This window comes from Ascaphus truei, chromosome 7 (genome assembly GCF_040206685.1).
Source record: "Ascaphus truei isolate aAscTru1 chromosome 7, aAscTru1.hap1, whole genome shotgun sequence".
Classification (NCBI taxonomy): domain Eukaryota; kingdom Metazoa; phylum Chordata; class Amphibia; order Anura; family Ascaphidae; genus Ascaphus; species Ascaphus truei.
Window position 1 is genome coordinate 64,914,712 of NC_134489.1, and position 144,179 is coordinate 65,058,890.

Genomic DNA, 144,179 nt, shown 5'->3' on the forward strand with positions numbered 1-144,179 from the left:
TGGTGATGTCACCACTCTCGGCGGCAGCGTGGACGCAGCCTAATTTTGCAAGCGCGAGCTGTTGAAACATATTTGTATTTACATTGTATATCGTTTAATAAAGGGGGGGGGGTTCATGTGATTTTGATTACATCAGGCAGGGGGGGCCCGAGAAATTAAATGGATGAAAAGGGGGGCTCGGCATAAAAAGTTTGCTCACCCCTGCGAGTCTATCTGACCTTGCATAGCGAGGCCTGCCCTTTCCTGCATGGAGCAAGTCAGGTGAGTACTGCTCCATGCCACTCTCGCTTCCCCCTTGTCCTCCTGCTCTGATTCCCCCCCCCTGCTCCGGTCCCCCCTTCCCGTTCCGATTTCCCCCCTGCTCCGGGTCCCCCCTTCCCGTTCCGATTTCCCCCCCCCCTGCTCCGATTCCCCCTTGTTGCGAGTGTCTGAGTGTGTGTGTGTGTCTGTGTGTGTGTGAGATCAGGGGGGGAGGGAATGAATGTGAGGAGGACGGATTCAGGGAGTGGGTTTGAGTCAGAGGGGCATAATTGATGGAGGGGGGAGAGTGAGGAGACAGGGGGTGTAATAGAGGAAGTGAGGAAGAGAGGGGTGAGGGGAGAGAGTGAATGAAGAAGAGAGGGGGTAAGAAAGAGATGGGGCTACACCTTGGGACTATCTGCATTAGAGTGGGGTGTGTGGTGTGTGGTGTGTGGGGTGTATGTGTGTCTGAGGGGGAGAGAGAGAGTCTGAGGGGGAGAGGGAGAGGGAGAGTCTGAGAGGGAGAGTGAAAGTCGGAGAGTGAGAGTCTGAGAGGGAGAGTGAGAGTCTGAGAGGGAGAGTGAGAGTCTGAGAGGGAGAGTGAGAGTCTGAGAGGGAGAGTCTGAGAGGGAGAGTCTGAGAGGGAGAGGGAGAGTCTGAGAGGGAGAGTCTGAGAGGGAGAGGGAGAGTCTGAGAGGGAGAGTCTGAGAGGGAGAGTCTGAGAGGGAGAGTCTGAGAGGGAGAGTCTGAGAGGGAGAGTCTGAGAGGGGGAGAGTCTGAGAGGGAGAGTCTGAGAGGGAGAGTCTGAGAGAGGGAGGGTGTGTGTTTGTGTCTGTCTGTCTGTGAATGAATACAGACACCAACCCACAGTCAGTCAGTCACCCACCCAAGTGTCAGTCAGTCACCCAAGTGTCAGTCACACACGAGTCAGTCAGTCAAAGTGTCAGTCACCCACCCCGTCAACCACTCCCCCCCCCCCACAACCACTCTCTCTCTCTGTCTAGTTAACATTATGCCCCCCCCTGAAAACATTTCTGCGGACGCCCATGATACTTGTAACTGTATACTTGTAACTTATGTTAAAGGCACAATATGCCCTGTGTGTGAGTTTTAGTTGCATCTCTCTCTCCACGTTTCTGATATGAATCCAAATTTGTGTTCAATCAATTCCCAAAGATACCAATATTCTATTTCCTACCAAAAATTCACATGTACCTCACCCAGCCATCTGGATGTTCCATCATATCAGGAATAAACTCAGCCATGTCAAATCTATCTGAATACATTGACACTTTCTTTCAAGAGTATGTTAGCAAACTTCCCTCAGACCAATCGGGGTCCACCCAGGTTATAAATATTTTAGGTTTAGCGTGGAAAGATGATTACATCTGGTGTACAGTAGATGTTACATCTTTATACAGGTCATAGACCACTCATGGTTGCAATGCGGTCAGAAAAATACTTGAAGGGATGGCCACCCTACCAGGGGAACAAATACATTATTGTGGAAGGTATCAGACACATAATTAATTTTGGTTTGAGGGCAAATATTTCCTGCAGATAAGAGGTACTGCAATGGGACCAGGTTTGCGCCAAGCTACGCCGACCTCTCTATGAGGGTTTGAGAGGAAGATAACATCCAGAATTCAAATCCGTTTGGCGCAAACCTGGTGCTCTGGAAACGTGATCTTATTTGGAAAGGGAGTATGGAATTGCTGAATGAAGTCATAACATATCAACGAATGATTTGAATTTCAAATTTACCCATAATTTCCATAAAAGTACAATTTAATTGTTTAATCTAAAACTATATGCTGAGAATGATATCATCAAGACTAAAACCTTTTTCAAGAAGGTAGATTGCAATCACTATATACTGAAGGATAGTTGCCATCATGATAAGTGGACATCCAATATACCATTTGACAGTTTAGGCATATCAGATGCAACTGTTATAATATGGAAACCTGTGAGGCACAATCGCTAATCATTGAAAATACATTTCTAGATAGAAAATATCTTCCATCAGAAATTTATGAAGCAAAAAACAAAAGCAGGCAATTTAGATAGAAGTTTCATTTTGAGACCAGGACAAAAAACACAGGAGGGAAAATGTCATTCCATTTATTGCACAATATAATAGGTAATATGAGAAAAGTAACAAAATAATCAAAAAACACTGGCATATTCTAAAAAATTATTCCATTACCAGATAAACCTCCAAATGTTTTCACAAAAGCACGTAATCTAAAGCAGGGGAGCACAACCTTCCTCCCCTGCCGGCTGTCCCGCTCTCCTCGCACCCCACCCCCACCTTACCTTGGCTCTGGCATCATGATGTCATTTGACACCGTGTTGCCATGGCAACGCATCACCAGAAGCCGTCTGAACCAAAGTAAGAAGAAGTTACATAGGCCTTCGCCGCTTCCCCAGCATTTAATTTAAATGCCTTCGGGAAGTGCATGGGGCCTCTGTAACCCCCGCACAACCGCAGAGAATCTCACGGCTCCAAGTTTGCGCACCCCTGATCAAAAGACTTGGGGCCATTCTGTTGTTTAGAAAACAACAATAGTGACAGTTGGTTTAACAGGAAGCCCAAAGGGTTTTTCAAACACACGAAGGACAAGGCGTGCAAAATTTGGTAAGGACAGAAATGACAATTTTGAGTCCAATGTAACCAAAGAATACATCAAAATAAAGAGTTTCATTAACTGGAAGAGTCACTCAGTGATTTACATGTTAATATGTCCCTGCAGGCTACAGTACATCAGACGCACTGTACGCCCCATGAACATCAGTATCCTAGAACATATTCAAAATATTTCATTAGGCCTGGATTGCCACAGTGTTTCTTCCCATTTTAAGAGATTTCACCCTTCTAACCCCATTGGTGTAACATATTTGGAGATGGAGATTGTGAGACCAAACTGGAGAGGTGGGAACAAGCTTAAGGACATTTCTCAACAGGAAACTTTTGGGATTTACAAAATGTGTACTCTAAAACCTTTGGGTCTAAATATTGACATAGATTTCAACTCTTTCCTCATCTGACTCATTCCCTCATTGTTTCTATAATATCATAATCGCAAAGATTAAAATGAGCTATTTCGCAATGCCATATGTTGAACGACTCAATTATGGGTACCCATGGTTAACCACTACCAGTGCAGTCTTTTATTAAGTCAAATTAACCAATAGCACTGGCACGTTTAAGGGGTTACGTTTGTGTAACTCATGACATTTTCTTTAATCAGTATTTTTAAACAGGTTTTCACAGTTAAATTATTACCTGTTAAGAGGGTACATAGGACAACTTGCACTTCCTTCAGCTCCTCTGTTGTGCTATTCTGTGTTTAGCATATTTTGCCCGACACTTTTAAAGATTGGGTTGCGCGCTCGACTGGGTTTCTGAGAGGGGAGCGAGTTTGGGGTAGAGGAAATAGCAGCGACATTAATTTTATGTTCCTTCAGGATCTCTCTAAAAAGAAAACTTTACTTCAAAAGAAACCCATATTTTTTTCTTTTCTATAAATGCGCTTACCAAATGTTTGCGAGTAGAGTGGAGCAGTCTGTTTAAGAAAAGGTCAGATAGGGGACTTCAGCCATATTCATCAAGATGCACTGCGCCATAAGACAGCTTACATGCTGGAAGACACTTTATGGCACATTCAAGCTTATTTCTATGTAACCCGAAATATGGGAGGTGTTTCATTTAGATCTTCTCTTGTATGTCATTTCACCATTTGTCGAGAAGTGTTAGCGGGTGGAGGAGAAAATGGAACTATTCTTTATTAAAGAGCAGTTAAGAAAGATGCTTCCATCAAGATTTACAGCTGTACATGATAAACTGGCTATCTAGATTGTTCCTTACATTAAAAAGGTAGAATGGAATAAAATAAAAACATGAGCAGTGTATTAGATACCAAAAAATGTTATTTATTTTAAAATGCCAAACAATTAAATATTACAGTAGTAGACCCCCCATTTATGTTTTACAAACATTAAAAAGCAATTCAAGATAGGTCTCTATAAAAACGGTGTACAGGTAGAATACGCATAAACCAGCTTCAAATGAACAGCCATACATAGTACATATTTAATGTTATAAAATACATTTCTTGAAGGCGTATTAGTCATTAAGCTTAAAGTAACTAATCATGCAACTTTTCAGCAGCATAAACGGGTATATTAATAAAAATGCTAATGAAATAAATCAACACAATTTGAAACATTAGTGATAAAGGCTTCAGTCCACAGTAAGATGTTTATTGTGTGTTCACTGGCATTTACTCATACAACTGGAAAGGTTGGAATGTGACTGTGGTTTTCTTCTATGAACTGATAGTTGCAACCAAATGGCTAAGAGACAAATCTTTGCCAACAGCCACCTGTTTGTAACTTGATATTTAGTAGTGCAATCCTACGCCAATGATGACCATCAATTTAAGGTGAACACATAAGAAAGAGTCGTCAATTACAGTACTTTTTTCCCCCAAGTTATCTAAAAAATCTCTTGTCTTACAGAGAATTGCACAAACTCTATGGGGGAAATTCACTACGCGCTGATAAGGGGTATCGAACTGCGATCCTGTTTTAACCTCTATTCAAGTCAGAGGCAGTTACCGTCGAATTGCAGTGAGATATACCACATCAGTGCTTGGCGAGTCCCTTACGTTTCACATATCCTCTCCCCTGCTCGTCTCATCCTCACTGTTTATTGGCTCGTCCTCAAAATATTGCCAGGATTTTGCCCCATTTTGCAAAAATGGCAGGAAATCGTGGTACTGTATATAAAGGGCCATGTGATCCTAGCAAACCGTTTTACAAGTTTGCCCCACCACCACCCCTGCAAATGCCACGTAACTCATGACCTTCAGCGAAAAATCTCCAGGCACTTGGAAACCAAGACTTTTTTTTTTCCAGTTCAAGGGGTTTACAACCATCTCTGTTAACGAGTCAGTCTAATTTATTTATAAAATATTTTACCAGGAAGTAATACATTGAGAGTTACCTCTCGTTTTCAAGTATGTCCTGGGTCCTAATTGGTCATTTTACCAGTGTTTAATCTCGTGCACTCTCCTCTAAACACCATCTTAAAAATAGTTGGCCTAGTGGTCATGCAAATTTTCACGATTGTAGTAAACACGGCCCATTGTTCTTCTACAAAGTGGTGCTACTCCCATAGGACACTTTATGGCAGGGGTGCGCAGACTCCGTCACTTCCCCCCTCCCCGGCTTCTTAGCTGCTCTCCGGCATCACCGTATCTCTCAGACATCATGACAACTCGTCGTCACCATCAGAAGATGCAGGAGGAGAAGCCTGAGAGAAGGTAAGAGGCAGTTACAGAGGCCCGGTGCTCTCCCCCGGCAATCAATTTAAATGTTGTGAGGAAGAGCGCGAGGCCTCTGTAAGCACAGGGCTCGATTTGGCACCCACCCTAAGACCATTTTGAGCGCACCCCTGCCTTAAGGCACTTGAATGGGCGGTATGGTGTTTTCTGATGCCAGAAGATGTTTTACAGAGAAGCACACCATTTCGTAAATATCGCCCAAAAGCCACGAAAAAGTTCTAAATAGGAGCTAAATACACTTCTTAAAGCTAGAGTACATTGAAAGTCTGTACAATATAAAATATTTAACAGTAGTAGCACTATGTATACTTACAGTGTCTATACAGTTATACCCAATATCATAAATGGCGTTAACAGTTCTTGGTCAAAAAAGCCTTCAATGTGGGTTGTAACATTACAATGTGATTTTATTTAGTTTTGAGATTTTCAACAACTAAATTAACAATGTTTACAATATATTTTTATTATGCTGTTGAATCTACTAGTAGTGCAATATTACACCCAGTGAAGTATTGTATTGTCCAACGCCACATAGTTCCAACACTACAGGAGAGAAACATTATGTAAAAATGTACCAGATATAGCTATTTTTTTGTAAATGTTATCTGAACTGCAGTTGGCTTTCCGGAACTAGTTTCATTTTTGACTTTGGGAGCGCACCGAGGAGGCTCCACGGTTTAGGCAAGAAATATATATATAATAATATATACACATACTGTACATACATACACACGCATACCTGGAATTACTACTGTCATTTTAAAATCATTTCAAAGATGGCATTCATTATTTTTCTTGCCTTCTACAATACCTTTGCTAGTAATATTTTTCTGCTAAAAAATTGTTACCAATTGGTACACTAGATCAGAGATTATATATCAGTAACAATATTTTGGCACTCAAGAACAAATAATTAAAACCACTCAAACATGTAACACTACCACTGTAACATTTTTAGCATGACAACACATACTGTATAATATGAATATATAGCGTGTTACATTGTTCCCCCAGATAACAGAACATATCTATTATAGCTCAGAAAATCACAGTTTCCATAGGATTCAATGGCAGTGTTGGTGCAAAATATCACAACATAACCAACCATATCCCACGAGAGGACAATGACGCCTATTACATCTGCACATGTAAACATATAAATGTATTACAACAGTCAAATTAAAGTTATTAGAAATTAGAAAAAAGCTATTACAAAATACACCATAGAAATAAAAAAAAAAAAAAATATATTTTACACCAACATTTCTCCAACAGAGCAAAGATGGCTTCTTTGTTTCTATATTGCAGAAATAGTGTCAATCATTTTCATATTGCAAAAATGTAAAAGCACTTTGGGACTGCACCTGCTATAGTACCAAAGAAAGTAGGGTATATAATGCAAAAGCAACCCCATAACAGTTACTTTTTCTTAAACCTCTTAACTGGCACCAGAGGTATATAAGCTATTTTTTATGCGTGTTACAGAATAGCCTAAAGTGTGCTGATGTGGACAATTGAGAATGAAAAGGAACCCTCTGCATTTGAAAGAGAATAGATGTGGAGTTGTTATTCAAGGTTCCTTCAAATGTTTTATGAAGTGCACAAGACCATGAACAGTGCATTAGAATAATATTTGGTAATTTGCAAGGCAAAATGAAGAAAACAAAAAACATTTGTATTCAAATAATTACAAAGTTATTCAATTTTTGAAAAAAAAAAAAAAAATCACCCCCCCTTCCCCAACCCCCTGCTAAATTTGACAGTTTTACGCTGTTCTCAGAGTAAGACTTTTCATTTTCACAACTTATATGCCGGCTGCGAATGTCCACAATCTGCCGCAAATGCGTATAAATGGTAAGTAAAATCGCCATCAGAGCACCAAATGCTTCAGTGCTGTGGATCTGCACTATAGTTAATTGTATTCAGTCACAAAGGCAGGGGTGGGCAACGCCAGTAATCAAGGGCCACCAACAGATCAGGTTTTCAGGATATCCCTGCTTCAGCACAGGTGGCTCAATCAAAATGACTGAGCCACCTGTGCTGAAGCAGGGATATAGGAAAACCTGACCTGATGGTGGATCTTGAGGACTGGAGTTGGCCACCCCTGAACTAAGGTGCCATATTTACCAAGTGGTAAAGACACCTTCTGGCCCATTCAAGTGAGTGGGCTGAAAGGCATCTTCTGACACAGACATGTCTTGACATACACAAGTAGCACGATTCAGCTTCTCCAGAGCGTCGGGAGAAAAATATTTTCACAAGGCTCCAGGGAAGGTGACGACTGAGCATACACAGCGGCTGCAAGCAAATGGTGCTCATGGCGGCTTTACCAGCAACAGGGGATTCCAGTAGTCAGTCTCTCTCGAAATCTTAATAGGAAAGAAATGGGTGCTCCAATGGTTCCAGAATGTTATAAAAGGATCATAAATTAATACAACCTATAAATAAGCTCTTGCATGGAGTGGGTATAATCCTGAGTATTCAGAATTTTTTTTTAATGAAAAGCCATAATGCACCCTCCTGAAGGTAACAAACAAAAATGAAAATTCACCTTGCTGTAACCTCATTGGAGGTGAGAAACATCATATTCACTCACAATATACTTGGAATAAGATTCTTCTTAGAGTATACTCCTTGATAAAGCACATTTGTGTGCGAAACGCGTAGGAGGTCCTACATCTCCTTTTGGTGATGCTTTATTGCCAATAAATATTTTCATTTTTTTACAATCTGGCTCCCTTGGCAGTGCGCTGCTAAATCTCTTTTTTTGCGCTCTCGAATTCTTGACTTTTTATATTGAACCGTTTAGGACCATTCTAACATTTCCTGTGCTTCTAAGGGAATTCTATTAAATAATCATCTCCTCTGTGAAGGTGCTGGCCAAAAGATTTAGGAGCCAGTGGTCACCAAGAAAACAAGCAACTCTACATATCCTCGATGACAAGTACTTTGTCAACTCTTGTTAAATATAAATAACTTTAAACACATTTTTAAAAGTGTTGGTTCTCACAGATTTCAGCTACCTAGCATAGATTCTAAACTTATTTCCGGTTATGTTGCTAGAAGTGATTTAATTAGACATGCAAAAACCAAGGTGATTAAATGGAGTAAATAATGTAAAAAAAAGAGTTACCCAGATATAGAGTGTTAACGGTGCAACTACCTAAATACAATATAGCTCACTAAAAACGGAAAAAAATGCAATGGGCGGCACTAGCAATACGACACCTTCCAGCAACAGAAGACATCTCAACGCCTATTCACACCATTCGTGGTTATCCAGCGCCATATCGCATACCACCGCTTCGTAAATCTGATCCAAAGTGTATTAAACGGGGCGTGGGTCCCAATTCAACAATGTGAGTCATAGTAATGGTCCCTTCACCGATTGGCTTTCTGGCAATGATGTGGCCAATGTTTTTTTTATTCTTTTTGGACTTCAACACTGGCACACGACTAGCACTACATTCCCCCCTCTCCAAAATGTGTGCTTCTGCTTCATGTAATCGTCCAGATGCAATGAGATGAAACCACTAATTCTACAGAGCAGGAGAACTGCTCCAAGTCCCACCTAAGCAGTAATGTTAGGTTCTAAGCGTGTCTCACTGGGGGAGGGGGTGCAAACTGGTGAGTAAAATACAGATTATGGTAAAGTGACTTAATCCTAGTACTACCTCCACTTGAGTGCATCATTGAAGGAGGTACAAGACTTCATACTTTTTTTTTTTCTCTCTCGTTATTGAAGATGAAACAATTTACAAACCAGCAGGGATGGCTGTTTTAATTAACTAGATTAAAGCACTTCAATATGGAACAAAAGGTACATGGTCTTAACAAAGTGTTAACACAACTATATTTGTGTACCATTAACTCCGTAGGGGAAAACAAAAATGTATGTCTCATTAAGCCATTAGGAAAAGAAAAAAAAGATCAGTAAAGACTACAATTGTTTGGAAAGCAATAAAAAAATAATTTTGATGTCCTATCAAATCTCTACTGTTAAAGCACAATAAAAATGGTTTGAACAGTATGGAAATTATGAAAAGGCTATGAGTTGTAATAGGATATACCTTTGGAAAAATATAGTTTACGTTCCACACTTAATGATTGAATATTGTGGTAGTTGAAGTAAAGATTTATTTATTGAATATACATACTACACCTATGCGTTTCGCTCGGAGGTGGGGCCGATACACGTAGGAGTATGCATGTTAAATAAAGATACCTTATTGTACAACTTCACGAGTGTCCTGCTGCCTTCATACCATTGAATTCATTTACCACAGGATAAGACCCCTGACGGCATAAAGTGCAACACATTTCGTTTGTACCGGTACAGAGAGTACGAAAAGGAGGGCACGCTCTAGAAAACAAACATAACACCCTTTTTCTATGAATATTGTGGTAAACATTAAAAACAATGACAAGGTATGTTGCTTGTATCCTGTGATGACTTGGCTCCCATGCACTGGATTGTCTTTGTAGCATCAACCAATGTTGCACATGGAAGACATTATTTAGCTCAAGCATCTGTATTCTCTTCACCATTCTCTTGCGGCTGAAGCTGCTCTCTTTCGGTTTCCTCTTGTGGAGGTCGCACACGTTTGAAGAAACCAAACTTTAAAAAAGTATAACAGACAAAGATTTAAAATGTGCATTTTATACACGTGTCAGATTCAAGATGTAAACAAACCCTTATATTTGTGCACATGTACATAACATTTTACCATTAGTGTAACAACAAACACATATATAAGAAAGGCTGACTATGTTACTTGTCATGGATGTAACTAGACATGTAACCCGTACACTAAAGTGCATCATACGGAAGAGGGAACTGATCTATATTAATTCACCCAAAAAGTTCTTACTAAATCCCACCCTCTCCACTATCGTTTGTCTATTTCTACTTCCCAATTGTATTACTTCTCTGTACAATTGGCCAAACACATGTATTTTTAACCAAATGTTTAGAATAAAAGAACCAGCACAATTTAGGGCCATGTTTACAAAGCCGAGCTACTCAAGAAACGCTCTGGTGCCAGAAGACCACTTACAGCGCATTCACTTGCATGGGTCAGGAAGGTGTCTTCCAGCACTGGTCGGTGTCTTATGGAGTGGTGCCGTTTAGTAAACATGGCCTTTATGGTTACTATAGAAGTGAAATTCTTAAAATAGTGGTATGTGATAGATATGTTATTTGTTATTTATTCTTAACCAACTTGTGTGCCTTCAGAATGGTTGCCGAGCCGAAACAATGTTGTGCAAATTAGACAAAATACACATCTTTTCCAATGTCTAACTTTATGAATAACCTTAACATTATGAATCTGCAGCTGTTTACAAAATATGAACTCCACTGTAATAAATGCAAAGTATCACAAATTAAATAAGTGACAAACTCAAAAACTGAACACAAAAAAGGTTACAAAAACAATCTCACCTTGTACATTATCAAAACCAAAAGGGACAAAAGCAGCAACCCTGATAATACAGCCAGTACAATCACCCATACGGGCACTGGCAGATTGATTGCCGGATTAACCCACAAAACATTCGTAGTAACCTGAAAAAGAAAGTTGACGAACATTTGATAGATGCAGCAATCCTGACTGAACACTGCGAGAGAGAAGCACCCACTGAAAAAATGGTGCTGCCTAGGTGCAATCCGCAGTAAAATGGTGGCTGTAAAGCTGGCACGCCAGCATTTCTCACGCAGTGCATAAAGATTTTTTTTATTTTTGACCAGTATTAATAAAAACATTTATGCTTTAAATGAAAAGTCCAGGAGTGCCTGCTTTACAGACTGTGTATGTGTACTGTGTGTATACTGCGTGTGTACGCGTGTGTACTGCGTGTGTATGCGTGTGTACTGCGTGTGCACTTGTGTGTGTGCACTTGTGTAAGTGTGTGTAAGTGTACACATATATACTTTTTTCCTATTCTTAAATGTATTTATTATGTGCAGCACGAGGCTGTGACCTTTGTGGACCACCCAGTTCTTGAGATATTTTATTACTTGTTTGTGCCATTTACTCCAAACATGGCTACTTGGTCATGTATAGAATGTTGTGAAAGTTACAGCTTTCTATTTCCCCCTGGAGCAAGGCTGACAGCAGCGACCATTTTGTCTCCACCAGGTTTCTTGCCCGGTGGTCAACATCTACAAATAAACTGGGGACCACAGCTCCAGGGGACCACTCTGTTTGAACTACTAATTTAACCTTTTCTGAATGTCCAGCAGCATCAGTATAACAATGGATTTTCCAGGATAAAGACCCCGTGATCGCTTTGGTAGCGATCATGTGGTCACAGTCACGTAACACGAACAGAACTGAAGTCCTCGACTTTCGTTCCCATTGTGTCCACCACATAAATATGATGTCCCCCCTAGGAAACGTGCATGATGTTCCCTGAACGTCATGAGGGTCCCAGGCATGCCAGCCCTTGTGATGTTCAGGGAGCGTCAGAAGGGCTGAGACTAAATAGGTTTATGTTTTTTAATGTTCAATTTCATTATTCTGGTCGACATTGGCTTAAAATCTAAAAATCTTCATCTTAAAATACTGACGTCTATCAAAGTATAATATTTGGGAAGCACAGAAAATATTATAATATAATATTTGGGAAGCACAGAAAAATGAATTAAAGTAACAGCAATTAGTGATTGTTAATTGCCATTCGCATGAGCCGCTGTTAATGATTGAATTTCTGCCGTTTGAATGATGATTGCAATCATTTTACTTTTACGGTGTATGTACATTTTGATAATAAAAAAAACAAACAAAAAAAACAAAAAAAAGGAGTAGATATTTTCTAAAGGTGTACTGTGTAGGTGTATATATTCACACTTACCACTGTATAATTAGAGATATCTTCAATAGGCAAGTTTTTATAGGGAAATTCTATAACACTGAATGAAGCAGAGGATTTCAGGGAGTATGAATGATTCTGGTTTTCACTCTGTAATAAAACAGTTTTGAGGTGTTATATCACTGTTCAATGCAAATACACGAGAGAAGATAAATGAATATATTAACTTACACTAATGAATGTTTGAGTCCAGAGTCTTGATCTAACATAAAGGATTGCACTCTTTCCTTTCTCCAGTCGTCCAATATGACAAATAATTCTGAGACAATCCGCTGTTCCACAGCCCTGAATTCAAAACGAAATAGCGACTTAAATAGACAATTCAATTTCTTAACGACTTTTGACAAAATTGTCGATTATTGCAGTCCATCAATACCAACTGCTTAGATATGTTGAAAATATACCACCCTAAGCACCAGGATGTTATTCACATTGGGGGAAAAAAAAAGTCTACAATTTCATCAAAAGTTGCCAACGACATGGGATAAAACAGGACTACCATAGGGCTATAGTTAATATATTCAATGACAAAATCTCGAAGTAGCCTAGTGGCCATAACTATTCTAAAAGATCAGAAGTGTGATGTTAGTAGGGGCAACAAACCTACAGACATTTCAGAGCCAAACTAATATATCCTGTAATAGGACCAAAATGTTGATGTAATTTATTTATTACAAAATTTATATAGCGCCCTTATCCAGTAATAAACCTTTTTTTTACTTTTATACATTTCATGCTTCTAGTGCACCCAGGCAAGACTGCAAGTTATGTGAGCGCAGACCTTCTTGTAGTGTGTGTGTGTGTGTGTGTGTGTGTGTGTGTGTGTGTGTGTGTGTGTGTGTGTGTGTGTATATACATACATACATACATACATACACAGAGAGATAGATCTACAGTGTATGTGCATAGATATACAAATATATACAAAACTACAGTCGAAAATTTGCTTTTCAAAGTCTAAGGGATTAATATAGCAGTATAAGAAAATTAAGCCTACAAGATATATATTCCAAAATAATTGTATGTTCGTACAAATACACGATACAGGTACAATTGATCTTACAAGCGTCTGCATATTCCCTTCAATTGGCGTTAAATCACGACGATTGCGTTGCCGGTCATCAGAAGCGTGTGTATCATTCATCTCATCTGCTTGTGAAGTTGAAATCTATGAAGAATCACATAAGCATTTGCTTTTTAGACTATGTAAAGGCTGCCGAGATTACCCTCCGTCAGAGCATGTTCTAGCATGCTTTTATCTGAAATATGCCGCCACTGTGCCCAGTACTGTTCATTTATTTAAAGGTTTCTATAGTATCCCACCCCTTCCCTGTATTGTTCTTGTGTGTACACATTGAAGCCTTAGGGTGCACTTATAGTGCCGGCGACGTCGCTCTGAAACAAATGCATGGTCACCGTCGCAAGCGCTTATAGTAAGCGCAACGTGACAGGAGCGACGTTGCGACCAAAAATTTGGTAGCCGGTCAAATTTGATTTTTCAGAGGCTGTCGCCACATGTGACAGCCTCTGAACCAATCAATGGCCAGGTCGCTTGCGACGTCGCTGCAAAGCGTAATACAACTTTTGCGGGTGGCGACGGGTGACGTAATCTGTCGCTGTCGCAGGCACTATACACGCGGCCTTAGTCTTTCAAACCACATTGTAGTTGCTTTATTTTGTGCTTCTGAGGATACGGCCTCAAAAATGAGCACATCTTGCGCCAAACTCATGCAAAGGCAGACTGAGAAATGTGGGAAATAATCACATTTATCCAGTTTGTTACGGACTTTTAGTAGGCTGTTTTTTTTAGAATGTATTACATAGTGCAGACTAAACGAGTACTTCAGTATTAGGGGATATCAATTGTTCGTAAAAATAATAAAAGGTATTATAAGACAAGTTTGAGAGTTGCACTCTCTTGTATACTTATTTTGTTGGACCTGAGGAAGGATGTTACTCTCCAAAGCTTGTGTTATAATATCACTTGTTAGCCCAAATAAATAAAGGTATCACCTAGAACTGAAGTACTAATTTACTCTGAATTATCGCAACTGTTCTAACACTGCTATTTCTATTTAATTACAGATTGTGATAACTTTTAATCAAATAGCCCGAGATGTTTTTATAGCCTATAAATGTATCTACAAAGACGTACATCTATCTTCATCAAGGGTTTGTTGTAGGAAGGAAATTAACATTACCGACACATTCCAGGGGTTAGTGGCAAGTACTTTAGCATGATGAGTGTCAAGTAAAACTGACAGAGGTCCTTATTCAATATGCTGGATGTTAAGATGGAAGATTTTATTTCCTGTGTGGAAATGCCGACAAATAGGAAAATTCTGGTACAAAGTAACGGTATATATTAAAAGGGTTTTTAATATCAATGTAAGTAAAGAAGAAACAAGTCTCCTTTTGGGGGGCCCTGTCTAAATACAAAGGAACAGATCAGATCAGAAAATACCAAAGGCACTCAACTCTATACTTGTACTGGCGAAGAAAGTTATAATGAACAAATGGTTAGATACGTCCCCACCTTCAATCAGGGATCTAGAAAAGGAAATATATAATTTGATAGAAGAGATTTAATATATAATGGGGATCTACTAGGTGTAACAGTTAAAGAAAAATGGACACCAATTTTAAAATGTACACCAGAGGAAAGAAGGCGTATTATCATGGGGGTCAAAAGAGATATATCCCGTGGGAAAGGAACAGTCTACAGAAGAGAGAGGAGACGAGATGACTTGAATACACAAGCTTAAACTTAATTATATACTATTAAGAAATAAAAGTTTAACAAAAAGAGAATAAGATAGGTGCCCCCAGATAACCCCCCCCCCCCCATATTATTTCAATGTCTGTGTTGAGTTATGCAAAGAGATATATATATATATCTTCACATAGGTGGGAATAGTATATTAGTAATCACAGAAAATATTTTACAAAGTTGACTAATAGTAATATTCTAATAGAAATGAGAGGTGGTTAAGAAAGGCACATGTACAAATACTGTATGTGACCTACCATGTGTTGTAATCAAAGAAACATGAAAAAGTGTACGAACTGTTTAAACACAATATGCTGGATGTCTTCTTTTCCCTTTTCATTTTATTTGAATGGGGTTTCATGCTTCCCTGACACGGACAAGGCTTCACAGTATATTGAATTGGGGCATCAGATAGTGAGCAGGTTGTCAAATTAACTTTTTTCAATACTGTATTTTAATAGTGTCTTCACATTGAAAGGCCTCCTATATAAAATGCACTCCTATGTAAGAGTGGATTCTTTTGTAGGGAATGTTCTATATTCGATCTCTGATGCCTTAAAATAAAATGAGATGGGGCTGCTGTATACTTTAAACATTATAAAGGGAAAATAAGGGTATCATGTACAATTGAGTACAATTGAATGAAAATGATAAGATTTATATATACATGTCATTGCCCATTTATGACTAATCTTGCAGCAAGTATAATGGATGGTAATTGTATTTATTTATTATGTGCTTTGCAAAAAAAAAATATATATATATTATTGTACTAGTGGATTACTTAAGGATATCATGGCGAGCACAATATTATCTCCTTGTTTAAGTGTTGTTATCAGTTTACGAGAAGTCGTGGTGCTCACTCATCTCGCTCTGCTGGTAAGTTATAGATGTTACCTGTTCTGACTGTCTTTTATTAAAGAAAATAGCTTGTGATGTGAGATTAGAAGTTAAACGATGCCTGCATTGTGGTCATAGTTGGCCAATATGTTTGTGTACTTGAGAATAGGAAACAGTTACGAGCACTCAATCACTGGTATGGTAAGTGAAGTAATTAAAATAGTTTTATTGTCAACAAATGAATAAAACAAAGGGTATTAAAATCAATAGTGTGTGTAGTGACTATGATCGTTGTATAAGCACTATGTGTGAATGCTCACGACCATGTACAAGTGTATAACTGATGGCTTCAGTAAGCCATCTTAGGGTACTATGAATATAGGCCACCTTGGGAAGCCTAAAAGGGAAGGGCTATGGTGCCTTTGTAACTCCTGAGAAGAGTGCAAGTATGATATAGATCCCTAGTTGAATCTCTGTGTAATATCAAATAGATTTGCACTCATATGATAGCGGTAACAAACTAAGGTTATCAGTGCAGATGCAGGGGCATCTTGCTAAGTTACCCCCTATTGACATCCGCACTGATAGCAACACATGATCAGTGCAGATGCAGGAGTATCTTGGCTAACTTTTTCTGGTCGTGAGCATTCACATATAGTGATTATACAACGATCATAGTCACTACACACAGTGTTGATTTTAATACCCTTTATTTTATTCATTAGTTGACAATAAAACTATTTTAATTACTTCACTTACCATATCAGTGATTGAGTGCTCATAACTCGGTTTCCTGTTCTCCTGTATTCGTGTAGTCATACCTAGTGAGCACCTCACTATCATCATTTTAAGCTGTCGCGGGGTTATTTTTGTGTTGTTATGTTTGTGTACTTACCTGAGCCCTGGCTATGTAGTAGTGGCTGTCGCCGATATCTAGATTGTATTTATTCCTTTGCTTAAAAGAAGTAGTAACTCTAGAATGCTTTGAGATAGTTTAGGTACCGTGAGGTGAGGTATTCATTACAAATTCATTCAGAGAGAATTAGCAGCTATACGAACATTATTATTATTTTTATTATTTTTTTTAAGTTGGAAAAAAAATACAAACTATTATTTTCTGTTTATCAGCAGAGGCTATTTTGAGTAAGAAAACAATTCATATTATAGATTACTCTGCAAGTCGCCACGAGCTCTGGGCCAGCTGCCTCCCAGGGGCGAAGTTACTACATTTTAGTTTTTAATATGCTCTTGTTTTTCAGATAACCAGTCTTCCCTGCCATAAATTCACTTCCAAATAAGTCTGTAAATCATAGCAATGCAAGTTAATGCACCTTCGCAGACTGCTGGAGTGTTCAGTGGCCACTCATGAACTGAAAGCATTTCTACAAGGGTGTTCTGTGGGGTTCAACCTCCAGCAAATAGATCTCCATCAAGAGGGTTTCATTTGACCACTGAATATGCAGGAGGAGGGCAACACTTTACCTTAACATTTAATGGGTTGATTTCCACATCGGATGTGCAGTTCATGGGTCCATCAATTTCATATTTAACAATGTACAACAAGGTGTTGTTGTTGTACCTGTAAGGCCACTGAAGAATAAGTATAGCTTTACTAAATCCACTGGGGCCATTGTTCCTGAGCTGGTAAGAAAAAGAAACTGGATAAATAATTTGAAATTTAAGGGGAAAAAAAAACAAAAAACATAAGTTGACTATTAAAAGAAAAAAAGTTTAATCATGTAATTTCTATTAACTGACCCTTTTATTAGGTAGCTGTACTTTTAGATTTGAGATATAGATATATAGATATGGTGTTTTAATTAAAATACAAAGTTACTAAACTTCATTTTATTGTACCAAGCACAGACTTCCCCAATTGCATTATCTGGCACATTTAACTTAAAGGAGAATTCCAATTAAAAAGATCCCTTTTGTTTACATGTACTGAATAAGAAGCAGGTAGTCTCCGGAAGCTGAACTGCGTTACTTTCAGCATCGAGGACCCCCTGCGTCCCGAGATACTTCTGAAAGTGCCGCGGTTCTTCATTAAGGTTTAAAGCTGCAGTTCAGGCTTTTTTTTTTTTTTTTACTTCAATAGTTTCATGTGGGCAATCTCTACGGGGAATGTAAATGGTTGCTATAGCAACAAGCATGCTTTTAAAAATAGAATACAAGAAAATTGGTCTTTCAAAGTTGTTTTTTTTTAAAACAGAAAATGCTAAAAGTATTTTTTCTTACTACAGAACTAATTTATTAAAAAAAAAAATCACACATACACTGATTTATTAAAAAAAAAAAAAAGGCACACATTGCCTGAACTGCAGCTATAAATCCCCTGCATCATGCAGCCCAATAGGAAGCCGTAACGGATGGGGAGCTTAAACCCACCATTTTATATTTCCCCTGGAGGTGATAGTACCAGGGGTACCTTCGGAGGTATTTCGGAAAGCAGGGGATCCCCGGAGCCGGAATGAACACGGTTCAGCTCCGGAGACTCCCTACTTACTGAAATACACAGAAAAGAATGGGTTATTAAAAAATATATATTTTAAGCTTAGCCCGAACCACACTTAATGCTCATGGTGAATCAATGCCAATACATTAATAGGCGTATCTAATTCATTTTAAAATCAATGCGCCCCCCCCCACATACTGTAGAAACAAATGCAACAGCGCTCAAGTTGAGCAAGGAAAGAGTTGTACAACGAATACAATATGACCACATACAGTATGTGGTACAGTGTCAAACTTGCATTTCGCATGGCTTATGGCTCATGGCTCCATCGCACATAGTATTCTTGTTGTTGGCTTTTGAAAATATATTTTTAAATTAGGATTTCTAAATGAAACAGTTCTGTTTTTTTTTTTTAAACCTATATGTCAAGTATCTAAGCATATACAAACACATTGTGTTTCCTTGTCTTTGCTGGAGGTACCATATTCAATTTGGCACCCAACACAACAGAAAATAATTGGTTGATGATTACGCCACGCAGTATGCATTATGAAATCTTTCCTCAAATGTAAGTGGGAAGAGACATAAAAAGCAGACAGCAAGACAATCATAATAGAAGATTTATAGGAAGAAGCGACCTAAGCCTATATTCTCTACAGCAGGGCTGCACAACATACGGCCCGCGACGGACCCCCTTCTTCACCCCCCTTTCCTGGTAGGGAAAGAAGGACGCGCTCCAATAGGAGCGCGCTCCTAACCTCCCTCCTCCAGCACGGGGACGCGCTCTAGCAGTGTAGCGCGACCTGGAACTTCCGGGTCTGCTGCTAGAGCGCACATCCCTCGCGCTTCCCTCATGCTTCCCTGCCGCCGCCGCCGCCGCCACCACCAGGTAAGCATGGGGGGGGGTAGTTCATTCATTCATGCGGGGGGCTGCTGAAATGGAATGGGCTGGGGGGCTGCTGAAATGGAATGGGCTGGGGGGCTGCTGACGTGTGGGGGGCTGCTGACATGGGAGGGGAGTGGAGGGCTGCTGACATGGGAGGGGGCTGCTGACATGGGAGGGGGTGGGGGGCTGCTGACATGGGAGGGGGGTGGGGGGCTTCTGACATGGGAGGGGGGCTGCTGACATGGAAGGGGGGTGGGGGGCTGCTGACATGGGAGGGGAGTGGGGGGCTGCTGACATGGGAGGGGAGTGGGGGGCTGCTGACATGGGAGGAGGGCTGCTGACATGGGAGGGGGCTGCTGACATGGGAGGGGGTGGGGGGCTGCTGACATGGGAGGGGGTGGGGGGCTGCTGACATGGGAGGGGGGCTGCTGACATGGGTGGGGGGCTGCTTGGCTGCTGACACGGGAGGGAGGTGGGGAGCTGCTGACATGGGAGGGGGGTGGGGGCTACTGACATGGGAGGGGGTGAGGGGCTGCTGACATGGGAGGGGGGATGCTTACATGGGTGGGGGGCTGCTGACATGGGTGGGGGGTGGGGGGCTGCTGACTTGGGAGGGGGGTGAGGGGCTGCTGACATGGGAGGGGGTGGGGGGCTGCTGACATGGAATGGGCTGGGGGGGCCTGCTGAAATGGAATGGGCTGTGGGGGGCTACTGTGGGGGCTGCTGAAATTAACTGGGGGCTGCTGATATGGGCTGTGGGGGGCTGCTGTGTGGGGCTGCTGAAATGGGCTGTGGGGCCAAACTCTGTTTTCCTTGTGAGGGGGAGAGTGGTGTGAGTTGCAGGGTGGGGAGAGTGATGTGAGTTGCAGGGGGGGAGAGTGATGCGAGTTGCAGGGGGGGAGAGTGATGTGAGTTGCAGGGGGGAGAGTGATGTGAGTTGCAGGGGGGGAGAGTGATGTGAGTTGCAGGGGGGGAGAGTGATGTGAGTTGCAGGGGGGGAGAGTGATGTGAGGTGCAGGGGGGGAGAGTGATGTGAGGTGCAGGGGGGGAGAGTGATGTGAGGTGCAGGGGGGGGGGGAGAGTGATGTGAGGTGCAGGGGGGTATTGTGTGTTTGATGTGGAGGGGGAGTATTATGTGTGTGGGTGAGGGGGAGAGATGGGGGTATGAGAGGTAGATGGGGAGTATCGCAAAGGTTGATAGTGAGGGGTTCTGGGGGAGATATGAGGATGATAATGAAGGGTGCTGATGGAGATATGAGGATGACGATATGGGGTGCTGGGGGAGATATTTGAGGATGATGATGATGAGAGGTGCTGTAGGAGATGATGATGATGATGATGATGATGATGATGATGATGATGATTTTACCCGTGCGGCCCAAATTTTTTTTCCTTGGAGCAGTTCGGCCCTTCTCACTTTACGAGTTGTGCAGGCCTGCTCTACAGGGAGCGAAGCTTTAGCACATCATACTTGAAAACGAGTGGTAACTCAATGTATTACTTCCTGGTAAAACATTTTATAAATAAATAAATCTACTTTCCCACTCCTTTTGAATAGGAGTTCAGTTGTGCTAAAACTTAGCACCATTTAGTGAATATGGGACCTAGTGTCTGGAACGGTAGATCCTTATTCAAATCCCTGGTCTGTTCCATGTGCAGACAATACTAGTTAAATGCTATTTCATATTTCAAAATCTGGGACATAAAATTACCTCATAGATGTGTTGAACTAATGGTCCAATATCCTCTTCCGTTACTGGGTTCTCCTTTGGCTCCCAATTTGCAATAGGCAAAAATACCTCAGTGGGAGTCGAGACTCTACAGTGATATAAAGGCCAACATAAAATTGCTTAAAATCACCTTAATACCTTCTGAAAACTAAATGTACCAATGAAGTTAAAGTTTGTGAGACTATATTCCAACATATTAAACCATATTTTCTGATTAACCCTCTGGGTGCTGAGGGTGTTTGTACCCAAGTGCTTAATACATTTGTGTTTATGTTACTAACAATGTTCAAGTCACAATAATATTCTTAATATAAACATAGACAAATCATTTGTACTTTTTTTCCAGCAAGACTTAGTTTAATATGGTTTCAGGTTTTACTATTTTCCCGCTTATTACAGAAATCTCAGTCCAAATGCTAAAAAAAAAATATGCATAAACCCTTCATTTGATGCTACACGTACACAATCTATAGATCAGCATGTTGCTCGCCCTGAATAACCAGGCATATTATTTGTACATAACTGCTTCAGAAGTATAAAAGAAATGGAACCAGTGAAACATACTGTATCCAATGGTGAAAATAAAAATATGCCTTTCTGTATTTGGCAACAGCATAAAAATATACAAAATATATTTTATTGTTACATAGATTTTTCTAAAACTTGGATTAAATTTGCTCGTATTGCAGTGCCGTTCATCTATTAATAATAACTTTATTTATATGGCGCTTTTCTCCCAATGGAACTCAAAGCGCTTCAGTGTTACAAAAAGGGAAACAGAAGAAAACATTTAAGGTTATGAAAGAGACCAAATACAAGGAAATATACAATACAGAATGGGATGGTACTGTAGCTATTAAATGCAGGACAGATTGTGGTTCATTAATTAAATGCCTGGGTAATCAGGTATTGAACCTGTTTTTATAGATCTCTATGGGGGTCCAAAGCATTGTAGGACCTTCCAATAAGCTCTGCCCCCAGCAGCAGCCATGTTAAACATCCACAGGGGACAGCACCATGTCCCAGACAAACTGTACAATTCTGTGGGGGCAAACCTCACCAAAGATTGAAAGAGAAACACTCCCCATTTCAGGGTATTTATCTCCAAACTACCCCAGACCACAGATGTGTGAACTTAGTTGGCAATTTCACAATTCATTTGGCCAGAGATTTATATGTCACAGGAGAATCAGGTAGACACTGGGGAACTCTAGGATTTCACAGATTGACTCCCTGACCAGCATCAAAAGGCTGAGCCACTGACTGAGCCATCTGAGCTGAAGCAGGGATATCCTGAAAACCCAACCTGTTGCTATCTCTTAAGGACTGGATCTGGTCACCCCATCTCTATGTTTTAATACTTTTGGAGACGCTGTTAAAGAGACCCCCAGTAATGACAGAACTGTTACTTATGCCACACCACAATGTCACGTTTAGGTCAGTAAGCACAAAGGCAGACAGGACGCAAGGGGCGAAGACAAATTTAGTGCATAGTATCAACAATCCTGGATGTTAGCATAAATTTTTTGCCTAAAATACTATTTCGTGTGTTCCTCTTTCGGAAAATTTCCCAAGAAACCTCGGTCATGTTTATATATAAAAAAATGATTTGAATGTACGTAGCTCGCATGGTCATATAGTAACCGGAATTAACTTTCTTCATTCACACATGACATTCAGACTTACCCTCTTATTTCAACAGCTGCCAATACTGCAAGGGCAATCTGTAATGACTGCACTGTACTTGAATTATCGTACTGATTGGAGCTGCAGAAAGAAAATACGATCAGACCATTAACCAAACCGCCATTTTTAAAAATTTGTTTTAAAATGTTTTGCCATGAGACATACACCAACTTTTCAAACATGTCATAGGCAGAGATACAGTATCCGAATATAGCAAGGGTCTTGAACTAGTTGCCCAAAGTGGCCAGATCAGAGAACGTGCCACAAGATTTTTGCAATGTGATTTTAGATCAATTTGAAGACTTGGAAAATTATTATATTTCCACATGTTTATGCATTTCTAACATCTGTGCTATAAATATCTACATGCCTTAACTTACAAGTGAGTTTCCATGTGGAAAAACTGCACTTGGCTGCTAAGCAACTCTTATGAAATTAGTAGGACCAGAGAGTCAGGCCTCATCAAGACCCCTTGCGGGCACCAGTTGGAGAACCCTGGAGTATAGTAATGTAGTTTATCACACTGCCGATGTCCAATAATTTTATGTCAATCAGTAAGTAAGAGAAAAATTTGGGCTGTGAAGCAGTGAGCTTCTTTCTTAAACAAGATTCAGATATGAATGAACAGCAAATACAATTCATTCTTGATAGCATTTGTTTTATACTTGACAAAAATTATTTTTGGTTTGATAACAACTTTTACATTCAGAGATGTGGTACCGCCATGGGTACGAGGTTTGCTCCCAGTTACGCCAATCTCTTTATGGGACTCTGGGAGGAACAGCACATATGGCCCGGTGGCGTGCTGGGGGCGGACCTTGTCCTTTGGCGGCGCTACATCGATGATGTGATTTTGATTTGGCAAGGCAGTCAGGAGAGTTTGGACGCCTTTCTGTCAGGTATAAATACAAATCATTATAACCTACAATTCACTTCTGCTACTAGTACAAGCTCCCTCAATTTCTTAGATCTCAATATTTATATAGAGAATGGCATTCTAAAAACTAGGTCCTATTTTAAGGAAGTGGACAGCAATAACTACATCTTACGTACAAGCTGCCATCAGAATTTATGGATGGACAATGTCCCTTATAATCAGTTCAGGAGGATGCGCCGTAATTGCACTGATACATTGGTATTTCATGATCAGTGCAATACACTAAAAGAACGCTTTGTTGAGAAACAGTACAATCCAGGACTCCTGGACGTTGCATTTGAAAAGGCTAATTGCCTAGATAGAAAGGATCTAATAATACCAAATAAAAAAGAGAAAGTTTTAAACACAAATTTTGACACAGCATTCTTAACTTCTTTTAATAAAGAATCAAACAAAATCAAGAAAATAGTCAACAAACATTGGCATGTTTTATTAAATGATCCAATTCTGAAGGATAACATACCACAACACCCCAAGGTGATCTTTAAAAAAGCTAGAAACCTGAAGGGGATGATAGCACCAAGTGCAATCAAAATGGTTGAATCAAATAAAAATAAAAATGGATGGCTTCAAAAATTGGAAGGATTCTATGGGTGTAGTTCATGCACCGCCTGTAGACATAAAAACCCAGATAAAAAGAAATTTAAGAGCAACAACAGAAATGAGGAATATAAAATAAAACAATACATGAATTGTAATTCAAACCACATAATTTACCTTCTTGAATGCCCATGTGGGCTACAATATGTGGGTAAAACAACACGAGCAATTAAGACACGCATCATAGAGCATTTGAGTAATATTAGACGAAGTGTTCAGACCCATAATGTATCTAAACATTTTTCCATATTTCACAACTCCAATGTAGCAGGATTAAAATTTACTGCTATAGAACATGTAGCACAACATTGGAGAGGTAGAGACAGAAATTTAGACCTAAGTAAAAGGGAAATGTACTGGGTACATAAACTCAACACTTTGACACCAAATGGTCTTAATGTGGATTTTGAGATTGCACCTTTCCTCTAATTATTGCACTTTGCATATGCACTTTGGCTATTTTGATATAATTCACATATTTAATCTGTATTTTTTATTCTTTTATATTAAATCATGCTGGTTTATTTTATACCTATGTCCCTTTAACTAATCAATGTCTTTTCTCTCTTTTCCCCTTGTGTATACATATGGATCCTCTCCATTTAATTACTATCAACTTGAGTTTTATTATGATCCTAGTTTTTTAATTATAGTTTCTAATTATGTTTTTATCTTTTAATATAGAGTGATTAAAATCAATTTATTATATGTATTTTATGCGTCGATATTTTTGGCCACAGAATTGTGTACCCTTGTGGGAGAATCTGTGTGTAAATTAATTAATTAAATGTGTTTTCAATTAGTATCTCAATTGATGATGCTATTTAAGTAACACCCATTAGGGGACATGATTATTGCTCCTGAGGAAGCTGCGGATGCAGTGAAACGCGTTGAGCCAAGCTAAGGAAGGAGACAGAGTACAGCTGCATCATAACCTGATGGTCTGATAGCCTGCTCCAACCCCAGAGGCACTGCTGCTGCGGCTCGGCGAGTCTTCCATACCCCCTGATCTTCCCGCCCTCACCGGAAGGCGTCACTCCGAGGCCAGGAAGTGACGTCAGACGCCATCTATCCGGACGAGGGGGCACCCTCGAGGAGGGGATTTCTGAGTGGAGTGGAGGACATTTCCAACTGCCAAGCCGTTCGTGTAGCTGCCTGATATTCAAAGAAACCTTTATGTGAATGTGCTCACACGTTGCATTGTGAGTACACATTTCTATGCTTCTTTTATAAATTTTTAGTGTTACCTGGTACACACTATGTTTCCCTCTTTCTCTGTATGAATGCGGTTGCTGTTCTGTGAGAGCGAAAGCCCCGGCGATTACACTATCCAGTTTACAATCATCAGTGACTGCTGTATGCTGCTATCTTAGGCGGAGGAATATATTATTCAACTTTACATACAAAAACGCTGTTTTTTATCCTGCTTCTTGTAAGTAGGCGATCCGTAAGAGCCAAGTTTTTCCTGAAATCTGACCCATAATTGTCCTTAAGTACTACACTATGATTTGTTATTGTATGTTTTTTTCTGGGTGTTCCTGACGATCCTGCTCCCTTCCTGTCCTGGATTCAAACGTTTTGTGAGGGAATCAGTGTATATTCCCTGGAAGGTTGAGAGTTTCTTTCAGTTACACAATATATTATTTAATATTATTTTAATATTATTTAAATATCACTATCACTGTGTTTTAGCGCCACACTGAATCACTGGGTTTCAATCAGTAAGTCAGCCATGTTTGAATACATAAATAATACCTCCAGAACTTTATCGTTCCCTGACTGACTAAATCGGGGTCAGAAAAAAAGGTACACCCAAAACAGCAAAATAAATAATAACTGAGGGGTTGAGCCACCTGCCTATCGTAGAAAATGTAGGGCAGAGCATAAGGCCCCAAGAACTCCCATACACTGTACAGCAGTGCATAGAACAGGAACAAACGTGTGGGGGAACCCTATGAGAAATCATGGCTGCCACACTGCTCATCCTCATAGCGTTACTTCTTTGAGTATGTTTACACACACTGTTCAGGAACAAAGGGTCCGGCTTTCATTTTTCATCATATTTTATATATTTCTCACTCAATCCCCATGAAATTGAAGGTCTGTTACATAGATTAACACTATGTAAGACAACGTAGCCAAATTCTGTCAACAAGTACCAGATACACTGCAGGAGTTTTATATACATTAAACGAGAAATAGGAGATTTTCTTTCGTAGCTCGTAAACCTGTTCAACTGTTGCAATCTTATCCGAAATACTAAAATTACTATAAAGTTGGAGTTAAAAGTATGGTTTAACGGGTGTGTTCAAAATGTCCTCCGTCAGCTGAAACGCTTGAAGACGAGAACGCCGCTGTCTGATTACAGAAATCGATACGCGGTGACCCAGCTGCTCCCACTCCTGAACGATGAGCTGTTTTTTTACAAATTAGTTTTTTTTCAGCTCTCCTAGCGACCATCCTTTATCAGGAAACATTCTATGTAAGCGTTTTGGACCATAATTCTTGCGGTCTCTTCACTAAACACCATTCTGTAACGATGCACTTGATAAAATCATCATGCCGTCACCAATTTCAACGAATATGTATTAGATTATCAAATCATTCCTAAATGTAAATCTAGTATGACAGACCTATAATTGCGCAAATCTTCATGAAAATGCAGTGATTCTTTTTCAGCAAAAAAACAAACAAAAAAAGGTCCTGTGTTTTCTGAACACTGCATATGTTATAAGAAACACAAAAATAAAATTGTGAGTTTGGTATGCAACTGACACATCAAGCAAAGTATTGATAACTGAATATAGTTAAAGTTAAATTGCCATTTGTTTATATCATGTTACATTATTAACATTTCCGGTAACATGGATATAGCAATTCATAAAATATAAAGCAGATGATTCCCCAAGCAGAGAGACATTTTCTGGAAGAGCAACTTAGGTGCAGGATGCTTTTACCCAACATAAAAATTATTTATGGATGTGGTTGCTCGTGTATTCTCCAAAACTGGTGCTCACCGACACCTTTGGATAGTTTGCATGCTGATTTAATAAAAGCTAGCAGGTTTAATTTGCATTTAATGTGGAAACATTTATTGGCATCCTTCCAAGATGCAAATGTAGCACTGGGTTTGTTGCTAAAACATTAGGTGTTATTGATCTCGTTCCTTTCATATTCTTGGCTTTACTTATTGCCCCATATTTACTATGCAGTGGTATGCCATATAATTCCTTCACTTAAATGGACTGTAAAGTGACTTCCAGCACCAGAAGGTGCCTTATGTTAAGGGGTCGCAAACTTTTTTCCCTGCGCCCCTCTGCTGGCGGTCCCCTCACCCCGGCGTCACGCCGCGTTGCCATGGCAACGCTGGAAGGAAGCCGCCGGAGCCGAGGTAAGTAAAAGGTTTACAGAGGCCCTGCAGCTCCCCTGGCACTTAATTTAAGTGCCTTCGGGAAGCGCACGGGGCCTCTGTAAACCCCGCATGCAGTCTCGCGCCCCCCAGTTTGGCACCGCTGCCTTATGTAATAGCAAATACTGCCCTTCATCTTACCCCACGACTTTAAATTGCTCTTTGCTGGTTTCCCGATTATGTTGTACCCAATCATTTCTTAAAGAACTATCCACTTTTTTTTCCCCTACCACCAACCGTGCATTCTAAAAGCGCTACGGATATCCTCACAAATAACAATGCTAAATATTCAAGTTAGATTAACTTTTCTTACCGTACCTTCGGATCTGCAGGTCAAACTTCACTGAGCTGTCCATGTCCATCTCCGTTAGTTGATGAACACTAAAACGCAAGGCAGCTGTGATCTAGGGGGGGGGGGGGGCAAGAAAAAGTACTATGTAACAACCCAAAATTGTATTCATCTGAACACAACAGAGGATCTGGAATCCTTTTTTTCTACAGACTCTAATAATGATTTTTAAGACGTGTAGTGCAGGGACCATTAATGCAGATAAATATATGAATAAAAACGGCTGTCTAGTTTTCATGAATATGAAAAACTAATGCGTGAAATCATAAATGTCACATCACATTTTCTGTTAAAAATGTAAAAGTAATTATTCATTCTATACAGTATTGTACTTCACTTTGCACTTGACGAAGGACTACTGACCCCCAAAACGTTGTTAGTATGCTATTACATGTCTCAGCAAAATAAATACACAAAGTTAAAGCCCAGTGTCAGGCTATTTTTTCTTTTTTTTTGCGTGTGACAGATAATTACATTGCTCCATATCTATTTTTGTGTCGATTGTCCTGGCAAGATCCAGTGAGTACCTAGAGTTCTGTTTGATCTTTATTCCCTTCAAATATTGGGTCTATACACTCTATAGAGACGATATTTTTGTATATAGTAGTTCAACCTATATTTCTGCTCTGTTAAAATATGTTTTTTTTACATAGGCATTAATGTTCACTAAAATATATAAAGTAATATGGAAATGTGGCCGCTTAAGCAGTTTTTATTCTTAAATACCAAGTGTTATTTGTTATGTTGTATGACAGAATTTGGCATTATTAATGTTACCTTAGTTCCACCCTTCATTGGATTTCCAAGATCACAGACCACATTGCGTGTTTGATCCTCAGTCTTAAAGGCACAAGATAACCTTGATAAAACCTGGAACATTGGATATAAAGAGGTCAGAAAAAATGACAAGAAAGGAATTTTATGTAATAAAAAATGGTGGGGGATATGAAGTATTTTAATCAATCTGGTGCTTTAGGGGTTAATGTGGTTACAGTTTGACTTCAAAATACATGAAATTGTGTTTATGGCAGATTAAGACCCTTTATAAGGGGGTTTAATCAGGGGCTATCACCGATGGCCCCACTGAAAGTGAAATATGAAATAGTGCTCTATGACAAAGTTATTACTACTATTATTAGAAAGAATACATTAACCGATTGCATCAAAGAGCGTTTTATTATACATCTAATACAGATCCAACGATTTCTTTCTTTACGCATCTTACTACCTTGATGCAGCAATAAATACAGCTTCTCTTATAGCACACGTCTAAGGCAGTGATACGAGTGTTTCATTTTTTTTTTTTTTTTGTGATCAATATGCTAATTTCTCCAACTACACTATAAAACAGAAAAATGCTACATTAGAAGCAAATCTGCTTCGCGGCTCACCTCACTGTTCCGAACAACACCAATAAAGTCTGCCTGAGGTGGGATCTGGACAAAGAGTTCTGCTTCATAGGCTCCTTCCCCTTGATTCTGAGCTTCGACCAACAGTGTCAAAGGACTATCGTCTCCTATGTAAATCTGCTTCTGGTCACTGATAAGAGAGAAAAATAAATTACCATATCCACTAGGTGGCGTCACTGAGGGGAAAAAAAGAAACACAATTTTGTCAAAGTGTTTTCCTACCTTCTTCCCATTGCAGGAACAAATGCTAAATGTCACCAATAATATCACCAATAATAAATGGTGCAGAATGTAAAAAGGCTGTAACTATGGTTACCACCTATCTCCTGATAAGCATGGGGTACCCAACCAGGGAACGGTTTAAGGGAGAAAACCTCAAAATTGTATGAACCTTTCACCGGACCGCTACGAAATGTAAAGAGAAGCCAGCCCAGGCGGATCTGTACTGCAAACAACCCAATCTCAAAACCTGGTGGCAAATAGGAGCCAGGGGGAAACCCTATGTTTGTTGATTCCAATTGAAAATAAAGTATTAGTAATCAGCAAGATATTCACTTTCCGTTTGCGCATTGAGCGCGCATGTTTATTGCAAAGAGCATAAAGAAGGACTTTTGAAATGTATCATGTAAATGTATTGTAAATCCGCAACTTCCTACACTCACCGTCTTTTTTTTTAAAATGAGGTTTTATTTACCTAAACAGAGGTTTTACCAGAGCATGGCTGGCCTTGCATTGCTCACACAAACTCGTATATAAGAAGATATTTAAAGGACAATGCAGTTACCGCGCATCAAATTGGCATTATTAACCATTATGATGTTTGTACCGTTTGTTTTTATTTTTTACAAAGCCTTTAAAAACAACAATCCTACCTCCTCGTTTTCTTTTGATAATTTGTATTTATTTTTTTAACAGGAATGCAATCAAGGGGTATTCCTGAGCTAAGCCGCGCCATTTACAGCTCCAAGGACCTCTTGGTTCCCGGAATACGTACAGTTTAGGTGCCGATGTTCTCCTCTCTTCCTGGGAAAACAAAATGACCACCAAACCGAGGGGCCAATAGGAAGCCGCAATGGATGACGATGCAACTTCCTATTGGATAACCACCTCTAAAACACCAGGAAGTGCACCGGCAACTAAAAACACAGTAGCTTGGAAACCGGGGAATACCGAGAGCTGAAAATAGAGCAGTTCAGCTCTGGAAAATCTCTGGTTCGAATTCTGTTAAAAAAAAAAAAAAATGTATTTTTATTTTGTGAGAGATTGTTGCCTTAATATACACTTGATTTTTTACATTTATTTTAACTAACCAAATGCATTTTACGGTTAAACCAATGTAATTCAATGTTTTTTGAGTACCTATATAAAAAGAGTGATTAATAACTATGCCCATTTACTAAAACAGTGAGACAACGTTTGTTCTAACTTAATGTACTTATATATGGTGATGCCAAAAATTTGGTCATAACTGTCTGTTAAATAAGGTACGGTCACATTTGTATTGAACAATAAACATGTTTGCCTGTGTTAAACAAATAGTTATATTAAATCCCCACATACCTTTCCACTGAGACCTGCAAATTTGGCTTGCATATATTGTCCCCACCACAGTCCAGCAAAATGTGAGCCTAAGAAAGAACACAAGAAAACATATTTGCACATTACATTGTTTCAGTAGCATATATGGCATTTGTCATAACATTTTGCTCCTTAAACCTTATAAAGTGAAGAACTGCAACACAAAAACAATTTCAACATCCTACAGCAGGGGTGGCCAACGCCAGTCCTCAAAGGCCACCAACAGGTCAGGTTTTAAGGATATCCCTTCAGCACAGGTGGATCCGTCATCTCAAGAGGCCCCCTGCTTCCCGAGATACTTATCTCTGTAGGGGGTGCAGGTAGCCACTCTGGCTCGCTAGCTGTGTTCATGTAATGGCGTTTTTTTTCCAAAGCTCCCAGGCCAATAGGAAGCTGTGACGTCATCTAAGCGGTTTCCTATTGGTCCACGTGACGGGGGAGCTTTCAACTTTGCTGAGATACTGGTACCCCGTTCAGGAGGTAAGTATCTTGGGAAGCTGGGAAGCAAGGGTCCCGGAGATTAAATTAATGGGGTTCAAAAAGGGTTGAAAGGAAAGAAACCCTTTTACTTTGCTCTTCTAAAACTTGAACTATTGGTACTGTATCACAGAAAGCTTTAAGTATCTAATAGATCTGAAATTATTTTAGTACCTAGTGGGTGATAATAAATATTCAGGCGGATATATTATATGCCTGGAATGGAATATAAATGCAGGCCACACCACTCTGAGGGGGTCTATGCATCAAGACAAAACAGACTAGAGCAAAACTGGGCATGTTCATCCAGCGCTTAGGTAACAAAAGGACATTGCTCCACTCTTTGCCCCGTGTGTGACAGTGTATCACATTCTGCCTCTGTGCACCATTTCCCCCATTTTATTTTTTTAAACCTGGTCTTACATATGACGCAACCCTAAAAACAACGGGAGTCAAACACAATTTTTCTGCATTGATGTACAGACCCCTAATACTTCAGGACAAGTTCAGACTACGGTAGAAGATGGATCATACCTTCCAGGCGGACAAAGAATATTCATATTAAGTTACAAAGAGGGATGGGGCGGTGGTAGAAGAGGGCAAATATTTTACAATTTCAAGCTTGAAGAAAAACTTAATAACAATGTAATGGCTGCAATGGAGCATACAAGACCATAAAAGTTGACACCACAGAAGGGCAACATTTGATGACACTTCAGAGGATTATAAGGTGACAAATGTATGAAACTAATAAAAAGAAAAGGATTTATTTCATAGTGCACATTAAAAAAAAAAAATAGTTAAAAATACCTGTTTGGTGATGTTTGCTGGAGTGAACTGGTTTAGGATGGGCTGGAGCCCCGATGAGTCAGAGGCGCTTTTATAATCCATGTGGTATTCCATGAAAATGGTTATAGGAGTAAGCTTGTCCCTAAACTCGGAGTCATCCTGGGGGAATTTTAAGGAAAGAGAACACACAAATATATATTTTTTGTAACCAAAAGTATTAGGTCACCTTCACACTTCTATTATGTAACCAAGAAACTAGAGTTTAGCCGTTTGGGCAAAATGCCAGCTCTCCATTTTAAAAACAGAATTTTGCTAAATATTCTTTCCAATGAAAGGTACAGCTGAACAGCGTTATAATGCGGTCCTCGGGGTCCAAAGAATGAGACTGCGTTATAATAATTTATAAATTATACCATATCATACAGGAATCGATTCCAGGACCATTCATATGCTAGTACCAATTCTCTACCTGTTACGCCACAGGGTTTGTGTAGTCCACTGCACTGTGCTGTAGATGTTCATGTTTAATGCCCACATGGTGTGCGAGTGTGATGTTTTTAAATCGGTTGTCACGCTCAGACCATGTTATAAGCGGATTGTGCTATAACGGAGTTGAGCTGTATTATGTTTTGCAATGGCTGCATGTAAAGATAGAGAGATGTACCTAGAGAAGGCACCAAAAGGTCCCTTGTAAATGGCGCACAGCAGACCCTTATAGTATGGTCAGGGGTGAACAGTATATACATAAAAATAAAAAAAGTTTATTAAATATCTTGATTAAAATATTGTGTGGTGTGTATGACGCAAATAAAAATAGACTGGATAAGTCTATAGTACTACTCGGTTTCCCTAGTCAGAACCAGTGGTGAGCAATGCTAAATAGATGGTGTGTACACACGTGAAGCTCAAGTAAGAGCTACCAGAGTATGAAACATCATTGCTAACAGCTGATCACTGTATCCTGGCTAAAGTGTATACCAGTTGCAATCTGGGCTGTGCAGTGGGTATTTCCACATATGAAGTGCCCTGTGTTCAGGTAGGATATCTAATGACAGATAGCCCGAAGGTAAGTAGCTCTGAATGGGCTGAGCACACAATATCCAGGCGTGATGGAAGTCTTTCATACCAATAGCACAATCGTGCTGAAAACTGTGCGTCCAATAGCCCTTACGCTATATAGCAGTTGAAAACACAACAACACGCATTTTGATAGCGCTGCAGATTAAGACATCGCATGTGGGTTGCAGTTTAACTTTACCTACCTGGCTCTACATGCGTATTCACGATCCCACTGTCATTACATCCATTACGCATGCGCAGTGAGATCTTCTCACTATAACATCCATCACGCCTGGATATTGTGTGCTCAGCCCATTCAGAGCTACTTACCTTCGGGGTATCTGGTCATTAGGTATCCTATCTGAACACAGGGCACTTCATATGTGGAAATACCCACTGCACAGCCCAGATTGCAACTGGTATACACTTTAGCCAGGATACAGTGATCAGCTGTTAGCAGTGATGTTTCATACTCTGGTAGCTCTTACTTGAGCTTCACGTGTGTACACACCATCTATTTAGCATTGCTCACCACTGGTTCTGACTAGGGAAATCGAATAGTACTATAGACTTATCCAGTCTATTTTTATTTGCGTCATACACACCACACAATATTTTAATCAAGATATTTAATAAACTTTTTTTATGTATATACTGTTCACCCCTGACCATACTATACTATAAGGGTCTGCTGTGCGCCATTTACATGGGACCTTTTGGTGCCTTCTCTAGGTACATCTCTCTACCTTCATATTCACACTCACTTGGCAGCACGCTAATACCACCTAGGGGTCTTTGAGCGAGGTCTCTCTCCATAGTATTCCTAATGGCTGTATGTACACAGAAATGATGAGTTAAAATTCTTACAATGGCATCAAACATTGACAGCCACTTTTATGTCATTTTAGTTACATAATAGCAATATTTGTACTACTGCAAACAGCATTTTTCTATGAAAATACAGTTAAAAAAACTGGTTATATTTCATGTGTGTACATAAACATACAAAGATTCTGTTTAGAATGTATTCCCATGTACACGTGCTTGGGGGAGCACCCAGACAAAACCCCATGCAGAGTGTTGCTATTGGTGGACACTTGACAGAGGGAATTGTTCTTACCCCTCAGGGGAGACCCACACTTGTGGGCATACATGTGTGCCTGTAGCTACTTGGCGTTGAAACACTCGAAGGAAAACAAATGCACAAAGGTTACCCAGCACAGACTTGAAAACGAGAGTTAATGTATTTTTTCCCAGCAAAATATTTGATAAGACTAAAAAATGAATTCAGTCATTTTTTGTGCGACTTCAAGAACAATTTTAGTTACATAATAGTGGAGAACCATTAACTGATGGGAAGGGGACGTTCAACCAATCAACTGGACTTCCACTTGCAAGATTACAACTGTGCTTGTAGGACCTTAAAAACAAGGACAGCCTTTCCAGACAAGTTTGAAGGTTTTCATATATGTTCACAGTATGCTTTACCAGAAAATACATAAAGGTATGGGCTTTCCCTTCTTGGCCTTTGAATTTCCCTATTAATCCCCTTTCCATCATGCAGCTCCTCTTCCGCCCATGAAATTAAGTACAAGATCATCCATCCTGTTTATTGAATTACTGCACCAACCACAAAAGCAGCATCCCACATGTTTGCAGTTACCTTACTAATGTTATATCCCTGACCACAGTACAGTAGGTAATACTGGGGCATTTCAGAAGACAGAATTTAAAACCGTTTCATCCTTTTGTGGAGCTCTACAGAAGGGCTGATGAATGGGATGGAAAAGATGGATGAAAGGAAAGTCATTAGGACTAAAATAATGAAATATCGGAGAAAATGATGGATATAGAAGTACAGAAAATGTATTTTTTTTAAAAAGATGCACCAATTCTGACTTTATTTTGTGCTTAAAGTGTTTTAGTAGTCACCCGTAAATATGCCTGCAGTTCTTCACAACGCATTCCGCCTCCATTTTTAATCGTCATGTTCTTGGAGTGGCTGGACTGCTTGGTGTGAAGGAACAGCGCTCTCCGTATGGCGCCTTTTTGCTTAAGTTTATCCAGTAACAGCTCGACATGGAATTCTAGCAAATGAAAAAAGGCAACAACGTACAAGTGAGTTTAACTACAGATGTGGTGTGTAATGAACAGATAGCGATCATTTTAATTTCTGCAGAGTTCATGGCGAAATAACCAATTCAGTTTGTTTTAGGTTGCTAGGACTTATTGAAGAGTCATTTTTGATGCGGTCGGCTGTGGTTTCTATGGCTTGTGAAGCCTGCAGCAATGTAGGCTCTTAAATGGCACCGCACTTTTAAATACAGGGTAAATAGTATTAGTAATTCAATGCTTTAAAACGAAGGGCTATGTTTATGAACTGATGCCAAGCCGTAAGGTAGGGATGCTCAACTTCAACTTCAGTCCTTACGCTCCTCCCCATCCCCCCAACAGGTCAGGTTTTCATGATAAACATACAGATACCCAGCAAGTAATATTTGACAATTAAATGTATTGATCAGTGTAATTATAAAATGTCTTGGATATAAGAAGCATGTAGCGTTAAGAGTTATTTCAAGACCTGCAATCATTTAAGCAGTAAAAAGAATAACATATTAATACAAGAATATTAGAAATGTAAAATATATTTACTGGAAACCCGTAATGCTTACATTTAATACGACCACAATAATGGCAAACATATACATTTATATACGAAGTAAGGATTGGAAAATTGATTCGCGGAAGTCCAAAAAATGCACCAAAAGCTCACCAAGTGAAGGGCTAAAAAAGTTTAATAAAGACTACATAAAATGAAAATGGGGACACACAAAAAACTAATACATAACAACCCTTCGCGTTTCAGGCACCTTAGTGCCCTTTCTCAAACGCGTAGGGGTTGTTATGTATTAGTTTTTTGTGTGTCCCCATTTTCATTTTATGTAGTCTTTATTAAACTTTTTTAGCCCTTCACTTGGTGAGCTTTTGGTGCATTTTTTGGACTTCCGCGAATCAATTTTCCGATCCTTACTTCGTATGTCACGGTTACTGGATTGGAGTGACGCGCTGAGGATCTGAGGGTACGTGGGTACGTGGGTGTCGGCGTTCATTACATTCTCCCCCGTGAAATCACGTGTCTACAGGGAGAGGAAGACTTTCCGGATGGACCGGATGTACCATGACGTACTTCCGGCACTCGGGAACTCCGCGCCATTGATGTGAGACCGTGCAGTAGATACCCAGGACGGCTTCGTTCCTTCTGCAGAGAGGGCTGCGTTTGAGGAGTGCTACAAGAGGGATCCATAGAGGCGCTGACACAGACTCTCTATACTCCAAGGATCTCAGGTAGCGGTTTCCATTGGAACTCCTCTTTCTTACACACGCAGGCCTACAGTGTCTTCTTCATCTATTTTTACTCTCCTTTCACACCCACGTTGTGGAATTCCCTCGTTGCTTACCTCAGCAGTCCTACATTATTACTACCTACCATTGACTCTTTTTGTACTCTCTGTTTACAGCTGTTAGTAGCTTTACCACTCACCAATATACATTTATATGTCAGATAATGTATTAGGTTACAAAGGAATCGATTTCTGGTTTCAAACTTACTAAGATCATTGGGGAGTTTTCCTTTACCATCAGCCTTTAGACAGAATTTGACATCAAAACTACAAGAAAAAAAAGCAACATTTCTTACCGACATAACCAGAAGTATTTCCTCACTTTGATATATTGTTTATATTAAAACATTGACGTACCAAGAGGACAAAGCAGCAAAACGCCATACATATACATACATACATACATACCACACACACGAAGGCCGGTGTAATATCACAGACAAATATATTGCTGGCGTTGTTCCACCAATTTCGTTCTTATTCCGGCCAGTATGTGTTACTCCACAGTTCACTATAGAATAGCATTATATTATACACTATTTTGATTATATCTATGGATGTGTGTGTTGGTCACATTTTGAACCCCTAGTTAGTCAGATGCTGCACAGTGCTTACTATGAGCAATTGAGCGATGTTTTAATGTAGCTAGTGACTGAAACCGAAAGGCAAATATTTATTTAACACAATCAATCCTTACAGTCAGTGTAACTCCGCAGCTACAATGTATTCTTAAATTACGAAGGTAACATTATCTATTGTTACAGTTTGCAGTTCAAACTGAAGGGAATATTGGCAACAAATTATCACAGTTAAGTGTTACAAAGATCTTGCACGGCTGGAGAAGTGTGCTAAAGCCTGCTATAGAAAGCAAAGGATGCTCAAAAATGCATGAAAAATGGCATTAAGACTTAAATAAAATTTTTTTAAAGTATTATCTAATACTACAGAATGGATTTATTTTAAAATGCACCCCTCCCCCAATGTATCCAACGCTGTGCATAGTTGCAATTTTTAAAGGAATACTGGTAAACTGGAAATTGTTACAACATGCACAGAATTGTAGAGGTTGTAGATAAATAGAAAAAAAAGTCTAATTCCAAAATTGGTTGTTAATCCCGTTTAATATATCTATTGATTGTTTCATTGGGTCCTACTCTGGACTGGCTTGGTGTGTAATAGTTATATTTATGTGTATTGAACGTTATAAATCCTTGCATGGGTATTCCAATCTTTTCCCACCTCCTACAGTGATACAATATTTCGGGAAATCTGAAATTGCAGTGTTAACACACTAAGCTCAAAACAGTCCCAGGCTAATTAGGTATACACACATTCCCAGCAAGCTTGCTGGGAATGTGTGTTAATCAATGTCTGACTGGTAGCAGTCAATTGGAGGCTGTGGCACCTCCCCCCAGAGCTCACTCCTCCTCCTTCACCTTTTTATTTGGGAGGTCATTTCACTTGCTGCAGGAACAAGACCTATAATGGTTCTTCCCCTCTTAGAGGTAAAAGGAAGGGTTCACAATGTAGTGTAGTGTAGGACCTGCATTATTTTGGTTATACCTTGACGTTGGTATGCAGGCTTATGACGCCTTTGGCCAAAGGGTTAACTAAATAACCAAGTATTTAATATTATTATTATTATTGCAGTATTTTACTTTATTCTTTTCATCATATATGTTTTGTCAATTGGATGTAGCATTGGGCACTCCCTGTCTCTTGTTAATTACATATACAAAGAAGCTTATAACAACTTCATTCTATACAAAGGATTTTGTTGATGTTAATTTTATTGTTAAATCTTGAACTCCTACACCTTTGTTTCAATTTCAGTGCGGTATTTAATATTAGGTTGTCTTGCAATTAATTTGTACAACATTATATTAATATATGGAAAATGGATGTATGGAGGTGTTCTTGATCACGCAACTCAATGACTTGTTGACCTATTCTTTAAGATGAGTATTAAACAGTGGAGAGTGTAGAGTGTGTTGTGTCTCCTGGTTTTGTAAGACACTGGTTTAACTCACTGGTTGGTAAGCCAATCAGTAAGAAAGACATACAGGCATACCCCGGTTTAAGGACACTCACTTTAAGTACACTCGCAAGTAAGGACTTATCGGCCACTAGGCAAACGGCAGCTCGCGCATGCGCCTGTCAGCACGTCCTGAACCGCAATACCGGCTCCCTACCTGTACTGAAGCTGTGCGCAAGCGGGGCCACTATAGAGCCTGTTACAAATGCGTTATTTACATCAGTTATGCACGTATATGATGATTGCAGTACAGTACATGCAATGATAAGTGGAAAAAAGTTAGTGCTTCACTAAGTACATTTTCGCTTTACATACATGCTCTGGTCCCATTGCGTACGTTAATGCGGGGTATGCCTGAACAGATGTAGACAGCATTTTTACACCCGCTGGTGGCCTGCTTTCACACACGGCCAATTCAAAAACAATGACCATTTCTCCTGCTGGCGCGTTGTGTATGTCCCACTGCAGAATACCAGTGATTCTAATAACGTTGGCTACATCGTCCTGGGGTCATCCTTACTGGTAGGAAGCTGGCAAAAGCCACGATGGAAGAGGGCAGAAGCCGGATGAACCGGAGAGGGGCAGGATGGCACTCGTATAAGTAGGAGATTCCGTGTTCCACAATAGAAGAGGGGGGAATGATCAGTTGAGCGGCACCACAGAGTCAAAAACGGGTTTAAAAATAAAATGGTTGTCATGATGCAAATTAACCATGGAAATCGATTTTTCTTTATATTTGTAATAGTTATGTTATGTAAAGCAAGCACACTTACCAGGAAACCTGGATACCATTTGCAAGATTACACATTTTACTTTCTGGGTTTAGGATAGTTGGATTCACTTCCAAAACAGCATTTACACTGATAACTGGTCTAGCCCTGTTCAAAAGAGAACACAATGTTAAAACTAAAGGGTCACATTCATAGAATGATTGTGCACATTTGTACAAGAACTCTGTAAGCAGTGTATCTTGCTTTAATTAAGTCACAAAAACATATTGCCTTTATTTGTAGCATAGACAGCAGAAGTTGAAGACCTTAAACCTGATTTAAAAAAAAGGATCTTAAATTATGCAACACAAAAATGAATACTAAAAGGTACATTGATGATACAAATGATCAGTTAATATTTATACTTTTTGTTCATATATTTTAATTTATGAGGAAATCTCACACTGCTTCATTACTTAATATATACATTTTGACACCAAGTGTTCATCCAAAAAACAACAGCTAATTTGTTAATGTAAAGATAAGAGTCAGAAGTAATATACTTTTTAATTTACCAAAGATTAAGACAGAAGTAGTTCAATATTTAACTTTCTTTAAAGATTTATGCACAATTATTTATGAATTTGGAGAAATATCCATTCTTTGTTTTGGTGGCCAATTCATTTTAATTTTATTTCTACAGGTAATTCTATGTGTTGCTATGAATAGGATTTACATAAAAATGTATTTTGCTAAGGCACCTGAAAGCAATACTTTAAAAAAAAATAATAAAAAAATTATATATATATATATATATATATATATATATTTTTTTTTTTTTTTAATACCTCAACATTGCTAATTACTGTATATAGTACTTTACTATTTCAGACTATGTAAAAACATAGAACAAACAATTTATGTATGTACTGTACAGTATGAGAATTACTCTTCCTGGAACTCAAGGCAATGTTTGAATTCAAAACATCTAAAATGATGATAGCGTAAGTTTGCTACTTGCTATAGCATCGATATGCATACTGTACCTGTATAAAACCGCTTTATCTGCCCCAAAAGCTCCTACAATTAAGTCTGTAAGTAAAGAAAAAGTTTAGGAAAAATCATTAATGGCGCGGCCTTTTGTACCATTGATAAAATGACAACTGTAATGCGCTTAAAAGTTCGAATTCTGGCAACTGGTGCCATTAAAAGGAAAAAATAGTAATAATGTTATGATTTTTTTTAAATATCAATTTTAAATTGTATCTTGGCTCCATTGTGTTCAAAAAGTTTATGCACTTTTCCAATTTTCTTTGATTACAACACATGGTAGACAGTTCACATACAGTATTTGTACATGTTCCTTTCCTAACCACCTCTCATTTCTACTAAAATATTACTATTACAGTCAATATTGTAAAAATATTGGCTCCATAATCTTCTGCCCATCACTAATGCAGTTGATCTTTAATATCATGGGGGAGACATGAAATCATTTCATTAACTTTTTATGGAAGGGGGTGAGGGGCTGAGAAACCACAAACCATCTTCCCTCTAGAGTCTAAACCTTACAAAAAAATGCAATTTACTTTATCGATTTTCTTTTGGAAACGCAGTCAGTCACACGGATTTAGCCCGTGAAAACCATACATTAGGCCCACCATACGTAGGGACCTGCTCTCCACCTGTGATACGGGTGGCGGAGGCAGCAGGTGGTCCTAACATGGAGGTTAGGACCGACCAGAAGTATATAATAGGCCATTTTGCAATGATCATTGGGGCACGTGTCAAATGCCGGTAGAGGTAATCATGTCCGTTCCGGCACGTGATCAATGTGCGCCATTGACTTTTAATGCCTGGTGACTTATTTTTTATTATTATTTTATTTTTATATTTTTTAGATGTTTGCTATTTTTGCTAAATATTTCACAAAAGGATATGGTCAAATGACTTGATTCGCACTTTTCCATGAAAAAAATAATAAATTACATTTTTCTGAATGGTTTGTAATCAACAAAACATGGCCTAGTTGGAGTTTTCCCCAGGAGAAATTTGAGAAACGCTGGATATGCCCATAAAAGAAAGACTTACCTGGATATCCATTTTCATCAACGTCAGTTGCTCCTTTTAAGGAGTACCCAAAGCTTGGTGGCATAGTTTTAGAAGCCCACTTTCCTTCAAGGACCTGAGATGGCACAGAGGTCAACCCCGAAGGTCTCCCATTGTAAATGTAAACAAGGCCTCTCTTGCTGTCGCCACCATACGGTGCAGCAATGGCAACATCTTAAACAAGTTGAAAAAATATATATTAATTAGCACATTAAATTACAAAATTGTACAACATTTAGGAGCTTCTTTTTGCACAATCATCTCTAAATATGTACTGGCTTGTAAAAAGTCGATCACATCGAAATGTTAAATAAAAAAACAGGGTGACAAAAACAATGACAGTATTATTTTGTTCTAATATTGTTGGGAGACAGCACTCGTTGCTGCACATAAACCACAAACTCGATGACTGTGTTAGCAGTCGGACCTTACTTATGACATCACTCTCCAGCGTCACAAACCTGTATCCATTGCAGCTGCTTGCTCCACAGGCCTCACTGTGCTAGTGCTGTACCTTCAACACTAGAGACACCTTTGCAAGAGGGCTCCACCGTTCACCACTGCCCCAACATGTTGTGTGAATGCTCCTCCCCCGACGAACTGAAGTAAGCAGTTGCCCTGGGAGCCGGGTTTGTGATGCTGGAGAGTGACGTAATCCGTAAGAGCTGACCCAGACAACTCACCAAGATGCTGAAAAGAGCAGTGGTACAGTGGCAACCAAAGACGGCATCTCTGCTGACACCAATATATGAGAAGTGCTCAACTAGAGTAAAATGTGAGTATTACCTCAGGTTTTATTTTTGTTACACTTTGAAACATATTGCATTTGGTCAGGTGTGGCCAACTCCAGTCCTCAAGGGCCACCTACAGGTCAGGTTTTAAGCACCGATTGATAGAGTGCGGGGAGCGCAGATAAGAAATAAAAGTTAAATTAATGGATATTCATACTGTATATAGTAGATAATGATGAAAACAAATCAATAATCATAGAGCGACCCCAAAATTTCCCAGTGCATGTCATCCTATTATATTTGGGGCCAATGCGGAGGGGATACCGTCCACCTGCTCATTAACCCCCAGCCCACTCTGGGCTATTTGCTCACACATGACCGTGTGAGTAGCTTATACTGTACTATTATCTCAGTCTTCTCTCCATGTGCACATAGTTGCGCAGAGCATCTTTTGTATGTTGTGATCCAGATATTGGGTCGCTCTATGATTATTATCTATTGATTTGTTTTCATGACTATCTACTATATATGAATACCCATTCATTTTATCTTTTATTTCTCATCTGTGCTCGCGGCACTCTATCCAAAGGCGGATTCTCTTTGGGTCCAGCAGCAGACTATGACTGTATTGTATCACAAGTGCTCCGTTCTTATCTTATATTCCAACACCACCCTTAAACTGCAAAGGGAGCGCCCCAGATATCCATCCACTAAGCACTGATTGAGCTATCTATGCTGAAGCAGGGATATCCTTATAACCTGACCCGTTGGTGGTCCTTGAGGACTGGAGTTGGCCACTCCTGATCTTGGTATTTTGTGCTGTTATTTTGGATGCATTAGGACGAAATGTTAACCCACAGAAGCAGCATACAGTATATCTATTTGGACTTGATGCTTTAGAAGGACTGTGTGTGTGTGGCCTCCATCTAATGAATTTTTGAGGACTTGTCAGATCATCACCAGGTTTAGGGTGTATTTTTTTATATATTTCTTGCATTTTTTATATATACATATTGATCAAATCTATAATTTTTAACATTTAGATTTTCTTGATTAGTACAGTAGTAAGGTTCTAGTTGGAGTTTGTTCACGTGGTGCCATATTAGCATATTTCTGTCATATTGTAATAATAATTTATTTGACCACATGGATATACAGTATGTGCACATCTTCATATCATTCACTTTGATCGCTTGTTTTTATTTGCACTAACTTACAATGCTTTCATACATACAGTAGATTCTTAAGTACAGTACTACCGATTTACCATGTAAACCTGGTCAAATTAATGTATATCATTCCCAATAGGCCATTTTTACACAATTACCTTAATCTTGATACATTTTGCAAAGGCCAGCTGAATGGAATTTTATTATGAGACCTTAAATGACCTTTCTTCAGGAAATTTGTATTTGAGATATACTGTTTTTGACAATCCCTTTAAACTACAGTATTTACTTTATGATATGCAGTTTCTAAAATAATCCATTAGATGGCAGTCTAGGTTAAGATACAAAATTTAGAGAGCCTTCAGCAGTTCCAACCATGTGAAGCTTTTACAATACACAAGTCAAGTTCACCAATATACAGTAAGGAAATAACTGTCCTGCCAAGTTAGATGTTTTAAACAGTATCAGAAATCTTGGTTTGAAGACATATTACTTATTTTGTATCCAGAGACAAATTCCTGTTTGGCGACCAGACAAATAACCAATTAAGAACATTAGTGGATGTTGCAGGCGTAGAAATGTATACATGTACACTTGGCACCGTTTATAATGATGGAGTTACCGATATGCTTATCTAAGAAGTAGCTGGCATAATGATCCAGGAGGAGGGACCTTTAATGGTTAGTTTCACCAACCAAGTGGGTTTCTATAGGCAAGACAGACACAGAATTGCAGCTTTAGTTGTAAATTAGTGGATGCAACAAAAGTTCACTTTTTTTTCAACTCTAAAAAGTCATAAAGTACAAAGAAACATCATGTTCAGCATCCCCCATATTTACTAAACTATGCAATGCCGCAGAGATCACAGTGCAAGTTCTTAAACAGTCAGAAAATCAACCATTTTTAGGTGTTCCTGCAAAAAAAGTATTACAAATATTATATAACATTTTTGAAAAGTTATTCTTACCATTAAAGCCGTCCTGGTCAACATCCCCAAGAGATGCAATGCAACTGCCGAATCTGGCAAACAAGTCAAAACCATTCAACCGTAACAAATGTTGAAGACCGCCTGTGCTTTGCTGAAGATAAACCGACACCTGCCCCAGCTCCTGAAGCTTTCCATCTGAACTGCGATCCATAAAAAGCGGGGATCCAATAAATAAATCTATTAAACTGAGAAAAGAAAGAGGAGCGCAAGGCTTTAATGCAGTGTGAGTTTACATTCCGAGGTCGTGTGTTTGAGGTGTGGAGGCGCGTTTTGAGATGCTAAAGATGCCCGTTCCTAGGAGAAGTACGTTTATACTATATTATGTCAGACAGGCCAATTTATTTAAGGTGAGGACTGCAAATGTGGTAAGGAAGGGACCACAGGATTGATGGTGTGGTGTTACTTCCAAGGTATTTGGGATTAGCCTTTGGGCTGTGGGATGCAAAGTGCTAAATAAATCACCAAAGGTAACAATTGGTAGAAGGGATCACCAGGTTAATGGTATTTGATTAACTGTGTGAAATACAGACTCTGATCATTCCCTCCAATCTATGGGAGATGTCCGGTCATGACTTCTACAAATCACTTTTACATACATGGCCATTCATGATCTCTTCTGCTCCCGCTCTCTGAACCTTTTTGCTTTAGCGAAGACTTGGCTCTCCATTTATCTCTGCACTACCGGCTGCCATTTCCAATTGTGGCCTTACTTTTATTATTATCATTTATTTCTCCCCCATCCCCCTGCCCTGTTGGTCAGAGTGAGGGTGTAAGGCTTCTCCTGTCTTCTCACTGCCTGTAGCAACTACTCCCTATTATGTAGATATAAAGGCAGTGTTGGAAAAGTACATTTTGAGGCCAAGGATATTTTTTTAATTCCTTCAAAAATAAGACTCTGCAGCGCACTATTAAAATGAACCTATGCAACCATGTTGTGCAGATATTACAACAGGACAGGTTATGTCGTAGCCTTTTAACTGATAAAAAAATGCAGATAAGTAGAAACATACTTACCCATCCCCATTGATATCTGTAGTAGCCACAGAATAACCAAAATATGCAGCCATCTATTAAAGAAAAAAATTATATAATTTAAAACCCATTTATACTGTAAAATCAAATAATGCAGAGTATAGGCATTTTGCCTATAATTTCACATGAATTATAAAAAAAAGCTTAAAGGCCATCTTGTGGTTGGAAACAAAGTTCTTTATTAACAGGCCAATGTTGTTGTGATATGGAAGAAGCGGTGAATAACAAAGTTATCCAACTATAGGTTGGTGTAATAGCCAAGAAAGCTCTTGCCAGATTTGTTTTTGTTAAATATCACAAAAGGGCTCTTTTTTCCTTTTCGGAAGAAACGCGTAGGAATGTACCCACTCTTTATTTGTGAATGTTCTGACATTTTTCCCCACCGTGTAGAGAAAACATCTGAATCTTATGCACAAAATAAAATCACTGGGATTTTGCCACAAACTCTGCAAAAACAAATAAATTCAGCTCCCCATCAGCAAATATGCCAAAATGTAAGCGTGCTGCCAGAGGTTAGAACCATTTTAAGAGGGCATTTTCTAAAGGGCTTTAAGTAGAAAACATCTGGTCAGTATAGATAAGTCTATAAAAACTCCAAAAACAGGTAAAGCGTTGCAATGGAATCTACACTATAAAATGAAACATAGTAAAACAATGGGTTTTTTTGTAACACCGGGTAATTATTTTGACGTAGACACCTCTTCAAACACAATGTGTAAACTGGATAACCTGAGCTCATTTCAGTTGTGTTCTAGAAGGAGAAACACATTTTTGGTGTTTGCAGTTTTATTTCTGTTTGATTTTTTTTTTTGCTTTGGTCTTAACTTGAACTGGGAGAAAGACCAAGTTTATTAAACAACTCAGAAGACTTGCAGTTCATTATACAGGATCATCTGATTTACAGACACTATTGGCAAATAAAAATGGCCAGGATGTCCCGTCGGCAAGCAAATCCATATCATAGTGACATTAACCTTATGCAATGCTCATCGATTGGCTGCCTGAACTGATGTCTATTTTGTGAGCATAGACTTTTCTGGTTCAGATATCGTGAATCAGGAGGCAGCTTGGGGTTAACCAGAGTGGTCCTCTTCTTGGGGACACCCAGTTCAGGTTAGGTTAAAAAATATTGGCCAACGGACTGACGCTTACAAAAAAAAAAAAAAAGTTATGGCCATTGAACATTTTTAAGATATTAGCTGGGGGTTTGCGGTCCAATCATGGAAAATACACCAACTGAAAATAAGCTTTCAGTCAAAATGACAGCACCAGAAACCGGCAAAAAACTATAACCACCTCGAGAACCAAGTGATCCCAGAGCTCAGGGAACGGTGAAATCGGCCTCTGTGGTTCATGCAACCATAGGCTGTTTAATTTTGTTTGGCTAATTTGGTTACTAGAATGCCTGAGTAGTTACTATTGAAACATATGCAGTCAGATTGTAGAGGTAAACAGCCCTAATTAGTATTTTAAGAAGAAATGCCAAACAAGCAACAACATACCTGCTCTCCAGTAAAATTGTACAAGGAGGTCATACTTTTCCCATCATAAATAGAAACCTGCAAGAAAGGAAGTTATCTTAACTTCTTAGCATTAAAAAAATAAATAAAAACTAATTATAATAAATAGTTACCTAACAAAAATATTATTTAACAAAAAAATCAAAGATATAAGATCTTACCATTCCCAACGTTTTTGCAGCTCTTGGAACACCAGACACAAAATCTGAGGACAAAAATAAAAACGACAATGCTGATCAAGAACCAAGTAATATTTAATTATTGCAGGATTGCAAACGGACTCTTACCATACAACCGATAACCGGTGTTCTACAGTATGTGAAACCATCCTAACAAATGTGCACCAACAGCACACCTGTTATTATGCGTTTTGGGGCTTGATCTGATCTGGGGAGTTTATTAATGAAAAATAACGCTGTGGCCAGCTTTCCTCCATGTATGTCTTGCATTGTTATTGGGTCTTGTGGTGTGAAAGAATATCTTATCTTGGGGAAACCGTTGTTCTTGGCACCCAAAAATACCCAAGTTCAGTTTGCAGCTTGAACAGCTAAAAGTTCCCTTTTCAAAATCTTGGCTATAGAACTGTTCAAGTAATACAAAAATGGTTGTTTCAATCTGGTTTATTCCATCATAAATTTTCATATAGTACAGGGGTGGCCAAACTCCATCCCCAAGAGCCACGAACAGGTCAGGTTTTAAGGATACCCTGCTTCCAGGTGGCTCCAAAATATTAGAGTAATGTAGGCACTCATCAAAAGGGGAAAAAGATACAATCCGCTGGTGCTCCATTCTTCAGACGGAAATTCTGTAGAGTCCCACGGTATGCATCATAGATTAGAGACAGTAGTACAGGCTCAACAGACAAATAAAAAAAAGGTTAAATAAACCATGAAAATCCGATGTTTCGGCTGCAACAATCGGCCTTTAGTGTAGCCCGCACCTTGATAAAGGCGGATTGTTGCAGCCGAAAGGTTGGATTTTAAGGGCTTATTTAACACCTTTCGATTTAAGCCCGTTATGCCTGTACACTGGCGACACACTTTATTCGAGCTCGGCTAGTCCCACGAATTCGGGTATACCCGGGTGTATTGAGGTTTGTGACTGTTTTCTGCCCGAGTGCATTGAGTTATTTTCCGGCAGGGATTGAAGCATTTTATTCCCGCTGGCTGCAATACTGCACAGTAAATATATATATACTGCATTACAATTCATGAATTTATGCCATCTGGTAGACACGCGAAGCATTGCAGCCTATTAAATCCTAATCATTATCATTTAACAGATCAGCCGCCCATCAGCCAGGCATGAACCCAGGCTGGGAAGGCAAATGCAACGGGGCTTGTCAGAGGTGAGGAGCGGCGCATTCCAGGTATCTGCCAGGTACATACCGGGTATTTGCTCGAATAAAGTGTGTCGGTGCAGTACTACTCTCTAAATCTATCAATATGTGGCTCAGTCATTTTGACTGGACCACCGGGGCTGAAGCAGAGATATCCTTAAAACCTGGCCTGTTGGTGGCCTTTGAGGACTGCGTTTGGCCACCCCTATAGCATCATATTCTGAGACCTGACCTTGCTAATGTGACTGGCCGAGTTACTTGTAATGAATCTCTCAATGAGGCTGCGTTTGCAAGCAAATGTAACCCTGCAATAAACCACAGTTTCACATCACCTGTGGTGTATTGATTTACCATCAATTTAACATTTATAAAGAAGGGTGACAACATTTAAAAATGCTTATAATAAACCCAGAGTTACAGAAACATTTAAGTAGAAGTTATACACATTAATACATCTAAAGAAAAAATAACTATTATACCTTCAATCCCATCTCCATTAAAATCCCCCACCGCCACTGAATATCCTGTGAATAAAGAATATAAACAAATGACATTTTGAGAACTTTCATATTTAATGTTAATCATATTCTAGTCGCTATAAACATAAGAATAAACAAACCACTTAGATGCCCATCAGTTTATACAGTTCATTGTAAAGCAGTTCGCAATTCCAATTTAATGTTTTACGGGTGGGGAGAGGAGGATGTTTTGTTTATTTTATACATTAAATAATCCATTGTGATATGGTTACCCTTTGAGGATTGCTGCCCTCTTCTAGGACCATCTGATCATACATAAAAATCGGATTTTCTGTATTTTTTTATTTGAGTATGTTTACCTTAAAACACCTTACCAGATTTAAGTTACGTAGTCTCATCTCATTAGGATTCGCAGGATGGGGGCAGAATGATAGATTGATCGCTTCATTGAGGTGAAATGAGAACACGATTTTTGGAAGGAAACGTAATACAGGTCTTAGGACTGCTTTGTCCTGCTGAAAAACGAGAGAACGTTCTCTGCCTGAGAGAGCCTGCAATTCTTCCACTATTATTGCAGATTTAATTGCTACAAACCATATTATCTTTTATGTTAATAGTCTTAATGTTACTTGCTGCAAAAATTTGGACATGGAAAGATCTAGAGTGTCCAACACTAGTAAAAGATCCCACGTTCGCGCTATACATTTAATGTCTCAGGAGCCCGACCACCTGTAGACATCTTAGCAGTAAGTCGAGAAGCACTCTTATTGCTGCCACGGACAGGGCCATGCTTCTCGCTGAAAGGCGCAATACATCCAGCAATGCTTCTGCTATATAGGTCGGCCGCCCTCTTGATTTCTGATAATGCCAAAAGAATGGGGTTTCTCCTGACACCTCTTTCCAAAGCCTCTTCCAGATTGCCTAGCAACATTCTTATTGCTCTGAAAAATGAGGCTATTACTACTGTAGGCTTGCAAGCATGACCCGCTGCCAGAAAGAATCCAATGTGTCACGAAACGCCACTGCATCTTCCACTGCTAATGAAGTCTTTCCTGCAATACGGGCGATTGCAGCGTCCACCTTCAAGGAATTTACCCAACTTTTGACGTCTATGTGAAAAGAAGGGATACTGCTTGGAAAGAGTCTCTGAATCACCAATTTCTCATCAGGCTGATTCCAGTCAGTCCTATGATCAGATGAATCCCACTACTCTCCTTCCAGGTACTGCTATAGCACACCAGACTCCTCTGATGCTCCTCACCTATCTAGGCTTGTTTGGGACCCTGATCTCTTCTGGCCCCGTTTAGCCATAATGTGAGATCGTATCTTTCATCCGGGACTGGAGAGTAAAAATCTTGTCATTGGGCCCCTGGCCGCAGACTTGAGCACTCATCGCATAATTTCTTTGTTTCGAGCACTGGCTTACTAGAAGCCACACATAATCGGGCTTACTGCAGGCCGCACATATCAGGGCTTATTAGCCACCTTCCTTTTCACTGACTCCAGAGGTACTGCATCAAAGATAGAGCACATAGAGAACAATCTTCACTCCATTGTTACTCTTTTGTATTACAATAATTTTAAAATCTAGGGACTCCCCTAAAAGTTTTGGGCAGTGACCCGTTGCTATTTCACACAGAATGATTATAGAAGCTGAAAAAAACCAAAAAAAAAAACCAATCTCTTTAGTCCTCAAAAACGCTTCAAAAAGATCAGGCACCATTAGATGGTATTGCCCTTTTAAGACTATCGTGGAGTCTACATGGCACCATTGCGCGTGTGACATCAGAGAATCACTGCCGCTTTAAGGGGATAAGAAGGCACCCAATCTGTTTCCTGGTCACAGAGGGATCTAGTGTGTCTTACCCCAGCCATGAGGTCCAGTCTGGCTGTGTTCCCAGACACTTCTACAGTACTCGGCCAATCGCGGCCCTGCGATTGGGCAGGAGGGCTGGCTGTTCCAGACTACACTTCTGCCGGAGCGTCAAGGGGAGAGAGGCTGACAACCTCCCAGATTGAACTGCACTAACAGTCCTGGTGAGTCCCAAACTCTACTACTATGCTGTAGGATAGGAAAAAGACAGCCTCTGCAGGGAAATGGAGGAGCTTATATAACAGGTCCCTGAAGAAGAGTTTCCTGTCCTACCTATGCCGAGATAGGAGCTAGTACCAATTAGTACCCACTCGTGTGGGGAACAGGAAAATATATTCTATTAATATGCCTTCTGGGTTTAACAACAAGATGGAGAAGGAAACTGAATGAATATTAGGGACAATATTTATAAGCAGTTTTCTATCATAAGACACCTTTCCAAGCACTGTAAAACATCTTACAGTCTACTGACTTGTAGGTGCTTTATGGCAGAAGACATCTCTTTCTCCACGATACATTCCTTTTATTCAATCAGGAGAATTAAACCTTTGCCAACTTTCAGAGAATTAAAACAGACAGATGCTTGAAATACAATAATTTCCCCAACTGGAAATACACAAGTCTGGTCTTCAAATATAAATATGTGTAACCCCCTATAGAATTACCATGGCCTTTTAGCAGGTAATGGTGTGGACCCACAGAGAGTAATGCCTTTTCCTAGCACACGGGACTGGGGGTGAGTCAGTAGATGCTTAGCCCTGCCCAATGTTGCCTGGGTGTATATATAGGAAGGGACGATGCTAGAGATGTTGGTTCCTGGAGAGCAACGGTGGAGGTGCCTCTGTGTATATAGTTAAGAGGTATGTTATTGAGTGTATAGGACAGACCCGTCCCCATTTTTTATTTTCCAGATAGGGACAGTGCCCCTTCAGATAGAGTCCCGACACATGGCTCTGGTGAATCCAGCAGTTCACAGAAGAAGAGGAGGCATGCACGCCACAGAGGTTCCCATGAGGAGGGACCCTGGGTGACATAGGATCAGTTCTACAGGCAGATCTCCACATGCCTCAATCCTAATCTGTCTAGAAGTGGCAGTTCAGAGACAGGAATGAGGTGTAAATGCCCTCACTATAGCGAGTTGGCCAGGGCCCAAAAGGGGCCAAGAGTGACGGAGCATAACGGACGTTATGCAGAATGGGGACAGGTCAATTAAGGAGAATCCAGTCAGGGTGTCTGCACCTCCCCAGTGTGTCAAGTAAGGGGGTATAGGGATGCACCTCTTAAGAATACAGACAAGTGGGATGAAATGGATGACATCTATGCTGCTGTACACTGTATTATGTATGAACGAGAAAAGCCCGAATAACAAAGGGCCGAAATAAAGACTATTTGTACTACAAACGTTCCTGACGCCCATCACTTCCATCGCCCAGCCGCACGAGTCCGGCACCCTGAATAAGTTAATGCCTTCTGACTGGCCAATAATAGAGACACTGATGTAACGCCCCAGGAGCCAGGCAGCGAGGGTTACATCTATTTAAATAACTTAAGAAAATCAACCATTAACCCCAAAAATAAATGGGAGAAATATGTTTAAAAACTTCAAATTATGAACAGGAAAGACGTAAATCAATTGTTTTGGGTCCTACTGATACCCTTTTTGGGCACCGACAAATATTTATAACATTTTTAATTTAGAAAAAAAAGGGGTAGTTTTATGCAACAGCAAAAAATTTTACAAAAGCATAAATCAGAACACATTCCTGTACAGATGATGAAACTAGTTAACAAGTAAACGTATTGTTTTAGGAAAAAACTAATTTGAAAAGAATTTGAAAAATATGCAAATGAAGGATTTAATCATTGTTGGTTTTGCTCTAAATAATGCTTTTATTCTGTGGATGAAATCTCTCTAACAAATATCACATCAATTTATTGCAACATCTGTTTACTCAAAGTAAAAATGTAAAAAATAATTGAACTGACATTTTTTTTAAACTATAAGAGGCACTGAAAGACTTTAAAAAAAAAATATTAAAAAGAAAAAGTAAGCAGTACTGTAAATACAAATAGATACTGGGTTGTTAAGAAGTGTGAAGACGTTACAGCAGCCATGTCTCATTGAAAAACACCAACAAATATATCCTGAACTGTGAAACCGTGGCAATTTGCAAGATAATTCAAATCGAATAAGAACAATAATAATCATAATTCACCAAGTAAGAAATACAAAACCTAAAAATGTCAGGTGTATAGCACTCCATGCAAAGCCGGCATAAATCTTTCAGGGAATTTAAAATATGTACAGAGAAACAGTTTCTAAATGCCGTTGTGTGACATTTAATAAGAGATGTACAATTCTGTCAACAGAATGAACACACAGTAATCATTTTTTGTTTTTGTTTTAGTCAACTAGACATGGCATTTGGTGAACGGCAATGCTTCAAAACAAAAGCCTTTTCAGACCTGGGGAACTGTTCTGGAATAGTAAACACTAAAAATGACAATGGTTTGCATCTGTTTTAAGGTATTACTCACCTAAATAGCTGTCGTCGTACAAAGCATTAGCAGATCGAGTTGCTAACTGGCTGTTATACGTGATCATGTATTTTGCTGGATCATATTTACCCACAATCTCGGCTACTTTGTCTGAAATGAGTTGACCTTAAAGAAAAAAATAGGAGTGATAATGTAATTTTGGGCATAACAAAAAGGGAGTAGCAGCATAATTTTTTTTTTTTTTTAGTAACTAACCAAATCTTTAAAAAAAAAATTTTTTTGAAATACTTTGATTATAATTGCTAGGGTTTTAGTAGCCAAAATGGTTCTAAAACAGTGTACATTTGCCATTTGTTGTGAAATCTTGTAACGAACCAGGGATAAAATTATATAGTGTACAGCACTGAATGAGCACAGTAGTTTCCTCTTGTTGATCAATTACAAAGTTTCACAACTTATGACAAATCTACATGTTTTATTGTACCACTAAACTATACTTAATACAGTTTTATTTTTCATATAAAATTAATTAAAATCACCCCCCAAAAAATCCCTAAGTCTTGCTTCATTTAGCTTTTATATTTAACCCTTATAAATGTCCCATGGCCTAACCACCACTTCATGGGGTATGGCTAGCCAGGTGAGATTGCGTTAGGAGCACTGAATACTATATAGCCGGCAGAGGAACAGAAAGAGACTCTTCCACTTCCGTGCTCAGTGATGTTGCGATCACATGATCCCCCGTGATTGCGAGGTGACAGGGGACACTGGCACAGCCGCCACTCAAAGGGTTAATGTTGGAGTTTGGCCCGGTACTGAAAGCTGCAGCTCTGTCTTGCAACTCTTGACTAAGATGTGGCATCACACCATCTTAAAGTTACTGATTACACCTCCCCTCTCTTTGCCATGGTCCTCAAAAGCCCTCCCCCCGTTTTTCTACCCGGGCTTTGAATCTTGGAACTCATTGAACTCGACCGTTTCTACATAACCGTTATATTATTGATTACAGCTTTATTTCTTGTATGACTGTTGACATTCCAACTAGAGCCCATTTGATAAGTATCCACTAAGACCCAAATCTGAACACACATGCGGGAAATTAAGCAAGCGATGGTGTGGTATCGGACTGTGGTCCTGCATTATCTGCTAAAGTCAATGGCAGATAAAAGGATGAAGAATATTTAAATCTCTGCCTTGTAATGTACTCCACAATGCTAAACTGAGGAAAGAGACAAAAAAATAAATAAAGTAAATTCGAAAGGAAAGTAACAAAAGATAAAATAAATGTGCCACATAGAAATATGAATATTCCAGACAGAGTAAATAAACGGGGTAAAGACACTATACAAAAAATATTAAGACATATACAGTACATGGGGAAAACCACTCAACATGGGCAAGAATAGTAAATGTACCGACCACAACTGCAGATCTGGACATACAAAAATTAGAAACCGTCAGCCGCAGCCCTTACGTTAAAAAAATTAATTAAAAAGTAGTGCTATTTTATTAATCAACGCTTCCGTCCTCTCTTGGGCGCTCTCTTAATACCAGGGCTGTGTCTGCCGTGTTCGAATATAATATTTTAGATATATGGGAAGATCTCTAAAAAGACTAAAACACACACAAAAGAAAACGAAATCATGCTTGAGTTACAGAACTATAGTACAGTACCTTGCCAATAAAAACTACCAGGCCCTCCAAGGAGAACTCTATCTGCCTGTAGGATAGAAAAGCAAAACAAATATACAGAAAATCCATTACCACGGGATATTACAAAATATATAACAAAATACAGATATACGGTAACAAAAACTACATGCATTCAAAAAAAAAGAAATCTCACTGTTTCGCTGCAGAATTTCATTAACCATCAATTTAAAATCAGCTTGTTAACCGAAATAAATAATTGTTTACGTGAACAGTTGAGAACGTGACACAGCACGTTCAAACAACAGTATTCATTGTGTCAACCAGGGCCCGTTTTAGAATTCTGCTGCCATGGGCACTTGCCTTTTTTGCCGCCCCTGTCCTTCTCCTTTTGCAGTGTCCCAATGTCACGTGGCGACGCGTTGCTATGAGAATGCATCGCGTGCCACATGACGTCGTGGTGTCATTTGACGCCGTGACGCTGCAGAATTGGGGCGGCGCTGCAGGTGGCGGTAAGAGACCTTTACAGAGGCCCCACGCTCTCCCTCGGCAACCAGTTTAATTGTTGTGGGGAAGAGAGAGGGGCCTCTGTAACCGCAGCCCCGGCTCCCACAGAATTTTCCGCCCCTCTAAAATGTACTGCCCTCGCCCCAGGCCTAGTAACCTATGCCTAAATATGGGCCTGCTGTCTTTCAATCTGATAATGGACAGTCCCCAATCTTCTCAGTGTCTCTTGCTTGAACATAATTATGGGTGAAGTGTATATAAAAGTGTAATGGTAACATCCATTTTTTTAACAAAATAAAAATATCACTTGTGAGTACATGCACGTGTCAGACAGGTCTGCAACTGTGCTTCTCACCATTGTCGCCTAGCATAGTGCTTTCACTGCAGCTAGGGATTCTGGGAAATTACATGCAAATCAGGACAGTGTCACCGTTTGCTTCAAATCCATTTCAACATGGAGTCCTATAAACTTTGTGTGCGTCTCCTCTTTTGGCGCAGTTCCACACAGAGACCATATTAAACTAATGAAAGTTAATATGGGTATCGCTATAAAGTATAAGCAGATTTGAAAGGTTTTTTTTTTAAAGATATCCATGCTTCAGCCCAGGTGGCTCAATCAGTGCCTCAGTAATTATGAGTCACCTGCGCTGAAGCAGGAATATCTTTTAATAAAAATAACGATTTGCTGGTGGCCCTTGAGGACTGGAGTTGGCCACACCATAGTATAAATAAATGTTAAGCACATGTTTAACAGATTCTTTGCTCTGCAAGGACATGTCGCTGGTAAAAACGGTAATGTAAACAGGTTGTCAATATCACACGGCTGTTTCCATCTTATTGGTGTAAAACACAAAAGCAGCTAAAGCAGCAATACGGGATCATTTAAAAATATATTTATTTTTACAGGTTTGTACGAGGTGGTCTCTGGTGCTGAACTGCGTACATTTCAGCTCCAGGGACCCCCTACTTCCCGAGATAGTTCTGTAGGGGGCGCCGGTATGTCTGTGGAGTTTAAAGGTCCAGGTCATGCGGGCCAATAGGAAGCTGCACCGGATGATGTCACGGCTTCCTATTGGCCCTCAAGATGTGAGACATTTAAACGTCACCATTAGATTATGGATTCTTTGCTTGCAGGGATATCGGCACTGCTGCACAGGTAAAGTATCTCTGCAAGCAAGGGGTCCCCGGAGCGGAAATTAATGGGGTTTATCTTCGGAGACCCCCTGCTTCAAACGTTAAAAAAAATCAAATATATTTTTATTACAAGTTAACCCATATTGCCGCTTTAAACCGGGACCACAGAAAAGGTCACATTTTAGCCTCAACAATGCAAGCCTCAGATGCTAATAATACTGTAGTATAAGAATACGTAGATAAGAAATTCCAGTAACGCTTTGAAATAAAAGTGCCTGGAATCATACAGAGTGCGACGTTGGGTATCTATTCTAGACCACACTCGAATGTTCCATTTCAAATTCCAGCTCAAAACATTTGTTCTTATATAGGGTCGCAGGGAAATAAAAGGAATTAAACCAGATGATTCACCTACTTCAATGCAGCAACGTTACCACTGAATTACTCCTCGTCTCATTAAGCTATGCATATCATCATATGTGTTTTATTTTAAGTTGAATACAGTATATAGATAGATCTCAGGCAATGATCAATAGATATAGAAACATTTAAAAAAAAAAAAAAAGGTTTTATTTGAACAAACTTAATATTTATCAAGTTCTTGAGAAAGGCCCTTGAAGGGATCGAAACGTTGATCCTGTTCTAATAAAACGTTTTTTTCCCCCCTAAAACTATTGATCCTGAGAACGCCTGATTTCAACGCTTTTATACATTACTTACAGCGCGCCCAGGTATGTTTGTGCATTGAATATGTGAGTGATATTTATCTATCAGTCATTATTTACAATATGAAGGCCGTTATGTGGCAACACCATAATTTGCGTATTTGTATGCAATACGAACAGAATATTACTCACCTTAGTAAAGTCAATACTAAATCCCCCCTGGCAAAATCCTTGTCCTTCAGCATCAAGTTTTGCTTTAAAAAAATAATAATAATAATAATTAAACCGTGCTTCAAGTGATATTTATAATAACGGGAATAGTGGGAGCGATTGTCAAAGACAAAAAATACATTAATAGGGTAGTCCTTCATAGCACCAAAATAAAACAATAGCAATGGAAAGACTAATTGGTGAAATCTTGGTTATTTGTTAATTCATTAAAACCAAAAAGAGGAGGAAGGGGGAGAGGGTTTGGGGGGGCGGGGCACGAGAGTGGACAAGTGGCCTCCTGCAGTGCACTGGTGCAGGAAAATGTACAGTTTCAACCATGTCAAAACTAGTGTGTTATGGCCGATCACAGGCGCATGAGGTAATAAAGCACGCTACCTAGCACAGGAGAGCGGTGAAAATGCTACACACCAAAACCTCCAATTACAAAATGACCTTGATGCTTACTCTAAGAATCACTTTGCTTGGTCAAGAGTTTTTGACCTGCCTGCAGAACACAGAGAAAACCAAACCCAAAATTGTCTGAGACACAGCTTTCTGGGATGGGATTTAAACTGCTATACAGTATAATATTGTTCTATCACAAGCTGGTAGAAAGATCCTGGTGCCATAAATGTTGCCAAGCACAAAAATATATATTCTAATGTATACGAAACCTTGTTCAAAGTAAACCATACACACTAAAAAAAAAATTAAAAAAGTTGAATACCAACCAGATCTACAGGGTGCATATTCCACAATCTTGGTTCCAGTTTGCAAAAAGCATGTTCCAACCGGCTCCCTTTCTGGTTTTCCTTCAGTCCTCCAGTGATATAGTGGGGCACAAGCCTAAAATATTAAACACCATGTTAAAAAAGTACACCAAAAAAACCGGAAACATATAATATTAAGGTTATGTAGATATGGTTTCCATAATTATGAACTTTGTTTTTTTTCCATTAAACTATAATAGTGCCGATTAGGGAACTATCACATGGAAACTCCAATAAACTTAAATGGGAGTTTGTGCGGTAGTGCCCCGAGTGGTTTAAGAAATAATCCCCATAACCCAGGACATGGTTCAAGTGGGGGGGGGGGGGGGGGGAGGGGAGGAAGGCCGTGGCTGAGGATCCACATGGTGGCTGCTTAAGGAGAGAGCTCCCACAGCATGCAACATGATTCAAATAAAACAGCGAACCAAAAAGGTTGTAAACTCACAAGTCAAACATTTGACTTCCTACTATCTCTATGATGCCACGTAACCACTAGATTTAGACCACTTTTTCAAGAAGTGCGATGTAGAACGAAAAGGGGTCTAGGCCACGCAGCTGAATCAACCGACATCACGACATGCAAGGTCACGCTCTTCCTCAACTTCAATAAAAACACTAGAGACCTCATACAGACTCTTGTTTCAATGATACTATACACCAGCCAGACTAGAAAACATCTTTCCTAACACTACAGATAGATGTTGGCGGGAATATGGACAGAGGGGCTCTCTAATACACATCTGGTGGGACTGCCCCAAAATCTAGACCTTCTGGAAAGAGGTCTATCCAGGATATCACAGGGCTGAAAGTGCCGGAGGATAACTGGATTGCCATCCTGAATAGAGAGACAATATCCCGAACTAAAAACTGAAAAAAATCTTTAATTTTACATCTACTAAATGTGGCAAGAGGAGCCATCCCTTTGCTCTGGAAACAGGCTTCAGTTCCAAGACTAGGGGTCTGGATTTCAAGGGTTTGGAAGGCCCATAATATGGAGAGAGACTTGCGCACCTCTCACATGACAACATGGGAAAGATTGACACTACATGGTATCCATGGATCCTCCACAGTGGCAGCAGTGTAACGTGAACAAATTAGAACTGGGCCTTAAATACCCATCTAGCCATACTTAGCAGGCAACTTGGAGTGAGGGATGGCTCGGGGATACCCCAACCTTGTACTGAAAGGAGAGGGGCACAGGGGAGTAAACAGAGACACAGGGAGATATGACAGGTTAGATTATGTCCTGATCCCAAGCTCACTCCTTTTGTAGGGTATTCACTCTATTTTGCCACCCACTTTTTTTTGTCTCATTTACTTTGCCTTGGTTTGTCCTTTTATTATTTGTTTACATACCTACCAATCTGGTGATTATCAGACATACCGATGCTTGCACTCTAAAATGAAACCAAGTGGTTTACCGAGGTTCTCACACCTATACTCTACTTGAGTGGTCTGGGAATAGTGCTACACTGGTCTGTCAACTGGTTGTATGACTTAATACGTAAAGCAAATGTTTAACAATGATTTTTATTTATTCTGTACGTTTTGTATGTATGTCATTGGGAAACTCCATAAATAAAGAATTTATAAAACAAAAAAATTATAAAAAAAAAACTACAAGTAAATAGTAAAAAAATGTCCTGATAAAAGCAGTGTAAATAAAATAAAAAATGCAATATTAAAATCAACTTAACAAAAAAAAACGATGTAATTTTGGTGAGAACAGGGAGAATTATCAAAAATATTAATGCAAAAGATGTAAATGTATAAATGCCCGAAGATTTTGTATTTTTGACCAGAACTACCGCATTTTTTCCATAGAATAGATTTTAAAGCAACAATGTCACCAGCCCACCGATACCATACACCAGCGGTGCGCAAACTGGGGGTCGCGCCCCCCTGGGGGGGCGCAAGATTGTTTAGGGGGGGCGCAGGAAGCAGCGGCGATATTGCCAGTAGCAGAGGAAAAAAAGCCGTCTGCAGCTGCAATTTTTCTTTTGGCCATTAGGTGGCGCTGTGCTCCGCTGTGCTCCAGTACACAGCAGCATTTCCTTGCTTCCTGTATCAGCGTGTGTGACATGGGGAGAAGGGGTGAGTGAGACTGGCACATGGGGGGTGAGTGAGACTGGCACATGGGGGGGGGAGTGAGACTGGCACATGGGGCGGGGAGTGAGACTGGGACATGGGGGGAGTGAGACTGGGACATGGGGGGGAGTGAGACTGGGACATGGGGGGGTGGGAGAGTGAGACTGGGACATGGGGGAGTGAGTGTGAGACTGTGGCATGGGGAGGGTGTGAGTGGCATGAGGGGGGTGAGAGTGTGAGATGGGGAGGAGGGTGAGAGTGAGTGTGACATGGGGAGGGGGGGTGAAAGAGCTACATGGGGATGGGGATGAGAGAGACACTGGCAGGAGGGAGAGAGACACACAATGGCTGGAGGGAGAGTGTGAGAGAGACACCGGGTGGAGGGAGAAACAATTGCTGGTTGGAGAGTGCAAGAGAGACACTGGAGGGAGGGAGAGGCAATGGCTGGAATGAGAGTGAGAGACAATGGAGGGAGGGAGACACTAGGGGGAGGGAGAAAGAGAGAGAGAGACACACACACGGGAGGGAAAGAGAGTGGGGGAGACACTGAGGGGAGGGATAGAGAGGGACTGGAGGGGGAGTGAGAAATACAGGGAGTTGGAGAGATTGTAAGAGGAGTGTGAGACTGGAAGAGGGGAGAGAGTGAGAGACAATGGGTGGAGGGAGAAAGAGACACACTGGCTGGAGGGAAAGAGAGTTGGGGGGATGGAGGGGGAGACACTGAGGGGAGGAATAGAAAGGGACTGGAGGCGGAGTGAGAAATACAGGGAGAGGGAGAGACTGGAAGAGGGGAGAGAGGTCCTGAGAGGTTCTAATGTGGCGGGAAGAGAGAGATTAATAATACAGCAGAAATGGGAACGCTATTAGACAAATATTATAATATTTATTTTTAAGTTATGTAGTTTCAGCTATAAATACTTTTTTTGTAGACGCGTGGCGGGGGCGTTACAAAGCTGGTTCGCCCTCAATGGCTGAACCAGCTCACGTGCACTGACGTCATGTGATTTTGATTACATAAGGCAGGGGGGGCCCGAGAAATTTTATGGATTAAAAGGGGGGCTCGGCATAAAAAGTTTGCTCACCCCTGCCATACACTACACACATATGCACTACCCTATGTATTTAAAGTAGAGTACAGTATTTACTATACATTTACTTTACGACCTGTGCAGTACATATAATATATTACTTTAAGTATGAGTGGCAATTTTGGTTTAACTTTTTTTTTTAAGCTCTGGTTTGTTTGAGGTCATGAAAGTCTTTTCCTTTTCTGAATGATTAAAGGGTATCCTGGCCAATCGCCTCTTTCCATAAAGTAAGATATAATAAAAGGCATCTTTAAAAAAAAAAAAAAAAACACACACAACATTTCAGTTTGCTCCGAATTCGGAAGTTGCTTTCAGCCACCAATGTCGACATCTCTCCACAAGTTCATTTAAGGGGGATATATTCATATATTTTCCCTCCTTCCCGATTCGCGAATATATGCAGCTGAAAGTAACTTCTAGATTCGAGGCCGATTCGAATTTCATCAAAAAATGTGCCCATCTCTACTGCTAACAAGGAATTAGTCTGTTCTAGACCAGGGGTGCACAAGACTTTTATGGGGGGCGCGGCGTTTACAGAGGCCCCGCGCTGAGAGCACGAGGCCTCTGTTAACTTAATTACCCGGCTTCAGTCACGGGTCTCTATGGCAACACGGCATCAAATGACGCCCGCTGCCATGGAGATGTGCCATCAAATGACACCACGGGTCACGTGACGTCACGACCCGCAGCGTCATTTGACGCAACATTAGAGAGGGGGGGGGGGGGGGGCGTGCCGAGGAGAGCAGGTGGTATCAGAGCAGGGAGTTTGCGCACCCGTTCTAGACTGCTATATTCTCCCTGCTGTCAGACACTGCGCAGCCGATATAGCGCTTTGAATGGCTCAGGGGCAGTGGCACCAGAGTACGATCATACCTCAGGCATACCTGATCACAAGACTGGTTCTCTAAAGTAGGTCACGTGATCACTCTGTCACAGATGACAGAACGGAATTGAAGGAGCCCTCCTCCTTCAGGTTCAACTTCCACATAGATACCATTCTGACCTCCACAGGAAAACGAGCATGAATATTATGACGTTTGTAGCCAGGTGTCCCACCTCTGTCCCCTTTACCTGCCGTTCCAGAGCGCTGCGGCAGATGAAAGCGTGGCGAGCAGTTCTATCGCCTGGTTCTATCGGCAGGGCGCCACCATCTTGAATGTCATTACGCATGCGCGAGACCCGGCGCATGCGCAGAGGCGCATAGTTGCGGCAGCCATTAGAGATAGGCTCCGTCTAGGGACTACATGTCCCAGCAGCCCCAGGGGCTGCAAGTCACATGGCGCGAATGGCCAATAGGGCCATTAGGAATCCGGCGCGAGCTGATGGATACATTTGGCGCACTGGCACCTCAAGCGCCAGTCAGAGCAGGATAGGCAAAGAGAAAGGTAGTGTCCATATGGCAGTGCTCCTCTGGACTAGGCCTAGATGGCCCCCGCGGGCCCCAGATAGACTCGACCATCCTCAGCTTGTGGCTGCTGCATGGAAGACCCATAGTTAAGGACACTTTCCCCAGTAGCTACCTATAGTGAGGGTACAGCCCGCCAGTGACGGACGTCACGCGGTGCGCCAGGCCTGTGGTCTGGGATCAGACCACCATCACAGTTGAGAGAGTCTTAAAGGTGAGACACTCCAGCGGGAGTTCACCCCACTTTAGAGGCGGACGTCTTCGTTGGATCAGACAGATCCTTGTCTCATTCGGCGGTACTGGAGTACCTGGGAAAGTATCATCATCTACATGCACGAACGGCAATACACACATCCTGTGGCTAGCGCAACCACACGCACCTTGAGTGGGCTGGACTCTGTGGATATCGAGTGGTTAGGTGCCCAGGGCACCTCAGTACTTTGGGGGTCTCATCAGGGTGGCATTATTGTGTTGGGGGTACAGTACTGCTAAGTTATATGTTATCAGTAAAGATAAGTTCTTATATCACTGTGTGCATATTTATTATTTACTGTGTGTTCCTGGGAAGGGGTTATCCAACTGAGCTTGGATCCCTTCCCAGGTGGAGGCGCTGTTTTCAGATCGACTGTAATCACCCCAGGCTCCCTGCAGCGGAGGTTCAGGCCTCCTGTGAGCATATCAGGTAACGCACCACACGTAGTTTCCCTAGACACGGGGGAAAGAGGGCTACATGTTGTTACCACGTTCTGGGCTTCCCGGAGTGCCAGACCCCATGACGTAGTGGCTACATCTAAACTTACAATTCCAAAGTGCTGGGAAACAGTTTTAGGTGAGGAGAATCCTGCTTGTGCAGCCCACAAAACAGACAAAATGTCTTCAAAGTACTGGTCTCCTCTAAGACAGGTACAAAGTACAGCTCTACTCACAAATTCATAATGAAGTTCTCCATTTAATGTGACGGCCAAGAACAGTGGAAAAACCAAGTTTCAGGTCCCATAAGGACCTTTTATCAGACTACATCTACAGGGCACCCAAAAAGTTATATCAAAAGGCCATAAAAAGGTGCCTCGCTGTGATGGAAGGCGTCTTCTATACAAGCACCGCTTACTAATCTATAAAACTGGAAACTTTAAGGGGTTTGTGTATTAACCCTTTGGGCACCCCCGGATGTAGCTACTTCGTCTCGGGGTCTGGTACTCCAGGTGCCCCATGACGTAGTAGCTACATCCAAAAAAAAAACAAAAAAACGACCCAGCTGGTTTTGCTCGGAGAGATCGTGTCAGGCGTGCAGGATGTGATCTACACTCATGAGTAATGGAAAGGAGATGACTCTTTCCCTTCTGTTCCAGGGCGATCACGAGCCCTTTTTAGAGAATTTTCAAGGAGAGAGAAGAAGAAGAAAAAAGTTCTCTCCAGCACGCTGCACGAAAAGGAAAAAAATGCAACAACTTAGTCAATCACATTTTTGGTTTTTATATGCAGTAACATTTGTAGTGAAATGTGCCCCCAAAAATAACATAAGCTATCATCAACTTAGATTGTAGGCTCTTTGGGGAAGAGACTAATTTCCCTCGTCTTAAAGCCCTTGTTCCCATTATGTGTTATAGGGAGAAAGAGCAGGCAGGGGGGCACAAAGAAAAAAAAGAAAAAAGTTTGCGCACCCCTGCTCTAGGTCACTGAAAAAGTGTCAAGCGGCTTCTACAGCATTTCCAGGTGACACCCCTCCTTTTCCAGACAGACACCAACTGTCATAACAAAAACACACAGGTCAAATCAAACATACCATCATATAAAATAAACATACTAGGTTTCATGCAGCCTCTGCCCACTTGCAGTCACCTAAACATACACAACTCATTAAAATTCGCTTTTATTTGTGTCTCCATCTTCTCTTCTGCATCTTTTCTCAACCACAAAAATAATTTAAGTCTCTAAAAAGGGCCAATGAGTCATTAGAAACAAGAGCAAAGGGACACATTGCATAATCCCTATGTAACGGTTTTTGTGAACCGGCCTGACCCACCCAATCTCACATTGGCCCCTGTGGTCTAACCGGCCCCCATTACAGTGTGGTAGTGTCTGGTGGTGCACCTGTTGGCAACAGGACTCCTGAGTCTCCCGCATGATGGTGTGTGGGGAGGACCCGTCCAGACAGGCAGCTGAGGTAGTGTGCTGAGTCTCACCTAGTTCCAGTGCAGCGCCTCCACCTCATCAGGGTCCCTGCGTCCGCAAGGGGATGATCCTGTTGAGGAACTCCTCCGTGGTGCTCCTCTCTGTACATTCACTCCACACATGTACACGAGAGGGTTTGTGAATGAGAACATCTTTATTGGGTGATGTGGGCTAGCTGCCCCTCGCAGTATATTCTTAGCCACTCATTCTGCAGTCAGTGCCTCCCTTTAAAAGGTGTATCTCTCCTTAGATAGGGATTCCCTGTCCCCGCAGGGATCACTGCCCTGTGCCAGGTCCCTGGACACAGTCTCCTCTATGGTTACTATAACATAACTTTCAGTCTCTTAGGCTAGTACTTGAACTTGGGCTCCTGCCAGAACTCCTCCTCTTGGCAGAGCTGAACGTAGATCTGTGCAGAACTAACTTTAGGCTCAGTGCTGTGCCTTATGTATACTCTGGAAGCTGACACACCTCTGACATCACTAACCATGGAGTCAGAGCATGTGGCTACTCCCATCCATACACAGGGCACCCCACCAGGGTGTGAGGGCAAACCTCCATAATTACTGCTGCCATGCCTACAACTTACCAGGCCTTACTGTCAGCAGGAGAGATGACTGTAGCCATTTTACATGTCCACTACATTCTCCCCCTGATGAATCCCATCGTCCTCGCTGGGACCTAAATTTGTATACCCTTTTCCAGGAAGCACTGAAATACAACACATAATTGGTTAACTTTTCATACAAATCTTCATGGTGTATAACAAAAATGACTACAGTACATTCCGCCAAGCCCGCCCTGACCAGCAGCCACGAACCCGCGTAATGTATTAGTACCCCCTAAAAATAGTGATTTGGGTCAGGTTTCTTGACCTCTCTTCCGCCCATGTCTATGACAGTGACGTGATAGTGCCTAGGCAGTCCCCTCTCAGGCCTATATGTCACCCGGTGCTTATAGATGTTTCGGCCAATGCCCCATACCCGCACTAAGTGCTCTATGCGCTCCTCGGCCTTCTTCCCTATCACGGAACTCCCTCTTCCCACTAGGTGCATTTCTATGGCCTCCCTAAGCCACCTATCCCGGTTGTCCTCTATCTCATCCATGAGAGGCTCAGGGAAATACGGGTACTCCAACCCGTGGGAAGATTTATACCGAGCCATTATGGTTCTCTCGGCCCTACTTATCCTAGTCAGGTCAGCCTTACCTGCCCTCCCAGGCAACACCCATGATAGGGGCTCATCAGGGTCCACGGGATCTGATAGGATGCTAGGACCCATGGGTTCTATTTCCCTATTCTCGATCTGCAGCCACCGCTCCTGCAACTCTCTGTCCCTCTGTTCCGGTGTGAATTCTCCCACAGCCCACCAGTAGTCCACTACATCTTCTCGCCGGATGAGGAACCGAGTGCGGTCCATCCAGGCGGAGTACCCTTCGAATAGTGGGGCCCACCAACGGTTCTCTCTGAATCTATTCGACCTCCCTGACTCCCTATCATCGTCTATAGAAAATATCCCCGATGACCGTGCCGATCGCGGTAGAGACCACCTGGAAGACCCCGGGGCCTTTATCACTGGCTCGGGTGCTGTCGTAACCACTCTCAATTCTCCCCCTCCCCGAGAATCGCCCTCCGTAGCGCCACTGCGCTGTCTTTCCCCAGTCCGTCTCCCTTCTCCCCCTGATGATATGTCCACAGATTCCAAACTAGGCGGGGAACCCGGGGACCGTGTGATTGGGGCAGGGGTTTTAGCTAGGGCGGGGGATTGGGCGGATGGGCAAGGAATTGGACCCCACGGGGTTACGACCCGTTCCTGGCTGTCCGTAGACTGGTCCAATGAGGATATCTCACCCTCCTCAGTCCTTGGATCGCCCATCCAACTCCTGGGCCTTGTAGGTGATCGGGGACCTTCCCCCGATCGCCGAAGCGTCGCTGCATTCTTCCTCGGGGTTCCGCTGTCGCCACCGGAAGTGATGTCCTCCCCGGAACCGGAAACACCGTCATCGCGGGTTGGACCCCCATTCGGGATCTCTTCCTCAATGACGACATCCGGAAGCTCCGCCGTCGTCCTCACCGGAAGTGATGTCGTCTCTCCACGTGCGCCTGCGGCCTGGCATCGCCTCTCCGCTCCTACACCGTCTGCTGGGGCAAGGTAAGTGAAGGGACTCCTCTTACCCGTCCGCAGGGGTGCCGGCGTCTCTCGTCCGTCGCCGCCACGTTCTGAGGCAGAGGGACTCCGTCTCTCGGCTCGCCGATCTGCGGGGGATGTCCTGTCTTTCTGACAGCGGCTGGTACCACGGGGTGTCGTCCTCCCCGGTTCCATCCTGGGCCTCGATGTCACCTCCGCTAATTCACGGAGATCCTCGTCCGAGTATTCTCCCTTCTCGGTGCGGTCAGGAGGTGACCCGACTGTCTCGGTTGCGGCCGACCCAGCCGACTTGACCGGCTCCAGTCCCCTTTCTCCGGGACTCGCACGTCCTATCCACAGTGCGCCAGGGGACTCGGCGGTTCGCTTAGCCTGGTCCCCCGAGGGGTCAGCCGATTGTATTGGTATAAATGTCGGCATAGGCCATAAGTACAGTGTCCCGCAATGTGGGCAACGTGCCGCCGTGTTGACCGTGCCTCCGGGCAGCCCGCATTGTAGGCAGAGCCCGACCACCGTCTCGGTGTTAGCCACCCTTACTACTAGTAACCCGCCGGGTACTGAGTAGGGCTGAGTGGAGACCATAGTTCCCACAGCGGAGGGGCAGGCCATTCTTTTTGTAGGGACCACTTTCAGTGTGGGTCTCTCCAGATCAGTGGTTCCTCGCAACTGACCGGTAGAAGCTTCTGGGCCAGCCACTTCCTGCTTCGGCTCCTCCTTCCGCTGACATAGCTGGAACCCGCCCCCAGGGGTTGCAATTATGGGCGGGTCCCACAGGGGAATATCATGCCCCTTAATTAAGGCCGCGCCTCTCTCAGTCCTGGTGGGCGCGGTCTGCGTTTTCGCGCCAGTTTCCTCCTCAGAGCTGGATTATTTTCCCGCGGCTAGTTCCCGCCTTCTCCTTGCAGCAGCTTTGCGTGCAAAATATCCTTCTTTCTTGCAAATCATTTCCGCGGCCGGAACTACCTTTTGTAGTGGCGCCGTCTGGATATCAGTCCCTGGGCCCAGTGGGTGCATTCCCACAGGCCATAGTTGAAAGTCACTCCCCCTGGTGGAAATCAGGGGAGGGTCCCATAGACTAAGCGGTTGACTCAGCACAGGGGCCGAGTGAGTCACTGTCCATGAAGGCGCAGCCATAGCTTTCGCGCCATGCCCCCCATCAGGGCGGGGCTCTGCTGTTCGCGCCATTCCCGGCCAGCTCTTTGCAAGTTCTGCATCAGCCATTTCTCCTGTGACTGTCCCATGCGGTTTCCCTAGGAAGCGGGAACCGCCATTTTGGTTGGCTTTTAAGCCCAAAAAGTCATTTTGTTTGCTCTCCTCGCGAGGTTCTCCCCCAATTATTACAATTTCCTCACACTCTTCAAGGGTGGCCCCTCGCTGTCCCAGACAGGATAAAAACGGGGCAGCCACGGCCTTCGCTCCGCTCCAGAGCAGACTGGTTAACGATAACTCGGCGACAGTTTGCTCTTCAGTGGGGTGCACAACACGGGTGCCCTCCCCATCAGCCTCTGGCCGCCATTTTGTGTTCTCCGCACCACGCGGATCCTCCATTCTCTCGTAACAGTTATCGTACATGGGACTCCGCTCTGCGGGGCAGCCTCCACATCAGTACAATAAAGAGTTGCTCAGATGCACCACCACATGTGTACCTGAACTAGGCTGGACTCATGTTGCACTACCTCAGGCTAGGCTCACTCTCTCAGTGTCTGCTGTGTCTCCTTCCTCCCAGTCTGTGCTCCCTATGGTAAGTGTCTGGAATGGGCTAGGTACTCTGGCTCTGCCATGCAGTACTTGGGGCGTCTACCTCTCTTGGTCAGCCTAGCGCAGACCCTCTCCAGGATTCCTGACCAAGTTACAGGCTATCCCTTCTGGCGTCCTACCAACTAGCACTGCCTCAAGGTGACTCGGTCAGCTATAGCCCGGCTCCAAACCCCTCACTCCTTTCAGGCCCCTAGGTTGTCCCTGCGAACTGACAATATCCCGTCGCCCCCTGACCACCCCTAGGTCCGTCCCTACGCAGCACAGAGTGGCAGCAGACTCTCTCCCTGTTTCCCAGTGTGCCTAGCTAGAGCCTGTCCTGATGACAGATCTGATCTCAGCAGCTCGCCTCCAAATGTAACGGTTTTTGTGAACCGGCCTGACCCACCCAATCTCACATTGGCCCCTGTGGTCTAACCGGCCCCCATTACAGTGTGGTAGTGTCTGGTGGTGCACCTGTTGGCAACAGGACTCCTGAGTCTCCCGCATGATGGTGTGTGGGGAGGACCCGTCCAGACAGGCAGCTGAGGTAGTGTGCTGAGTCTCACCTAGTTCCAGTGCAGCGCCTCCACCTCATCAGGGTCCCTGCGTCCGCAAGGGGATGATCCTGTTGAGGAACTCCTCCGTGGTGCTCCTCTCTGTACATTCACTCCACACATGTACACGAGAGGGTTTGTGAATGAGAACATCTTTATTGGGTGATGTGGGCTAGCTGCCCCTCGCAGTATATTCTTAGCCACTCATTCTGCAGTCAGTGCCTCCCTTTAAAAGGTGTATCTCTCCTTAGATAGGGATTCCCTGTCCCCGCAGGGATCACTGCCCTGTGCCAGGTCCCTGGACACAGTCTCCTCTATGGTTACTATAACATAACTTTCAGTCTCTTAGGCTAGTACTTGAACTTGGGCTCCTGCCAGAACTCCTCCTCTTGGCAGAGCTGAACGTAGATCTGTGCAGAACTAACTTTAGGCTCAGTGCTGTGCCTTATGTATACTCTGGAAGCTGACACACCTCTGACATCACTAACCATGGAGTCAGAGCATGTGACTACTCCCATCCATACACAGGGCACCCCACCAGGGTGTGAGGGCAAACCTCCATAATTACTGCTGGCATGCCTACAACTTACCAGGCCTTACTGTCAGCAGGAGAGATGACTGCAGCCATTTTACATGTCCGCTACACCTATAAAAATGTTTATTTTCATTCGCGTCTCGCTTTTCCTCCAGTAAACTAGATTTTACACCGAGGGATTGTTTCTGCGTGGGAGAATTTGATTTCTTCAAACGAAAGTAATGAAAAAAGCAACATCCATAAAAACAAAGTAATAGGTAAAATAAGAAAAAAAAATATATATAACCTACCAGAATTGTACCATTTTTAGACCGTACCGATGCTCCAAACCACTGATTAGATTTAAACTCTATAGGATCGTCGGCACCGTAATATCTGTTTCCTGAAAGAAAAACGTAAAATATCAATTAAAACCTTTTCAGACCATAAAATCATGTTCTGAAGTACGATCGTTAAATAAAATCCATCATTAACTGTTATTTACGTTTTAGATCACACTTAGGCCCATATCCCAAGTATTCTCAAATGAATCCAGTGTAGCTGACATTACATGAGCAAGTCTTTCCATTGTGCATGTGTCCCATACTGTAGTCACTCAGATTTCTTAATTAGGAACGAAACGCGTCAGAGAAACAGGAGTCTCTGTGATGTCCAGCAACATGTCCAAATAAAGCTGATTTTATCTACATTTTGTGGCTGAGATCCTGATTTTGCAGTGCCCGCCTACAAACTTACCTTCTACTGTTGTTTCCAGAAGAGTTGGGTGGCAACCTCTCGCTGCGTTCAACAGGTGTACGATCAAGGATCTCTTAAAACATATTCTTAGGAATTACGTCCCTATTGAGGAGCACCAACCATGCGTCATTTAACGCATGTGATTTCATAGATCGTGTCTAATACCAATTTCCAGAAGTGCTTAATGTTTGGACAAGTCTACCTTATATGTAGCAGTGTGCCCTTTTCCCCACAGCTCCTCCAGCATTTTTCTGATACCCTAATGAAAAGTACCTTCAGTCTGGCTGGGGTATAATACCACGGATAGAGCAGTTTGTACACACCTTGCAGGTTTCTGACTGATATTGACGAGGTGCTCATTACATCCCAAATCTTATCTCACGCGATCTCCTCCAATTCTATGTTTGGCTTTCCCCCCCCATGCTTTCACATCATTTTGCTTTCCATTTTTACCCTGTCAGATATCAACCCATAAATAGCTGTTAGATTGTGCCCAGATGCTAGGGTTGCCAAGTGTCCGGTATTGAACCAGACATCCCAGTATTGGGTTACTCCGTCTGGTAAAGAATGAGAGATAATACCGTCCGGTATTACCTCTCTGGACTTAGTAACCAATCGCGGGATTTCCCCTGAGAAGGGAGAGAGCAGGGCTGCTGCTTCTTGGGGACTGGGCAGCTTCCTCCATCCTGATTGACTGCATTACACAGCAGCAGCCAATCAGGAGATGGTGTCAGGAGTCTGGGGGGTGGGGCCAAAGAGTGGAGGAAAAGCATGTAGCAGACAGAGTTGAGGTGGTGTCCTGTGTATTCGTTATGTTATGTCCTAGTGTGGTGTGTGTCTTCTCTGGCTGTCCTGTGGGGGTGAGAGGGTGAAGGGAGGGGGGATGAGAGGGTGAAGGGAGGGGGGATGAGAGGGTGAAGGGAAGGGGGATGAGAAGGTGAAGGGAGGGGGGGGATGAGAGATGAAGGGAGGGGGGGATGAGAGAGGAAGGGAGGGGAGGGATGAGAGATGAAGGGAGGGGGGGATGAGAGATGAAGGGAGGGGGGGATGAGAGATGAAGGGAGGGGGGGATGAGAGATGAAGGGAGGGGGGGGATGAGAGATGAAGGGAGGGGGGGATGAGAGATGAAGGGAGGGGGGGGATGAGAGATGAAGGGAGGGGGGGGAATGAGAGATGAAGGGAGGGGGGGGGAATGAGAGATGAAGGGAGGGGGGATGAGAGATGAAGGGAGGGGGGGATGAGTGATGAAGGGAGGGGGGATGAGAGGAAGCGAGGGGTGGGAGGGTGAGAGGAGGAGAGGGGTGGGGGGTGAGAGGATAAGGGGAGAGAAGATGAGGAGGGGCGCAGTATTGCTCGCCATGGGCTTGTATGACTGCAGGTCAGTTATTTATAAATGATCTGACCATTACCTAATTTGTTCTAAATGTCAAAGCATGCACCAATTTGCACTATATCATATTCAATTTCCTTTTAAAAAAAAAAAAAATATCCTCGGAAGGGCACTCCCTCCCAAGACGCCTCCCCAGATTTTTTACGAAACAGAATATAAATTGGTGTAAATGGATGAATACTTGGAGTGAAATTTAGAAAAAATTACATACCAGTCAGGTAACATTCTTCTTCACCAACGATTCTCACGCGCATCGCACTTTCAGAATTGTGTCCAGTTTTTTAAACAAGCCACCTGGCCACCCTACCATAGGCCCCCAAGTATATGAAGATTGACAAACTGTGTGTGCGACCGTGGAATCAACTACTTGTTTACGTTTGAGAACGTCGTTACAAACACGTCTATATTGCCACGCCTCCTTGCTGCCCCCCTTATGTTTGGTCTCGACACGACGACTCGGTAGTAACATAAAAGCAGCAGTCCAAGGGCAGCACTTTGTGTGTTTTTTCCCCCCATAGGTTTGAAACAGCTCGCTCTCCGGAGCTGAACGGCGCTAATTTCAGCTCCGGGGATCCCCTGCTTCCAGAGATACTTACCTCCGAAAGGTGGGGAGCCGGTACCTCTTCAGTTTAAAATGTTCCGGTCACGCGGGTCAATGGGAAGCCGTACTGGATGACGTCCCAGCTTCTTCCTATTGGTCCGCGGGACATTTAAAGCCGCCATGACGAGAACCCCAGCTAGCCTAGCTGGAGCTCCTACCGGCACCCGCATCCAAGTTAAGTATCTCAGGAAGCAGGGGGTAACCAGAGCTGGTTCAGCTTCAAACCCACATACAAAAATAAAAATGCAGCGCTTGGACTGTCCCTTTAAATGAAATGGGTATAAGGTGTTTCACTGTGCTGGAAGCAATGCAGAAGCAATGCTTAGAAAATATGGCTTCAATCCTATAAAGCTGCAACCCCCCCTTGTCTTTACTGCAACAGGAATCTTTAAAGGGTTTATGTAATAAGGCAAAAGTGGCGCAACTCTGGGGCAAAACAATTGTACCAGATGTGTCAATGAAATGAATCAGATGTTTCCTTTGATGCATCTGGTGAATGTAGAAACTATTTAGTTTTTCTTTTTTTTACAGGCATGCCTTATTCTGGATTGACTTACATTTTTCCTTTCCCGATTCAATCAGCCCCTCACTATACCCCATGCTTGTCAAAGTCCAAGATCTCCTACTGTATGAGAATATATATATATATATATATATATATATATATATATATATATATATATATATATATATATATATATATATATATATATATATATATATATATATATATATATATATATATACACACATACATGTAGAGGTATCAGTACCGTGTTAGCCGAGCTTCAATATTCAAAAAATAAATAGATGATACCGTTCTGTGGCTAACGAAATGCTTTTATTTGTGCGAGCTTTCGAGATACACTGATCTCTTCTTCCGGCGATGTTACAATGAATGAAGCAAGGATAACTTAAAAACAGTGTCTCTTGGAATGTTATCTGTGCTTCTCCTTCCCCCGGTGTGGATGTGTTTTATGGCTAGAGGTGTCAAAGGGTAACTGAAAGCAAGTGAAGAAAGAGTGTGTATGTGTATCAGTGTGAATAAAAATGAATGGAGAGCCCACAGTATAAACAGTGCTCTACACAAGGTGTGTGTGGAGTGAGAGGGATATAAATGGTGTGGGTGGGTGTGGAAATGTGAGAGTTTGTAGCACAACTAAAAGTGTGTGTGGATACTATGTGGTCCCTATTGGTGTATATGGATGGAAAAATAAGGAGTATTAGTATGTGTGAGAGACAGCTGTGTGTGCATACATATAGCACAGTATGTACAGACATGGCCTTTAGCGCTCATGGGAAGAGAGTTCGCTAGTGTCAGTAATGACTCATAAAATTTCGATCTCTGTTTAGGCCACTGCTAAGTGTCCCGAACAGTTGCATAAATTTGTATTCATGCAACCGTCTCTCTTTCGGGGTTTTAAGATTACCTTTGAGTATGGCAACCCTCAGATCGTTCATCTTATGGCCAGAGTCAGAGAAATGTTCGCCAACAGGACTGTCTCTTGTTCCGCGTGTGATGCTGTGGCGATGCAGGTTCATTCTCTTGTTTAGCCCCTGTCCTGTCTCACCTATGTAGTAGCAGCCCCCTGGGCATTTCATGCACATGATGAGGTACACGACATTGCTGGAGGAACAGGTGAACCCTCCTCTGATTTTGTATTCCCGATTCTTGTGTGGTATTTGTATTGTGTCCGCTGTGTAGAGCATTGCGCAGGTTTTGCATCTTGGGTCCTGGCATGGTTTTGTCCCGCATTCAGTTGTACTGCTGAATACTTTACTCCTCACCATAATATTCTTGAGATTATGGGGTTGTCTGTATGATAATAAGGGTGCTTCAGGGAAGACCTGTTGCAGTCTTGTCTTGTATCTACAACCCATCCTCCAGGAAGATACAAGACTGCAACAGGTCTTCCCTGAAGCACCCTTATTATCATACAGACAACCCCATAATCTCAAGAATATTATGGTGAGGAGTAAAGTATTCAGCAGTACAACTGAATGCGGGACAAAACCATGCCAGGACCCAAGATGCAAAACCTGCGCAATGCTCTACACAGCGGACACAATACAAATACCACACAAGAATCGGGAATACAAAATCAGAGGAGGGTTCACCTGTTCCTCCAGCAATGTCGTGTACCTCATCATGTGCATGAAATGCCCAGGGGGCTGCTACTACATAGGTGAGACAGGACAGGGGCTAAACAAGAGAATGAACCTGCATCGCCACAGCATCACACGCGGAACAAGAGACAGTCCTGTTGGCGAACATTTCTCTGACTCTGGCCATAAGATGAACGATCTGAGGGTTGCCATACTCAAAGGTAATCTTAAAACCCCGAAAGAGAGACGGTTGCATGAATACAAATGTATGCAACTGTTCGGGACACTTAGCAGTGGCCTAAACAGAGATCGAAATTTTATGAGTCATTACTGACACTAGCGAACTCTCTTCCCATGAGCGCTAAAGGCCATGTCTGTACATACTGTGCTATATGTATGCACACACAGCTGTCTCTCACACATACTAATACTCCTTATTTTTCCATCCATATACACCAATAGGGACCACATAGTATCCACACACACTTTTAGTTGTGCTACAAACTCTCACATTTCCACACCCACCCACACCATTTATATCCCTCTCACTCCACACACACCTTGTGTAGAGCACTGTTTATACTGTGGGATCTCCATTCATTTTTATTCACACTGATACACATACACACTCTTTCTTCACTTGCTTTCAGTTACCCTTTGACACCTCTAGCCATAAAACACATCCACACCGGGGGAAGGAGAAGCACAGATAACATTCCAAGAGACACTGTTTTTAAGTTATCCTTGCTTCATTCATTGTAACATCGCCGGAAGAAGAGATCAGTGTATCTCGAAAGCTCGCACAAATAAAAGCATTTCGTTAGCCACAGAACGGTATCATCTATTTATTTTTTGATTATATATATATATATATATATATATATATATATATATATATATATATATAAAAAACAAAGATTGTGGCGCCAAAATGATATTCTATTGCTGTGTTATAAACTGTAGTGCTAGTATATTATGAACAAAAAGTGTATAAGATTCCTAAATGTGTTTAAAAATCAAAATGTACATGTGTGATACAACTGTTAAATACTAAGCTAAATAAACAGATATACTTAATACAACACCATGGAATAATACATCAATGTGAGTGAAAAATAAAAAATATAAAAAGTGTGCAAAAAGTGCTAAAAAAGTGAAAAAATGAAAAAAATGTGATGAAAAATAAGTGTAAAGTTATAATATAAAATCCAACCAGTCCTTCAATAATCAGTCCATAATAGGAGGTATAGGATGTGTGCACAGGATCTTCTGCTGCTCTCACAAGGGATAAACCACCTCCACGGATATCTACAAACAGAAAAAGAGAGAGAGCACACGCCCCATAGCATAATACTGTGTGGTTTATTATAAAATTAGGGAAGGGATGGAGGGGGAGGGGGGGGGGGATCGCACTCACAGGATAAAAAGTTTTAAAATGCAGTTTGTGAATAAATTCACCACCATCCGGTACTGCTGGGCAAGGTCACTTCCCGATAGCTGGTCCAGATCACCGCCAACCGGATAAGGACGCCGTTGTACCGTCTGTATGCTGTTCGAATTCAGCTCTCCACTCCGAATGGCCGCTGTTATCTCCCCGCGCTTGGTATGGCCTCATGCGCGTGCGCAGCGTCTTCGTGACGTAATCGCGCTTCTCAGCCCTTTGAGAAAGTCGCCGATTGGTGACGAAACGCGTCAGGGAAACTGAGAAGCGCGATTACGTCACGAAGACGCTGCGCACGCGCATGAGGCCATACCAAGCGCGGGGAGATAACAGCGGCCATTCGGAGTGGAGAGCTGAATTCGAACAGCATACAGACGGTACAACGGCGTCCTTATCCGGTTGGCGGTGATCTGGACCAGCTATCGGGAAGTGACCTTGCCCAGCAGTACCGGATGGTGGTGAATTTATTCACAAACTGCATTTTAAAACTTTTTATCCTGTGAGTGCGATTCCCCCCCCCCTCCCCCTCCATCCCTTCCCTAATTTTATAATAAATTACGCAGTGTTATGCTATGGGGTGTGTGCTCTCTCTCTTTTTCTGTTTGTGTATATATATATATATACATACATATACACACACATATACACACATATATATACATATACACACACACACACACACAGTGTGTGATGTATGTATGTGATGTATGTGTGTGTGTGTGTGTCTGATGTATGTATGTGTGTGTCTGATGTATGTATGTGTGTGTCTGATGTATGTATGTGTGTGTCTGATGTATGTATGTGTGTGTGTGTCTGATGTATGTATGTGTGTGTGTGTCTGATGTATGTATGTGTGTGTGTGTCTGATGTATGTATGTGTGTGTCTGATGTATGTATGTGTGTGTCTGATGTATGTATGTGTGTGTCTGATGTATGTATCTGTGAGTGTGTGTGATGTATGTATGTGTATTGTATGTGTGTTGTATGTGTGTTGTATGTGTATGTGTGTTGTATGTGTGTGTGTGTGTTGTATGTGTATGTGTATGTGTATGTGTGTGTGTGTGTGTGTGTGTATGTGTGCGTGATGTATGTATGTGATGTATGTATTGTATATCTTTATTTATATAGAGCCATAACTGTACATAGCGCTTCGCAGTAGTTATACATGTGGTAATCAAATAAATAACAGATAATATAAATAACAGATCATGGGAATAAGTGCTTTAGACATAAACGTAACATTAAGGAAGAGGAGTCCCTGCCCCGAGGAGCTTACAGTCTAATTGGTAGGTAGGGAGAACGTACAGAGACAGTAGGAGGGAGTTCTGGTAAGTGCGTCTGCAGGGGGCCAAGCTTTATGTATCATGTGTTCAGAATGTTCACAGTGCTATTCATATGCTTCTTTAAGCAAGTGTGTCTTAAGGTGGGTCTTAAAGGTGGATAGAGAGGGTGCTAGTCGGGTACTGAGGGGAAGGGCATTCCAGAGGTGTGGGGCAGTCAGTGAAAAAGGTTTAAGGAGGGAGAGGGCTTTAGATACAAAGGGGGTAGAAAGAAGACATCCTTGAGAAGAACGCAAGAGTCTGGATGGTGCATAACGAGAAATTAGGGCTGAGATGTAAGGAGGGGCAGAAAAGTGTAAAGCTTTAAAAGTGAGGAGAAGAATGTAGTGTGAGATACGGGATTTGATCGGACGCCAGGAGAGGGATTTCATGAGTGGAGATGCTGAGACAGATCTAGGAGAGAGTAGCGCGACTCTGGCAGCAGCGTTTAGGATAGATTGTAGGGGAGACAGGTGAGAGGCAGGAAGCCCGGACAGCAGGAGGTTACAGTAATCAAGACGGGAGAGAATGAGGGCCTGAGTCAGAGTTTTAGCAGTCGAGCAACAGAGGAAAGGGCGTATCTTTGTTATATTGCGGAGGAAAAAGCGACAGGTTTTAGAAATTTTTGAATGTGAGGGGCGAATGTGAGAGAGGAGTCGAGAGTGACCCCTAGGCAGCGTGCTTGGGCTACTGGGTGAATGATCGTAGTTCCAACAGTAATGTGGAAGGAGGTAGTAGGGCCAGGTTTGGGAGGAAGTATGAGGAGCTCTGTTTTAGCCATGTTGAGTTTAAGGCGGCGGAGGGCCATCCAGGATGATATAGCAGAGAGACATTCAGAAACTTTGGTTTGTACAGCAGGTGTAAGGTCAATAGAGGAGGAGGTGTTAGCAGAAGAGACACTGAAAGTACGATGGGAGAGGTAGGATGAGATCCAGGATAGAGCTTTGTTCCGAATACCAAGAGTATGGAGAATGTGAAGGAGAAGAGGGTGGTCCACGGTGTCAAATGCTGCAGAGAGGTCGAGTAATATGAGCAGAGTGTAATGACCTCTGTCTTTGGCAGCATGGAGGTCACCAGTTATTTTAGTGAGGGCTGTTTCCGTGGAGTGAGCAGTGTGGAAGCCAGATTGTAGAGGGTCTAGGAGAGAATAGGTGTTGAGAAAATGGAGCAAGCGAGAGAATACAAGACGTTCAAGGAGTTTAGAGGCAAAAGGCAGGAGGGAGACAGGTCGATAGTTAGAAAGACAGGTAGGGTCAAGCTTGCTGTTTTTGAGTAATGGAATAACTGTTGCATGTTTGAAGGAGAGAAAAGAAAGAATTGCCGGCGCCAAATCAGTCCTTTAAATAATAATAAATCCGAATAAAGACCAAACCGTCTTTTGCAAAGTCCCAAAAGTGTCCTTGAGCAAACAGGCAGTGAAGGGGTCAACGAACGGCTCACACCAAATGATAGTGCAATATGTAAAAAAGAGAAGAAAACAAACAGATAATGGTGCAGTACGCCAAAAAAGTTGACATTAAAACATTAAAAACTCACACATGACAAACATAACACACAATGACAGACAGACACTAGCAAGACTATAATCCTAACAAAAAGCTATTTATTAACATTGAAATACTGGGTTCCGGAGGATACAGCACTTAAGTCCAGAGGGGTAAAATTGAAACCCTACTTACAGGACAGTAGATGGTAAAAGCAGTAAAGCTGAAGATCGCTCAGGTGCTCCTCTCTGATGATCACTGGAGCTCCTTTAGGGATTGCCTCGTGTGGGGGATGGATGTTGAGTCGCAAGAAAACCGGAACTTCCTGGTGGATGTGATGTCACACGCTGCGGTGTTACCGAAATCGCTGCTCCTCTTCCTCTCCTTTCCCCCCACAGCCTACACAACTGCTGCCATTGCAATTGATGGATTAACACCGTGTCATTTAATTAGTCAATTAGAACCACCCATGCAGTGTATATAAACGGCTGGTCAGGGCAAGCCACACCCCCTGAAGAAGTGCACGCATGAAACGTCGTTGGGAGATTATTCTGTTTTTAGAGCTGTCTGTTTGGTTGTGGAGGATATTGGCAGCAGTTGTGTAGGCTGTGGGGGGAAAGGAGAGGAGCAGCGATTTCGGTAACACAAAGTAATGCGCTACTGACCCTTATCGGCAGTGAAGAGTGGCATCAATCTCCAGGGAATAGTTGAATAATTACAAAATGGCTTTTTTTTTTTTTTTTTAACGTCCTATTGCAACCTGGGGCACTGAAGAAATTAGGGTTCACAAAGCAAATTCCTACCCGGGGGGTCTGCAGTTTCCAACGTGTATTTAGTACATTCCTTGGGAGTGTCTCATTTCAGCAGATTTGATTTACCATCTCAAGGCAAAATGGATAGAAGGTTTTTCCAGTAGTCCCACAGGAATCATAGTCCTGGTTTCAAAAGGAATATCTATTAGGAAAAATGTATTTGCCACTAAGACGTCCTATCGGTCAGTTCTTTCTCATTTCCGTTCCCCAATATAAAAACATTCTGTACATTTTTTGTAATGATAATGTATTCGGAACAGTGAATCAGAAATAAATGGGAACAACAGCAAATTGGAAATCAATGCAATCTAATAGAATTGGATCATCGTACATTTGTATTATTTTTAATGTGTAGACCAGGGGTGGTTAACTCCAGTCCTCAAGGGCTACCAACAGGTCAGGTTTTAAGGGTGTCCCTGCTTCAGCACAGGTGGCTAAAGCACTGAGCAGTTAACTGAGTCACTGATTTGAGTTTCCTGTGCTGAAGCAGGGATATCCTTAAATCCTGACCTGTTGGTCTCAAAAAAAAACAAAAAAAAACTGCATTTTAGTGGAAAGAAGTTCCAACCAATGTACGACCAATTGCTATTAATTTTATCAATAATTTCTTTACACGTGTAGCCATGCCTGGTTTGGCTACCAGTCTGCCCTCCCTGACATGCAAGCCCTGGTAAGAGCAGGCAATGTCAGGACCAAGCAATCATGGGGTTTCCCCACACAGGCAGCTCCCTTGAGGAGGTGGGGCAAGGCCTGTGTTCTGCCCAATCCTGGGTTCAGACCTTGTACCTTCCTCCCACTGTACTTAAGGGGTTGCACCACCCAAATTTAGCAGTTGTCTCTACCGTTGAGACAGGTGTCATAAAAGATTGCCTGCTCATTGGCATCCCCTATTCCTCTTCCCCTTGAGCGAGTGATTACCATTCCCCTGGCCCTGCTAGAGGGTCAGGGAAGAGTAGGGACTGCTTCAGGGGCCCTTGACCTGGAGTGTATGTCCAGGGTCCATCCGGAGGTTGGAGACCTGCAGTGACTGTATTGGGCAGAAGCCCACGTAATACTGTGTATGCAGAGGAGCAATAACCCGGTTCCAGTCAACTATTACTCCTGTCTGGTGTGCAATCTTTCTGGGGGGAGTGGAGTTTGTTTCTACTGTAGGAGATTGCCTCCGTATATCTGGAGCCTCCAGCAGATGGAGGCGCTGTGTACCCAGAGATAAGCAATGGAAATGTACCTCAGAAGCCTGTCCAGTTCTCTCCAACATCATCAGTGGAGCCTCAGATCTAATGTAAGCCAGCAGGTATGCACCACATGTAATCCATGTAATGCAGAATCTCCCAGAGGGTGGGGGGAAACAGCATTACACATGGTTCCTATAAAGTCTTGGGAAGTTGATTTCTGGAGCTTAGCCCCTTCTGTGCTAGTGGGCCTGCCACCTCTGTGGCCATGGACCCGCAGGCACTGACTGATCAAGTGACCGCTCTTCTGACCGATCACGTGATTCGCTTCCGTGTTCCGGTGGCCCGACCAGAAGTGAAGAGGAAGGGGAGGGTCTGCCCCTAAAAAACGAGCAAAAGGTCATGATGTACAGTGTGAGTCATTAGGGCTCTAGGGGTGGCACTTTATGACGTATGCTGTACATCAATAGGACACTGAAGGGGGTAAAGTAGGGTTTAACTACAGGAAATGTTAACAAATATTACAAATAAACTTGTTTTGTTTGTTATTATTTTGATTTTTTTAAGGAATCGCTGCATTGTTTGGTTCACAACAAATAAGAGAACCAGTAGATGAAATGGCAAAGTTAAAAATATACCCATATGTCTATGGCAGAATGTCAATGAAGTTTAATTTTACACCTCCTCCAAAGTAGTAGATAGTAATCTATTTTAGCAAGTGTCAGCAGCCCCCCCATGTCGCTCCCGCCCCCTCCATGTCAACGTTGCGTGCGCCCCCCTAGTGTCAGCAGCCTTGCGCCCTCCCGTCATACCTGTATTTCTCTCCCTCCCCCTCCCCGTTTCTCACGTGTCACCCCCTCCCACTCAATTACCCCCCTCACTCAATCATGCTCCCTTAATCTCCCCTCACATTTCCCCCTCCTCCCCTGTCCACACGCAATTCCACCCAATACCTATACAATTCCCCCTCTCACTCAACACCCCCCAATAGACACAATACCCCCTCCCGATACAAAACTACCCCTCCAAATATGGACACCACTACACCCCCCCAGATGCAAACAACCCCCCCCCAATACATAATCACCAATACTACCCCTCCCGATACAATTACCACCCCCCTCCCACCCAAATACAATTACCATTTACCTCTTGTTGCTGCTGCCGGGCCCCCGCTCCCGGCTCTCCCCAGCAGTTGCTGCCTCCTCTTCCCACACCGGCCGCTCTCCCCCGCCGGTGCGCACCCAGAAAGCATGCCCAGTTTCATGGGAAGAGGCGGCAGCAGTTGGGAAGAGCCGGGAGGCGGATCCAAGGCACCCAGAGACCCAGCAGCTGGATGCCTAAGTTGGGCCCAGCCTCTGGCCCTCTCCCCCTGTCGGCGGCCCTGGATACCTTTAATGGCTGACGTAAATAAAGAGTGCAAGCTCTCAGGGACAGTCAGATCCCTTCTTTAAGCATGTTACAATAGAAGCGGATATGGCAAGATCTACTTATACAGAGGACTATACATCAATAAAACTTAAAATGCATATGTAATGCAGGATTTAACCAATGGGTTTGTGGTAGACATGGGAACACGGATGGCCACACCGTATGCAAACCTAGATATGGCAAAATTAGAAACAGATTATATTTCTACATGCCACACAAAACCTCATGTGCACTGTATCTTTGTTATGTAGATAGGCTTATTACAGTATTTGAACTGCTAGTTAACAGGACCTGTTAAAATGCCATGAAAAAACAAAAAAAAACACATACCCTTTAATGCGTTCTTTCATCCCTCTCTGCCCAACTTTAAACTCAGGCATTCGACCCACACAAAAATCAATATTCTGGGCATTGCAATCCTCAAAAGGACAACATAATACTTAGAAATGTGTTTAAATCCTAGATATACAACTATTTACAGCCAAGCAATAAGGTATGAGAGGAAAAAGGGTTTCTGCACAAAAAAAAACAAAAAAAAAACTTATTTCACGTAAAAGTGATAAAATATACAGAGGGGTAAAGTAAAATGTAACCCGTTTGATAAATAAATGCGAGGTGCTTCTCCCAAAAACTATTCTGGGGTAAAACAGAGTAGAAAACAAAACAGTGCAGCTCTCCAGAAATATGTGAAGAGAGAGAAAAAAAACACACAAAATAGTGCAACACAGTATGACAAAAATATATATTGAAGGATCAATTAACCAGCATCAAAATGCACTCACACAATCCAAATTCTTTTCAGCATTTGGAACCAATGGTGGAATACAGGGTGAGGGTCTGAATAGACAAGAATCAGAGTAACTCCAGGATGTTTCAGATAAAATGCCAACACAGCATAACAGTTTAATAATACACACACACACACACACACGAGTGTATGAATGCATAACCAAGGCTACAACCACAGGATTACAAACACCCAAATATACAGAGCCACGTACATACCCAGAAAAAGTCTTTTCGACTATACACAAAAAGAAAAACGGTGTCTCGTCTTTAGCTGTCACATACAATCTTCAACTTCAAGCTCTACGCAATATAGTCAACGATTTCAAACTGATGCTCTATAAAGATCACTGGCAGAAGGAAATATTCCCAGAACCTCCCCATCTCTCCGACAAGCAGCCACCCAACCTGAAACCAAATTATTGTGAGAAGTTCACTGTGCTGTGCGCTATGCTATAGTCCACAGCACATTTCCCTGCCAACATAAAAGATGCAAAAAACAAACAAAAATAAATAAAACAATGTACACAAACTACACACAGGATACCACAAAAACATCAAGACTCCAAAGGCCTTATGTGCATGAAATGACCCAAAACAGGATTGCGTGTAGATGAAATAGGAAATCGCCACACTATAAACAAGAAACAAAATGGACGCACCAGTGGAAGAACACTTCTGCAGCACTGGTCATAACATTAGGTTGCGGCCATAATGAACACACGGGCGACAGGCTGAGGCATGGCCATGACGTCATCCTTGTTGGTGGTATGCCCTGGTTGACTCAAACACGGCCGTGACGCCAAAAAAAATTTGTCGGCATGGCTGGACTGGTGCACTTACATGCATTTGTTCGCGCCGTCGCCTGCACTGTGTCCAATGCCTTAGTCACCATATTGAAGAGTAACAGAAAAACATAAGATTATAAATTCATGCAAAAATTTGGTATGCTACATCAGGCTCAAACCGAGATAAGAGACTAACTTTTTGTTTTAGATTCTGCTAATCTGTATTACTCCCATCCACATTCCATAAGGTTTTTTTTTTTTTTATACACTTACTGTATTGCTCAGACACTGATAACTTATGAGAAACTCCCTGCACTATTAATTAGCTCAGGCATTTCACACCTCCACTCCAACTATGACGCCCCTGCATTTCCTGTTTGCCTTGTTGTGCAACACAAACCAAATTTCCTTGAAACAGTTTTACAAATGCATTCAGTTTATTAATGTATTGTGCCCTGTATGTATAAATAAAGCTTACCATATTGGCTTCTATTGCAACATCCCTAAATCAGGGGCCAACCAGTCCTAAAAGCTTGCACTCTTAAAAAACAAATCACTTTTACATTCTTTCCGTCATTTTTTTATTTTTTATTACAAAAGCTTGTCTTAACGTCCACTGCTGATGTAAAGCAGATCGAAAAGTGTTATCAGATGCAATATGTGTGTGTAAAATGAATGTATTGGAACAAAAAACAGAGTTCCGTATCCTGATAGGAATGGATATCACCACTGGAAATAGAGGTTTTTAAACTCCAGCTTTAGTTGAGCTCGGACCAAAGCTCTGAACATGGCTACGTAAAGAAAGGCCTCTTCAACTTTTGTTTTCTGGACTTGCAAATTGCGAGTTAAGTGAGTGCAATGAGAATATTGTATAGAAGATTATCCAAGGATAGCAGCGGAGCACAGCTGAACGACGGGATCAACACCAGCAATGAGAGGGTTAAAATTCTTCTTTATTGAAACATGGTGCAGTGGGGGAGACAGCAAAAAACTCTAACGCGTTTCAGGCTATGCAGCCCTTTTTCATAGAGTGAAATCGCGTCTCCACTACACGCAGCTTTAAAGGGGAAACCCCGCCCACTTTCCCCAGAGATGCCGTGCGGTTTTCGCGCGAGTGCTATTAAGTCTCTGATTGGTCAGAGTAGCCCTCCAACTGGGAGCTAGATCGGAGAGGCGTCTCTGGTAGCTGTGGATACCAGCTAGCCTTCTGCTTGGTCAGAGTTGATCTCCAATCAGATTACTGATTTGGAGATGCATCTTTGGTGGTCAGGGTTACCCGTTCAGCCGCGAGAGTGGGGGAAATGACAGAGGGTATAACATACAATTGTGAGTGACAACAGACATATAAAAATACAAATCAATGACAACGCAATCAATTTCCTCGTATGGATAGACACAGGATATAGAATAACCTAAAGTATATTGTTAATGTACAGTGTCTAGTTATATCAGAAAAATATATAATTCCTTCTAGCCCTTAATTTATTATCAATCAATATATAGGGCAAAGAATTGTTCATGATAATATTTAGTGATGAACAGTATGTTCCTATTTTTGTGCAGAACAATAGATGCTGAATCCATAGAGAATGAATACACAAATGCAAAGAGAAGGCAACAGAAGAAAATGGGAAGATAAATAAATAAATAAATAAATAAACAAGGGGGAAAGGAAAGGGAGGGGGGTTGGGGGGGGGAGGGGGAAGGGGGGGAGGGGGAAGGAGGGGGGAGGGGGAAGGGGGGGGGGGAGGGGGGGAGAGAGGATGGGGGGGGGGAGAATGAAAAACAAGTAAAAATGGAAAATAAAGACATATTGTGCATGAGAAAACAAATCATTATAATAAATCATTATGCTAGAATCCGTATGAGACATGGAATATAAATAAATCAAGTAAGAAAATGTTTTAGTTCCCAGTCCTGGTTCATGCCCCTGGGTGCCATTGTCCCAAGGGCATAAATCCAGAACATCTCTCTACGATTAAGCAAAGCTTCTCGATTGCCTCCCCTGACATGAGTCTGAATGTGTTCAAGGGCACTATATGTGAAAGATCTTAATGTTCCCAGAGGGCAGTGATTAAAGTGGCGTGCGACCGGGTATCTATCATCACGTTTCTTAATACTCCTGATGTGTTCAGTAATTCGGACTTTTAGCGGTCTTATTGTTCGGCCTACATAATTACTCCCACAGGGACAGTTGAGTAGATATATCACAAAGTTGCTGTTACATGTAAGAAATTTCTCAATGCGATAGACCTGATTAGTGTATATGTTCTTAATGGATTTAAGTTCCTTGGCATATCTACATGTGTTGCAGTTCCCACACCTAAAAAATCCTTTTGGTGTTGTGGGGGTGGGTTTCTTAGCAGAGCAGAACAAACTAGGTGATAAATGATTCCCAATGGTCTTGGCCTTTTTAAAGACTATTTTGGGGTTAGATTTAACTAAACTCTCTAGATCTCTATCCAATTTAAGGATAGACCAATGTTTTTGTAAGATACACCTAATCTGCTCTGCCTGCTTAGAATAGGTGGTTATGAAGAGTGGTACCTGAGGGGTTGTATCTCCCTTGATGTTAATTTCTCCTCTTTTCTTTCTAGTATTCTTTTTATTTCTGTTTAGGAGCTCTGTTCTATCCATTTTGAGTGCGTTCTCAAACGCAATCTCTAGGTCTTTCTCTCCATAACCCCGACTCAGAAATCTTTGTCTGAGTTCCTCAGCCTGAAGGAGGAAAGATTGTTCCGTAGAGCAAATCCTCCTTAGTCTGAGGAACTGTCCCTTTGGAATACCCCGAATTAGGGATCTTGGGTGAGCACTGTTGGACCTGAGCAGCGAGTTTCTAGAGTTCGTTTTTCTAAATACATTTGTCTGTATACTCAGATCTGTGTCTATGTATAGGTGTAGATCAAGATAGTCGATCTTAGTTTCATGGTAGTTATGAGAAAATTTCAAATTATAAGTATTTGCTTCCAGATATTCAAAAAAATTTTTTTTCTCATAACTACCATGAAACTAAGATCCTTAAATTGGATAGAGATCTAGAGAGTTTAGTTAAATCTAACCCCAAAATAGTCTTTAAAAAGGCCAAGACCATTGGGAATCATTTATCACCTAGTTTGTTCTGCTCTGCTAAGAAACCCACCCCCACAACACCAAAAGGATTTTTTAGGTGTGGGAACTGCAACACATGTAGATATGCCAAGGAACTTAAATCCATTAAGAACATATACACTAATCAGGTCTATCGCATTGAGAAATTTCTTACATGTAACAGCAACTTTGTGATATATCTACTCAACTGTCCCTGTGGGAGTAATTATGTAGGCCGAACAATAAGACCGCTAAAAGTCCGAATTACTGAACACATCAGGAGTATTAAGAAACGTGATGATAGATACCCGGTCGCACGCCACTTTAATCACTGCCCTCTGGGAACATTAAGATCTTTCACATATAGTGCCCTTGAACACATTCAGACTCATGTCAGGGGAGGCAATCGAGAAGCTTTGCTTAATCGTAGAGAGATGTTCTGGATTTATGCCCTTGGGACAATGGCACCCAGGGGCATGAACCAGGACTGGGAACTAAAACATTTTCTTACTTGATTTATTTATATTCCATGTCTCATACGGATTCTAGCATAATGATTTATTATAATGATTTGTTTTCTCATGCACAATATGTCTTTATTTTCCATTTTTACTTGTTTTTCATTCTCCCCCCTCCCCCCCCCCCCTTTCCTTTCCCCCTTGTTTATTTATTTATCTTCCCATTTTCTTCTGTTGCCTTCTCTTTGCATTTGTGTATTCATTCTCTATGGATTCAGCATCTATTGTTCTGCACAAAAATAGGAACATACTGTTCATCACTAAATATTATCATGAACAATTCTTTGCCCTATATATTGATTGATAATAAATTAAGGGCTAGAAGGAATTATATATTTTTCTGATATAACTAGACACTGTACATTAACAATATACTTTAGGTTATTCTATATCCTGTGTCTATCCATACGAGGAAATTGATTGCGTTGTCATTGATTTGTATTTTTATATGTCTGTTGTCACTCACAATTGTATGTTATACCCTCTGTCATTTCCCCCACTCTCGCGGCTGAACGGGTAACCCTGACCACCAAAGATGCATCTCCAAATCAGTAATCTGATTGGAGATCAACTCTGACCAAGCAGAAGGCTAGCTGGTATCCACAGCTACCAGAGACGCCTCTCCGATCTAGCTCCCAGTTGGAGGGCTATTCTGACCAATCAGAGACTTAATAGCACTCGCGCGAAAACCGCACGGCATCTCTGGGGAAAGTGGGCGGGGTTTCCCCTTTAAAGCTGCGAGTAGTGGAGACGCGATTTCACTCTATGAAAAAGGGCTGCATAGCCTGAAACGCGTTAGAGTTTTTTGCTGTCTCCCCCACTGCACCATGTTTCAATAAAGAAGAATTTTAACCCTCTCATTGCTGGTGTTGATCCCGTCGTTCAGCTGTGCTCCGCTGCTATCCTTGGATAATCTTCTATACACTTACCTACTCAGCGTGATGCACGCACACAATGGATCAAGGTTCCAAAAGAGTTTGATTCTCCCCATTCATGGATTCAGGGGAGTTGCTGACCAGTAACAGTGCCGCAGGTAAGAGAGATTTTTTCTAGTCTGATGAGGTGCTTTTCTAGCATTATACATGTGTCCTCATCAAAGACAGATTAATCTTTTATATCACTCCCTGCTTTATGATGCACTGGGTCCAATACTCTGTATTACTTTATTAACCTTGTCCTAACCTGTTCATCTACATTTTTGAGCAACCATTGCCATTGTACCCCATTTCGCTGAAGCACTGTTTCTAAGGAAACCTTTCCTTTACCTATCACAATGAGAATATTGAACATGTCTTCTGACTAGGGTTGCCAGGTGTCCGGTTTTGAACCAGACAGCCCGGTATTTGGTTACTCTGCCGGTAAAAAATGAGATACAGGAGGGCCCCGGGCATGCGGCGGGTTCCGTTCTAAGGGCCCGCAACAAAGCGAAAATCGCCAGAAAGCGGAATCGGCGATTTTTTCGGTGGGTGCGCATGCACAGACTGGCAATTCGCCCTTCTACGCATGCGCAACCTCGGCAAACCCCCCCATTCTGCACACGCGCGACCTCAGACCGGCCCATTCTGCACACGCGCGACCTCAGACCGGCCCGTTCTGCATGCGCACGACCTCAGACCGGCCCGGTCTGCGCATGCGCAGACATGGCGGTCCCTTCTCAGTACCGCTGGATCGCTGAAAAACGGGGCCTTGCTGTAATAAATAACATGTATGTGTATGCCGGTATTACTTTTCCGGACTTCGTAACCAATTGTGGGATTTCCCCTGAGAAGGGATAGAGCAGGGCTGCTGCGCAGCTTTCTCCATCCCGGCAGCAGCCAATCAGGATGGAGGTGGCAAAGCATGGAGCAGAGAGGGGTGAGCTGTGTGTCATTTGTGTATTTGTTCTGTTTTCACGGGGGGGGGGGGTGTGTGTGTGTGTGTGTGTGTGTGTGTGTGTGTGTGTGGTGGGGTGGAAATGAGAGAGGATGAAGGGGGGGTTGAGAGGATGAAAGGAGGGGGGTCAGAGGATGAAAGGAGGGGGGTCAGAGGATGAAAGGAGGGGGATTAAGGGGGTGAGGGGATTAAGGGGGCGAGAGAGGATGAAGGGAGGGGGAAATGAGAGGATGAAGGGAGGGGGGAATGAGAGGATGAAGGGAGGGGGAAATGAGAGGATGAAGGGAGGGGGAAATGAGAGGATGAAGGGAGGGGGAAATGAGAGGATGAAGGGAGGGGGAAATGAGAGGATGAAGGGAGGGGGAAATGAGAGGATGAAGGGAGGGGGAAATGAGAGGATGAAGGGAGGGGGAAATAAGAGGATGAAGGGAGGGGGAAATAAGAGGATGAAGGGAGGGGGAAATGGGAGGATGAGGTGAGGGGGTGAGAGAGGATGAGGTGAGGGGGTGAGAGAGGATGAGGGGAGGGGAGAGCGAACGAGGGAGTGGGAGGGTGAGGGGATAAGGAGGGTTGCAACAAATTTTGGAATTTGTGGGAGGAGCATTAAGATCAGTATTGTTCGCCATGTACATTATAACTGCAGGTCAGTTATTTATAAATGATCTGACCATTACATCATTTGTTCTAAATGTCACTCCAAGCGTGCACCGATTTGCATCAATTTGCACTATTACATATTCTATTTCCAAAAAAAAAAAAAATCCTCGGAAGGGCTCTCCCTCCCAAGACTCATCCCCAGATTTTTTACAAAACGGAATATAAATTGGTGCAAATTGGTGAATACTTGGAGTGAAATTTAGAAAAAATTACTTAACAGTCAGGTCATTTATAAATAACATTCTTCCTCACCAACGATTCTCGCGCGCGTCGCACCTTTCACCATTGTGTCCAGTATTTTTGGACAAGTCACCTGGTCACCCTACTGCTGACATTTTCCTTTTGTACCCAATGTCCAATTCTTAAGAAGCAGATAAAGTAGCCTTGGACATTGAAGGTACATATGAAAAACGGCTTAGATATGCTCCAGAACTGACATCGTCATGTTATATCCTCCATCCTGGATCACCAGTAAACCTTGAAATTATGGTGGGGGGGAGGGTACAGTGATGACTACTGTGGACTCTTGTAGAATTCCAAACCAGTATGTATTTTGACATGAAACCAGAGCAATGAAATGAAGGATATGAAAAACGTACAGGAATAAGATATCTTTTGATACTATGCAGAGATTGGTCGATGGAAGCACACAACTAGGCATGTGGGTTAGTTGTATCTCTCTATTTGAATAGTACCATCTATCTAGTTAGCGCTTCATAGCAGTAATACATGTGACAAAATAAATATAATGGGATTAAGTGCTATAGACATAAAAATAACATCAGGAAAAGGAGTTCCTACCCTGAAGCGCTCACAGTCCAAGTGGTAACAGAAAGAACTTAAGAGTCAGTGCAAATGCAATGGGTGAGTACTTGAGATACCTAAATGCTTATTTAAAGAGGTATGTTTTAAGATGGGCCTTAAAAAGGTGTAGAGAAGGTGCTTGTTGTATATGGAGGCGGAAGGGCATTCCAGAGGTGTGGGCAGTAGATAAGAACGGTTTTAGGCAGGAGGGGGCTTTAGATACAGCCGTGACATGAAGATATCAAATTCTTCGTGCTCTAGGCGTGTTCCTCATTTGTTTGTGCAGTTTATAAGTCAATAAATCAATCATTTAAATAATGAGAATTTGCTCAACCACGTGGTTAATTTGTGCTGGCATCTGAGGACGTTGCGGGTTTCAGGGGACAGTCGTCCAAAAGAATCTCTTCTAATTGTGACTCAGGCGATTTCTTTTGTTACTTGAAAAACGTTCCAGGCTGCAAACGCGGGACACCAGAGAGTTCTCGGATAACCTTGCTAAGGTCTATGTGGAAAAGCTCTGATCATACTGAAGGCCATGCTACTTCTTTAGGAATGTGCATTCTAGCACTGTTGTCACTGTGCACTTTAGCATGGTTATATTGGTCTCCATATACAATTTGCTGCAGTTTGTCCATGAAGTGTTTGTAGTTGAGACCTTGCCAACCTTCTTTTAATGGGAAACAAAGAGCTCTTATAAAAGATTTAGTGTTACCCTGACACTAAAGAAACATTTTTCTTTAGTTTGAGTTTTGCAAGCTATTCTTCAGGGTAGCTTAAAGGAGCACTCCATGCAATATTCAATATGTGCGTGTTTTTTTTTTTTGTTAAATAAATCCTCTCTGTAGTATTAGAGAATATTTACTACATTTTTTTTCATCTATCTCTTAATGCCATTTTTAATGAGTTTTAATATGAGAATTCTATGATTTCTATAGCAGGTTTTAACAAATTTCCCAGCAGTGCAAGGTTTTTGACACAGTGCTCATTTACATGTCATTACCCAGCATCCCTGGCTCAAGTGGAAGCATTGTATGCCAAGTGATAATGGGGCCCGAGACATGTGAATGTGCTCATAAGTGGTATTTTTATTTGCTGTACAAGTAATGGTCCAAAGATCAAACTGATCGATTCACAAAACCTTTATAGTACTTTACCTTTTAAACATATCTACATTGTAGTAGGATTAAATGTGTGTTTTGATACCTGTATAAAAAGCAAAATTAAGCACACCCTTTCCTTAGTGGTAGATCGTAGTAGCTCTGTAGGCATAAGTAGTATATTAGATACACTTTGGATTCAGTCTATCCAATCCAGTCATATTCCTTCTCGCTGTACTAACAGTGCACCCCCAAGGTGCAAAGAAAACTCAACATGTAACATCGACTCCATCCGTTCCCACTGTTTGCCTTCAACTCACATTTTGAGTATGGACTTGCTGACAATGGCTGATCAGTTAACTCGTTTTTCTTTCTATCTTTGTCTTTATTTTCAGATGCCCCTGTTATATGCTCTTCCACACAGGTTAACAATAATTAGGCCATGTTTCAAAGTATGCAGAAGATGGATAAATACAGCTGGTCAAATAAATATACAAGTACAGTATACAAACTGAAATATAGCAGGTGCCTGCCTACCCGTTTTCTGAACGGTTTTATTTCCCTAAAGCCTTTGCTCTGAAAAGGGCCTGCACGGTTTTACCAAGCAAGTAGTTACTAGCCACTTTTGGGAAAACTGCTATACAGAATTTTAATAAAAGGCCTCAGTTTCATCTGTTACTTCCTACACTCCCATGTGTGTTATTTTTTTTTAAATTTATATAATCACTATTCAATTCTTTAACTGCATTTGTCCCCAAGTCTAATTTTTTAAAGCCAATTTCATTAACTGAAAAACCTGTATGTAGCTTTTTACAGATTGGCTTCTATTAAAGTTTGAATATCTACCCATTAGGGTTGCCAGGTGGATTCTCCAAAAATACTGGACAATGTTAAAGGTGCGACACCCTCGAGAGACACACCCCTCTCATATCTTTCCGTTCCCTGCTGTTTCCTCCTCTCCTTGACCCCACCCCAAAGGCTCATGATGCCTCTTTGGATTAGCTGCTGCTGTGTAATGAAGCCAAGCAGGATGGAGGAAGCTGCCCTGCCCCCTAGCAACAGCCCTGCTCTGGGAAATCCCGCGGACCCCCAAACCGGTCAGGTCACCATGTCCAGAGAGGTAATACACATACATGTTCAGTATTACCTCATTTTTTACTTGCCAGTGTCCAAATACAGGACAGTCAGGTTCAATACTGGACACCTGGCAACCCTACTACCAATCTAGTGGAGTATGTAACATCTGATATTTATATCCATTAAACCAGGAAGACAAATCCATAAAAGTCATCTTAACATTTTGTTCTTTCTATCCACAAATGTGTTTTGTCAACACTGAAAAGTAAATACATTTTCCTGCATATATTGCCATGCGATTTTCTCCTTTGGATGCAGGGCAGACTCGTAAAACAAACACACTGGTTATGTCAGTTCCTTTATAGGCAGCCACTAACCTTATCTGTGATGGTAATGGCTACCAATACTTAATATATGAAGGCCTTTAAACCGGTTACCCAGGAGAACACACATTACATTTAATATTACTCTAAAGTCAGAATATTTTAGTATGTTCTTTTTTCAGGTATTATTACCGACCATTTTATACTGTACATAAACATATGCCGTTATTTTGGCATTTCTATATTCACAAATATTCTTGATTCAGCTCAGAGAAATTCAGAAATGGCAAGTTCAGTCAATCATTTTACTCACTCGTCATGGCAATCCAGTATGTCTTTTCCAAATATTTAGAGCGTGAAATTATTTATGCATGTTTAGTCTGTGCTTGAAATGCACTCAGAAGCCTGAAGCCATTTTTGTGGCCTACCATCAATTCAAGCAAATAATAAAAGCATTCTGCTATGATATAAAGAAAACAGTACTTCTAAGGAATGACATACAATAGTTCATGTTTATAATGCTGTATATCAGCAGCAACAGTAAAATATTTCTTACTTATCCTCCCTGCTTAGCACAGGGCTCCCTAGTGCACATTCTTAAATTGTTTGTTATACTGTAGGTGTCTCACCATATTACTTTGATTTTATAAGTAGTACCAGATATGGATTCCCTATACTCAATGTTTACTCATGTTTGCGCTTCCTTTCACAGTTATGTGTGGACCAGCTCTTTAATGGCAAAACCACCAGAGCACAACACTTATATAGAGGTTTACGGGGCAGATATCAATGAATACAATGATGTATCAAGTTTGGTACATCTGGTGCCCCAGAATTCACCACTTTTGCCTTGATACCGAGTCGATACTGTTCATCTCACAAGTGTGATTTGACCGGGTTTGGTCTGATTTTTGGTAATCTGCCACGAATAAACTTTGAGATGGAGAAATGTGAGAACCACGCGTATGAGTTTGTGACGAGCAATTTTTATTTTGCCGTGTTCCAAAAAACAAAAACATGGTATTATAAAAACTGGAACAGTAGACAATATTTCTTGGACAACCATTTGCTAAAATAATCTACATCTTTTACATTTTGTTTAGATCTTAAATCTGAAAAAAAAAAAAAAAAATCTTGTTGTGCAGAATAGCGATTTTATTTATCTTGGACCTGAAAATCAAAATAGCACAAACTTTGGTACACATTCATCGACACAAATACTCAGAGAAATTAGTCACATGCACACCTACTGAGCCAAGTAGGGTTACTATGTCCTAGCAATGCACCTATATTTCAACCTATTCCACAAATAATCATATATATTTTTAACCTGCACATTAAAAAGGCAAATAAACATTAGCTATGTTCTTGTCAAACAGATAACAAGGCCCTTTTAATATGAGAACATAACACAATCCTCAAACTGAATATAGAAATACATTCTTACAAAGTACAAAAACATTAATTAAGATATATTAAAGATTCTCAAAAATAAAGTATTTTGTCCTCATCAGCCAGTCATTGCATATAAAGATGTGACGGGGGGGGGGGGGGGAAGAGAAGTGCACTAAACTGTTTTTGATCATTCTGATATAGGGCAAATTCAATATGAGAGGCACATTTCAAACACCTCAAATGTACATTTGATTTTGCAGATTTACAAGCAATGGTTTTGTATTTTGATACTGAATCTATTTATAGGAACATTTAGTGAATTAACTAGAATAAAAAACAAATTATAACGGTCATTCCAAAATCACCAAAACCAATACCGATTTCATAAGAGATTGAGAATGCATGAGATCAAAATTATGTTCCATCACTAACCCTGTAATTAATTTACTTTTAATAATTAATTTTAGCAGAGCTAAAGCAGGACAGTATGAATTAGTAGTGAAGGAGATCTGCTAGAGTGTGACTCCTCCAGAGGTATTCAGCAGAACTAGGGAAAGAGCGTAAAATGCATGTTTGGGTATTTAGCCAGGGTTGTTTGTGGGAGAGCAGGGAGTATCGGCATACATCCGACGCATGCATATGTAACCATGCTGTAAAATGGTTGCAGTCATCTCTCTTGCTGACAATAAGGCCTGGTAAGTTATGGGCATGCCAGCAGTAATTATGGAGGTTTGCCCTCACACCCTGGTGAGGTGCCCTATGTATGGATGGGAGTGGTCACGTGCTTTGCATCCATGATTGGTGATGTCAGAGTTGTGCCAGCCCCCAGAGGATACATAAGGCACAGCACTGTTAAAAAGTTAGTGGTTAGAGGAGTAGAGTTCAGTAGGTTGGTGGTAGAAGGAACAAGTCTGAGTGCAGACTTGGAAGAATACCGCTTATGACACTGTGACCAGGGACCTGGCACAGGGACTGTCTCCCTACGAGGAGATAGGTGATCCCCAATTAAGGAGAGGCTACCTTTCAAAGGGAAGTGCGGTGAACATGAGCGGCTGAGTACAACTACTGTGAAGGGCAGCTGGCTCGCCGCAAGCAATAAAGATGATCTTGTTAATTCATACCCTCATACCCTCATACCCTGGTTAGACCACAGGGGCCAATGTGAGATTGGGTGGGTCAGGCTAGCCCAGAAAATCCGTTACACATACATACATACATACATACATACATACATACATACATGTCAAATGAAGAGGCAAGGGCAGAGTTCCAACTTGTGACAAGGCTGCTTGGGTCAGTGAAGGGTAGTGGTGAAATTTAGTTTTTGAGCTGGATTCCAGAGACTGAAAGTCCTTTCACGGAACAGAAGTAACATAAGTCAATACCCACATGCACGTGCCTTCCAGAAACAAACTCTATTCCATTATGAAGATGCCTGTGTCTCCCAAAAAGGTTGGCTAATGTTACATGGCTGATAATCAACTACATACTGAATTGCAGTACATTTTTAAGCCTGAGAATGTGGGTCAAGTACAGTGGCTAAGGTGTTGGTTCTGAACACACAAACGTATGGATTTAAATATAGCCTACGTAATTAATGCCAATTTCTTGCAACTTTGGGCAAGTCACTACTGTGGCTAAACACTAGACAATTGTTAAGAAACTGTGCAGGTTAGGAACTTTTTGTGGTATGTTCACATAGTTCCATATATCAATAGAATTACAAAAGACTAAAATTATTATTATTCCATCCACACTTCACCATATCAATATACTTTACATCTGTTGTAGGCCGTGTGTATAAATTGTATATCTTACCTTTAGTGTCAAACACAATAGATTGGCACCCGGGATTTTTCCAGCCACATTTGACCACTTCTCCACCTTGGATAATGTCTTCTTGGGAGGTGTTTGCTTTAGGAGCCCCAATCAATAAAAATGACCTGTAACAAAAGTAAATGAGATGTATAAAACAAAAAGAGAAACAGTCAACAGGGAAAGAGAGTAAAAACAAAACCCATAATAGGAATGCTGATAAAATAAAACCTGAAACTACAGAGAAGGGTAACAATGTCAGGGTTTACCAATTTGGTAATAGTTTAAAGCAGTGGTTCAACCTTTTTTGAGCAGGGGTCCCCATGGAGGATTTTTAAAAATCCCATGGTACCCCTGCTTTTCAGACTTCACATATCCTCTTCTCACTTACACTGAACACACATACCCTCCTTTTCACAAGTACACACCCATCCAACCTCCTCTTAAACACTCCACATTCACCTTCACACATTATACTCCCTCTTTTACTCACACACTCCACAATTAGCCCCTTTCTCACACAGCACACGCGCTCTCACTCAAAAACACCAAATCTCTCCCTGTCCTGGAACCTCGCTGTCTATTTTCCCAGTTCTGAGGCAGTCATCACGCCTCCGTGTTATGTTGTTACAAATAGAAGGCCGCGTCCATGGTTATCGCGACTGCGGAGCCAGGGTCTGTGTGCTGGCTTCTCTGCTCTCCTGTCAGCCCAAATGTGAGCTAAGGCTGCGTCCCCTCTAGCGCTGAACGCGGGCACAAACACACACCGGCGCTTATGTAAACAAAACAAATCTAACTTTCCAGCACACTCAATGCCCCCCTCCCCCGCGTGTAAATGACAGGACAACCGGCGCTCATGCTTGGAGCGCTCTCCAAGCATGCGCACGCTCAGCGCCATCTGGGACTCAGCCTAAGGAATCTCACTCCTGTTTCTCACATCAGGCTTTTTACAGAGCTCTCATTAGTCCAGGTGGAGACCAGTTAATTGAGTGGATGCAATTAACTCTGCTGGATTCTCAGAGCTCTGAGGCTACTTTAAACAGGGATAAGTCACTGTTACAGTGTATTTTCCCATTAAACGGATCAACATCATATACTCCTGTTAATTATTTGACAACCCTATCATTGTGCTATTAGCCGACAGTCTCTCCCTACTACACTTATCCTCCCACTGTCACTTCCCACACAACCTTTTATTCCTTCCCACGACCTTCCGTCCCTGCCTCCATTATGCTATCCTGATTAGTTTGAAAATATATAGTCTATGTGCATGTCACTTTAATGCCTTTAATCTGTTCAATTGTGTTAATACAGCAAACAAGGAGTTAACATTCAGCAAAAAAATACTTATTGTTCTATGTCTCCTGCGAGGTCATCTGGGTTATCCTGGTCTTTGCATTAGTGGGCCAATAAAACAATATGTTTATATAGTAGGGACAGATGTAAGAGAGAGGTTGCTTGACCTGGCCATAAGTACATCAGGGACCCGCTTCTCAGCGATCCGTGGATATGGCGGCACCGGGAAGGGGGCCGCCATCTTTGATCCTCAGTCGCGCATGCGCAGAACGGGCGGTTGCGCCCGGCGCGCATACCGTTGTCTGTGCGCGCATACAGTACGGTACTGCCGCTTTACGGCGATTTTCACTATACGGCGGGCCCCTGGATCGGAACCCGCCGTATACCTGGGGCCCTGCTGTATCTTCAAAGGGTGATATAAATTCATAAAATCGCCCTGGCTATCAGAAGAGGTATCAGAGGGGGCACTCTCCATTTCCTTACAGATTTAAAAATGTATGATATATAAAATCTGATATAATTCACAAGGATAGAAAAAAAAAAAAGATAAACTTGTGGCGAGCAAAATTAGATGTATGCAAGATTACCATCTGTGTTGCATGTGTCAGATATTTGTTTCCCTCTCAAAATGTTAAATTGGCCCTACCAAGATAGATGTCCAGACGTGCATTAAAGTCGTATGAATGCAATAGTGAGTGTAGCATTACTCTAGGAGTTATAGGTAGAGGGTTACAGGGTATTTTATTCTCTCAAATTCATTTGAGTAAAATCATCCTTAAATGTCACAAAATATTGATGAGTGGGTGATAAGAGACACCTACAAAAAAGGTTGGCCTGTCCTGGTCCCACGGCAAATTTTAGAGCATAGAAACCATGCATTTGGATATCAAAAATACACAGGAATTCTCATATTTCAAACTCAAAGACCCCTTTGGAGGTAACTGTTATTGATTGTTGGCAACGTATAGGTTCTCCATTTTATAATTTTATGAAACAGTCTGTATTTATGTATTGTATGTCTTTGTAACAATTTTTCTGTAAACGAGCACTGTATACCTTTTGTATATTAAATAAAAAAATTAAAAAGTACGTTCTTTGGGCTATAATTGTACTTTTCTCATAAAAAAAAAAAGAAAGAAATTAACTGCATTTTGACATATTGGGTTTGTGTGTTACAGCTTTTTTTCTAGTAAACAGAAAACAAGGGATTCTTAAGGGTAAGACCCCAAATTATTCTTGGTGGTGATGGCAGCATAATTGATGTGTAGTGTGACTGTTTTGGGGGAGATCTTGCAAATTGTTAGTGCCCTGCGGGGAGGTAAATCAGTTGGATGGTTTAACCCCTTTCACATACACAAGTCACATGCACAGAGGTGGGGCGTTCGTGACAGTGCACGTTAAATAATGTGTAATATAAAATATTGGTGAAAATTAAAGTCCACAATTATTAAAAACGTGTTCATTTTCTCCATTGATAATGTATAATGTTTGAAAAAAACTAACAAGGTTATTAGTCTTTCATTGATCAATGATGAGGCCAAGATGAGGTGAAGTAAATCAATGTAGTTAAACTGTAAAAACAAAAAAAAATTATATATATTCTCAGACTCCTTCCATGGCCGTACACTAGGTTTATGCCACTCCATGCGTGGTAGGACCACCTTTGCCAAAAGCGTTTAAAAGAGCTCCTCCCACCTGCCATCCCCACTCATATGTTTTGGCCACGATTTTCCTCAAACTATTACATCATACAGCACAATACTGTCCTCAAAATAACGGACAGGAAAAATTGTGTACAGTCATGGTAGGGACTCGGTCGGAGAGAGAGAAACAGTACGGCATGTATACCTTTCTCCATCGTCATTCCCATGACAGTACACATTATGGGGATGTGCCAAAGCATTACCAAGTTAAAAAGGTGGGGAGAGCCAGGAATGATGGCTTCCAAACCTAGCCTCCTCTGAGGCCGAAACATCCAACTTATAATGCCTAATGAACGTATTATGTGAAGACCATTTAGCAGCCTTGATTAGGTCTTCTGATAAGAGCCTTATTGGCCCATAAAGTAGCTATATGGCCCTAGTAAAACGGGCCTGAAACATTAATGGACAACCTAGACTATGCTTCTAAACCTCCTGGATATATATCTTGATCCATCTAGCGATGGAAGAGATAGAAGCAGGGCAGCCTCTTCTGTTCTCAGAGAACAGTACAACTGGTTGGAATGCATATAAATCTGTGATTTAAACAATGTAATGTAATGAGAAGGTTCTAAATCACATCCAAGCAATGCAAATGCTCTTTTACCCCCTGGGATTTGGGCAGAATGAAGGGACAACTATATTCACATGGAACAACTTGGTTCACATGGAAGTCCGAGAGTACATTAGGGCAGAACGGCGTACAGGTTGCATAACTATTTTATCCGGGTGAACCCTAAAATAAAGTGCTTCACAAGATCAGTAAATGCATAGAAAGAGGTTTAGAATTGGCACTCCCACAAATACACGCAGGTGATTAGTGGTAAGAAATGTGTATCAAATTGATTTCAATCACATCTAGTGCAAAAAAAAAAAAATGGTGTTCGTGATTCTGAACACTATTTTGAGAACATATAGTGTAAAGGAATATCTAATGAAAAAGTGTCCCTGTGCAGGATATAGATCAGAGTAAAAAAATTAGGTGGCTAACTTATTACTCAAACCCTCCGTTTGAACGCTGTGCAAAAGTTCCCTCTGTTTAATTGTACTCTCTCCAAATCCAGAGGGAGCATAAGGCCTTGATTATACCAGCGAACGGCAGTGCGATCTGCTGACGCCACTCAGTGGCAGTGTGAGGGTGACATCTTGAAGATACAGGGGAGACAGGAGAGAATAGAAGCAGAGGAGACGAAGGCATGAGGGACGCGTGGCTGTAAGTGGTTCTCCCTCATTGGCTGAACTATTTACGTGATGCAGTGCCTTTTAATGTTGGCCATTATGCCTTAATAAAGTGATCTTTTATTATCGAAGACCAGCCTCGTCATCCAGTACTTGCAGTGCCAAATTTTTCCTCCACTGCAACTTTCCTGTTTCTATTTTGGAGCACGCTTTGGGACGGCACACAGTTTATACCCACAATCCTTGGGCTTGGTGGATTTTGGCCGACGGAGTGGGCTACAGTGTGGATCGTCATCAGCAGTCCTCGTGGTTAGCGTGGTGTGGCAGCAGGATACCGGCTTAGGCGAGTCGCTGACAGATGACGTCATAGCGGTGCCACCATTCTCTGTGAGATTACGCTGGAAGAAGAAGTCCTCAGCGCTACCGGAGTCTCCTAAGTGACCGGACATCCTTCACCATCGGATCATCCAGGTCATCTATCTCAAGCTAAGTGTCCCCCCCTCGTTGCCATTCCTCTCCCATTGCCATACTCACACATGAGGACACCTCTGTTATACAGTGTATTAGGACAGGCACAGAATATATTTTCACAGTGCTTGGGCCAGACACGGAGAGGTTCATCAGGCTTTATACCATTAGGGGACACGTTTTGGATCTCAGCCATATGATAGATGGACATTTACATCCACCGTGTCCACTTCCACCTATTATTTATTTTGCCGTCCCACTACTACAATATATATGTGGTCCAACTAATTTCACCACATCCACTATACAGTAACTGATTGGAGCATACTTAGGGGAGCTCTTCTCCCCATCTTTCTATATTTGTGATAAGCTTAGCTGCATCAGCTTTGCTATTTTCAGAACAAAGCTTCCAATTTAAAATTATGCATTTTCGGTGCAGGAGTAGTGTTAAAATTCAAAATACTTTTTTCAGCAGCTGCGGGTTCTATCCTTAGTCTACACAGCACATGTTCTGTTTTCCAACATTTGGTACATCTGTAATGATTCATCTGTGTTATTTCATATCTTCAGTCAGCATTGAAAACATTCTTACAGTACATACAATGCTACCTAGTATGGCCAAATGCTCTATTGTAACCTACTGTGTAACTGCTTTAATACAACCTGATTTCATAAGCAAATATTAGTTTACAAATCTGTTAACAGGGAATGGCAGACCAATTTGTAGGGGAGTACATTTCACTTGAGTTTTAGTGATTGTAAATGTTTCACTGACTGGAGTTCATTTACTTAGAGTGCGAGTATATACTCTAACCGGAACGTAAAATAGGAGGGAAAAAGTAGAATAGCATTGCAGAAAAGTCCCCAGCCTCTTATTGCAATTAAGCATTTTCATAATTAGATGTCTGTCCGGTTTGGAAATACATGCCTGAAAGTTTAAAGTGAAATGCACAATAAGAGAACATTTATGCTAATTTTGTTTCAGCTTAAAACGAACAAAGGAAAGGATGCAGAAGTCAAAGTTGCAGTGTCCAAAGGAGAAATAAATGCATGGTATGCTCTGATATAAAACAAGAAACAAAGAAGAAGTCCAGAGCAACATCCAATGTGACAAAAATACACAGTGAAATACACACACACATACATATATATACACACATACATACATATACATATCTCTTTAAAAAGGGGTAATTTAGTTAATCCTTTGGCCAAAGCGTATAAGCCTGTGAGCCACTTTCAACGCATGACCATAATATCGCAGGTCCTAACACTAACTGATTAAAATCCTTATTTACCTCTTTAATTAGAGAAAGGATGATCCTGGCATTGAACCTGTCGCAACCAGCTGCATGAAAAGAAAACCTGCCTACTTGGGCAGTGGGGAGGGGCGAGCTTAAACCCTGGGTGGGAGGAGCCCCTAACCTCCAAAACAGCCGAGACCAGCTGGACAAAGTTAACAAACACACAGATACGCAGCAAGGGGGGGAGGGGTTTCTGAGAGCTTGCTGGGTATCTGTGTGTATGCTCTGATATCACACTGTTCAAGAGTCCCTGCAGAACCGTTTTTACATCAATAAACCATAAAAAATACATATGTGATAGATATAAAGTGCTTCATGTTAAAGCAATCAATGCTATGTATTTGCCATGTGCTCTTCCCTCCGGGGGAGATAGAGTGTGGACCATACCTCTGCTAGGGAGGTGAGGGAAGAGCTAGGATGGCTGCGGGTGCCCTTGGCCTGTAGTGGCAGTCCAGGGACCATCTTCAGTGAGGGCTGAGCAACTGTATCTGGCAGAAGACTGCTGTGTAACTGCAGAGTATAGTAATAAACCCCTTCCTGTTTTGCAATATACCTCCTGTCTGGTGCGTGACTTTACTGGGAGAGGGGTAATAAGTTCTACCGTGGAAGATAACCTTCAGTTCCTGGAGTCCACTGCAGATGGAGGCGCTGCACTGCTAAGTAAATATGTGGGGTATGAACCCCAGAAGCCTGTTCCTGTGTCCCCACTACCATCGGCAGATGACTCAGCCCTCCTGTTGCCAGCAGGTATATGCACCATACCCCACATGCCCCTATCTGCGATTGGGTGGGGGAAACACAGAAACAAAACAAAATCTTCCAAAAATAACACTTTATTAAATAAAAGTTCCTAATAGTAAATCAGATATTTTTTACACTTAATCAGATAAATTTACACTTTTTTGCAATGCAATATGGCACAACAGTACTAAAAACAGGGGTTAAATGAAGAGGCTAAGCAGTTTTAGAAAGGATTTATGAGCCTAAATAGGTTTAGTAGTGTTGCAATTTTTGGCCCAATTATCCGACGGGGAAAGTGCAATTATAAACATCCCAGAATAAACAACTTTTGTTAGGATCTTGTTAGCGCATGTAACGGAGGAATCAATTATCTAAAAAAATTTCAGATGTACAGACGTAGCCAGCTTTATTTTCCCTATCGAAAATGCACAATATTGAGTTATTATGCAGATTACAGAGCTTGCATAGGGTGCAATTTCAGTAAAACACCACAGAATATCCCACCCTAACACCAGCTGGAGCAATAACCATTTCTATATGTGCAGTTTGTGATATCTTTTTTTTATTTCAAACATTTTTATTGTTTTCTGACAGGGGTACATTCACATCACATGGTTGTTTATAGACATTAAACTTAATTAACATATACATTTAAAAGTGAACAACCCGAAGCATCTCAAAGTTGATTGATCAAGAAGAGTCGATCTGCTCCTAGTATATTGTAACCTCCTATGCATTTAGATTCTATTTCTATTATGTAGATCCCCGTCCGGGAGAATTAACAGTTATAGGAGGATCTTAGATCAAACCCCTTATATTAGTACTGTAAAGGATAGACAGAGAGAAAGAGGGGGAAAAGAGAGAAAAACAGAAGAAGAGGGGAGAGACGGGATAGGAACGGGGAAACCATATCTCATTTTTAATCTCTTTAATTATAAGGCCACTGTGCCCAAACTTTCTCATATTGTACTATATTCTGTTTCAGGAGCGCCGATAGGTATTCCATAAGCTTGACCTCGCTTACCTTGCGAAGGACCATTTGCTTCGAAGGGGGTTTAATCTTTTTCCAATTAGCTGCTATTGAGCAGCGAGCCGCAGTCAGGATGAACGAAGCCAATTTTTTAAGAGGGACAGAGATATCTTCGATGGGTTTCGCGAGTAGGCATATCAGCGGGTCCATCCGGATCTCAACTCCTACCGTCTCCTCAACCAATGAGCATATCATATTCCAGAAAGTCTGGATCTTTGGGCATGTCCACCATATATGCACCATATCTCCTCTCTGGCCGCACCCCCTCCAACAGAGGTCAGACAGGCCAGGGAAGATTCGGCTCAGCCTACTCGGGATTAAGTACCATTGATATAGAATTTTATATATATTTTCCTTAGTAGTAGTGCAAATAGAAGTTTTGGCTGCTGCTTCCCAAATATCCTCCCATTCATCTCTGTCTATATCAAGATTGAGGTCTTCAGCCCATTTCATCATATAATTGTGGTTGACGGGACTCCTGGACCGTGCTAGCCCCGCGTAAATCTCTGAGATCAGACCCTTCCGGTATGTGCCTACCATACACATCTTTTCAAAAGACGTTGGACCTTCAAATTTGGATGTTTGGGAAATTGTTAGGAGAAAGTGTCTGATCTGAAGATAACCATAAAGTGGGAGTTTCAAGGGGAGGCATTTCTCCTGTAAATCAAGTAACGGAATAATAGTCCCTTTGTCTATTAGATCTCTTGCTGATTTCATATTAGCCAAACTAAATGCTTTAAGGTTCCCTGGGACACAACCCGGAGGGAATTCTGGGTTACCAAAAATGGGAGTGAGTATGGAGGGTGAAGACGTCAGTTTATATTTTTTTCTTGTTTTTGTCCAAATTTTCCACGTGCATCTCATTGCTCCCAGGCCTGTTCTGTCTGATATTATCTTCTCTCCCCCTCCGGACCAAAGTATTGCCCCGAGTGAGAGGGGAGCGACACAGGAGGACTCAATTTCCAACCAGCCACAAGACACTGGATCGTTGTTCCAAACTATCGCTTGTTTTAGGTGGGTCGCTTGATAATAATTAATTATATCTGGTACTCCCAGACCTCCACACTCCCGTGGTGCCAACATTACCGATCTAGCCACCCGCGGCTTTTTGTCCTTCCAGATGAATTGGAAAATACTATTTTGAATGCTTTTGAGGTCTGCCAGCGGAACACAGACCGGGAGGGTCTGGAAGACGTATAGTAGCCTGGGAAGGATGTTCATCTTAACAGATGTCACTCTTCCGAGCCATGAAATGTGGTACTTGTTCCAGCACTGGAGGTTTTTTTTAATATCTGTAAATAAGGGGGGGAAATTATATTTATATAAGGTAGCATAAGAATTTGCGATTCTGATCCCTAGGTATTTAATGTTGTTAGGGCTCCATTTATAACTAAAATTAATTTGCAATAGTTTTACCTCGGGGTCGAGGAGAGATAGGTTCAGGGCTTCAGATTTATCGCTGTTAATTTTATACCCTGATACCCAGCCAAATTTTTCCAGCTGTGACTGGAGGTTAGGTAAAGTCGTCATTGGGGACGACAATGACAAAATGATATCATCTGCAAAAAGAGATATCTTGTATTCTCGCACTCCAATAACAATCCCTTTTATATCATCGTCATTTCTAATTGTGGCCGCTAGTGGTTCAATCGACAATGCAAACAGAAGTGGAGATAAGGGACAACCCTGCCTTGTACCATTCGTAATTTTTATGGGACTTGAGTCTCCTCCCGGGAGTTTTACAACCGCTGTTGGGTTTTTGTACAGAGCTCTGATCCCCTGTAAGAAGAGGCCCCTGAAGCCGAATTTAATCAATGTTTGGTCTAAAAAGTCCCACTTAATTCTATCGAATGCTTTTTCGGCATCCAAGCTTAACAAAAATGCTCTTGTACCTGAGAGATGCACGTGGTCCACAATGTTTATTATTTTCCGAGTATTATCTGAAGCTTGTCTGCCCGAAATAAATCCAACCTGGTCTTTATGAATCAAGCTCGGAAGAATCGGGTTTAGTCTGTTTGCTAAAATCTTACTATATATTTTTAGATCAGAATTTAGGAGAGATATCGGCCTGTAATTGCCACATTGCAGTGGGTCTCTACCTTCTTTGTGAATTATTGCCAGGTTGGCTGTAGACATAGAGGCCGGGACATCTTCACCCCCCATAAATGCATTGAAAACTTCTACTAGGTGAGGAACCAGCACGGCCTTAAACTTCTTGTAATATTGGTTTGAGAACCCGTCTGGCCCTGGAGTCTTATTTATTTTTAATTGTTTTATTACTTCAAATAGTTCTTTGGGCGTTATTTTTTCATTTAATTGTGAGATAGTTTTTTCTGGAAGGGCCGGAAGGTTGCATTCCTCTAAGTACTTTGAGATGGTCGTCAATCCGGACTGAGTATTTTGGGAGGGATTTAAATTATAGAGTTTCGTATAATATTCTGAGAATTCTTGGGCAATCTCGCTTTCTTTAAATGTTTTGAGACCAGATTTGGTTCGGATTGCTGTAATTTGGTTTTTGACCCTTTGACCTCTTAATTTATTGGCCAATAACCGGTCTGCCTTGTTTCCTTTATCGTAGAAACGTTGATTCGTCCATCGAAGTGCCCGCTCTACCTCCTCTAATTGGACTCTTTTAAATTCAGTCCTTGTTTCAACTAGGGTCTTATATATTTTTTTAGTAGGTTTGTGATATCTTTTAGCAGACCAGCAGAGTTCTTTATAGATTAAATTATAGGATACAGAGCTTACAAAACCTCATAGCTTCCTTGATCCAGTGTACAGAATTCAGCAAACTCTAGTTTGCTTTTTGGTCACAAAGAGAAATCAAAATGGCAGCTGATTTAAAAAAATCTTCACATCAATATGTCTATGTAGCCATGTCTCCATCTGGCCCCCCACCCTTCCTTCTCACTATGTTGCTCCGCAGGGGAACTACAATTCCCAGAATGCCCTAGGAGCTGAGGTCATGTGATACAGTACAGCCAATAGGGCTGCTAGAATCTCCTGAGGGAAGATTGGAACTTTGGGAGCGCTTAAAAAGTGCAAGCTGACAGGGAAGATATCCTGAAACTAGGGTCACGTATTGAGGTATGAATAGCTTCAGTTAGCTTTAACTCATGTCTTCCCTCTTCCAAAGCATGACAAGTCCTTAATGTCTTTCTTAACTTTATTGCAGAAGTAGAAAACAACAGGAACTTGTAGGTGTAGTGTGAGTAGAGAGTGCTTCTCTATGTGGAATGCTTCTATGAGGTTAGATTACGGTAGGACAGAAAGGCCTTACCAGGGGTGATTGCAGACAGGTCTGTACTCACTGTGATCTTAGGTGGAAAAGGAAGTGAGGGGCAAGGGTCACACTAAAAGTGAAGTGAGACTCCACTAACTGTCAGCAAGGACAGGGGGGAATGGGAAAGCCCATTAACTATGAGGACTGGAGATGTTGCCAGAGCAACCAGGGGTGTGACAGACGGGAAGGAAAAAGGGCAACATAATGTATCCATTCCATCTGCACTGGGAGTAAAACTGCAAGGAAAGTAACACACAAGTACAGCTAGCAGGCAGAACTGCCAAGGAAAGGGGGGGCTGAAACAGAGAAGGCAGACATGGGTATTTCTGTTCCATGACACTCCCCGTCTGGTATCTGAAGATACCACTATATAACAGAATATGTGGAACATATGCGCAATGCAAACATAACATAACAATGCGAAAGTCCATGTCCACATAGCGAGGTGATACCGGCCGGTACCACTGGCGTCAAAGTCCTTTGGCCAAAACCTTCTGGTAAGGGAGGCCAGGTGGATGCACAGCTCCAGGTTAGCTGGTTGCACCACAATGTCTTTGTGTAAAGGTCTCTTGCGCTGTTTTCTTTCAACTTTGTGAAAGAACAGTCCTTTTGTCTCTATAGCTTTCTCTACAGAGTGCATTACCGCGTGGATATGCCAGTCGTGGTAGTCTGCCACCCTATCACCTGGCGTTTGGCGGAAGGAGATGGCCTTTGGCTCCTTGCAGAAGCGAATCAACGCCCCTGGAAAACTAGTTGTAAAGTCTGACCCAGTGAGTAGTGCCCCGTTTGGAGAGGCTTCCTGGTGCTGAGCATTGGAGCTGAACACTACACGGATTTGATCGGATTCCTGAGGGTGGTAGACCCTAGATGATTGGAGGTACCAGCATTCTTCACCTTTCTTTATTAGAGGCGCTGGCTTCGCGTGGCCGGTAAGGAATATCTTCTGGATGAAGACCACAAAGTTGTTTTTGGTCTCCGGTTCCCTTTGTTGGTCGCAGAGGTGCAAAGTGAACCTAGAGATGGCATGTTCTCCATTGTTTGGGAGGCGCCTTCTTGGTGAACGGAATGGTAGCGGGTTCACCCAACTGCCAGGTCCGTTTTTGACGAGCTCCTTGACCGTTAACATCAGGAATTCTCTATCTCCCATCAAGGGTGTTTGCTTGTCGTCCTTTGTGGTCTGGAACGCTGTGCATCCTAAGTCATTGGTGCATTCCTCTTGCAAGAGAACGTCTCCACGTATTTTGGTGATACGCCTTTGTATCTCTTTGACGACTGCCCTCAGGAGGTTGTTCTCTCCTTGGACATGACGAAAAACAGTCTCTTTTGCCCTTGTAAATCCCTTTGTGAAACGTCTCTGCGACTGTCTCTTTTTTGACGTGTGAGAGGACAGTCTTTTTGACACTGTGGCTTTACCTGTAGGGCGCAACCTTTTGCGGCTATGCCAGCCGTGACAGCTGGTTGCTTTGTCACTTGATACTCTGTGGAGAGGCACAACTGTACGTCTTAGTCGTGCCATTGCTCGCAAGAGGATCGTCCGATTGTTTATTGTCTTTTGGACGATCCCTTTGTCGGTCACCTTTGGGAGGTTACTTTCTTCCTTCAGTGGAGTCGACTCATCATCCTTGGTTGTCTGAACCACTAAGCATCCTAGGCCATTGTCCCATCCCCCTGATGTGAGGATGTTTTTGTTGATCTCAGGGGTATGACCTTGTCTTTTCTCTTCACTTGGCCCTCCTGTCACTTGGAGATGGCCAAGACACGGTTCAGAGAGGGATGTGTGTCCACATTCTGTTATCACAGTTCTGCGGGCATCAACATAGTCTTGTCCTTGCCCTTTGTCAGTGCAAGCGTTGCCCACTATCACCCATCCTTGGTCAAGTCTTTGGGCGTATGGTGCGTTGTGGGGTCCGTTATGCTGTTTACGGACTTTATGTACCCTCATGATGTCCCTACCGAGCAGCAGCAAGATCTTGGCACCTTGTTCTACCGGCAGGATGTAGTTGGCTATTCCGCTGAGGTGCGGGTAATGGCGTGCCATGTCTGTTTGTGGCCATGTGGTTGCACTCAATGAGTGTGGGGAGAGCTATCTTTACTCTGTTATCCACTGAACATATGACGTAACCGCTTGCTCTTCTCCTTGTTGACCCTGCACAGGTTCTGAGGGTGTCGGTTGAGGCATTGTCTTGTAAGTTGAACAAGTTGAAGAACTCCGTCTTCGCCAATGATCTGTTGCTTTGGTCGTCGAGGATTGCATACATCCGAATAGCCTTCTCAGGTTGTCCCTGGGGGTGCACTACGACAAGGCATATTTTGGAGCAGGACATTTTGTCGCTTTCTTTTCCGCAAACCTCGGTGCGCTGAGATGTGACGGATGTTGGCTCTCCTTCCTCCCCGCCATGCTCCGCTACGGAGGATGGGTTGTTGAGTTGGTGGAGTGTCAGCGCCTCTGGATGCTTGTCACTTTTGCACACTGTACATTTGATATCTTCTTTACAGTTTCTGGCTAGGTGAGTCGTGGAACCGCAGCACCTGAAGCAAACTCTGAATTCTCCAAGTAACCTCTTGCGTTCCTCTAGGGACTTCATCCTGAACCCAAAGCACTTGTTAAGTGGGTGTGGCTTCTTGTGTATGGGACATTCCCTGTTTGGGTCCCTTGGTTCCTCGTCTCCGGCGACCGACTGATCGGGAGTAGTTTGGGTCGTGGGAGGCACGTCCGTCCTGTGGACCGAGATGGGTGTTTCGATGTTACCGTATCTCGCCACTGGTCTCTCATTCCTCAGGCTGGTTGCACTGTGTGTGGTTTGCGTACCCAAGATGAAACTGGGATCGTTCCTTGTCCTTGCCGCTTCGCGGATGAAGCTCAAGAAGAATGAGAATGGGGGGAAGGAGACTTGCTTCTCCCTTTTGTATTTGGAGCCTTGTGAAATCCACCTTTCTTGGAGGTTGAAGGGTAGCTTCTATAGGATGGGTCTCACTCCACGAGCTGAGTCTAGGATGTTGAGACCTGTTAAGGAATGGTCTTTTCTTGCAACCTCCAGCTCTTGCAGCAGGTCTCCGAGCTCTCGTAGCTTCGAGTAGTCTCTAGTTGTGATCTTGGGAAAGCTGTCGATTCTTTTGAAGAGCGAATCCTCGACTGCTTCGGGGCTACCGTAGCACTCTTCTAGCCTTTCCCACACTAGGTCAAGGCCTACTTGGGGGTGGTTCGCGTTTGCCGTCCGAAGCCTCCTCGCGTGCTCCCTGGATTCGTTTCCCAGCCATTTGGAGAGCAGGTTGAGCTCTTCCCTTGCTGGCACCCAGACTAGGTCATATTAACCCCCTTAGATCCAAGATAGTTCCCAATCACCTAAATAGATTGTGGCTGCTTCATGGAAACCCCTGGCTAGGGACATTTCCCCATTAGCTGTATATAGTTCGTTTATAGTGCCAGTGAAGACACCACGTTGTGAAGCATAGCATGCAGTCCGGGACCAGATACAGGAATACATGATTAAAGACTATTTTATTGGTGGGACAATCCTGCTGGAACCCACCCCACGCAGAGGCTTCGCTGATTTTACTGGATCTCGGTTGTTAAATCGGCCGCTACGGGTATAAGAGTACCCGGCAGGTACCTCAACTAAAGTGCACCAACAGATCACAGGAAGGGCTACCATACACACGTTTGGGTGGGCCTTGACATTGGGCAAAAGGACATCAGGGTATTGGTGCCAAGCACCCTTTGTACTGTGGGGACACTCACTCGGTGTATGGGGGTTGGGAGTGTAATATATATATACACACACACCTCAACCCCGTTATAGCACAATCCGCTAAAACGCGGATCCGCTTATAACGCGGCTCCCGATTTAAAAACACCTTGCGCCGCGTGAGACTTGGAGGCATCTGCATTTCTCTCCTCTGGGGCTCTCTGCCGTAGACTTTGAGCGCAGAGGAGTGTCACATGATACACACATCCCCTACACCACGTGGAATTATTTATTTATTTTTTCCTTTAAACATTCAATACTTTATTGCCAACAGAACATACACTCACCCCTACACCATGTGGGAGGTTAACATGAATCCATTTTATATAATACACAAGCAGGAATCTAACTCAGGACCTTCCATTTGCTAGACCAATTCTTTGTGTGTAGCGGCTCTCTACGAGAGCCGAGAGCCGAAGAGGAGAGAGAAAGGCAGATGCCAGAAAATCCTCGAGCAGCGAAATATACGCGATCCTGATTATAACGCGGTCTCATTCCGTGGACCCAATGGACCGCGTTTTAATGGGGTTCAGCTGTGTGTGTGTACGTACACACACACACACAAAGGAATTAGGGAGCATGTCCCCTCCTTACCTGCCGCTCCGCACACTCTCGCGCAGGGATTTCAACAACTCCATGGAGCTTAGCTTGCACTGCTCCCCAGCTGCGTCAGGCACTGTCTTCTTCAGACAGTTGACAGTAAGCTTTTTTACTACAATTTCAGTACAGTAATTGTTTTACGCACACAAGTCCCCCATAATTAGAATACAAATCAGAACAGAAGCGATAGACATTTTGCTAGGTATATGAACAGAAACAATACAGTAGTATTGGATTACAAGTATCCCTGCAATTTGCAAATCAGTGATTTATGGACCCCAACAATTATTAGCAAGATGCACAACAGTAAAGACAAAAAAAAAAACATTTAAAATTACAACCATATGTTTCACACAGGATATGGCAAGTATTGTAACGCTCAACCTTTCAAGCATCATATATTATATAGTATTTAAACTTCTGATTCTTGCAGACAAACCAGCACACATAGTAAGTCACATTTTGCTTACTCTTTTAAAGCAGATTATTAAATGAGATATAAGCAGCCTAGATAATGCCAAACACTTTACTGCAAAAAGTACTAATGTTCCGAGTTACACAGCACAGAATGCTTTCACTTGTGATTGAGGGCTTATACCTACCCGAGGAAAGAATGCAGCGGGAATTCCAGCTGTAGTCATCAGCGCCGAGTTATAAAGCAGGACTTACAGTATAAGGCTACCGTAACTTTGAACTACATTCATTCACAAACCTAAATGCAAAAGATTTACTTTGCTGAGATAGACAGACAGACAGACACTGAACTGCGGTGTCCCGCAAAGCCAATCCGTGGTCTTTTTCTTACATATTTGCTGGTGTATCCACCAAAGATACTTGTCCGATGGACACAATATGGCCGCCTTGGTCAGACCTGCTCTGCTGGCCAATAGGAAGCTACAGATACATGTCTTGCTCTGTATTGATAATCCCATGGTCATATATGTTTTACTTTGTGCCAGAAACCGACACAACAACTATGAACATCTTGGGAACGAGTGGGATCTGTATGTCCGTCCTCTAAAGAAAATTGTGCTAAAGGCCTTTCTTACCCACAATCCCATTCTGTACCGAGTAAGGGTCTGAAATATGAAATTATAATCCTCCACAGTGTTTAGTTCTTTGTTCGCAAAGTAATTATGATGCCATCAATAATCAAACAGAAATGTCAATAGCTTGAATTCAGTGTTCCCGGAGCAAAGCAACACAAAGTTTCACAAGATACAAATAAGTTACATACTTTAACCCTTTGAGTTCTAGAGGTGTCATGGTGCCCGAGTGCCACGGTCTCTCCGGCACAGTGCGGTCACATAACGGCTTTGGCCATTTTGGTGGAAACGGAGGAGGGATCCTCCTCTGTTTCTTTACTGGTTAAAATCGCACCCTGTGCTCCATGGGCATCACGTGGTATCAGAACATGAAATCATGCCAACATATGCCACTAATGATTTCAGGTGAAAAACATTTTTTTTAGCGTAATGCCCCTTTTCTCTGTTTTGAAAAGACAAATCTTTATACATAGAGCCCATCGTCTTTTTGACACACCTATGCTTGGGCTAATTTATCACCAGACCCTGGTAAAGGATCCTTCTGACTGAGCCACCTGTGCTGAAGCAGGTATATCCTTAAAACCTGATCTGCTAATGGCCCTTGAGGACTGGAGTTGGCCACCCCGTAGTCGCTAAATCACGGGGCCCCCAGAGTGCCAGTTCCCATGACGTAGTGACCATGTCCTGGGGTACCCAAGGGGTTAACAGTTACTAAATTCTAAGGAAGTTAATTACAATGAGAAGTTGTTGAAAGACATGTTTTTGTGACCCGCTATATTTGCGTGCACCCCTAAGTCATCTACTTCAGAGAAAAGGTTTCATTATGGCAATTGTAAAGGAAACTCATGTTTGCTACAGAAGACAACAATATATATTTACTAGCATTTAGTGATTGTGTTTTTTCAGACTAAAAGGACTGCAAAACAGCCGAATCTGCAATTTTCCTACTTAAAACATGTCACATGTTAATAATGGTTCACACAGGGATTAGTCTAGAAACAAAAAAAGTACTGAACTCTTGCACAAAACAAAGCAAATGCCATAAGCTGGGTATATGTTGGTGACCCACTAAGCTCCAATATAAAAGTGTAATTGTTTTGTAGAGCCACTTTTTAATTAACCTTTTTAAGCTCATAGAGTGTTCACTTATCTTTCCTTAGAATTCTCGTGCAAGCTTTACATCTCAATATAGAAAGTAGTCCTGCAACTGGAAACATCTGTTCTAGTTCCAGCCCAATACTGCTAAACATAAACATGTCACTATATATCCATATGGGGGTGCTCACAGTGGTATAAAACAGGGGTGCGCATACTGAAACTTTTGCGTTTCCCTGCCTGCTCTCCCTCACGTCCCCTTACCTGGTGTCCGGTATCTTCTGACATGGCAACGCAACGTCATGTGACCCACCATGGCGACGTGTCGCTGGAAGCCGCCGGTGACCAGGTAAGGGAAGTTAGAGGCCTCGAGTGCACTCCGACATTTAATTTAAATGCCTTGGGGAAGAGCGCTGGGCCTGTAACCGCCGCACCCCCTCCCCCAGAAAAATCTCTCGCCCCCCATTCCCCCAGTATAAAAGACACAAAGTAACACCCAATTAACTAAATAATAAATCACTAGCTATGTCACCATCGCTGGGGAAGTACAGCCTTTTTTTTTTTTTTGACCATGTGTTTGTTAATATTTTGTATATGAATAAAACTGAGTCGTTTTTGTATTTAATGGTTTGATAAGTTCCTCGAGTGAGCCTTGCAATGGAATCTTTTTTACCCAATAGCCAGTTGAGTTGTATTCTTTATCCTTTGGTTTATGGATCCTTACATATACAAATCATTTCAGAAATCTCTTACATAGAAAATGTAATAACTTTATTTCATATAGCACTTTTCTCCCAATAGGACTCAAAAGTGCTACAGAATTACAATGTTATGCGCTGTACACAGCAGATAGGAATTTTAAACACACAGTCTCTACCCAGATAAGCTTACAATCTATGTTTTTTTGGCGTGAAACACGGAGATAAAGTGACTTGCCCAAGGTCACAATGAGCAGACACTGAGAATTGAACCAGGTTCATTATTTACAGAGTTAGTGTCTTTACTCACCGAGCCACTTCTCCTGTAGGGAGAAAAACAATTAAATCTATTGGGTGGAACATAGGAATCTATGTTTTCATTTAATTCCGTTAATTTTGTAATTGGCAAGATACATAGGCAAATAAAAAAAAAAAGCTACTGTAGAATAAAAAAAATTAAAAACGGGGGAGTGGGAGTAAATATTTCTGATATGAGGTCCTTCCGTCATTTTGAGCCAGAAGTATTTCACTAATTTACATATGCTGTAAAAACAGGAAGGATGGATCCTCTACCAGGGTATGGTGAAAACTTAACCAGAGCATAGGGGTCAAAAAGATGACGGGGACTACATATAAAGACTTGTCTTCAAAACAAAGTGAAAAGGGGCATTGCACTAAAAAAAATGATATTGTGTCACCTGAAATCATTAGTGGCATATGTTGGCATATCATTATTCATGTTCTGAAACAAATAGGGCACAGGAGCAGTCAGTTTCTTCAAGCACTGCCTCAGGTGAACTGGTCTTCCACATTGAGCAAGGATCACACGCAGGAACAGAAAATGAAACAGCACTCCATTGAAAGTGTATGTATAATAGTGGTAGTTTATTAAAGGATCGACTTGTTGGTCCTACTTCTTGATAAAGGTCCAAGGTACAGTAGGACTGAAACATCGATTCTTCAATAAAACTAGTACTATTATTCACACAAGTCCATGGGAGTGCAGTTTCATTTTCTGTTCCCACGTTATTCATATTCTTACATTCGCACACTTTCTTATTCTTGGTATGGTGCGCCTCATGTTCACGCAAGTTAATATTTGTGCCTTCTTGCATTTGTCTTTTACGTCAAGAAAGAAAAAAAACTTGGACTATGTTGACGTATTTAAAGGCACACTCTTGTAGTTTAATATTTACATACAGTATGTGCACCACATACACAATCCAAACTGTCTAACTCCACACAGTGCGTCAATTTTTTGAGAAACCTACCGCACAAAAACTGTTTTACAGTACTTCAAAATCACTTATATTGACATTTTAGACATAGCCCTCAAAGTGTATAAGATGGTAGTGTTAGTTCACAGAAAATATATTGTATGTCACATAACTGGACCCTAGAAATATATTTATGTTGGCCAACTGGTTTGCTAAAAGATATGCAAGAATTCAGGACCATGTAGATAGATCTATGGGTCAAGAAATTACTCTTCTTGTCCTGGAATCTGTTAAAGAAGCTCCAATGCACACCCAAAATGACAACTTGGCAATGGAAGCTTGCACTCTTCCTATAAAATCAGACAGTCAATAAAAGTATACTTTTCACTGTAGATTCGTATGCATTCTATGACAACTTACAAAGCAAGAAACCCATATGGATGGATAGTAAAACTATATTTAAGTGTATAACGTTGTTGGCCTAAAAGTAATTAAATTAAACAATAAAAAAAAAAAAAAAAAGAGAGAGAGAGATGTAAAAACAAATGAACATGTAAAGTAAATATAGTGAATATATGTCATAAAAAAACAACCATTTCTATGCAATCAGGGGAATAAACCACCCCCGGCCATTATTAAACTCCCTTTTGTATGAAACAGTGGCAAAGAAAGAGTAAGCAGGGAGTACAGTTACATGTACTTACGAGGAAGGGTCAGGCGTAAAGAAATCAACTGCAAAACCGAAGTAACTGCCTTCCGTTCCCGACTGAACTAATGGGCTGTCCACGTCCAAATTAAAACAGCTCGACAAACCTAAGAGCACAAACTGCACCAGAGCAGCAGCCGCAGCCATCGTCCCCTCAACCCTGTCCTGCACAGCCCTCCTCTATCCAGTGTCTCCTCTTTATCAGAGTCACTCACTCCATGAGATCCCCCGGAATAAATACAAAGAACAAAGCGGAGGATCCCTTCTACAAGATCCCTGCAACACTGTAACTAGCAGAGGTTTGTCAGCTGGATCACTTTTCCGGGCTTTGCAACAGTGCTTTGCATGGGTGCAAACAATATCTGCAGCTAATCTAGATCTGGCTTAGAGGTGATTAACACTGTGCCCCAGACATGCAAATGAGCTCAGCACAGAGCCCCTATACCCTCAGTATAAAGAGAGGGCTGTACTAGTGCAGCCAGTTTAGTGACCAAATGCCCCAGATAGGAAAAGAAATGCTGTCGGAGCAGTGTATAAACTTCCGCAATTCCTTGGGACTTTCCGCCTCTTTTTTTCCTTCAGAGGGGAGGAGCAGTAGATGGGAAAAGGGGGGTTTATTTTAACTCCCTGACTACCAGAAGCTTCAGCAACGCAGTTTTGCAAAGGCAAAAGTCTCCCCCTTCCGCTCTGGTTGCAAAGGAGTTAAGGGGGTTTGAAGAGGAGGGGGGTGATTCCGGCCTGTCACACCCAGGAAGAAGTGCAGACATGCCAGTCCTTTTACAGTCATTTGGGAACATTTGTATTTTTTTTTTTTTGCAGTCCTTTATCAGAGAGTGAATAATAGAGAAGGTGGTGACTGGATCACTAACCTATTTTGTTCGGATTTAGTATCACCGACTGGATCTTTCTTACATGTTTATGACATGGTTTTCCTGTATGTTAGAAATACACCTTTCACGCTAATGTCAGGGGAAGTTTAGAGTTTATGTTGTTATCATTGAAGTTATTACAATATAGAAGGATCCCAGGATTTAACCAGCATCATATTTATCATTGAATGTAACTGGTTGTATTTATATTATGTGTGATCTCTCATGTTCTGAGTCTCACTGATTTATAGTAAGTCTCACTGTTTTTTAGCATCAAAAGTCCCATATTTATTAAAAATAGTCTTACTGATAGAAAATCTGTATTTGTACACTATTGTGGCAAGCAGATTTAATACTGCGTTCAACTGGATTTATGTGGTGCCTGGTTTAGCACCAGTTTTGCACAAGAGAATCTTTAGTATGTAGCCTCTACAATTAGTCTGTTGGTTACTGTGAAATCTATCTATATACTAGCTGATATACCCGGCGTTGCCCGGAGGCAGGGAGGGGGGGGGGCGTGAAAGGCAGGAGGGGGGTGTGTGAAAGGCAGAGGGGGGGGCGTGAAAGGCAGGAGGGGGGGCGTGAAAGGCAGGAGGGGGCGTGAAAGGCAGGAGGGGGGGGGCGTGAAAGGCAGGAGGGGGGGGGGCGTGAAAGGCAGGAGGGGGGGGGGCGTGAAAGGCAGGAGGGGGGGGGGCGTGAAAGGCAGGAGGGGGGGGGGCGTGAAAGGCAGGAGGGGGGGGGGCGTGAAAGGCAGGAGGGGGGGGGGCGTGAAAGGCAGGAGGGGGGGGGGCGTGAAAGGCAGGAGGGGGGGGGGCGTGAAAGGCAGGAGGGGGGGGGGCGTGAAAGGCAGGAGGGGGGGGGGCGTGAAAGGCAGGAGGGGGGGGGGCGTGAAAGGCAGGAGGGGGGGGGCGTGAAAGGCAGGAGGGGGGGGGGCGTGAAAGGCAGGAGGGGGGGGGCGTGAAAGGCAGGAGGGGGGGGGCGTGAAAGGCAGGAGGGGGGGGGCGTGAAAGGCAGGAGGGGGGGGGGCGTGAAAGGCAGGAGGGGGGGGGGGCGTGAAAGGCAGGAGGGGGGGGGCGTGAAAGGCAGGAGGGGGGGGGCGTGAAAGGCAGGAGGGGGGGCGTGAAAGGCAGGAGGGGGGGCGTGAAAGGCAGGAGGGGGGGGCGTGAAAGGCAGGAGGGGGGGGGCGTGAAAGGCAGGAGGGGGGGGGGCGTGAAAGGCAGGAGGGGGGGGGCGTGAAAGGCAGGAGGGGGGGGGCGTGAAAGGCAGGAGGGGGGGGGCGTGAAAGGCAGGAGGGGGGGGGGCGTGAAAGGCAGGAGGGGGGGGGCGTGAAAGGCAGGAGGGGGGGGCGTGAAAGGCAGGAGGGGGGGGCGTGAAAGGCAGGAGGGGGGGGCGTGAAAGGCAGGAGGGGGGGGCGTGAAAGGCAGGAGGGGGGGCGTGAAAGGCAGGAGGGGGGGGGCGTGAAAGGCAGGAGGGGGGGGGCGTGAAAGGCAGGAGGGGGGGGCGTGAAAGGCAGGAGGGGGGCGTGAAAGGCTGGAGGGGGGGGCGTGAAAGGCTGGAGGGGGGGGCGTGAAAGGCTGGAGGGGGGGCGTGAAAGGCAGGGGGGGGCGTGAAAGGCAGGGGGGGCGTGAAAGGCAGGGGGGGGCGTGAAAGGCAGGAGGGGGGGCGTGAAAGGCAGGAGGGGGGGGCGTGAAAGGCAGGGGGGGGCGTGAAAGGCAGGGGGGGGTGTGAAAGGCAGGGGGGGCGTGAAAGGCAGGGGGGGCGTGAAAGGCAGGGGGGGGGCGTGAAAGGCAGGGGGGGGCGTGAAAGGCAGGGGGGGCGTGAAAGGCAGGGGGGGCGTGAAAGGCAGGGGGGGTGGCGTGTATATATAGATAAACGTATAAAGAAGCGCTGATAATATATGGCGCATGCAGCAACATTGATTCAACTACATAAATATGTACAACTGACGTTTATTTCAGGGTTGCTCCTTGTTTGCAACAAAAAAAAACTTCCACAAAAGTATCCTTATTAAAAAAATTTGGGAGTGGAAAAGAGAATCACTTTATAACATATTTACACTTCAGCATGTCAATAAATACTTAAACAGAAGCATATGAAAGTCATTAAGTAAAAAAATATATATTAATTGCAGTACATTCTCTTCTCAAAATAAAATTCATCTAGGAAGCACAAAATACTTAAGGGCAAGGTATTTTCCTTTAAAATGTGTATTTTTGTTACCGTGACCTTTAAATAAACGTGTATGCACTGTAAACTTAATATATATATAGGGAGAAGTGAACCTCCATGTAGCGCTACAGAAAATCCTTGACTCAAGTCACATTTGGATGCAGATTATTGAATTCCTTTAGTAGAAATCGGGATTAAGGCCGGATAATAAATTGTACTTCCAGATCAGAATATTGAGTACTAGCTGAGAGCCCCGGCGTTGCCCGGGATGTTTGTGGTGTGGGTGTGGCATTTGGGTGGGGAGTGGTCCACGCGGCCCATGTGCGGTGGTAGTGCTGCTGTGGCTGTACTGATGGTGATTGTATTGGTGTGCTGATTTGGGAGGGTTTGGTGCTGATGTGGGGGTGCGGATGTGGGTGTGCCGATGGGGGAGGTGCAAAGGTGGCGATGTGTGGGTGCTGATGGTGTTGATGGGGGCTGGGAATGGTGGGGAGCCGAGAATGCCAGTGTGCTGGGGGGGCATGGGATACCGGTGTGCTGATGTGGTGGTGCTGGGGTGTGTGTGTGTATACATGTTTGTGTGTATACATTGTATGTGTGTGTGTGTGTGTGTGTATGTGTATACACGTGTGTGTGTATACACGTATGTGTGTGTATACACGTGTGTGTGTATACACGTGTGTGTGTATACACGTGTGTGTGTGTATACACGTGTGTGTGTATACACATTTGTGTATACACGTGTATACATGTTTGTGTGTGTGTATACATGTTTGTGTGTATACATTGTATGTGTGTGTGTGTGTGTGTATAAGTGTGTGTGTGTGTGTACATTTGTGTGTGTGTACACATGTTTGTGTGTGTATACACATGTGTGTGTGTGTGTGTATACATGTGTATGTGTGTATACATGTGTATGTGTGTATACATGTGTGTGTGTATACACGTGTGTGTGTGTATACATGTGTGTGTGTGTACACGTGTGTGTACACATGTGTGTGTGTACACATGTGTGTGTGTGTGTATACACATGTGTGTGTGTGTATACACATGTGTGTGTGTGTATACACGTGTGTGTGTGTGTATACACATGTGTGTGTGTATACACATGTGTGTGTGTATACACGTGTGTGTATACATGTGTGTGTGTGTGTGTATACATTATGTGTATGTATACCTGTGTGTATACGTGTGTGAGTGTATACGTGTGTGTGTATGTGTACATGTGTGTGTGTGTGTATGTCTCCATGTGTGTGTGTGTGTATGTCTCCATGTGTGTGTGTACGTGTACATGTGTGTGAGTATATGTGTACATGTGTGTGTGTGTACGTGTCTACGTGTACATGTGTGTGTGTGTACGTGTCTACGTGTACATGTGTGTGTGTGTCTACGTGTACGTGTGTGTGTGTCTACGTGCGTGTGTGTACGTGTGTACGTGTGTACGTGTGTGTCTACGTGTGTGTCTATGTGTGTGTGTGTCTACGTGTGTGTGTTTGTGTCTACGTGTGTGTGTTTGTGTCTACGTGTGTGTGTTTGTGTATACGTGTGTGTGTGTATACGTGTGTGTGTGTCTACGTCTGTGTGTGTGTGTGTGTGTCTACGTGTGTGTGTGTGTGTCCCTGTGTGTCCTTTGGCCCGTGACTCCGCCTCAGGGAAGGGGGGGGGTGGGGGGGAGGTGGTGGGAAGGAGGGGGGGGAAGGGGAGGTGGGGGGGAGGTGGTGGGGGGGAGGTGGTGGGAAGGGGGGGTGGGGGGGAGGTGGTGGGAAGGGGGGGGAGGTGGTGGGGAGTTGGGAAGGGGGGTGGGGTTGGCTTTGGGGGGTGGAGGTGGTGAGGAGGTGGTGGGAGGTTGTAAGGGGGGAGTGAAGGGAAGGTGAAGGGGGGGGTGAAGGTGGGGGTGGAGGGGAGGTGGAAGGGGGGGGGGTTGGAGGGGAGGTGAAGGGGGGGGGTGGAGGGGAGGTGAAGGGGGGTGGAGGGGAGGTGAAGGGGGGGGTGGAGGGGAGGTGAAGGGGGGGGTGGAAGGGAAGGGGAGTGAGGGGTGGGTGAGGGGAGGTGAGGTGAAGGGGGGTGAGGGGAGGTGAAGGGCGCTCCCTCACCCGTCCGGCAGCTCCCTCACCCGTCCGGCCGCTCCCTCACCCGTCCGGCCGCTCCCACGTGGTCTGAGGCGGGAGGCAGCTTGTTGTGGCCGCTCCCCCGCTGTGTCCCGGGCGCTCGCTCCCCCGCTGACTGTAGCGGCGCCAGGGGGTGGAGGGGAGGTGAAGGGGGGTGAAGGGGAGGTGAAGGCCGCTCACTCACCCGTCCGGAAGGTCCCACGTGGTCTGAGGCGGGAGGCAGCTTGTTGTGGCCGCTCCCCCGCTGTGTCCCGGGCGCTCGCTCGCTCCGCTGACTGTAGCGGCGCCGGGGGGGGGGGGGGGGGGTGGAGGGGAGGTGATTTGAAGGGGGGTGAGGGGTGGGTGAAAGCCGCTCACTCACCCGTCCGGCAGCTCCCTCACCCGTCCGGCCGCTCCCACGTGGAACTGAGGCGGGAGGCAGCTTGTTGTGGCCGCTCCCCCGCTGTGTCCCGGGCACTCGCAGCTCCGCTGACTGTAGCGGCGCCGGGGGGGGGGGGGGGGGGGGGGGGGTTGAAAGCGCGGGAGACACGGGGAGAGGAGGAGGCTGATTTCGGGGAGGAAGAGGCGGAGGCGGAGGCGGGTATGTGAGGCCCCCCCCCCCCCGGGTTATACATGCTGCTAATGTACACACCCCCCCTACTGTGTGTGTGTGTCCCTGTGTGTGTGTGTGTGTGTGTGTGTGTGTGTGTGTGTGTGTGTGTGTGTGTGTGTGTGTGTGTGTGTGTGTGTGTCCGTGTGTGTGTGTGTGTCCCTGTGTGTGTGTGTGTCCCTGTGTGTGTGTGTGTCCCTGTGTGTCCTTTGGGCCGTCACTCCGCCTCAGGCCAATGAGAGGTGTGCGGGGGCGGCCCAAGGGACCAATGAGATTTCCCCTAGGGACACCGGACATCCAGCAGGCAGGCATGCATGCAGGCAGGCAGGCAAACATACAGTGCTTTCACTAATATAGTATAAGATGGTGAGATAGATACCCAGGTGGAGCCCCGCAAAAAGCTAGGACAACAGATAGGGTCAAATATAACACCCAGCAACTCTAGATGTATGTATGTATCTCTTTATTTTCTCCATTTCCCCTTTTCCTCTCTCTGACCATCACCTCATCTCATTCTCTCTATCTCGCTTCTCCCCTTCTCCACCTCCATCTACACCCCGGTTCTGCAGAAACTTGTGTTCTATTCACTTACCTGACTTTGAGTCCACTTTATGCGCCTCCCTCTCCTCTCTCAGCTCTGCTACAGACCCCGACAACCTGGTCAGGAACTACAACTCTGTCTTGTCCTCCTCTCTTGATCTACATGCCCCGCTTTCTCTCTGCCGCACTCGCCCTTCTAACCCTAGACCCTGGCTAAATTCCCACACACGCATGCTGCGTTCCTCCACTCGTTCCTCTGAACGCCTCTGGAGGAAGTCTCACACTCTCGCAGACTTCCTTCACTACAAATTTATGCTATCCTGTTTCAACTCTGCCCTCTCGCAAGCTAAACAAGCCTACTTTTCTGCACTAATCAACATGCACAAGTATAACCCACACCGACTGTTCTCTGTCTTTGATACTCTACTCAAACCACCCTCAGCTGCCTCTCCTTCCTCCATCTCCGCTCAGGACTTTGCTGACTATTTTAAGGAAAAGGTGGAATCCATACGTCAGAACATCCCCTCTGTTTCTTCTTCCCATCCTACACCTCTTCCTAACTCTCCTCCTGTCTTCCTTGACTCTTTTTCCACTGTCTCAGAGGAGGATGTGTCGCTGTTGATCGCCTCTTCTCCCTCTACCACTTGCTCTCTTGACCCCATTCCCTCCCATCTCCTAAAACCTCTTGCTCCTACTATAATCCCTACGCTCACACATTTTTAACTCCTCCCTCTGCTCTGGAACCTTTCCATCCTCCTTCAAACATGCAACAGTCATACCGTTACTCAAAAACAACAAGCTTGACCCTACCTGTCTTTCTAACTATCGACTTGTCTCCCTCCTGCCTTGTGCCTCTAAACTCCTTGAACGTCTTGTATTCTCTCGCTTGCTCCATTTTCTCAACACCTATTCTCTCCTAGACCCTCTACAATCTGGCTTCCGCACTGCTCACTCCACGGAAACAGCCCTCACTAAAATAACTGACGACCTCCATGCTGCCAAAGACAGAGGTCATTACACTCTGCTCATATTACTCGACCTCTCTGCAGCATTTGATACTGTGGATCACCCTCTTCTCCTTCACATTCTCCATACTCTTGGTATTCGGAACAAAGCTCTATCCTGGATCTCATCCTACCTCTCCCATCGTACTTTCAGTGTCTCTTCTGCTAACACCTCCTCCTCCTCCTCTATTGATCTCTCTGTGGGGGTACCCCATGGCTCTGTCCTGGGACCTCTTCTCTTTTCTCTGTACACACTCTCTCTAGATGACCTAATAACATCTTTTGGGTTTAAATATCACCTCTATGGTGACGACACACAAATATACTTTTCAACGCCCGACCTTACACCTGCTATACAGACCAAAGTTTCTGAATGTCTCTCTGCTATATCATCCTGGATGGCCCTCCGTCGCCTTAAACTCATCATGGCTAAAACAGAGCTCCTCATACTTCCTCCCAAACCTGGCCCTACTACCTCCTTCCACATTACTGTTGGAACTACGATCATTCACCCAGTAGCCCAAGCACGCTGCCTAGGGGTCACACTCGACTCCTCTCTCACATTCGCCCCTCACATTCAAAACATTTCTAAAACTTGTCGCTTTTTCCTCCGCAATATAACAAAGATACGCCCTTTCCTCTGTTGCTCGACTGCTAAAACTCTGACTCAGGCCCTCATTCTCTCCCGTCTTGATTACTGTAACCTTCTGCTGTCCGGCCTTCCTGCCTCTCACCTGTCTCCCCTACAATCTATCCTAAATGCTGCTGCCAGAATCACTCTACTCTTTCCTAGATCTGTCTCAGCATCTCCCCTCCTGAAATCCCTCTCCTGGCTTCCAATCAAATCCCGCATCTCACACTCCATTCTTCTCCTCACTTTTAAAGCTTTACACTCTTCTGCCCCTCCTTACATCTCAGCCCTAATTTCTCGCTATGCACCATCCCGACTCTTGCGTTCTGCTCAAGGATGTCTTCTTTCTACCCCCTTTGTATCTAAAGCCCTCTCCCGCCTTAAACCTTTTTCACTGACTGCCCCACACCTCTGGAATGTCCTTCTCCTCAGTACCCGACTAGCACCCTCTCTATCCACCTTTAAGACCCACCTTAAGACACACTTGCTTAAAGAAGCATACGAATAGCACTGTGAATATTCTGAACACATGGCACATAAAGCTTGGCCCCCTGCAGACGCACTTACCAGAACTCCCTCCTACTGTCTCTGTACGTTCTCCCTACCTACCAATTAGATTGTAAGCTCCTCGGGGCAGGGACTCCTCTTCCTTAATGTTATGTTTATGTCTAAAGCACTTATTCCCATGATCTGTTATTTATATTATCTGTTATTTATTCGATTACCACATGTATTACTACTGTGAAGCGTTATGTACATTAATGACGCTATATAAATAAAGACATACAATACAATACATTTATATAGTGCCATTAGTATACATAGCGCTTCACTGTAGTAAACATCCACCATGTGGGTCGAAACTTGACTATATATTAGTGCTTGGGCTCTCACTAAATTATTTTTAATTTTCTATTTCCCTGTTGACATTTTTATTCAGTAATTGACGTTAAATCCGACGTCGGATTTCATTTGTCTTTTTTTTAAACATCCAAGCCGCATCGGCGGATTTTAGGGAATCGATGAGGGCTAAAGTTGCTGACATCCGAACCTGGATTTCAACGTGCGAATTGGATTTTGTCTGAAAGCCCCAGATAATCCGGGAAGGGGCTATGTAAAGCCCGGGCTATGTAAAGCCCGGGCCATGGTGTTTTCACCCGCACAGAGGCGTGCGGAGGCTGTGGGAAAGCGGGTGCTTTGCCTGGCTATGCTCGACGGGCCATGGGGGGCGTTTCTGGGGGCGTCAATTCAAGACTCCAAGGGGTTACTTGGGGGGTTAATATAGCTTTTATTCAAATGGTAAATTCATATTTCTGCCAGGGATCACACTACAGAAATCCAGATGCATGAAAAATATGACTATCTCCATTGAATTTCTTTAAAAACGATTAATGAAAAAGACTGCATGCGAATATGAACTTAGCTCCACATAAATCTTTGAAGGGATAAATAGGTAATGATACTGTACAAATAAAAGGTAGCCTGTCATGAGTGTATGTAAAGTTACCCCTGCCCTGCAAAGTATTTACATGTCTCAAATGTTGACTAGTGTTTACAAGATAAAGAACTGTTTGAATTCCCTGACTCAGCACAAAACCTTGCCTGCTTTCTGCAAAGCATGAGTCATAAAGATTACCGGAAGTAATGTAGTCATTACTGTCTGAGTCTGCTTTAGTAATATATTTTTCACACGTAGAGCTAAAAAAGTTAAAAACAGCACTGCTGTTATCAGATTTTATTATTATTATTATTATTATACAGGCACAATGAGTCCCTGCCCCGCATAGCGTACATGCTAATACTCTGGTCCCTGAGGAACAGGGGGACTTGTCTAAGATGACTAAACCATTAGGAGAACTGACAATAAACATGCAATCCAAACGGTACTTAAAAAAATGTTTTGTTTTAATATATGCAGCCTTTGATTACCTTTATTGAAAACAAATGACCTAAACTGCTGATCGATTCATCCTCCCGTAATCGATCCTGCAAAGCAAAGATCCTGCTTCCTTGGGTTCACTAAATGGCCGCCTTTCACTTTCAATCAATCCTTCAGTCTTGTAAGGCTGGGTCCCCGGTGGTCCGGGCGGCGTGCGCGCAGCACACCAGACACTCACCTCTATCAGGCAGGCCCCAGTGGTGTCCGTGGTCGTGACGCACGAAGCGCGGTGGCGCGTCAGCCAGCAGGGAAGAGAAGAATTTTGTCTTCCCGTGCAGCGACGCGATCACGTTGTGTGCTCCCCGCACAACGGCAGCGAAGGGGAGGGGGAGCTCCAAGCAGAAGCTCTGAAACCAGAATCAGTGGCAGAAGAACGCTCTCAGTGTTGGCAGAAACAACAAAGATGGCAGAAATACTGTACTGGATGCTGGTGAAGTACTTACGGTGCCACAGAAACGGATACAGCTTCGTTCGTTCACGCCCGCCGCCCCCTCCCCATTTTGGCCATGCCCCGCACCTCCCATTGCTCCCTACAGTCCGCAGATCGCAGCTTTAAGCTGTGCCCGTGCCGCCAGGACGCCAGGTGCGCGTGCAGCAGCCAACACCGGGGCCCTAGCCTAACTCAGCAGCTACAATGTATTCTTACATTACTACGGTAACATTGTCTATTGTTACAGTTTGCAGCTCAAACGGCAGGGAATATTGGCAACAAATTATCACAAACAGGAAAGTGTTACAAAGATCTTGCACTGCTGGGAAGGTGGGCTAAAATCTGCTATACACATCAAAGTTTGATCAGTATATTAAAACGCAACAAATAGAATTGGGAATTGAATAGAAAAAAAATGTAAGTATTATCTAATACTACAAGATGTTTTTTTTTAAACATACACATGTAAGATATTGTTTGGATTGCCTCCTTATTTGAGTCCATACCACTAATCTACTTTGTTCCAGTGTTCTGTAAATTAATTTAGTTTTAGGCTGCCAGTCTGATGTCCTAGAAAGTTATATATCAAAGTCTCGCAGATTAAAAACTGAAGCGAAATGGGTGCAAAAAACACTGCACTAGACTTATCAAACAACGAAGAACAAAATGCAATTGATCATTTAAGTTTTGTCTTTTAAATAGATCTAGAAGCATTGGTGAAATAGAGGGTACAAAATAATTGTACCCCAAAGAAAATTCACTTAAATGCACACCACTAGTTAAAATATACTTTTATTTATTATTACTTGAAACATATATTACCGAGTGTGAATAACTGTGTTTAAAAAGAAATTAAAATTCCATATCTGGAAGCATAGCTAAACTGTACACAGTATGTTGTAATAAAGGCGGCTGATTCAAGCTACTATTCCGTTATGGCATTGAATTGAATTTTCCACCAAAAATGTTATATCTTTGTAAAGAGCATAGACATCTCTTCCAAATTAGCTTCTATTTTCCTTTAAGGATTGGAATGTGATCTATTGATCAAAAAAAATCTATGTATAGTTGAAGCTTTACTACAGGTTTTTTTTTTAAATTTGTGCTGTCTAGTTGTGAATCGGCAGCAAAGCAGTACATCCTTATTCTCTTACGTCTAGAAAATATAGCATAGAAACACATAGAAAATAACCAACCAAGCTACATCGCTTCATTAGCCAAACTGCATTGCAAAATGAGTATTATTTGACATATTTTACTAATTCTGCATTGTTACTGTCCTAATCTTGCAAAACAGAGAACCACACTTGCACAGGATGCACTATATTTAACCATAGTTCATTCAGCTGACTGTGGCCCCCGATTTGATATTCTGTAAAACTGCTTCTCGATGCTGGAAATGAGATCTGCTCAATTCAAATGAATGGGCCAAAATTCTTCTCTAGCAGCTTCACAGTATATTGAATGACCCAAGTTGTTGGTATATGATTCAATTAAGCTCGGCACGTGTGTATTCTTCCCCTTTGCAATGTAATAATTAACTTGATATGAGCTTTCAAGTGTATTTTTATTATTATTACAGGGGAACTGTATGATGCATTACCCTTAAAACTGAACTTAGCTTAAATAAAATAACTTACACCAGACACAAACATAAAGTGGTGGTAAGGCCGCAGCACAATTTATTAGACCATCATAACAATACATAACTCAAACCATTACATAATGAAGTTAACCTTTTGCCTCCCAGCCAGAAAAACAGATTTCATAAATAACAATGGCTCTGCCTCCCAGCCAGGAACCTAAATTACCATCACAACCAAACCAACAATTTAAACAATCCTGAGACTATGCGCAGAAATAACCCACCAACACTTTAACCATTCCTCAGACCAGGGGTGAGCAAACTTTTTACACCGAGCCCCCCTTTTCATCCGTTATATTACATAGAGAATGCACAAGGGTTATACTAAGAAATGGCAGCAACCAGACTTTAAAAATGTCTTATTAAAAATGTCTTTAAAATAATCTTAATTGTATAGAAGGGGAGTGAGGCTGAACTAGAGAAATGTATGAGTTATATTAACAACAATGAGAGGAACTTAAAGTTTACCTATCAATCTAGCACAAAGCCAATTTACTTTCTGGATCTTACTATCTATGTAGAAGGCGGTGAACTAAAGAGTAAGACCTTCTTTAAACCGGTCGATACGAATAACTTTATCCTTAAGACTTGCTGCCATCATCCGAACTGGGTGGATAATGTTCCTGTCACGAGGGACTCCTGTGGCGGGTAGGATCTCGGTGGCCGGAACAGCACGAGCGTAGTAGGGGTCACAATCAGAGATCAGAGGCAGGCGGCAGATAGCGAAGTCAGGTAACAAGCAGGGGTCCAAGGCAGGCGGCAGGTAGCAAAGTCAGGTAACAAGCAGAGGTCCGAGGCAGGCTGCAGGTAGCAAAGTCAGGTAACAAGCAGAGGTCGGCAACGAGGAGACTGGAACAGGACAGGGGAGCATGGACAGGTCTGGGGGCAGGGACTGAGAACGGGAACAAACAGGGACAAGCCAGATTACCAGCAAGGGCCTTTACTGTGAACAGACTATAATACAGGTACAGGTACATGAACAGATCAGAATCAAAGACAGAGGCATGTGCATAGGAGTCTGACTAGAAGCAAAGGCAATTGAACCAACCAGGAAGCAGAAGCTATAAAGGACAGAGACAGGAGCAACAAGAAGACAGACAGGCAGACAGAGGAACCCAGAGGAAACAGAAGACAGCAGCACACCCAGTGGACAAAGAAGAACTATGGCTAAGCAGGAGGTCTAGGCGATCCTGACATTACTCCCCCCTCTCAAGAGCGTTCTCCGGACGATCCTCCAGGCTCTTCCCGGAGGCCTTGATGAAAAGAGGACTCAAGGTGACCCACCTCTGGTGGTTTGTCAGCGGGCAGAGGGTACTCCACAGGTACATTGGGTGCTGCAAGGAACCTCCGAATGGGTGCGTTCAACCCAAATGCAGAGGCAGAGACATCAGAAACGTGGGCATCAAAGACGGGTGCAGCCTTTCCACATGAGTCAGTGGGGACACAGAGTTCACTCTTCGTGGTCTCTTTATGTGACCAATATATCTCTTTTAGTTTTGGAATCTGGAACTTCCCAATGGATACGTTCAACTCCATTGCAGATGCATGGACATCAGGAATGTGGGCATCAAGGACTGGTGCAGATTTTTCACATGGGTAAGTGGGAACATAGAATTCACGCTCCATGGTCTCCTTTTGTGACTGCCGTTTCGTGGTATCACCTAAATTCTCATTAAGACCAGCTATTTGATTTTTCAGCTCTTGAAGCTGTCCTTCTGCAATTCTTTTCCCACTCAATGCAGTTGTCAGTTCGGCTTCTTTGGAGTTGAGTCGCGATTCCATATCTCCCAGCTGACTCAGAGTAAAGCTTAAATATATTTCATCTTCTTCATTTCTGATCTGCAGCTGCCGGTACTCCTCCCGGGCATTGTCCAGCTCCAGCTGCAGCCGGACCTTATCACGGGCTGTGTGGTCCAATAATTTGCAGGCATCGGCCATTTTGACCTCATAGTGCTGTGTCAGGCCAGCCACTTGACAGACAGACACCTCTCTCTCCTCCTTTTTGGCAAGCTGTGTCTTGAGCTCAGCGATCTGCGCCTGCAGCGCTGTGAGCTGCTGAGATGTGTGTTCAGCTGCTAGCTTTAGCTCTTCCTCCAGCGAGGCTCTGGTTATGCTCAGTGTGGCCTTCAGCTCCTCATGCTGTTCTTTGGGGACACACTGGGTACTCAAATAATCTTGCAGCATCTTTATTTTGTAGGCAGGGAAAAGGGAGACCAAAAAGCGCACCAGCACAAACGGAGCAGGAAGAACCCAGGACAAAAAAATGATTAAAAGGGCACTTTAATGTGACAAAAGATCCATCCAATGCATTTCGAACGTCGCAGCGTTCTTTTTCAAGGATAAAACACAATGTGATAACATCCATTATATACCCTCTTACCTGTGGGCCATTTCGCGCCAAAAATCAGAACCTGATGACGTCATAACAGAGCGACTCAGTGCCGATCTAAGGGCAAAAGGAAGTACCAAAGGCAGTGTGGCCATCTTGGATGTGGGCAAACATAGGAACACAATAACAAAGCTTTATTGACCATTCCAGCAGAACAAAATACATTGCTGCTAACTGGACAAGCATATTTAAACGAAATAAAGCTATATTAAACTAAACTAATGCTTAATAAAGGGTACTATTATATCAAGAAAAACATGAACAAGGTGGATTAAAAAACTAGCTGTGTTGCAACTAAGTTATATACAAAAAAAAGTTAAAATTAAAAACCTCTAGACATGATTAAAAAAATGTGCAAGAAAAGTAAATTTAAAGACATATTACACATATATACTGCATAACACAGATTGTGTACCTAAATCATAGGAACCAGGGAAATACAACCATTATAAAGAGGTCTGGCTTATTATCATTTTGAGATATACCTGCATTTGAGCGCTTCAGCTATTTTCCATATTATTTTGTAGGCAGTCTGGAAACTTTCTTCCTGCTGAACTCGCTGCTTTTCTTCAGCATTCACCCATTTCTCCTTGGTGTCCTGCAGATGTGTACGCAGTTCTCGCAGCTGACTCTGCAGCATATTTTCTGCTTGTGTGCGCCGCTCCAGGGAGACACGTTCTTCTTGCACAGGGCTGCACAACATACGGCCCGCGGGCCGCATGCGGCCCGTCTGGCCTCTCTGTGCGGCCCTCGTTGACTCTGGCCCAAATTAAAAAAAAAAAAGTTTAATAAAATGGTGGCGATTCATCCCTCCCACCTCCCTCCCAGCCCCCTCCCTCTCCCTCCCAGCCCCCTCCCTCTCCCTCTCAGCCCCCTCCCTCTCCCTCCCAGGCCCCTCCCTCTCCCTCCCAGCCCCCTCACTCTCCTAGCCCCCGGGTTTTGCAGTGCGCGGGGGCAGCAGCATGAGGAGGATGTGTGTTTTTTTTCCTTCAATAGCAGGCTGCCGTGGAGGTCAGAGCAGGCCGGGGGTGGGGCTTAGTACCGGGGAGGAGAGGATGTGCTGAGCTCATCTAAGAGAGGTGTGGGTGTGTAAAACGGGCTGGTGGGGGGTGGGTGTGTAAAACGGGCCGGTGGGGTGTGGGTGTGTAAAACGGGCTGGTGGGGGGTGGGTGTGTAAAACGGGCTGGTGGGGGGTGGGTGTGTAAAACGGGCTGGTGGGGGTGTGTGCAAAACGGGCTGGTGGGGGGTGGGTGTGTAAACCGGGCTGGTGGGGGGTGGGCTGCTGACATGTGAGGGGGGGTGGGCTGCTGACATGTGGAGGGGGGGGGTGGGCTGCTGACATGTGAGGGGGGGTGGGCTGCTGACATGTGAGGGGGGGTGGGCTGCTGACATGTGAGGGGGGGGTGGGCTGCTGACATGTGAGGGGGGGTGAGCTGCTGACATGTGAGGGGGGTGGGCTGCTGACATGTGAGGGGCAGGGGGGGGAAGTGATGTGAGGTGCAGGGAGGGGAAGTGATGTGAGGTGCAGGGGGGGAAGTGATGTGAGGTGCAGGGGGGGAAGTGATGTGAGGTGCAGGGGGGGGAAAGTGATGTGAGGTGCAGGGGGGGAAGTGATGTGAGGTGCAGGGGGGGGGAGAAGTGATGTGAGGTGCAGGGGGGGGGGAGAGAGTGATGTGAGGTGCAGGGGGGGAGAGTGATGTGAGGTGCAGGGGGGGAGAGTGATGTGAGGTGCAGGGGGGGGAGTGATGTGAGGTGCAGGGGGGGGAGTGATGTGAGGTGCAGGGGGGGGGGGAGAGAGTGATGTGAGGTGCAGCGGGGGGAGAGTGATGTGAGGTGCGTGGGGGGAGAGAGTGATGTGAGGTGCAGTGGGGGGGGGGGGAGTGATGTGAGGTGCAGGGGGGAGAGTGATGTGAGGTGCAGGGGGAGGGTGAGAGTGATGTGAGTTGCAGGGGGAGGGTGTGATGTGAGTTGCAGGGGGGGGGAGAGTGTCATATTGAGGGGAGGGGGAAAGAGTGTCATATTGAGGGGAGGGGGAGAGTCATATTGAGGGGAGGGGGAGAGAGTGTCATTAAGGGGAGGGGGAGAGTGTTTTTTTTTCTTCAATAGCAGGCTGCCGTGGAGGTCAGAGCAGGCCGGGGGTGGGGCTTAGTACCGGGGAGGAGAGGATGTGCTGAGCTCATCTAAGAGAGGTGTGGGTGTGTAAAACGGGCTGGTGGGGGGTGGGTGTTTAAAACGGGCTGGTGGGGGGTGGGTGTGTAAAACGGGCTGGTGGGGGGTGGGTGTGTAAAACGGGCTGGTGGGGGGTGGGTGTGTAAAACGGGCTGGTGGGGGTGTGTGCAAAACGGGCTGGTGGGGGGTGGGTGTGTAAACCGGGCTGGTGGGGGGTGGGCTGCTGACATGTGAGGGGGGGTGGGCTGCTGACATGTGGAGGGGGGGGGTGGGCTGCTGACATGTGAGGGGGGGGTGGGCTGCTGACATGTGAGGGGGGGTGGGCTGCTGACATGTGAGGGGGGGGGTGGGCTGCTGACATGTGGAGGGGGGGGGTGGGCTGCTGACATGTGAGGGGGGGTGGGCTGCTGACATGTGAGGGGGGGTGGGCTGCTGACATGTGAGGGGGGTGGGCTGCTGACATGTGAGGGGCAGGGGGGGAAGTGATGTGAGGTGCAGGGAGGGGAAGTGATGTGAGGTGCAGGGGGGGGAAGTGATGTGAGGTGCAGGGGGGGAAGTGATGTGAGGTGCAGGGGGGGAAGTGATGTGAGGTGCAGGGGGGGGGAAGTGATGTGAGGTGCAGGGGGGGAAGTGATGTGAGGTGCAGGGGGGGGGAGAAGTGATGTGAGGTGCAGGGGGGGGGAGAGAGTGATGTGAGGTGCAGGGGGGGAGATTGATGTGAGGTGCAGGGGGGGAGAGTGATGTGAGGTGCAGGGGGGGGAGTGATGTGAGGTGCAGGGGGGGGGGAGAGAGTGATGTGAGGTGCAGCGGGGGGAGAGTGATGTGAGGTGCGTGGGGGGAGAGAGTGATGTGAGGTGCAGTGGGGGGGGGAGTGATGTGAGGTGCAGGGGGGAGAGTGATGTGAGGTGCAGGGGGAGGGGGAGAGTGATGTGAGTTGCAGGGGGAGGGTGTGATGTGAGTTGCAGGGGGGGGGAGAGTGTCATATTGAGGGGAGGGGGAAAGAGTGTCATATTGAGGGGAGGGGGAGAGTCATATTGAGGGGAGGGGGAGAGAGTGTCATTAAGGGGAGGGGGAGAGATTGTCATATTGAGGGAAGAGAGACATGGGGGGGATGCTGACATGGAATGGGCTTGGGGGATGTGGAGGGGGGTATTGTGTGTTTGATGTGGAGGGGGGTATTGTGTGGGTGAGGGGGAGAGATGGTGGTATGAGAGATAGATGGGGAGTATCGTAAAGATTGATAGTGAGGGGTTCTGGGGGAGATATGAGGATGAGGATGATGATGATGAAGATGAGAGGTGGTGGAGGAGAGATGATGATGATGATGATGATGATGATGATTTAACCCGTGCGGCCCAAATTTTTTTTCCTTGGAGCAGTTCGGCCCTTCTCACTTTACGAGTTGGGCAGGCCTGTTCTTGCAGCACTCTCTCTGCATTCTGCAGTGCTGTCTGCACGTCTAACTTTTCCTGGGCCAACTGTTTCTTCTCCTCTCCTAATTCATGGAGTTTTTTATCTCCTTCACTGACTTGGACATAGAGATTCTTGCACTGCTGGGTTACCATTTCAAAACTGCTATTTAACCCTTTGAAGATCTCTCTCAAAGAACGTAGTTCTGTGTTGAAGTGGCAATTCTTCTCCTCAGAGGCTTCCAGTTTTGCGCCAACTTGAGCCATGAAACTCTGGTACTGGGCATTATCAGCATAGGCCTTCTCCAGCTTGCTTGACAGGATCACCCTGTCCCTCTCCAACTGCTCTTTTTCTTTCTCCTGGAGAACACACTTAGCAATTGCTGAGGATAGACAGCTTTGTAGTGCAGCCTTGGCTTCTTGCTCCTTATCTAAACGTCCATAAAGACAATCAATCGCTTTCTGTGCAGCTTAAAGCATCTGAGTAGGAGCATCTTTCTTTTCTTCCACTATTCTTGGGATACGTCTGTGAGTTGCCTTAAGCTGCAGCATATCTCTTTCATCAAATGCAGACTCTGGGGTTACATTTTCATTCTTAATTACTTCTGCAACTTCCACAGTAATGCCTCCCTTCTTTTTTTTCTTCTTCCTTGCTTTGAGAAGTTCTGAAGAATCAGTGGTACAGGCATACCCCGGTTTAAGGACACTCACTTTAAGTACACTCGCGAGTAAGTACATCTCGCTCAATAGGCAAACGGCAGCTCACGCATGCGCCTGTCTGCACGTCCTGAACAGCAATACCGTCTCCCTACCTGTACCGAAGCTGTGCGCAAGCGGGGAGACTGTAGAGCCTGTTACAGATGCGTTATTTACATCAGTTCTGCACGTATATGACGATTGCAGTACAGTACATGCATCGATAAGTGGGGAAAAAGCAGTGCTTCACTTTAAGTACATTTTCGCTTTACATACATGCTCTGGTCCCATTGCGTACGTTAATGCGGGGTATGCCTGTACTGTGTTCACATTTACTGCTCAAGACTGTTTGAGTGGGAGCCATGATTTCAGACATGGGGAAACCACACTTCCCAAGAAACCAGTAAAGAGGAAATGTGTTTTTAAAACAGAAGCATTAGAATGAACAACAGGAATATTAGACACAGAGAGAGACACAAGATAGGAGAGCTGACCTTTTGAGACTTTAGCATCAGTCACAGAGATTTATAAATGCAAGGAAAAAAACATAGACAGAGAAACCCTGCAGTTTAAATCTGAAACTTTAGAAATCAGGCATAGAAATATCAGAGACAGCAGGAAACTACTACAGAGAAAACTTGCAGTTAGATCTGAAACTTTTGACATCAGACATAGGAATATCAGACAGAACCTTGCAGTTAAATCTGAAACTTTAGATATCAGGCATAGAAATATCATAGACAGCAGGAAACTAATACAGAGAAAACTTGCAGTTAGATCTGAAACTTTTGACATCGGACATAGGAATATCAGACAGAGAACCCTGCAGTTAAATCTGAAACTTTAGATATCAGGCATAGGGATATCAGACAGAGAACCCTGCAGTTAAATCTGAAACCTTTGATATCAGGCGTAGGGATATCATATGTTGCAGAGAAACAAACTTTAGGGGAACTTGCAGGTAAACCTGAAACCTTAGAACCAATCATAGGAAGAATTACAGATTGCAGGAAAAATCACAGTATGCAGTAACAAAATAATGGAAGCACTCTTGTCTTTTGAAATGGGAACCCTGTGAACAGCAGTGGTCCAACCAGGGATGCAAGACAAGCCTTGTCCAGGGAATGAAAAGTCAGAGTCTAAAAAGGTGGCAACAGGTACTGCAAGGGTTACCCCAGGCACTGCACAAAAAAAAAATGTCAAATAAAGGTGCACTAGTCTCTGCAACAACAGTTCTAGTCTCAGCAAAAATGTTTTTTCGTTATGAACGCAATAATTCTTGCAGAACACTTAGCAGCAAAAAAACCCCTTCCCAACTGGGATTTCCAAAAAAGTACTTATCTTCAACCATGCGGATGTGGTCTGCTGCAGTAGGCAAGAAAGGGTGCAGGCAGAAGAAGAATCTGTTCCAGCGAGGTCCAGAAGTGGCCTTTGCTTTCTGTCACGAGAGACTCCTGTGGCGGGTAGGATCTCGGTGGCCGGAACAGCACGAGCCTAGTAGGGGTCACAAGCAGAGATCAGAGGCAGGCGGCAGATAGCGAAGTCAGGTAACAAGCAGGGGTCCAAGGCAGACGGCAGGTAGCAAAGTCAGGTAACAAGCAGAGGTCGGCAACGAGGAGACTGGGACAGGGGAGCATGGACAGGTCTGGGGGCAGGGACTGAGAACGGGAACAAACAGGGACAAGCCAGATTACCAGCAAGGGCCTTTACTGTGAACAGACTATAATACAGGTACAGGTACATGAACAGATCAGAATCAAAGACAGAGGCATGTGCATAGGAGTCTGACTAGAAGCAAAGGCAATTGAACCAACCAGGAAGCAGAAGCTATAAAGGACAGAGACAGGAGCAACAAGAAGACAGACAGGCAGACAGAGGAACCCAGAGGAAACAGAAGACAGCAGCACACCCAGTGGACAAAGAAGAACTATGGCTAAGCAGGAGGTCTAGGCGATCCTGACAGTTCCATATGGTCAGTTTAGGAGACTTAGGCCTGGGACATAGTGAATTAATCAGTGCGGAGGCGCGCTGAGGCTCAGGAAAAGCGCTTTCCCTGGCCTTACACAGCGCGCCGTTCGTGGGCGTGTCGGGGGCGGGTCTGGGGGCGGGCCAGTGACGTCACGGTGCTGGTTCGCCCTCATTGGGTGAACCGCTCACGTGACCAGCCTTGCGCTCCGGCAAGCCCCAAATTTGAAATCTTCCTGAGACACACGCTTCCCCAAGCGTGCGCGAGCCCCTGGTGAAGCCGCTCTCATTGCGGCTGCAGGGGCTCAGTGCCGAGTGTGAGCGCGGCTCAGCACGGCTCAGCCTTGCTCACACCACTATGTCCCAGGCCTTAAAAGGAACTGTATGGATGATATTGAATTTGAGCAACAATCGCATTTTTTAAAGAAGAGATTTTTAGATAGAGACTATGAAACAGGATAATGCTAGGAGTTGTTTTCAGGAGATCAAAGAACCTGAAAAATCAACTGGGTCCGAGTGCACCAGCAAATAATGAAAATAAGAAGGATAATTGGCTGAATCCTATAAAAGGTTTTTTTCTGGTGTTTCTCCTGTAAGGCTTATAAATATAAATCAGATGAAAAAAGAGAATTTAAATCAAACGCTACAGGTGAAATTTTCAAAATCAATAACCTGTCTTACAGAGTGTGTTATATATGGGAATGTGATGGAGTGCCCGTGTGGCCTCCAATACGTAGGAAAAACATCAAGGCCATTCAAAGTACGAATTTTGGAGCACTTAGACAATATAAAAAGAAAGGTAGCAACACATAGTTTATCCAGACATTTTGATTTATGCCATCAAGGAGATGCTACTGGAGAGATGGCTATACTGTAGGGACACAGATTTAACAAAAAAAAAGCTGTGTGTGCGGTGCACGCGCATAGTAAGTGAAACTTCTTTGACTTTTGTCACAGAAATTGACTTATAACGCGCGTGCTCGGCACAGTCAGTGTATGTGTCAGTCAGTGACTATGTATGTGTGTCAGTCAGAGAGTATGTATGTGTGTCAGTCAGAGAGTATGTATTTGTGTCAGAGAGTATGTATGTATGTTTGTGTATGTATGTGTGTCAGTCAGAGATTATGTATGTGTGTCAGTCAGTGTGTGTATGTGTGTCAGTCAGTGTGTGTATGTGTGTCAGTCAGTGTGTGTATGTGTGTCAGTCAGTGTGTTCATGTGTGTCAGTCAGTGTGTGCATGTGTGTCAGTCAGTGTGTGCATGTGTGTCAGTAAGTGTGTGCATGTGTGTCAGTAAGTGTGTGCATGTGTGTCAGTCAGTGTGTGCATGTGTGTCAGTCAGTGTGTGCATGTGTGTCAGTCAGTGTGTCAGTCAATGTGTGTGTGTGTGTGTGTGTCAGTCAGTGTGTGAGTGTGTGTGTCAGTCAGTATGTCTCTCTCTGTGTTGTGTGAATGTCTCTCTGTGTCGGTCAGTGTGTGTATGTGTGTCAGTGTGCGTGCGTATCAGTCAGTGTGTGTGTGTGTGTGTCAGTCAGTGTGTGTGTCAGTGTGTGCATGTGTGTCAGTCAGTGTGTGCATGTGTGTCAGTCAGTGTGTGCATGTGTGTCAGTCAGTGTTTGCATGTGTGTCAGTCAGTGTGTGTGTGTGTGTGTCAGTCAGTGTGTGTGTGTGTGTGTGTGTCAGTCAATGTGTGTGTGTGTCAGTGTATGTCTCTCTCTCTGTGTTGTGTGAATGTCTTTCTGTGTCGGTCAGTGAGTGTATGTGTGTCAGTCAGTGAGTGTATGTGTGTCAGTCAGTGAGTGTATGTGTGTCAGTCAGTGAGTGTATGTGTGTCAGTCAGTGAGTGTATGTGTGTCAGTCAGTGTGAGTGCATATGTGTGTGCGTGTGTGTGTGTATGTGTGTCAGTTAGTGTGTGTGTCAGTCAGTGTGTGTATGTGTGTGTGTCAGTCAGTGTGTGTATGTGTGTCAGTCAGTGTGTGTGTATGTCAGTCAGTGTGTGTGTGTGTGTGTGTATATGTGTGTCAGTCAGTGTGTGTGTATGTGTGTCATTCAGTGTGTGTGTGTGTGTATATGTGTGTCAGTCAGTGTGTGTGTATGTGTGTCATTCAGTGTGTGTGTGTGTGTGTCTATGTGTGTCAGTCAGTGTGTGTGTGTATGTGTCAGTCAGTGTGTGTGTCAGTCAGTGTGTGTGTAGGTGTGTCAGTCAGTGTGTGTGTGTATGTGTCAGTCAGTGTGTGTGCGTGTGTGTCAGTCAGTCAGTGTACATGTGTGTCAGTCAGTCAGTGTGTGTGTGTGTGTGTGTGTATATATGTATGTGTGTGTGTCTGTCAGTGTATGTGTGTCTCTCTTTCTGTGTCCTGCCCCCTCTCTCCTGACTTCCCCCCCCCCCCTCAAAGGCAGGCAGAGCTGCGGACCCGCGGCGGCTCTGCCTGAGACTCTCCTACTCCCCTCCCCCCCCCCCCCCTCACAGACAGGCAGAGCTGCGGACCCGCGGCGGCTCTGCCTGAGACTCTCCTACTCCCCTCAGGGGCAGCCATCTTTAATTTGGGCAAATAGCCCACAACCTATGCGTCTGAGATCAGATGCAGAGTAAGCGTCCGGTGTGGGGGAGCACGGAGTGGCGGCAGCGATTAAATTTTGAGCGGCGCCGCCACATGTCAGTGGGTGGGGGGAGCGGCGCTCGTCAGGAGCTGTGGCGGTGGCGAGTAAATTTTGAGCGGGTGCGGGGGAGCGGCGCCAGGGGCTAGCGCCGCCGCATGTCAGCAGCCGTGTGGGAAAGCTGCGGGACTCGGGGAAGTAAGAGGGAGGAGAGAGGCTGAGCAGCGGCTCCTCCTCTCACAGCCCATGGCAGCGGGCGGCGCATGTGAGCAACTGGGTGTGTGGGAGGTCCTCTCTCAGCCGGAGTACTTGCGGGGCTTCCGCCATCTTATTACACCCGCAGCACCGGAAGCTCTGCGGCAGCCATCTTGCTATACCCATGGCAGTGGCCGTTAGGAGCGGCGCCGGCATGTCACAGCAGGTGTGTGGGCAGCATGTCACAGCGGGTGTGTGTGGGGGAGCAGCGGCTGTTAGGAGCGGCGCCGGCGGCTATCGCCGCCGCCGCCGCCGCATGTCACAGTAGATGCGGGGGGGGGGAGGGGGGAGCTGTGACGTCACTTCCGTTTCACATTTGTCCCCCATCTCTCCCGTTTTACCCCATCAGAATAGGTGCCACTAAAGAAGTTTCACTTCAAAAAGAAGACATTTTGGATAAATAAATTAAAGACATTTATCCCTATGGGATTAAATGCAGATATAGAACTAGGAGTGTTTCTGCTTTAATATAAGTCAGTTTAGGTGTTACCTGGGTATCCATATATCTGGGTGTGATCAATATTTTGGTGAGCCTTTTTTTTTTTTATTGCTGGCTACATTACATGACCAGATCCTGCATTGCACCATATTTGTTTAGTACGTTATGTAATTATTAGTATGGATTTGTATTCCAGCTGAACCGGTAGTCGTCATACATTATCATTATTTTTAAGTTGTTTTTAGCATTAAGAGCTATTTTGTATAATGAATTTTAAGATTAGTTTAAAAACATTTTTAATAAGACATTTTTAAAGTCTGATTGCTGCCATTTCTTAGTATAACCTTTTGCATTCTCTGTGTAGTGCAATGATAGGTTGTGTCATGTATGGTCGTGCACATTATAGGCTCTAGATGTAAGCTTGTTTTATGTAATTACTATGTTTGCCTATACATACTCTATTATTAATTCTTATTTGATATCTTGTATCTTTTATGTTATTCGTCTGAACATTCACGTCGGAACAACATCGAGCGTACGTACAAGAAGACAGAAAACACAAACATTATAAAATAGTTTATTAGATTTTCTAGTTTTTATTGAAGAGTTTTAATTGATGAGTTTTGTTTAATATATTTCATATTGTTTCTGTCTATATATAATTGTTGAGTTTAATTGCTGTTTTATTTGAACCCTTGCTGCTATTTTTTGATAATACTTGATGGTAAAAAGTAAGATGGGAGCTTGTATTGTTTATGGCAACAAGTTTGTGAGGAATAGAAAAAGAATGCCTTTCGTATCTGTGTGTTGTGTTAATTAAACTCCTTTTTGATGTATGTATTTATTAGATTTAAATGTCTGTCATGATCAATTGATAGTTTGAGGCTTTGTTATCTGGGCACCGGAGCGGGTATCAAGACATCTGTAGCGTCAAACATTGGCTCATGCTGCTGGTGCCTAATAATTATTACCATATAAACAGGTGTTACTGTTACTGCTCAGGACCAATGAAGAACTACTCACTACTTTAAAAGTGCTGTTAGCTGTGTAGGGTATTAGGATTCCTGACGAATCGGAGCCTCTATCTTTGCCTTTCTGTCTGTGTTGTGTGAAGGATATGACGTATACAGGATGTCGCCTTGTGTCGGATCATTCCATCTGCTGGGGATGATCACACATCGCCCAGCAGACAGAGACGCGCACACGCGGCATCGCGAAGTCCTCAGTGTGAACGCGGCCATATACATCTTAGGCTTGGTCCCTGCTGGCTACTACAGCGCCCGCTATGGTGGGCGCTGCGGGGACAAGAGCCGCCCCTCAGTCACGCCCCCCTGTCTTTCCCCCTGCCGCTCACTGCAGACTGGGGAACTCGGCTGCACCCGCTACTAGTCTGGCAGGCGCACATGCAGCGCAAACAGCGAGGCCGTAACCTAAGGCTGTGCTTATAGTACCAGCGATGCGACGTTGCGTCAAAACAAAATCATTGCCACAGTCGCGTGCGCTTATAGTGAGCGCGACGCGACGGCTTGGTTGATTTTCAAGCGACCGTAGCCTGACGTCGCCGGCACTGTAAACAAAGCCTTACTGTGTTAAGGGTTAAAGCACACTGTTATAAGCGCCAGTCCTGTTGGTTTTTGTGGCATGCCTCCATTACCACCCTGCTTCACTCTGCGACGATCCTACAAAAGCTTGCACCCCCCAGTTTGTGATGCTCAGAAATAACCCAACAACAATTTAACCATTCCTGAGACCATGCTCAGAAATACCCACAGTCAAGCCCAATAATACCTTAATTGGCCTTGGCCCTTCCAACAAAATAATGTATTTTCTAAACCTTCCTGAATTCCTACACTAAAATTCCTAAACCAATATCTGATAAATGTACTAAATCCTTCCTATTCAGGCCTTCACCACCTCCTAGCATAAAATGCCTCACCGCCACATCCCCAATAGATTTAACATACCCCACCACTGCTTTGTTCAGCTTCCTCCTGCGACACTCTAAAGGCTTTAAACCTTTCTGAACCAACCAAACTAATCGTGGCACCACTTCTGACCACACTAAAATTGCCTTAGGGAATGTAACCTGTGACAAATCCCTTTCCATTATATGATTTAATCCCAGAGTTTGCACATTAGCAATGTCGTAACCTCTGGCATGAATACATATCACATCTGGCAACACAATCCTATTCTTGTTCAGCACCACTCTGGCAAAATTTGCTCCCAGTTAATCCCCTTGTGTCCCAACCACTGCACTGCATATTTCTTGGCTGCCAACCCAGATTGGTACCATATGAACTCTGTCTTTATCACTAGCCGCCCAATGGGCAAAGGAATGTCCTATTATCCAAGTAACCTTCCTCACACCTGAAAAACATGAACGTTGTAATTATTCCAGCATTAAATAAAATCTAATATACAACCTGCAGCGCTGTGACTCCTAGCGCCCAATTCTTTTAATGAGTGCATCATTTAAACCCAGGCGTGCGGCTTCTGTTGTTGCTCCTATGCAAAATGAATGTGAACAAAAGTCATTATCAGCAATAACCACAACTTAAAAAAAAAAAAAGAGTTGAACACAAAGGAATTGAACTTGGTTAGCACTGACTTCTCTTTGTGCACAAATACGGGCCTTGAACCTCAGGTCTGCACCTTAAACATTATTTCCCATTATATACAGGACTAAAAGAACTTCCTGGCAAACTACCTAGATGTTAACCCGCCCCCCTCCCTGACTTGTCCATTTTCGAATATCATAATTTATTACCTCCACATCAGCAATGAAAAGACCCCAGGGCGATTTTACTCACTGAAACTAGCTCACTGATCCTTACCAAATGCTAACAACAAACAGTTTTAAATAAGCAAGTTTCAAATGTTAAAACACAAACACTATCTTTTCTTTTCAAAAACGTAATCAGCCACTCTGACTTACGGGCCTTATTTTGTCACCCATTCTTAAACTTGTTGCATAACCTTTAAAAAGCTGCTTAATCAAAAATGATTTTGTTCAATCCTTTTGCTCCGCCTATTTAAGGAAGAAAACAATCCCTGCTCATTTCTTAGAAATGGCCAAGACTGATAGCCCTTCTTGTACTAAATATGAAACATGAGACTCCCTTGTGTCTCTTTCTAGGAACTGTATTTTAAACAGCTGTTCCACGCATTTGCATATGCCGACCAAGATGCTTGTGATAAAGATTGTTTTATTACATTACAAATTGCAGTAAAACTAAATCCCACAGGAACAGGGGACAATCTGACAGGTTATTTATTGCTAATACTACCCCCAAGTTATCACGGTTAAATAGTACCTTTTCCCCTGAAACTGCAAACCCCATATTACCAATGAGATCATAATTCCAACAGCATTACAGTTTTTGTGAGACCAAGACATGATCATTCTGCCGGCCAATGAGCGTTTGAGTATGCACCATTATCTGCTGAACCTGCCGGTCACATCTAAACAGCATCAAGAAGTTCACAGCGTGGATATGAAAAAATAAGAAAGATACAATAGTGTGACCAATA

The 144,179-nt window shown here is 43.2% G+C and overlaps 1 protein-coding gene and 1 long non-coding RNA gene across 2 annotated transcripts; both read right to left on the reverse strand.

The window, feature by feature from the left end:
- Positions 1–4,155: 4,155 nt before the first annotated feature.
- On the reverse strand, positions 4,156–117,465 carry ITGAV (integrin subunit alpha V). The gene is made up of 30 exons (XM_075608871.1): positions 116,800–117,465; positions 96,696–96,820; positions 70,273–70,364; positions 58,221–58,335; positions 57,472–57,533; positions 54,998–55,043; positions 53,363–53,488; positions 48,952–48,996; positions 47,295–47,338; positions 47,116–47,172; positions 45,596–45,648; positions 44,561–44,766; positions 41,676–41,867; positions 40,631–40,676; positions 39,648–39,752; positions 37,048–37,106; positions 35,371–35,525; positions 32,401–32,538; positions 31,096–31,163; positions 29,518–29,665; positions 28,904–28,996; positions 28,096–28,181; positions 22,832–22,912; positions 21,128–21,233; positions 17,557–17,715; positions 13,528–13,632; positions 12,636–12,749; positions 12,447–12,554; positions 11,035–11,157; positions 4,156–10,209 (listed from the first exon to the last, which is right to left on the reverse strand). Exons 1-30 carry the CDS (start codon positions 116,946–116,948, stop codon positions 10,114–10,116), a joined length of 3,102 nt encoding a protein of 1,033 aa, XP_075464986.1. The 5' UTR covers positions 116,949–117,465; the 3' UTR covers positions 4,156–10,113.
- Positions 24,177–26,024, reverse strand: LOC142499478 (uncharacterized). Its single transcript, XR_012802684.1, has 2 exons — positions 25,393–26,024; positions 24,177–24,379 (listed from the first exon to the last, which is right to left on the reverse strand). It is a non-coding gene; the product is annotated as an uncharacterized LOC142499478 (long non-coding RNA).
- Positions 117,466–144,179: the final 26,714 nt, after the last annotated feature.

Coding starts and splice junctions, on each gene's coding strand:
- ITGAV (XM_075608871.1), bottom strand. CDS start 116,948: ATGGCTGCGGCTGCTGCTCTGGTGCAGTTTGTGCTCTTAGGTTTGTCG. Junction 28,997..29,517: donor GTGTTGTTCGGAACAGTGAG/GTGAGCCGCGAA, acceptor CCAATGTTCCAG/GTTTTATCAAGGTTATCTTG. Junction 11,158..12,446: donor ATATCTCTAATTATACAGTG/GTAAGTGTGAAT, acceptor TTTCTTTTTCAG/GTTACTACGAATGTTTTGTG.